Source organism: Erithacus rubecula (genome assembly GCF_903797595.1).
Source record: "Erithacus rubecula genome assembly, chromosome: 13".
NCBI lineage: Eukaryota > Metazoa > Chordata > Aves > Passeriformes > Muscicapidae > Erithacus > Erithacus rubecula.
Genome location: NC_136665.1, coordinates 14,345,477 through 14,489,655, shown reverse-complemented (window position 1 = coordinate 14,489,655; position 144,179 = coordinate 14,345,477). Strand labels below are relative to the sequence as shown.

Genomic DNA, 144,179 nt, shown 5'->3' with positions numbered 1-144,179 from the left:
TGCTTTCTCAGGTGTTTTGAGTCTTTTAACTCTGCCTTTGTCTTGCTGGGTTTGGGAATTAGCTTTTAAGTGTTTGTGCATTCCTCCTCCTCAAGCTGGAGGTTATTTGTGTGTTTGTGTGGAATGAAGCAGGTTTTCTGTATGGGATATTACCTCATACTCTCTTAATTGCTTTGCTGCTGCTGCAGTTTTGGAGGGGAAGTGGCACAAAGAAGATGAAGCAGCATTTCTGTTTGAGAGGAATGAAACCCAAAAGTGTGCTGCTTATTTAAGAAGCTGTTGCCAGGCTTGTGAAAACAGCCTTGGTTTGTTTAGTTCTCCTACTGCAAGAAAGGAGAATAAAAAGAAAGCATTCCAGTTCAGGTTAAGGACAGGCACTTGAAAAGGAGACAAATAGGTCCAAACAGTGGCATTCAGAAAACCATAGTGGCAAAAATTTTGTCCTTTCTTCTTGCATAAGCTGTCACCCTGCAGATGTGGCTCTCTGCTTTTAGAGTAGATTTGCTTTGCTTTGCTCAGAGCTGGGGCATGGAGCATAAGTCTGTCAGTCCTCATCCATGCAGCCATGCCCTTAGTGTGACATTATTGCCACATGTGCAGCTGGTAATAATTTTTGGGGGAGCATTATTGAGTTTGACATTGACACAGCAAGGATTTCATAGGATACCTCCAGACGTTGCCCCTGCAGGGAAGAGGAGTCACGCTGTAATAATTCACCATCTGATTTACCTAGAGATGTCACATAATATTCCCTCTAAATGGCCTGCATGAGTTCTGGTTGGGTAGAGAGTGGTTTTTTTTGTTTCTTAATTCCCTGGGAATAATTCATGGGCTGGCAGCTGTGCTGGTGACACGAGTAGGTGCATCCCTCCCAAACAAGCCCTGACAATCCACTCAGCACCCAGTTGGGCTTCGTGGCATCTGTGCACTTGTATTCTCTGTGTTATGCAACCTCTGGGCCTCTACCCACAGTCTGCTGACTTTCATTTATTCATTTGATTTCCTCTTCACCAGCAGAGACTGCTGTCATTTCCACATTACCAAAGGAACATGTTGACACAAGGCTTGGGCTCTTGTCTATGCTCAGAGAGCAGATGGGGAAAGCTCTCTACTAGCAAAAGAGGGTATTTAAGGACAACTTCCCTTTGTGTAGAGGCTCTGTTGGAAGAGATGTTCAGAAGTGGGACTTGGTTCCTTGAGACAGGTCGGAATAAACACTTTGTCCTATTTTTGCAAAATAAAATTCCAGTTTATACGGGTGGGAAGAGACAATATTTGCAATGTTCAGTACAAGCAACCCAAAGGCTCTGAATATCTGAAACAAAAATGAACCTGAAAGGCCAAGGAAGAAGGAAATATTCTTGCTCTGGATGCTCCAAAGGACCTGGGATCCAGTCTCCCTTGGTGAAAATTAGTAAAAACACCAAAGCATTTGAAAATACCATTGCCAGCTCTGCAAAACAGTGAGTCCTCAGAAAAAGCAAAATTTCCAGGCTCTTCTCTCTATAGCTTTGTGCCTAGAAGCATCCTTTGTTGTGTGAGGAATGGGCAGCTTGCAGTAGGCACACAAAAAAGATTGAGAAATGATTTTTGGACTGGATGTTTTTGTGTTTACCCAGGACTCTTGGGAATGGACTGGACAGCTCTTACTTGAATTCTTCCTGTACTTGTCTGTTTAGCTATTCCTCCACATGTGTCTCCCCCATTCCCAATTTGATCTATCAGCTTGACACAAGAAATATGGTGTGGACACATTTATTGTCTGTATTACAGGATAAAACTTGCTTTTTAATTCTGTCCTTTGGAAAGGAGAGTAAAGGTGGATAAAACGCTCCATAAAAAGGTGAGACCAGCAGGTGCCATTTCATTTTCTGTGGTTATCTGCTGGTTCTGGAGAAAGATGGATCATGGCTGGGAGACAAAAGCACAGAACACATATTGAATAATATTCTACAGGTGAGAAAGGCTGCAGTGCTAAGGGAAAAGAGGAGCTTTCTGAAGGCAAAATGCAGGTCACCTGGAAACCCTGACTTTAACCTTACAATATCTTCATTTGACCTCCTGTCACAAACAGACTGAGGCTCTGAAATGATCCACTTTATCTCCTCACAGGTGATAATCCTGCCTCCCTGTAATTTTTATCCGAAGTAGTTATGCTGTAAAAAATGTGATGACTGCCTCTGCACCACTCACCTGCTTCTATAATGAGATAATTGCAGTTAAAGGTAATGTGTTTTTAATTTCATACTATTATTGGGTTGCTGGTAGGTAAATATATAGGAGATGGTCTAATAAAGCAATTTGGAATCTCCTGCAGCGAGCAGTTGGAAGGACATATCAACCACGAGCAAACAGCACAGTCTTAATCAATATTTGCAGAATTGCTAGAGAGGAGATGAAGAGGGGAGCTAAAATGGGATGGCCTGTCCCTCACTTTGGTGCTTTGACAAAAGCTCAGGGCTTGGGCTCAGCCTGAGGCCAGCACTTCTGCTCTGCTGCTGCTGCAAGACCCAGGAATTGTGATTTCCAGCCCTCACTCTGCCAGGGATGTTTCTGAAGCCAAGTGACTCTTGTGTCACCACAAGTGAGGCCAAAATGATTCCCTTTGCTCCTGCTCTGGAAAGGCATTGATAAGAAATCTTCTTTGAGCACCTGTGAGTGTTGGGTGCTGCCAAACTCCCTGTTGGGAAATCTCCTGGGCTGACTATGACCAAATCAAGTGCTCAGCAAGCTTGGACTTTGATACCCACTTCCACTAATGGAGAAAAATACCTGTTGCTTGGTCTGCCTTGCAGTTTGGCATAAAGCTGAGCTGCTGTGGTCCTGCCCTGTGCCTCCAGGCATGAAGGCTGGAGAGGAGCAGGACCTGGTCTCTGCTCTATGGGGTAACTAATCAGGGCAATAAGAGGAGCTGTCTCCATGCAGATGAGGCACTGCAAGAAGAAATGGGCTCTTAGTCCTTCACTGGGTGTGTTCTGTCCATGGCCCTTTCTTTCTGCACAAGGATTTTTCCCAGCACTGAAGGCACAAGCTTTTTTTCCCCTATTATTCAATTTCTGCTTCACTCCCCTCGTTTGGAAAGGAGGGGATGCAGAACAATGCTGGATCTCCAGCTCTCTGGCTTTCTTTGATTTCCTGTATTGTCCAAAAACTCTGTCATCTCAGTCAATAGCACACTCAGCCCTTCAGCCATGCAGGGAGCATCAGCTCCCTTGTTAGTCCTCAGGTACTCAGTTCTTTAAGTTGTTTTTGTTTTCCATTTTTATATCTGGCTTGCAGCCATATTTTTCACCTTATGGAAATCCTGCCTGGTGTGTTCAGGTCTTAGTGGAGACACATGCTGTTTGTCAGGCAGCCTCCCCAGCTGCTTTCTTTCAATTCATCTCTTCTTAGAATTCAGATCCTGACTTTCTTACCAGGTAGGATTGCAGCAGTCAAACCCTTCCAGATTCACAAGTTAAAATTCTGTATTCCATGTACATGGAAATAATTTAATAGCCCTGAATATGAAGGAAGTACAGATTCTTCTGTGTGGTATGGAGTTTTGACTCTGATTAAGCTCCTAAAGAGAGTGTTACTATACTTTGATAATTAATTTCTGGATAAACAAATTATTTTAGACTGATATATATAAAGAAAGAAGTTCCTTTATTAATGTTTATGCATTGTGGCTCAAGTACAGGATAACCAACTCCATCTATCCATTTAATTAATGCTCACAGGGCAGCACATAGGGCTGCCCAGCAATAGGGAATATCACATTTGACTCAGCAAACTGGAAAGTCATGGTAAAAAGTGATTAATATTATCTAAAAATGCAATTACCATTTGGCCCAAGGCAGGTTTGGATCTGCTGTGGCTGCTGAGGAGATGCAGGCTGGACATGAAAGCCACTTGATGCTGCTTGTTCTGTGTAAACAGAAAATGTTTTGTGACTTCTCACCTTAGCAAAAGTGCAGTGCCAACCTGCTACAGGAGCACACTAAATTGCTCCTTAACAACACTTCCATTGTTGCCTGAATATGCTCTGTGGCCCTGCCCTCAGAGCTCTGACATTAAAAGCTATTGATGGATGAGCTTGTTTTGACTGGTTTAGAATCCACCTGAACATTGGAGTCTGAGAGTTCAGTGCTGATGTGACCGAGTTCACGTGCTGAGGGAGAGGAGGATGCTGGCAGAAGGGGAAGGAATTCCAATGGGAAAAAAACAGTTGGAAGGGAGAGAAAGGTGGTGAGGAGAGACATCAAGACCCAGCTGGTGGGAAAGAATCAGAGGCAGAGCTGAGAATGGAAAATGTAGTACAGATGGGGATGGGAGGGAGGCACACATTTGGCTTATTCCTGGAACTGTGATTAGCAGTGAATTTTCTTCCTGTCTGAAAAATTACTTAGTTAAGAAAGTGAAATCTGTCTTGCAAGGAAAAATATCTGCTGTACATGTGATGGGCTGAAAAAGATGATGATCTTATGTGGAAACTTAGAGGTTTGACTTTTTTTTTTTGTCCTCCCTCCCCACCTTTTCCATTATACTCTCTCAGCTCAGGCAGATGGAAGGACAGGATTAGCACAGACACACAATTCTGACCGACATGGAAAAGGCAGTTTTCACCTCAGGGGGACTGAAAAATATCATCAGACACAGGCTGGATTATATAAGGTCAGGTGCTGTGTAAGACTGCACTGATCACTGCCACGTGCTGAGGGACCATCCACTCCCAAAAGGGCTGGTGAGATCAGCAGAGGGGCTTAGAAGAAGTTAAGATGACATAAATTAATCTCATATTGCTTTCAGCATCTCTTCCAGCATATGAGCTCCCTCTCAGCAGCATTCAGTAGCATTAATACCTGCTCCTCTCCTGGCATCACGTCTGGATGGCTGACAGGATATAACAGAGGACAGGAGAGATTGTGTTTCTCTGTCTCCACTCCACTGGTCAGGAACTGGATGCTGTAGATGAGCCATGCTTGCTTTGATGGTAATTTGTAAGCCTTTGCTTGAAGCACTGCCACCAAGTCGTTTGTACAAGAAGAGCTGATCTGAAATCCAAGTTCCTGATAAATCACTTCAATGCTGACCTAATGAGTTCTTCATGACAAGAAGATTTCTGCAGTGGCTCATTCAACAAGCTATTTTTTATTTTCTATACCGGTGGTAAGGACTGAAGAAATGGTTTCACACAGAAAAATGAGGAGCAATGGCACTTTGTGAGATTAATTGGTGAGTCGATTGGTCTCACTGTCAAACACCAGATGTTCTGGGTTTTGTTAAAAAAAAAAGGCCTAATCTAGATTTACTTCATTAACTGCTGATGTCACTGCACTCCACCCTATTCAAATAATTGATAAGATTCATGTCTTTCCTTCCCAAGAGACTCATCTTCCCCATTGAATTAATCATAAAAGGTTGATTTGAGGAGGAGTGGGACAAAAATCTCTAACCCTGCTTTCTTTCTTTCCTCCTTGAAGAGGAGAGTATATCAGGGATGGTCTGGATGCCTCGTGGGTAGGGAAACAATGCTGCCACTGCCATGCCCATGCAGAACACCTCCTAAAGCAGACCTGAGGAGAGAAACCACCACAGCCTGGGGTGATGATGGGCTCCATGGTCCCCACTCAGCACAGGGCAGTGAGTCTGCAGCAGTATAATATTGTTTTCAGCACTCCTTTCAACAGGAAAACAATATTTCCAGCACTGTGCCTGGGGCTTGAAGCACCAGCAGAAAGTGTCAGTGTTCCTTCTCCCTCATTATGGGAGGACTGAGGTGGGAGGCAAAAGCAGCTGCCAGCTCTGTCCTGTTCTTCCCTCCTGGGTTCCCAGTCTGGGATCCTGTTCTCTTGCACTGAGCTCCAGGACCTCAGAGTAACATGCAGATGGAGCTATTTGAGGTCTTTAAAAAATGCTATCTTAGATGACTAATTATTGTGAGCTGACTAATGGCTAATGCTCCTGGGCACAGCTGTACCTACAATAGCCAAATATCTTTATATTTGCTAAAAATGAGGAGGGGAAAAAAGATAAATTTTGCCTAAGCTGGAACTTTTTTCCAGGTCAAGTCTCTTCTTATTTAACTGTTAATCTTGAAGTATTACATAAAGTTTGGGGCTGTGAAAAACTTCTGCCAAGTCAGACCTGAGTTAATTGAAAGGAAACCTTTTTTCTGTGAAGGCTCTGTGTCAGTCTGGCCATCCCATGGGATCTTCCCAAGGAGACAGCTCACACACCTGCTGCTGTGTGTGCAGGGCTTTGGGTCTCTCTTTGGGGGAGGATGCAGTGACCTCCCTCTGAAATCTCCACAGAGCCCCAGCAGGCTCTGCTGGAATAGAAGGTAAAAAGCACTGCTTTGAACAAACCACATGATTTTGTACTGACACCAGCCCTCTACAGTGAAATTTAAAGTTGCTGTTCAAGGTGAGTGCCCAGGGTGCCCAGAGCATCAAGGTTTTGTCCAGCAGCTGCAGGAATGGCCACGTTTTTTGCAGAGATATTTGGCTTTGCAGCAGTGGAAGCTTTTCTCACATCCACTGTGTTCTGGCCTAGACTGCTGACCCCACAGAATCACCCAGAAGCAGATATTTCATTGTCCTTTTGGGCCATATTTTTGTTGGTTAATTTTTTCACTTTATTCCCAAAAAAAATCCCATATTGGTCACATTGGTCAGGACTGGATTTCTCACTAACTTTTTGTTTTCCCTCTTCTCACAGGAATTTCCTTGTGCTGCACAGACCTTGAATTCCTTGTGGGAGCCTTTGGCATCCTCCTTCAGGGCTCAGAAAATGAAAGATGAGGCCACATTCATGTGCATTGTCCAGCATTCTCCTGTGTTGGCAGTCACCTCTATTTCTGTGGCACCTATAGGAGCTGCAGACCATGGACTGTGTAAAGAGGATGTGTAGCAAGGAGGAGGAAAATCCTCCTGGCTGCTGTAATTCAGCATTGCTCTGTTGGCTTGTGACCCCAGGCATGCTAACAAATTGTGTGTGTCAGAGGCAGTAAGTGATGTGAAAACAGAAGATCACTGTGTGTCATTTAAAATCACAAAAGGTTTAAAATATTTGCCAGGCTTCAGTCAGCTTGCACAGGATGAGTTTTTACTTTTATGTGTGGTAATGGGCATGTGCTGGGATGTAAAACTTTCTAATAGCAACTGTTTTAGGAAGCTCATTCCACAAAGGAGTCTCAAAACCAGACTCATTTTGCCACACTGGCACATGAACTGTGAGCTTTAAACAAAGATTTAAAGAAAAGTTTATTGATGTTTCAAGCAAACTCAGGGTGCTGGATGTTTTGGGGTATTTTTTAATGGTAAAGCCCAGACCACACCAGCAGAGATGGATTTAATTCAGTATTTGTTCTACTTTCTTTCTGGGCTGACTTCATCTTCTCCCTGTTTAACCTTTTGCTGACTCAAGCAGTGGCAATCAACATTTGACATCTGCATGTCTTTAACTATGGGCTGACATCTGATTGTAGGAGCAGTGCATTCATTGTAAGAACCAGGAGAAGAAAGATGCATGACATTTTTGGGAGGGAAGGTGAAAAATTAGGCAACTATTTCAACTCCCTATTGACGGCCAGGACGTGCCTTATCTGCCATCTCATCGTGCCTGTGTTGAGCTATCAACAGCTGTGATATCACAGCTGTCAGCCCCTACAACCTTGAGAGTTATGATTAACAGGATTTCCTCTTTGGTTATTAAAGTAATAACGAGAGATGCTCTGTGGGAAGCAGTAGAATCTGAGGCAGCAGAATGTGCTGTTTCCCTGAAATACATCTCCACTTCTTTGCTGTCAAAAGGCATTAAAGCACCACACTTGTAATACCTGTAGGCAGGCAGAGCTTTATGGGCTGCAGCTCACCCAAGGTGGGCAGGGTGAGCTCCCTGGATTTCAAGGCAGAGCAATACTGAGATTTTGGCTCTGTTTTAAAACTGTTTAGTGTTTTGTGTCTGGTGGGACCTAGAGTCAGCCAGGGCTCTGGGGTGGACGTGCTGGGACTTTCCTGTAAACTGTCTACACTCAGGACATCAAAGGGACTTTGAATTATTAAAGTGGCCTAACACTGGGTGTATAGAACATGCACTAAATAAGACAACTTTTGAAAAAGATGAATTTAGATCTGATGAATAAATAAAAGGATTCACAAACTAATTTTTCCCCAACCTTATATACCCTCAGCAGGACAGACTGTGCCTTCATGTTAGACTTTGACTACATCTTCCTGTGGACTCCAGACATCCTTTTGAGTCCCTGATGCCCCATCCTTCCCATCACCCATGGAAGGGGCTTTCTCCCCACCCATCCCCTGGGGAATGACAGCTGTCACAAGACTTTTTAAGAGGACATGGATGCCATCACAAGTACTGGCATTACTTCTGAATGTGGCAATTCCTATTTAACTCATCAGCAATCTGTATTTCCCTGTGTGTGTTGAACTTGCTGGTGGCAGCAGTCATTGCCAAGAACAGCTCTGCCTTCTGCCTTTATTGTCTGTGTGCATCACCAGGGCACAACAGCAACCAGAAAGCCAGCCAGGTCTTTTCCAACCATTCTCTGGTGTCCTGAACACCCCCTTGCTGTTTAGCCAGGAGCTCAGTGAAGGTTCTGTGTCACACCTGCATGGTTGGGAGTCCAAGTTCTTTATCTGGCCCCAGTGGGCTTGTAAGGTCTGTAACTATTCCTTTTCTTCTCTGTCCTCTCTGGAGAATTAAATTACTGCTTTGCCTTTTCTAGAATGATTCAGGATGAGCTGGGCCAGAATCCCTGCTGGAGTCAGCTGGGCCTACTAGAAATGATCAAGCAAAACTGAAATTTCTCATTTTGTGATCCAGCTCCAGTATGGATGGCTGCCTGTCCATCCATTGGTGTGCACATATGTATTTGTCTTTCTATCTATCTTGCCCTGTAGCCAACTACTACACACATACATAAAATTATATTTCAGTCCTGATTCACAGAACTATTTAGTGCCTCATAAATCCCTCCGCAATTCTGGATATTTCATCCCTTTTCCTGATATTTTTGGCATAAATCTGACAAATAAACAGAAAAGTCTTTCATTTACTGGCTGCTGTAATCAACCAGCTGTAAGACGAGGTGGCAAAGTTATTTATATTTGTTCAGAGAGAGTAATTATTTTCTCTCCTTCCACGTGGCAGAAAAAAATGCTTTGGTAATATAGAAGCTTATATTTTCCTTTGAAAGCACCTCTAGTTGGCTTACAAGACATATGAATGTGCTTCACTTGCATTAAAAAAATGTTTTATAACCTTTCTACACAATGAAAATGATGTGTGACATGTAAATAATCCAGAGTAGAACTCGCATCCATTAACATTTGTGAAAGGAATAACAAAGGAAAATGATGCTGGGAGTCATTTATCCACTGACCTTGCAGTCCATCATCTTAGGGGTCCTCTCCTGCTTCCCAGCTTATTTCAGGCCAGCATGCCTCAGTGCACAGCTGTGGATCCTTAGGCTAACACTAAATGGGGAGTTTCCAATGGAGCTGAGCTTATTTGAGCACCAAGGTCAGAGCCCTTCAATATCTGAGATGCCATTTGAGGGACTTGGATGTGCCTGTGCTCACATCCTCAGGCAGGCTGGCAGGTCCTCTTGGAAATCGAGGAACTCACATCCACTCTTCAGGAAATTTTTCTTAATCTTTCTAGGCTAGAATTTACTGCCAATTTGTTTCTTTGCATTTTGGGTACTTTGGAGCTCATACATGTATTTCTACACTTTTTTTTTCCCCCTATAAATTGCTTTCCCATTAAGAACGGACATTTCCCACAAATGGGTCTTTCATCCATTTTCTCTTACCTTGAGAAATGCTCATCTTTGTGTGCTTGTTTACTCCCAAGATGAAAAAGCACCTTTTCTTCCTAGTCACCGTGTACAAATGTACAATAAAAACGAGGCGTGTGAGCCATCAGAGACACAGCTACAGGCAAGAAGCAAAGTGGGTTTACTGACCTTGATGTGCACGCTGGAGTTGTTATGGAAACAGGCAAGTGAAATGACTGTTGCTAAGGCTCAGAGAAATAAAGCAATCTCAGTCACTTAATGGTCATTATTCTCTAGTAACTTAATTTTGAGTTTGCTGCAGGCTAAACTGTGAATCAGCAAACCGCCCGAAATTTTTAGGAGAAATGTGAATGAGAGGGGTTTTCTGTGCACTTCTCCTCTCCTGAGCCCCTCCAGTGACACAATGAGGAGCAGCCACAGAGGTTTTAGAGCACTGGGTGAACCAGGAGATAATTCCCAGTGGCTCTTAGGAGCTGTGCTGTGACAGTGCAGGAGCAGTGGATGGGCATGCTGACCCATAATTTCATTTTTTTTTCATTGAAAAATAGTGATTTTTCAGCTTATATTTACAAACAACAAATCATAGTTCTATCTCCAACAATACTACAAAGTTTGGCTATATTCTTCCTTTCCTCCAACTGATCTATTTGCTTGATGGAAAAGTAGGGAGATACCATATTTTATTCTTGCTTGACCAGAGCTGATTTGGCTGTTCCTCTTGGATATGTGAGGACTAAAGTGTAGTTAAACTGGGTGAAAAATAATTAGTTTTAACAGTGATTTTAACAGCTAAAAATAAAGACACCCTGTAAGCAAGTAGCATCTTTCAGCATGAAACCTTGAGGAGGTTTAGGGGTTTTAGCAGAATTGAATATTGTCAGACTTCAAGAAAACAGCAAGTGTGCAAATACCAATGCCAGCTTTCATTGAAGATGGCAAAATAAAAGAGCCATGAAGTAACATTCATGGAAATTGAATGCACAGTGGGAAACTGTAGTCAAATTGCATTTTGCTGTGAAAATGAATATCACCATATATTTGGAAAATCACTGTTTCTGAATTCTTTCGTAGACCAAAGCCAAAAACGAGGAGAGCCTTTCCCTAAAATAAATCCACAACAATTTAGTGGTATTACACACCACTAAATCCCTCTGAAATGTCACCCAGGGCTCTGCTGTCCTGTTCCCTGCTTGTGAATTAGTGAAGATTTTTCCAAAGGCTAATTGCTAACCCCTTTTGATTCACAGTTAATTTCCAACAAGGCCAGATGTGAATTTGCAGTTCAGGCCTCGGTATTGTCCCAGAAAAAGCAGTGGCATTAGCAGCTGAAAGCAGTCATTATGTGTTTGTTCCTGCAGCAGACTGATTGCTCATCAAGGGAGCAGAGCCTGCACAGGCTGAGCTGGATGCAGAGCTATACATATGTATTCCCTCTTGGAAATGGACACAATCAGGCCATTCACGAATCCTGCCAAGATGCCTCTGGGTTGCAGATGCCCTGGGTGATTGCAGGAAAGATTTTTCTTCTGTGTCTGTATAAGCTGGCATTTATTGGGATGGTCCCTGTTGAAATCAGTAGTGTTTTACTGAAATGTAGATGGAACTGGAAGCCATCCTGAGGATGGGAGCCAGTCCTGTGGAGGGCATGGATGTCCCCGAATTTGTGGTGGTTTGAAATTGTGCCTGGCCCAGAAGAATAAGGGCACCAGTGCTACCATTTTCTCTCAGAGTTTACGTTTTACTTGATGTCAAGGTTTGCAGAGCAGAACCTTTCTCTGCTGTGCTAAGGGCTTTGCTAGAGCCTGATGTAGGGAATTCAGAGCCTTTCTGACCACCCCATATCAGTGATTTTAGTAATTCCATTTTGTTGCTAAGGCTCCTCTTGTATCCACTACTCTTCCATGTGCTTTCAAAAACTTAGACCAACAGAATGTTGGCTGGGCCTCCAGCAATTAAGTGTAATGAAAGTATTCATTTAAAAAATTTTGATCCTTAACTTGTTATTGAAAATGTTGTTGCTAAACAGCCAAGCTGATGATGAAGCAAAGCTTTTGCATGAATATCCAGAACAGCAAAAGCAGCAGTGGAAATTGCCATTGTCCTTGGCATGAACTGCAGTGTATTCCCACTCACATGGGAGATTTCAGAAGAGGAAGAGATCTGCCCATCAGTGTGTCACCAAGGGTAAACAGGGTCACACTTGTGATGCTTTGGTGTGACACGTGCACCTTTCCACTGACTGCAGCATTATATGTGAAAATAGGAGGGTTTGAAATGGCCCATGAAGGTGTCAGTTCAGAAAGAAAACTTCTTTTTTTCTTTTTGACAGAATTAAATGTATTTCAGCTGAACCCTCAACTTTTTTTTTTCACCTTTGAAAAACCCTTTCCTTCTTATTTCCCTATGCATCCTTCAGCAAGATATCCCCAGCCAATGCATCTGTCTGTAGCAGGGACTTTATTTTATTGATCATTGTCATCAGAACTGCAGCATTTGAAGTTTTATGGCATTCCCTGATTTAGTGGGGTTTTTAATAATATATTGTGCTTGAGACCTATCGGTGTGATTGAAATGTCACTTGGAGTCAACGTGGCCTCTTCTTGGGAGGGCAGGAGCAAGAAAGGTCAAACTTGAAAAGAGGAAAGATGGAAAGAAACAAACAGCTGGTGATGACCAACTGCTTGGGAACAGCTGGAAGTGTCTGTGAGTAGTTCTTGGGAACATCCACACCCTTCCATCACCTTTCCTGATGCATTGCCATCTGTTGCAGCTCAAAACCAGTAGCAATTTTTTTCCTTACTGTTCCAAACATTGTGATGTATAGAGGGTACAATTATTTTTTTTTTGCATGCTTATAATAGGAGATGGCTATTTTATGCAAAACCTTTTTCTCAATATAAAAGGAAAAAGGCCAAAAGGTAGCAAAAAGGGCTTATCTTTTCAGTTTTAGATAGTGTGAAGGAGAGCCAGTGGAAGTGGTGGGAGCTCATCCACAGCCTCATGGATCCATTTGCCTCTTTCAAGGTGTTTGGGCTCATTCCTTGAAAAATGCAGTTTGATTGCAATAATGCAGTTTCCTTTTTGAATATTTTTGGGCAACAGCTACTAAAGCTGCCCACAGCTGGCACAACAAACTGGCTGGAATAAAAGTTTGTGTTCTTACTTGTGCACTGTCTGTTCCTGCACATTTAATCAACACCCTTGTTCAATACCTCACTGCTTTGCTTCTTGGCATTGTTATTGCTGTGTCAGGTGCTAAAAAGGGCAGCAGAGGCAAATAGAGATTTAATTTTAAGGCTGGACTTTGTTCTGAAGTGGTGGAAGAACCCATATAAATCAAGCTGGTTGTGTTTTCTGATCACCAGTAGCTGCCAACACTTTTTTTTCTGCATTCTTAGTTAATAGTGTCCTGTAAAAGGTCCTTGTTGAAAGCTTGGGGCACTGGAGAGTAGTTTGACTATGCCTTGTGCCAGAAATTCACAGGGTTCTTTCATTTGTTTGCCAGGATTTTGGATTGCAGGCGTGAAACACAAAAATTGCATAAAATAGTTTTCTTATTTATTTGGTGTCTTTGATTGGGGAAAAAATGATCCTTTTGTTCCCAAAAGAAGTATTTTAGGAGAAAATGCTCAGTTTATTGGTTTAATACCAAGCATGCTTTAGCCCCTGGCTTCAGCTCTGGCTGGGGAGGGAGATGTGGTCTATCCCTCTGCATCATGCAGTTTAAGGCTTGAAATAGTCACAAAGGATGTCAGTTCATACCAACCATCATAGCTCCTGGAGGGGAACTTGTCTCTCTCTGTTTGTAAATAAGTGCAGACCTTACAAGAGAAAATGAGGAGAGAGCTGTTTTATTCTATTTGCAAAATAAAATAATAAAAATAATTTAGGAAGAAATTCTTTACAGTAGGGGTGGTGAGGCACTGGAACAGAGGAGCTGTGGCTGCCCCATCCCTGGAAGTGTTCAAGGGCAGGCTGGACAGGCAATGTGGTCTAGGAATCCCAGCCCAAGGCAGGGGGATGAAATGAAATGATCTTTAAGGTCTCTTCCAACTCATTCTAATACTCAGTAATAGATGAGGGAGAATACAGAAGTCCTGGGTTTCTGTAGAACCAGTAAAATTTGCACTACAAGCAAGGTTCTGTGGAGTGTTTTTGATGGGAAGGTTTAAACCAAGAAAGAAGGGGAAAATTCCTCCTGTGCCCTCAGTTTAGGTGAGAATAAGACAGCAAACCCTCTCTCCCTCCTCACAAGACATGGGCAGGGTGTCCCTGAAAATGTCATGTGGAAGGAAGGGATGGTTTGTTTTTCTCCACTGAAGATGTGGTGCCTTGGCCACCAACCTTGGTTGAACCTCACAGCTCACAAAAGCCCTGGGGGCTTCCAGAGCCTTGGACCACTTGAGCATTGCAGTTAGGATGTTAACCTGAACATCCTAAAAACAGCTGATTTGCTGCTATACCCTCCTCTTGGTGCTTGTTAGCCTCACAACCCAGCTGCTTCAGAGAGCTGTCCAGGGAAAAATGTTTGCAGCATGGGCAATCATGTTGGCAGTCAGTAATCAATCAGCTCCCTTGTGCAAACACACAGCCAGCCATTGATTGCTTGCAGCTCTGCCAGCACTGCTGCACCAGGGGCCCTGGGGCTTTCAATGGACTGAAAATTCAGAGCTGCTATTTGGATCCGGTCACCTTTCATCCGACTCTGAAAGTTAAAAATAAATTAGTTTTTTGGTACCAGGACGCTTATAAAATCAACCTGCTTTAGTGCAATCCACAAGGTCTCTCTGGTGAATAACTTGCTGAGTGGGAAGGAGAGCTTTTGATGCTGTTTTTTTATTCTCTGCAACTGCTCTGCCTTCTGCATCTGTGCCAAACCTGGCCAGGAGTAAGTGCTGCAAAGAGGGGCCAGAGCAGATTTATGCCTGTGTAATTGGTGTCAGGTATGACTGGGGAAGGAGTGCTAATGACACCATGAAACCACAGCCTGTGCTCTTGGGTAGTTGTGCCAGGTTTATGCATAGCATGGTTACACTGGAAGCCCTTTGGAAAGTTCAAGGGAAAAGATCAGGGGGAAAGAACACCTCAGGAAGTTTTTGTTGAAGGTCTGAAAATGCAATCTTCCCAATTTCCTTCTTGCACAGCCATCCTGTGGAATGGTGATGTACTGAGCTGCAAGAGAAGGGAATATGCTCAGTTCCTCTCAGTGAGAAGAATGAACCTTTCAAGGTGACAAAATATATTAATTTTGTTCTATTTGTCAGTTTGGTGGCAGTTTTCTGAACAGTTCTAAAGTAGCTCTGTTTTCTCTGTGTGTCAATAGTAATATGGGGATAAAGCAGCTTTACAGGGTGGCATGTGCCTTCCTGAACAGTCAGATTACTTGCTTTTTAAATAGTTTCCAGTACATAAAAGGACACAACTGCATTGGAGACAAACATGAAGTAGATCTCTCCACTTCTATTAAGTCTCAATCAAGTGCTTGCTCAAAGCAGATGCATCTTCACTACACAGTAGTTTGGAAAGTGTATTCCAAAGTGTATTTCTCCTTTAAATGTAAAATATTCCCCTCTATAAATCAGGTACTGTCCTGCAGAGTGTTACTCCCCCTGGGATATCCCACCTCCAGAGGGTCATACAGGAAAACCCAGTGGGGCTGGAGCTCTTCAGCTTTGGGACCAGCAAGATACCTCTGTGCATTACCAGAGCCCTAAAGGCATCTTCTCCCTAAAACCCTTTCTCTCCCCTGCCCACAAATCCCTGGTTCCTTTCCCCCCATGGCTGTTTTGACTTGTGGCCTCTTGGTAGCTGGCATCATTTTTCAGAATGACCCTTAAATTCATTTCTGCAGTATTAATGCCTTGCCTGTTGGTTACAGCTGATCTGATGCACCTTTTGCTAAGTTAAATCAAAATACTCCTCAGTGTTGCTTCAATTATCAAGGTGTGTTGGCACTGACATCTCAATGACTAAGCACAGCCAGAGTTTAACTGATTCAATTGAAATGTCTTAAAGCAAATGAATTATCCAGGGTAAAGCCAAACCCTGTCACTTTGACCAATGCTTTATTGGTTTTGAATGTAAAATTAACTTATCAAAGAACTAGCCATTTTAACACCTTTAGATCCTTTAATATTTTTGAAACATATCATTAGTGAAACAAATGTGCAAAGAGTATCAAATGGGGCCTCAATTCAAGCCCAGGGAGCAGTTCTGCCCTTCTTATCAAGGTTGGACAACAACTAATTCCTCTAAGATATCAATCCTACTCAGCCAGAAAAAAAGGAGCAAAAATCAGATCCAAAAGCAAAATGAAAATAATAGCCTCTTCTGCACCTTGAAGTTAGCCAGAGATTTAGGAAACAGTTGTTGTTATGCTTTATGCCTCTGGACTTTTCAATGCAAAAGGTTTCGCTGTGCTAATGCTGGGGATTAAATGTAAGTCATCCTCAGAACAGACTGTAAATACACAGGAGTGACATAAGAGGATGCACTGGAGAAAAATGCAATTAAACACCAAGTATGTGAAAATGCACTTGAGGTAATAAGCAAAATGCTGGAGTGAGGACATAGGGCTGGGGGCACAGGGACCACTGGTGTCCTCCTCTAGTACTGCCTCAGGAATTTTTCAGCTTTGTGCTGTGAGATGAGTTTGGTGCCTCAGATTCTTGGACTCCAAGGTGGTGGGTGTGCATATCTGGGACATGTCTGGCTCTGGCTTCTATGTTGGGTTGAAACATTTCTCAAACTGTGCTGTTTCAGATGAGGTCTCATTGCTGAAGCAGATCTCAGGAATTCCTGCAGTTGAGAGTCAATCTGCATTTCCCTGCTGGTTCAGCTCTTCTGGTAGGAGCTGCTTCTTCTCCCTGTGCAACTTGTATCTCATTTTTAAAAAAAAAAACACATTCCTGTTGGATGTTTACTTGCAAGAGTTTGCTGTCCTGTTGTGTAGCTGTGACAAGGCAACGCAGTTTTTGAGATAAACCAGTGAGTATCAGCAGTCCATGTGTGTGGAAGACACATAGAGACTGATCACGCTGTTTTTAGAAAATACCAACACCTTGTCTCAGCCAGTGAGGGAAAAGTTACATCACTGTGCCAGAAAGGAGAAAACCCAGTGCAGATATTGCAGTTATATTTCAGTATATATATTTCATATATATACTCTCTCCCCAGGGTTCATACATTCACTTTCTACAGAGGCTTTGCTCCTTGGCTGCTTCTGTCCAGGACATGGGACAAGTGTAACACCCTATAATAAATTATCCATATGGCAAGAGGGAGGATGGCTTCTTTTGGGACCAGCACACCTCTGATGCAGCTCTGGAGGAAAACAGCAGCTATAATTTTGTCTGTGAGTCTCCCTGGATTTGGGTGAACAAGAGACACCCAATGTTGCATATGAGCTCTTACCCCCTGAACCAGCTTGCCCTAAAAAAAAAAAAAAAAAGCAAGGTGGGCACTGCTCCCAGGAGCCAATTTATCCCTTACTGATGGAGGGTATTGTTGGTGAAGGCCAAAAATCTGGCAATTATAGTCATTCTTTAATTGTAATTCGAGCTGTATTCTCAAAAGGTTAGTCTGGCAGTTTATGGCTGGCTATTTTATCTTTTAATTAAATGCCCATCAAACGTCTTTGATCTGAGGAACAAGAGCTCATAAAATGCAGAGTCACTGCTCTGCCCAGGTAACTCTCAGTAATCCAGATTGTCTCATCCTGCAGCCTGGAGGTAATTTGAATTGAGCTGTGGGCTGCTGCTGGGCTCCTCTCAGTGCTGAACTTGTTGATTTGCATTCTGAGAGGATCTTGCAGAAGATAATGGGATTTGTGAGGAAAGTTGATTTTACCTTGTTATCCTGTGAGGGAATAACGTCATCCTTTGAGCGAGAGGCAATGCAGGATGGTAATTACTCCGATAACAGGGAGCTAGGGAGGCACAGCTGCTTTGCCTGACCAGCTCCAGATTGTTCCCTCTTATAAAAATGCTATCACAGAGTTTCCTTAAGCAATTCCCAGAGGCTAGGAAATGAGAGAAAATAAACTTCCAGTCCTCAGTTGCAAAAAATGATGGCACAATTGCAGGAAATCATGAAAAGATGAGACTTCATGAGATAAAATTCATACAGCTTTGGTTTTCTTTTGAATGCATTTTACAAAGATTTTGGACTGCTGGATCTGAATTTAAAGCTCTTTCTGACACTTTAAGAAGAGGGAATTTTAATTTTTCTTGAAGTTAAGTGTTTTTCTCATGATCACCTGAACTGAAAAGCACAAGAACCACAAATAACTCATGGTTTTTGCTCTAGGTCAGTAGGGCAGGACAACAGCTGCAGTTCCATGAGGAGCAGACTGATGTTATCCACATAAGCATTTGCAAAGCAGACCACATATCACAGTAAGTATTCCTTATATGATAGTTAAAGCACCTTTTGCTGCTAAATCATTCATACAGGACTCCATCACCAGAGGTTGTCAGAGGTCAGCTCTTTCCTGCTGTCTTGAAAGCCAGAGCCTAAGTTCACTAATGTCTTACAAGGAGACAAGATGTATTTTGTATATTTCAGATGTATTTCAAATTTTACTCCCAAGAAATATAATATTCCTTATTTCTCTATTAACAAGAACTTTACGCCCTTTTTTGCATTAAAGTGAATCATAGTGTAGCTCTCATATGAGATCTTAACTGGCTTCTACCCTACAAAATATTCTCACATATTTTGTAGAAACTAGCACATTTTTGATTAGACATAAAAAAAACTCAGTGTTTTTTGTTTCTGTTTGTAGACTTTGATTAGATACTACTGGCAAATATAAACATTTGGATTTAGTCTCCACATAAAGCAAAGACTTACTTCTCTCAATGGGAAATGGGAATAAAAGCAAAGTTCTCCTAAAATCTTAAAACTTGTAGGTAATATCGAAAAAACCCCATAATTGTTGTTGTCCCTGACCTTTCTCATCTTTTCTTTTCAGAGCAGGGAAACAGAACCTTGAAGAGTTTTATGGCAGTGGGGTACAGATATTCTTTGTGCTGTAGCTATTCATTGTGAACTCCAATATTAAAAACTGGTATTAAATGTTAGAATGACTACCTATAACCACTTAAGTTTGTCCCTTAAATATAAACTTTGAAGGTATTCTCTACCAAACTCCATGTACAGATTTTGACCTGTCAATTAGCCACCACGATGCAGTCACACGAAAAATGTCCAGCATAAACAAAATCAATTCTATTGATTTCTAAGGGTAAGTTCACTTGAGGGACGTCTCCCAAAGCCCTAAAAAGCATGATTTCAGTGCTAAACATTTCTACACTTAGAGCTCTTTTTCCATCAGTGCACTGTGTGTTGTTACTCTCATTTGAGCTGAATCCTTTCAAGAGTAATGGGTTTAACACCACCTTTCATGTGGCAGCTCTAAGAGACAGTGAGCACCTGCTCCTGTCCTGTGCCCTCCTCCCACCCACTCACAAAAAACAAAACCAAAAACACCCCCCAAATCAGTTTTATTTGGGCTTTTGAAAGCCCCAGGTTGGATGGATGCTCTTTCCCAAAGTATTGTATGGATGAATTTACAGAAGAGAGAAAGAGGCACTGAACCTGGAAATGATGTATGTGAAGGGGAGCTAAGAAAAAGTTTTGGAACAAGGAAGGGACCATTTTTAGTGGTTTGGTCTTCTTGTTTTTATCTCCAAAATACGGATTTCATGCAGTGGAGCCACCAAACCCATCAGCTTCCCCTTAGATGGTGGGAATTCCCAGGGTCTGAGTTGGGACTAAACACTCAGGTCAGCAGTACAAGTATCAGTGCCTTCTGTGCTGGTATCTGCTCATCACACTCCTGTTCAATCACCAGGGCCTCTCACACTGTGGAAAGACATTAAACCCCAAGGAGGACAGCAAATGTCATCACTTGTTTTCCTGTGCAGGTGGGGAATAGCAGTGCTGGCTGCCAAGGGAAGGCTCTGAATCCACGTGCACCTGCAAAGAGCACTGGAGTCAAGAAGAGCTCAGGATGACAGAAAAGACCCTTCCCCCACAGAATCCTTTGTGAATCATACCCCTCATTAACTGTTTGGAGTGTTTGGAGCAGGTAACCACATTTGGTGTTACAGATTATGCCTTTTTCTTGTTACCATGAGTTTTACAGCTGTAACTCACTGTGCAGCTTTTCTCAAATTCTTTCTCTCATCAAGGCCATGTGCACTAGCACGACTGAAAGAGGTTCTCAGGGTGGTACAAACAAAGCTGCCTTTATCTGCAGGTGTCAGAAGAAGCTTTTGATAACCTACTAAGGCCTTCCATGCCTGACTTTGAGATGCCCAAAGGAAGGTTTAATCCCCTTCCTCACCTCTGGAACAACTGCTGCTGCAAAGGAGTTCTTCAGCTGAGTAATCTGTTCCCAGGAACAGGCACATCAATTCTTTACTGCATGAACAACACAGCTCTATCCAAGGAACAGCTTTCCCAGGATGGAGGTCCCTTTGCAGATTTAACTAGTTAAGGTTGGCTGGTTGTTTTAAGAGGTTGGCTTATCATTGTACACTTTTTTTTTATTATTAAGAAAAACCTCATAGTTGTAGATATTAATGATTTATAAATTTACTGACCTCAGAGGAGGAGGGGCTTCTGTTTCTTTTTAGAAGCATCTTGATAAATGTAATGTAATGTAATTCAAAAGGGTCTCAAATCTCCAAACTCAGACCCAGCCTGAAAGGCCTGATTGAAATGGGATCTCACATCCTCAGTTTCTCAGGAGCCTGCTGAATTCTTCATGAGCTCCCCTATGAAAATAACATAAAATATAACAGCATTTCTATTTAAAAGATGCACTTTGGAATGAAGCCCAGGAAATCCCCATGCTTCCCTAGTCAAATGCTTGTCCACTTTTGTCACAGATCCCGTGCTCTGTGAAAACACCTGAAATTTTGTTGTTGTTTATCTCAACACCTTCTTTTCCTAATTGGGGCTGCACTGTGCAGCTTTCAGTCTGTCACACTGTGAGATACAGCAGAGATGGTGCCTGGCACTGCACAGACTGCAGCAGGCTGAGACAGGGGATGGAATTGCTTCAGAGGCTCTGCCTTGATTAGCAGTGAGGTTTTAATTGCAATTAGCTGACATAGTACCTGCTGCAATTTGACCCATTTGAAGCAGAGCAGCCAGCATGGTGTCAGCTAACCCAGCTCTTCATTACATCACCACATCCCTAGTGAAGGTCAGTGCTTTGGTAGCATCTGCCATGGAACATTCCACCCTTGTCTCCTGCTCTCTCTACATGCTGTGATGGACAAAAACACAACAATAGGTATTTGCTCACTGATCTGGCTTTTCCAAGGGCTCTTGAACTCAATAACATGAGGAGAAATGGGAAGGATGGGTCAAGCTTTGGACAGGACTCAACATCCAATGAGGATGGGATTACTTCTCCTCCCCAGTTATTTCCTGCTCTGGAATTTGTTCTGTCAAACATGGAACTGGCTGAAAATGAGGGGATCCCTGCTGGCTGGGGTGCAGCACTCCTCTGGTGCTGCCCTAGCAGCTGGGCAGTCAGCATCCAGCACTACAAACTCTCATGGCTTTTGTTCACCTTCATGACACAAAGTGCCTCTTCAGTAGTTCACATTAGGTGAGGGATTTGTCATCAAAACCTCCTGCTTTAAGATATCAATGGTGCCTCTCTCTGATTTTTAGAAAACAATTATGCTGCTATGCTTTTTTGTCTCCTCCCCCCTGCTATTTTTTGTTTCTTCATTTTCTGGTCCTGAACTCAACAGTCTACAGGTTCATGTTTGTAAGGGTAATTAGACACTGGAAAAAATCGGTTGAAATTTGTGCCTTTTGAAAATACTGCTACACTTCTGTCTTTTCCTGTAAGCTTTTAATTACTGGTATGCATTTGGCCCTTAAATTGTGTTTCTGAGACCAGATTGAGTTCAGATGTAGCCTCTCTATTATCTAAAGCCTGTGCCCCACATTTTGGCAAATCAATCATTGCTATTCCTGCTCTGGAGCTGTGGAACACGCTGTCAACTGATATTAATCAATCTTTGTCATTGCCCGTTTCCAAAAGTCATTAACATGCTCAGCCTCACATTATATTTTCCAGCAGAAAAATAACACATTGTCAACCATTCTTTGCTATGAGTTACTACACAAGTGACCTTATTGACTGCACATGTGTAATAGAGGTCTGTATTTACTGAGAACCTTGAAGCCTTTGTCTTCATCTTTATCATACTTATACTTTTTTTTTTTTTTTTTTTTTTACTTAACAAGCAAAACAGCTGTTCCCAAGAAAATGAAGATAGTTGAGGAGCTGGTATGAATGATACAAGTAAATGAAGATATGAAGTAAGTACATCTGACTGCTGGAAATAACTAGGAGATGATTAATGACCCTTTAACACATTAAAAAATGTCTGTCAACAAATATCTATTTTTGTTGTCACATAGTAACACTTTAAATTCCTTTAAATGCATCCACGATGAGGTTGGCATGTGTGAAAATCCTTCTTCTTGGCCATCAAGGCTTTACAGATGGATTTCTCTTGCTAGTCATTCCTCACAATGCCTGGTGAAGGCTGAACACAGGGAGAGACCTCTCTTTTTATTTTCCTCTTCTTTTTTAGAGAACAATTCAATTTAGAGAAAAAAAATCTTTGTCTGGCTTGGTTCTTGTTTGTTTCTACGTGCCAAAGGAAGGAAGTGATGCGTTCTCTCTGGGCTGGTCCATGGTCCATGCTGGATGCTCTGGTCCCCAAAATGACATTGGGATGGACAGAACCCTGCAGAGCAGTGAGGGGCTGGTCCATGGTCCAGCTGGATGCTCTGGTCCCCAAAATGACATTGGGATGGACACCACCCTGCAGTGCAGTGAGGGGCTGATCCCCACAGGAGCTGCAGCCTCATCTCAGCTTCCCCAAAAACCACAGGGGGCCAAACCCACACTCTCTGTCAGCACATTTGATAAGGAAAACCTTCCCAGGCACCTGAACACAAAACAAATCCGGCTCTGACAGCAGGTCCAAGGCCAGCCACAGCCCTGATTCCTGGCAGCCTTTGTCTGGGAGAAATCCTCTGACATTCACAATTTTAGGAGGTGGAGCCACAGGCAGCCTCAGGGCCAGCAAGTCCCATCCTCTGCTCCAATGGCAAGCACACTATAAACACCTCTATAAAAGAAATAGTTTTTGATATCAAGTGACTTTCTTGCAAAGCAGAAAGAATTCCAGTCCAGGATGCTTATAAACCTATTTAGCATTTCCAGAGTAAATCTGTAATTTTGCCCTTTGTCCTGCCTTTTCAATGTTTTCTCACAACCCCCACTGTTGGCCAAGAGTTTTTTTGAGAAAAATGGAAGTACTTGGTATAGACAGTGAAGCACACATTAGTTTTGGGACAGAATTTTTTTTAAACTTCCCTGAATAAAAAAAACTCTACCATGCTTAATAACTAGGTATCCTCACTCTCTACCATTTCTAGAGTGCCTTAAGGTGTAGCCTCAGGAAAAATACATTACAGGCTCCAACCCTGACCAGATGAATGCTACTCTTGTGAACAAATTCTTTACAGTTCTCACAAGTTGAAGTCAGCAGCAAGTAATGGGAAGCATTGCAGGGCATTGCTGTTGAAAAACTCTTTCTATCAGCTGAGGATCCACAAACTCCCACAGTGCAGCTTGTGACATCAAATCATCCTCCAGTGGAAAAGAAAACACAATATTAGTCAGGGCTTCAACAGCCCTTCAATATGTCATCAGCTTTATTGGGACTAAATCTCAGGCAGGCAGGTCACTCTGCTCTGTTCCTCATCCAATGCTGTGTTTTGCTTTAACTGGTTTATCAGAAGAATCAATCTGGCTGGTATAATAAGGGTTCTGGTAACCCTGGAAAAAATTCCTACTCCTGTCTGTCAGAAAAACAAGAATGCAGAAGTTTATATCAGTTCACAGTAAGACATCTTAAACTCTGCCCAGTAAAATCTTCACAAAATATTTTGTCGGTCTTTCCCTGGGAAGTTTCATTATTAATACTTAGTAGAAGGTACCAACTCTCAAATGTCAAGTTTCCTGGTCAAAAAAAAGTTGTGTCATCTTTTCTTCTCTAGGTTTTATTTAGAAAAACTCATGCAGGAGTTTCTGACATTCCAGATCCTGCCTGAGACTGTGACAATAGTAGATAATTGCCAGCAAACCATTTAGTGCATTTTAATAATTCCTGAAGAGCTTCCCAAATCCTAAACCACATGTTTCCCTAGCAGAAACATTTTCAATATTTAATTTGGGACATGCCAGGGAAGACTGCTCTCCACTTCCTGCCAGCCAAAAAAAAAACCTGTGAGCAGGTCTCACAAACTGGGGGCAAACAGCAAAAATGACCTGCCTCAATGGTGTGATCAGCCACTGTCAGCTCTGCTCTCACAGCAAGAGGGGAGCAAAGAGCTGGATTTTAAATTCAATTTAGAAGGTTCTTTTTTCCCCCTACAGCTCTGTACTGCAGCAAATGATCTCCATCCTGTTTCAGCCAGCACAAGCTTCAGCAATTACATATTACATAGGCCACTGATTGAAGTGCTCTTACAGTCCTTTCCCCTTGTGAATGAATGTTTGTCCTCCTTCTACAAAGGACCCAGGGACAGAAGTCTCAGCTTCAGAAAATGTTTGTGCAGGTTTGTGGGCAGCCCTGCCCTGCATGGCAGGTGAGCATTTGGAGTTTATATCGTGACAGCCCAGCCCAGCCCAAGGCTGAGTGTGCAGCTGGAGAGGGACAGGCTGCTCTGAAATCAATTAAGAAGTGATGCAGGATGCCCATGCCTGCATCTTGGCACCTATTTTATTTTCTCTCTGTTTTTTTCCTTTCTGCTTATGTAAGTAATCCATTAAATACCCAATACCCAGGAATGAATCAGTGTTGTGTCAGAAAAGGTCCTTCTTCCTTGTAACATCTTTCTTCTTTTCTTTCTCCTCTGTGAGAATCATTCCTTCCTCCTCCAGTGAGTTTCTAATGTCTTTCTCCTCTGGTGCTGGCAACTGCACAGCATACACAGATTTCTGAAAATAAGTTTTTAAAGTGACCATTTCTGTCAGCAATAAGTTCTGTCCAAGGCAGGGCTGATGAGCACTGAAATAAAATCATACCTGATCTATGTCCCTTCTGCAGAAGACACAGGTGATATTTGCAGCCACCTGAAAGGAGCTGTAAAAGCACAGGGAGAGATCCTGCAGTGTAGACAGAGAGATGGTGCACAATGCTGTGTTTTTACATCTCTGCAGCCTCTCTCCATGGGCTGTGCTCCCAGAGACCAGGGGAAGGACAGTGGGTGAATGGCTGGGGTACCACCATCCTTCAGGAGGATAAAGCAGGGGATGACTTCAGGGATGGCACTTCATCTCAAAGGTGTGGCAGCACTACTGAGCTCTTTATCCCCAGCAGAATATAACCAAATTACTGTTCCATCAGGCCTCCTGTGATAACAAATGACTAAATGTGTGTCTTGAGAACTCTCTCCCTGAAGTCTGCTGGAGAATCTGTGGAGGAGGAGCTTCAGACATGCTATTGCCCATGACTATTGCTATAGGTCTTTCTAGGTAAAACATTAATCATGATGGATTTTTTATGTGACTCTACAGAACTAAATTTTAACAGAGTATTAATTAAATGCTGATTTCTGTCATTAACCAGTGCTTTAAGAATTTTTACACAGCCTGTGTGAGGCAAAGTCCTTTCATAACCGTGCAGTTTTCTATTTTTTTCTCTTTCCCATTGTTCAGATGCCTTGAGTTGTGGTTATATTGTTATTTCCCCTTGGATTTTATTACTTTTACCCATCACCCAACCTCCCTGGAGTGAGTGGATGAGCAGCCTAAGCTGTGCAGGACACCCATGCTTTTAGAATGACAAGAGATGATCTGGCCCCTTGGGATAAAATTGGCACTGCTTTACAAACAACTGGGTGAAACTGGTTCCAGGATTGCCCCTCCCTCCAATTAAAATAGGAACCAGTGACCTCCCAGCAAAGCCCCTTGTGTCTGCAGCACAAGAGGGCAGTGTGAGGTTGGATTGAGTGGCACAAGGGTGTGACTGACACGGAACAATTCATGGCTCATTAATTTTGCCTATCGGTGAAGACTTGGGTGTGTTGAGAGCAGCTCCCACCCGGGGCTGGGCGATGAAAGAGGTGGCCAAACTCCTCAAACACCTTTTTTTTTTTTTTTTTTTTTTTTCCTGGATCAGCATCAGCTGCCATGCAACACTGCTGGGTGAGGCATTTGGGGGCACCAGTCCCACCCCAGGGTCCCAACACCCACCCTGCCCCACAAAGGGCTTTGCTGGAACTTGCAGCATCTGTGTGTGTGTCTCTGCCCACTGGGATTTCTCATCCTACCTCGGCCACAGGTTCCCACTTGCTGCAGTGCTGGGCAGAGCTGCTGCTTCTTGCCTTGCTCAGCAGGGCAGGAATGCCTTTACCAACCCTTCCCTGGCCTGGCTGGGGGGATGTCCCAGCTCCCAGCTCTCTGATGGAGCTGCTGGAGTCCTTGAGCCAGGTAACATCACCCAGCACCTGCAGGAACAAACCCAAATGTCCCAATCAGGGTCTAGCCAGCCTTGACAGTGAAAGACAAGCTCATTGTCAATCAGTGCCTTTTGTGGGGCAATACATGAGAAAAAGTTAAAAAATAAATATTATGCATGGAAACAGCTGTGAGGGCATGAAACTAGTGATGTTCTCCCAAAGAGAGAAGGGATGGGAAGAGGAACCTCTCCACAGAACAAGCATCACACCCCCAGCAGGACACTGGTACCTGATCTTCCACAGCTGGTCCTGTTTCACCCAGAGCACCTGGGGCTCCTTTGTCAGCCTCTGGTTTTTCATGAATGATCTGAGACTGTGGCTTATCTCTAACTCTTTCTCCATTTTCAAGGGAGCACGATGTTAGAGCAAAGGTTTTATGTGCAGCTGTGGTGGCTCATCTCAAAACATGTACTGCTGCACATGCAGAAGGGCTGAGCAGAGGCATGCATAATTTATTTGTGCCTCAAGGCTGGTTGCTTTTGTGCTCTCTGGTTTTCTGGTCGTTGTATCATGCTTGGGAATGATCTTGGACATGAGCACAGTGCCCCAACCCTGAATTGGAGGCCACTGAAGGATTCTTCAGTGCTTCATCCTCCTGGCCAAGGCTGTCAGGCTCAGCTGGTGCAAAGTCCTGGGAGATCCCACTGCAGGCTCAAAGCCTCAGGCACCATTTTTTGATGTACACAAAAGACCTTGTTTTAATAGGAATTAATTAGCAGTTTAAGTACTTGCAGGGTAGGAAATCCCCCACAGGGTATACTCGTTAAGGTTTCTTTACACATTACCTCCCAGGAGGATGCAGACTTTCCCTTCGTTTCCTGCATCACTCTCTGCTTCAGCAATAACTCCAGTAATTGTACTACAGCCCCAAAATACTGCAACTGCAACCATAAATTCCTTCCAGTGCTCGTCTGTTCCCCTGTGTTAGACAGAATGGTGATGGGCAATAATTTATCAAAGAGCCTGAGGTTATAGTGTCACATATTCGTGCCCAGGGTGCAATGATGATGTGATAATGTCACTGTAACCACACATCCTGTTTGCATTATTTATTACTTTCATGAATGACAAATTTGTATTTTAAAATGACTGAGATATTTATCTGCTGTCCCAAAAAGCCAAATTATGAAGGTGGCATAATCTTATCTCTAGGGCAGACATTCCCTTTTATTATTAGCATTTAATAAGAGAATGTGTAATTAAAGGAAAGTAATTAACCTATTTTTAGGAGGTTTGTATCTTGAATAAACAAGCAGCTGTAAGTGTGCTGTCTGCCCAGGCTGTCTTCTGAGGGAAGCAGTCTGCATTCCAAACGTGAGGAGATTCCTCCAGAATACTACACCACCTCATTTTGTTGAGGAGTTGTTTGAATTTTGGAGGCATTTTGCATAGGAGTGACTCCTCTTCTGGTGGGATGATCAGATATTTGGGGCAGAGTCTGAGGTGAGATGGATCCTGGCTGGACCCTGGCATGGCTTTACCACTCCCACAAGTGGGGTGACTAAATGGGACAAAGATCCCACTGATTTCCTTCCTAGTGGCACTCACCAAAGACTCAAAGTGTCACTCAGTAGAAGCAGGGAAATAGTTAAGTAATGCTGGGTTACCCCATCAGCAGGAATCAGTGCTTGCCTCTGACTCTTCTGTGCCACTTGCTGCACTGTGGAATGCTTTACTGGAAGCTGCTTTGCCACATGTAGCAGGAGAGGACAATCACAAAAAATCCTATGAGTCCTCTGTCACTGTTCAATATTTCACCCTTTTTGAAGAATGTGACTAGCTCCTGTCATTTATGAAGCTTTCCTGGTAGATCATTTCATCTTCCAATAGCAGAATATATTGTGGAGGTTATGAGTGTATCCAGAAAGACAATAGGCATGAGTAGCAGCAAAAGAAATTGTGAGTAGGTAAATGAAAAAAAACAAAAAAACCATTTTCACAATGGACGTGAGAAAATACTGGGAAGAGAGACTGGGATCCTGGAGATGTTCAGATATTGTGCAGGAGGCCCTGAGCAACCCAATCCCACTCTGCAGTGAGTCCTGCTTGGAGCAGGGGTTGGGTCAGTGACTCCCAGTGATGCCTCCCAAGCCAAACCACTCTGGATCTGGAAAGGGATCAGCTCCACCTGAATGTCAGAAATTCTGCTTGTCTGGCTGTCTGAGCAGCCTCTGGGCAAGCTGAGGATGGAGAGCACTGGCTGAGCTCGACCTGCCTCTGACACAGGAGCTTGGTGTGCTTTTGGTGCTGCCAGGCAGAGCAGCCTTTGGTGCAGTTCAACACAGGGATTCAAAGAAATACTGTTCCAGAGCTTGTGCAAATCATGCAGATGCTGGGAAGCTGTTCTGACACCTAATGAGCCACTGTTCTTCAGCTCTAAAAGTGCTCTGTATCTGCTTATCCTTTGCAAAGTGACACCAGCATGAATGTGTCTGATTTTGTAAAGTGTGGTTTTTTCTGTAGGCATTCAAACTGCTCTGAGCTGCATGATTATGAGAGCTGAGCCTCAGCTCCCACTTTGCTGTCATCCCCAGCATTCATAACCAGTGCTGAAAGGCGTTGGTGGTGAGAATGAAGCCCTGGTGCAGCTCCAGGTGACTGCTGCCTTCTCCAGAGCCTCAGCACAGGCTGCATGAGCATCACCAGGCAGTGATGGCAGCCACTGCTCAACAACCAGGTAAGAAAAGCTGTGCCCAACATTTAAATGAGATGCTGGCTCATCTGAGATTCACAGTCCTGCCATGAGGTTAATTAATTTTCTTTACATAAATATGGTAGTGAAATCATCTGTTCCTTTCTTTGGAATGCTGAAAGAAATTTAAAGAAAAGGGAAACTGATATGAATTTACACTTCACAATAGCACTGCTGAGCCTGGAAAATGTTTGCCCTAGTGCAGATAGAGGTGAACTGGGGTCACAGATGAAGCAATCACATGGAGAGCAAAAGGAATCAGCCTGGACGTTTCTCATGTAACCAAAGCCCAACCAAAGCCCTGCAAACTGGAGAGGTGGCCATGGCAGGGTAAATGTACATTAAGGCAAATTATCATAACCATCCAGAGGTTTTGGTATTTGCTGTGGCTAATCTAAGCTGGGTGTGTGTGCAGCACCTTCCTCAGAGCCCCAGCTGCTCCATGGGGTGTCAGCAGGCTGAGATTTGCAGCTGCAAAGTGGGTTGAAGCGTAAATGTAAATCTTGATATTATCTCTGGAGACAGCGTCAAAACTATTTGACACCTTATCAATTCATAACACATCTGTTCCAAACAGATTTCCCATCCTGCCTGCACCAGGAGCTGTGCATGTGGAGCTGAGCTGTGCAGGGGCTCAGGGCAGCTGTCACACACTGCAGATGTCAGATGCTGTGCCTGCTGTCCCCACCAGGGCTGCGTTTTTGGCAATTTCTTCAGATGTTTCCTAAACGAGGGAATCACTACAGTGGCTCCTCAGCACTGGCTCTTGAGACCCTCTGCCCCTTCACCTCTGTCCAAAGTCCCTGAGCTGTAAGCCAGCCCCTGAGCTGGTGCCCCAGCACAGCTGCAGGAACAACCTCCTGCCTTCCAAGGAATAAAAAAGGGAGGGAGATTCGTTTTCTGCAGTGAGCTCATATTCTGAGAATGGGCCATGGCAGCTCATTGCTAACACATGCAGTGCTAGACTGTCCACAGGCACTGGGGGCTGCTGGGGACTGCAATTCCAAACAACAAAGCAGGAGAGGTTTAGGCAGGGGGTGACAATGGCACTTGCACCTCTTTGTGATGCAGAGATCAGACACCAGCTGGCCAGGTATTGACACTGTTTTAACCAGTGGTGAAGCTTTGAAGTGTTTTTCAGAGCTTTGAGTGTGTTTCTAAAAGGCTGAAATACACTCGGAGCGCTGTGCTGTCTCTGCAGTGAAGGATGCCCAAGGATGGACTGCTGTCTCAGAATAGAAGGCAGATAGATATTTTTGTTGAGATTTAGTTGCTGAATTGGTGAAGCATCAAGCAATTGCCATAAAACTTTTCTCTGAGTAATACTCTTGTCCTTCTAGATTTGGGTGACTATCTGACACTCTGTGCTGGCTGAAGATCAAAGGGTAGAGGGAGACTCTGTCTGGCTCCAGTTTCCTTCCACCCTCTGGCAAAACAAAGCAAAGGCAAATGTGACATCCCCTGTGAGCTGGGTCTGGGGGTGTTTGGGGGCTCCAGGCAGGAGGGCTGGGGGATGCTGGGAAAGACCATGCAGCCTTTGGAAAGCTTTTAGGACATGTTGCTCTCTCATGCATTGAGAGTTGAGGTGGAGCTGATTTGTGGGACAAGGGGGAGCTACAATCCAAAAGTGCTCAGCTGAAGTCCTTCCCTGACTTCTGCCCCATGATCCAAGATCTCCTTCTTCTTTCCTGATGGGACTAAGCCCACAAAGAAGCTGTGTTCTTCAAGGCCTCGAGTTCTGTTTTGTAGAGGTGTTACCAGGCTCAATACCTTCCACATTTTCCCAGTGACAGCCCAGCTTTACTGAGCCTTTGCTCTGAGCTCTTCTGTCCCAGGGAAAGGCACCCCAGGCAGAGGGATGCTGTGGATTTTGGGAGCTGGGAGTGTATCCCAGGAGACACATCCCTGTGCCCTTCAGAAGGTAGGCAGTGGTGAAGTCAGAAAAAAAGGGAAGAAGGACATGTAAAAAGCCAGACACAGTTTATGCCCAAAGACCAGACAGAATCAATATTTTTCCATGGAACATATTGCATCTAATCAGTGTTTCTGGTGAGAGACTTCTGATGAACTTGAAACCTAGGACTGAATTTATTTGCAAACGTTTAGTGAGTGATAAGAAGGTGATTAAATACAACATTTGTCTTGACGGGAAAAAATACATTAGGTCTGGTGTGATGTATTTTTTCTTTGATGTTGGCAATGGTGAATGCCCAACAGGTTGTGCCAGAAACTGTTTCTGTCAGGAAAAAAACATAGGATTCTTTCCTTTTGCAATGTTGTTGGTTTTAACTGGGAGAGTCAGCCCAAAACTTCACTCCAAGATCTCTCCTGGCCAGGAGTTTCTCTGCTGAGATGCCCTTCAGGGCTGATCTCTCTGTGGTAGCCTTGCTCATGAGACCTGGACCTTTGGAGTGGTGGGAAGGATGAGCCAGGAGGGACAGGGACAGGAACAGGGACAGGGACAGGGACAGGGACAGGGACAGGGACAGGGACAGGGACAGGGCACCTCCTTTCTGTGCTCCCTTTCCTTCCACTGGCTGCCTGTCACCATCCTGCATTGCATCTCTCCTTTGCTTTTGCAGTGAATTATAGAATCTGGGGGATAAGCCCTTGTTTTATACCTCAAAGGGAGAACAGCACATGGAGCTAGCTCTAAGCCTAAATCCAAAATGTATATCTGCCCTGAGACTTTTCCAGACTGCACCAGAAAGCTGCTGCAAAGGATCCCATCCCCTCCAGGATGCAGGGAAAGAGATGGGATGACAAATGGAAGAGGGATGGCAAATGGGAGTCAGTCATTATTGGTGCCCCAGCCCCACTGCCAGCCCAGCTCTGGGCACTCAGGGGCAGCTCCCTCCAAGGCTGTGAACATGCTCTGAATGGTCCACCAGGGCTCTGTGGCCATGGGATGGACAGGCTGAGCCCATCCACAAGCTCCTGTCTCCTGCCCTCCCTACCAGCACCCTTCACAGGGTTCAGTGAGCACTCAGGACTAGGGCCAGGATGAGGTGCCCTGTGAAGGGCTTGGGTGCTTGATTTCCACCAAAGTCCCAACACCCACACTGAGCTTTAGCCATGAAACCTCAGCAAGATGCCTTTGGGACAAACCCCTTGTTCTGGTGGGAGAAGCTGTTCTCTCTATAGCCCTCAAAGTGTGCCAGTGCTTGATAAATCTAATTTGGCCCAAATGTACTTCCAGAGACAGTCTCTTCAGAAAAGCATGTTTACTTTCCTCCTGGCAGTGACCCAGCCACGTGATGCTCTGGTTGCACAGAATTGCAAGTGCAGTGTATTAAATTATCCCTGCTCCTCCAACTGACATGCAGAATGGAAGTTACAACTGATCTGTTTTTCCATGAAAAATTTATTGCATTTAAGTGTATCTAATTGAGTAAATTTTGTTTGTGGGCAGGGACTGCTTGTCCTATTGCCTCTCTACACTCTGGAACTGTATTAAGGTCTCCCATGGTGCCCAGAGTCTGTGTAGCCTTATGGACCCTTGTGTGCATCCCCCTTCCAGCAACATTTCTGTCACATTTAAGGACAGCCTCCCCCAGGCTGTGCCTACCAAGAAAAAAGCCCTCCAGCCTCCATCCAGCTATCTGCTCTCAGGTTTAAGTGTAGGCCCCTGAAAACCCAGATTTTTACCTCTTATTCCAGGCAGGCACTAGTCAGCTGATTGCTTTCTGCATAGAGCAGTCTCTTTTCCCAATTACTGCGACTGTTGGAGCTTTAAAGTTGATGATTGTGTGTTGTTGGAATGCAAATTGATCATTAGAAACATTAATAATGGCTGCTTGACTTTATAATTAGCCATCTATCTGTATTGCATTCAGGAGCTGTTAGTCTTCAATGAACACATTCCAAATAATCCATTTATATTTAAATAAATTGACACACAATGGCTATCTTAATCAATCTAAATATAATTCCTATTTAAGAGCCTTTGCTTTGCCACTTGTATTCTTTTCTTAGGGTAGCAGCAGCTGGCTCTGGTGGGATTTGGAGCTCCAGGAGGGCTGAGCTGGAGAACAGGCAATGGTCTCCTCCCTTGCAGCTTCCCATTACATCAGGTACAGGCAAATTCAGATCATGAGAGTGGAATGTGGTGGGACAGGGCTTTGGATCTTCCATCACTTGTGTGAATTATTGGATATATCCAGCAGTGCCATGGTTTCACCCCAGGCAGCTGCTCACTCACTCCCCCACCAGCAGGATAAGGAGAGAATTGGAAGGCTGAAAGCCAGGACACTTAAGGGTTGAGACAAAGACAGTTTAATAGGGAGAGCAAAAACAAGCAGTAGGTTTCCTTGGATCTGGGATCATTAAAAATTAACTTCCATTTTTCCATCCACAATTTTTTTTTTAATTGTATGTTTAAAGCAGCTTGATTCAACTTTGTTGGTCACTTTATAGATTTGAGAAGGTAAAGACTCTGCCAGCTTTTTGTTACACCTGAGCAAACTCCAGGTAACAATGATGTGCAGGTGAGATGATGGCAGACAGCTGGGAACTTCAAACTGAGCCTGCACTGCAAAGTTTGGATCCTCCCATCCCATACTGGTGAGCTTTATGATTCAATCTTCCATCCATGATGCGAAAATTTTAATTTTCTGGCCCCTGAATCATCTAATTACCTGTTTGGTGCAAATATTTGAATATGGCTGAGCAAGGAACCACATATCATGCCTGCTAAAAATCACTTAGCAGATTTTATTGGGAGATGGAATTGCATTTTTATGCCTTTTTGGACAGTCAGCTTTAATTGCTCCTTGCTCCTTGGTGAGGGTATTTAAGACTGTAATGTTTTTGAGATGACAGGACAAGTCCTCAGCTGGTGGACACTCTCTGTGACTTTGTTTAAGCCACATTAGCACTCAGGGAGTGAGAATCACAGTGGTACTTCTTTTTTTTTCTTTTGGGGAGGTTTTTTTCTTTTTTCACCAGCAAAAAAGTGGTGTCTTCTTTTTCACTGAACACAGTCAAACCCTGAGGAAATTATCCCTCCCCTAGAGGACCAGAGTAGGTGTGAATACCTGAGCAGTGAGCAGACTCTTACACCCCACCAGGGAGTTCCTGAAGGTGATGCAAATACTGTTTTCCACTGTTTTGCAGCATGCTTTTATCCCCATACAGCTCCTAGGGAAACAATCACACAAAACCCCCACGTGTTACTGCAGACTGATCTTATTTCTCTGTGTTGTCTTAGTGAGACTAGATAAACAAAATAATTACAGAGAAAAAAAAAACAAAAAACAAAAAAACCCTAGTCTATGATACCAATGGAGATTCTCAATCCCTACACTGCTTGGGGTGGTCAGAGTGCTGCACATTGTCACAGAGTGTCACACTGTCCCCAGCCCTGAGCACTCACAGCTAGCCAGGCCAGGTAAGGGAAAGAGGAATGGGGGTGTCCACATGGATATGGCTGGAAGGCCACCCCCAGGTGAGATCTGGGTTAGTTGGGATGGCAGGAGACCTAGGGGACATTTGTCATCATTACAGATGTTTGGCTGCAGAGGTTTGTGTGGCTCTGGTGTCCTGGCCATCACTCTTGCTCAGGGACACCCCAGCAGACAGACAGAGCTCTGTCCTTCCCCAAAATAAGGGAGCTGCCTTGCTGGGCATCCCTCCCAGCTCCCAGGAAGTCCATAGCACGAGCAGTGCTGGAGCTGCCAGGAAGGAGCTGAAAAGCTGCCAAAGCTCAGCTGGGATGAGGAGAGAGAGCTCTGCTAATGGGGAGCTGCTAGAGGCTGCTGAACAAAGGGACTTGTCCTGCAACAGCACAGTAGGCAGGGAGAGCTTTTGTGTGTTTGCCTGTGTTTCATCCAGGTCTGATGGGGTTTTTTCCACTTTGAAAATTCCTTTATTCTCTTTTGTGTTTCCACAGAACAGCAGCAGCGTTTCAGGGCTCCTGGAGTGTTTTTGTGCACACGGTGGAGAGGGGTCCAGAGCAGTTCTGCCATGGGCTCACACCACATGCCAGAAAACTTCCCCCGGCCCCATCCAGTGAACTTTAAACCTCCAATAACCCAGACCAACACCTAAAATCACTGCAAGATTCCACAGTAAGAGAGCAGCAGGGACAAAGTGCAGAAACAGTTTGGTACAGCTTTGCAGGTAGAGAGAATTCATTAGGTGAGAATGGCCATGTGGAAAACCCCCAGTGGTTCTGCCAAATTTAACCCTGGCATGAGAATGGCCTAGGAATAACACGTTTTATACAAGTTTCCATTGTTAGTTTTTCCCAGAAAGATTCTTTATCTGGAGGGGTTTTGTTCACTGAAGCTCTTTGATGCTGCCTTTCATTTTTTCCCAGTAATTCTTCCTTCCCAGTGGCCCGTTGTTGTCCATCCTTATTACCTGGAGTAATTTGGATGACATCTATTTTCACTTCTTAAAAAAAAAATAAAAAAATCCCACTATCTTTTCTAAATGCTGCATCACATCCTATTGAAAATCAGCAGAAAGATTTCAATGAGCCCCAAACTGGACCTGAAATTGTTCCTTCCTTTCAGGTTTCTCACTATAATATTTGCCTCCTAGCAACCACCATTTGCAGGCAGGGGTACAGCAATATTAAGCTCTCAGTTGAGTGGCACAACTGGCATCCCAGGGCACCCTGCAGAGCCTTACAAAGCCCTCAGTAGTGTCAACTCCCTCCCCTTGCTGTAAGCATCATTTACACACAGTTATGCAACAGTCTGGAAGGCAAAGGGAAGCTCTGCCCTGCAGAGGCTGTGAATGGAGGATGGGAATGCTGCAGGTTTGATTAATACTCCAGGTGTGACAGAAGCACCTAGAGGGTGTTTGGGGATCTCTCTTTTACTGCCTGGAGTATCCCAAGCTCTGTCTAACTCTGAGCATCATCTCCTCCCAGGTACACTTCTGTAGTCCTACTCTTTGACAGCTAATTTGGAGCCTTTTTCTTTCTTTAATTACAGTAATTTATCACACTCCCTCCCATCTCATCCTCTCTAAGTGATGGTGAATGTCACTTGTTCAGGTAGGACAAGGTGAAGTTTGCCTGCTGGGAGCAGGGATTTTCCTTAAGGATCTGTAAAATGCTTTCAGCTGAGTGAAGTCTGGCTCTTTTCCTCCTATTTTTGCACATCCATTCCATAAATTCAGTTTTTTTGATTAGCCCAGTTTAATCAATTGTGGATCTGTTTGGGGAAACTCATGATCTTCTTTTACCTTCAACTCTTTAAAAGAAAGTTGTGTGTTATTCCAGTGGGGCTGGAGAAGCAGCCATGCTCATGCAGCTCCATCAGCAGGAGGACATTTGTGGCTCAGAACAGCCTGACTTCCTCAGTTTTCCTTAAGAAACAGACATCTCAAAGAGTTTGGATGAATCATCTCCCCCCTGGTATATCCCACTCAAAAGTTGCCAGTGCCTCCTCCACGTTTGTTAGTCAATAATTTAAGATTTAAAGGGCTTTTTGCTCTTGGTGTTGGTGAGGTGATATGAGGTTATTTAATTGTGATGTTTTATGATAATCTCAGCTTCCATTAAGAGACAGGAAAGGAGTAAATATTTAGTGCACTAACAGACTCCAAAAAGAAAGCTGAACATGCAAAGCTGCAGGGCCAAAATTTAGAAGGTAATTTAAGAGTGTGCCACCTTCAAAACTCTCATTCAGTAATTATTTTTAGTTGTCATGATGTTTTTAATGAACTCCTGAATTTTTAGAGCCTGGAAATATTCAGCTGAGAGGAATTATATTTTAAAGCTGCAGCACACCTTTGGAATCTTCCCTGGTTTAACTGAGAGGGATGAGGATGCACAAGGGAACTGTGTGTTCCTGCAGGGTTTTGTACAGTGCATATAAACTTATTATCCCATCTATTTTACTTTAATTGTATCTCTCTTGCTAAGTGGACAGTTTGCAAGAACCACATCAATAATCCAGGAAGATAAAAAGTTTAAGAGCAATGGCAGAAATATACTGTGCATTTTACTGGTTCAACAGTCATAATATCTGGATAATATAAAAATAGCTATTTAGCAACAACTGTTTCTCCCACAGCAATTAAGAACCTGTGGAAGTTGAAAGATGATGAGCATCATATAATTGGTTTCTGCAGAGCCTAATGAGACTCTATTTTCTCAGTAAAGAGAATATTCTCTTTCTTGAGAATAGAAAAAATAACTGATGATAAATATTTATAAGTGACTCTTATCTTTCTCCTGTCATGGAGTTTTCGTCAACTGCAAGAAAAAAAAAAAACAAAGTTCACATTAGAAATGCAGCTTATTTACTGCTGTTTAGTATTTGTCCTGCAGTGGTGCCCAGATCATGGGGGGTTCTGGGCTCCAGGCATCACCTCCCCAGCCTGCTGCCCATGACAGCACTATGGTTTTGGGGAGAATTTGGGGAACTGTAACTATCCCAAATAATTCACCCTCTAGTCACTGCCTTTTGTTGTTTCTGCAACTCCATTTAAGGTTCCTTGTATGGGTTTGGGGGATGCATCTTCTGTATCAATTCCAGGCACCTCTGGGGTCACCCCTTGGAGCCACTCTGGCCATGGTGTGAGCTGTGCATGTTCAGTCTGATCTGCTTCCCAACATGGGCTGTTCAGTGCACTTTTGTAACATCTCTTAGCCAGTTCTATTGACATGTACTACAATAATGGTCTGGCTGCAAGTAAAATAATGTGAATATATATATATATTGATATTTCAATTACATTTTAAATTGTGCTTGCTGAGATCCCCGTGCCTGACTTGGGTGTTAAAGCAAGGATTGTACCTGGTTCTGTGAACACATTGTTTTGTCAATGCTTATAACAGCTTATACTTCCATCCTTGAGTAATCACCTCTGCTTTAAAGAGTGACCCTAAATTGTATTTACACAATAAATTCATGCTCGGTTCTTACAGTGAAAAAAAATTGCTTCAAAGAATCTAAGTGCAATTTTCTCTGCTCCTCTTCCATGATCTCCATCATAAATAAGCAGCTATGAGTGCTCATGGGACAGTGCAAGAGCTTCTTGCAAGCAGTTGCTTTTACAGCTATTTTATGGCTAGGGTGTTGAGGAACTAACAGTTTGAAATTAAACCAATGGTGGTTATAAATACATCTCTTTACGTGGCTATGTCTTCATTTTTTCCCAAGAATGGGAAGGTGGCAGAACACAGATTCCTGAAGAGCCTCTTTTTGAAGGCAAAGGTGACCTCCTTTTGGCTGCTGTGACTGCAAGGCAAGTTTCTTTCTTTAGGGGGGAAGAATTCATAGTTGCCACCAGGGAAAATTTTGAATGCACAAGAAGTGTCTCATGCAGTATGAAATATTACTGCACTCTTTCCTGAGGCATATGCCTACATGGGATTTTCTCAAATAAAAAGGAGTGAACATCATGTGCCAGATGCCTTCTTAAACATATATGCTAACCAAGGTCATGTTAATTCTTCTGGGTTCAAAACAACTTCCCTTACTGGATCAGGGATTAATATTTAATGGACACAAAATAAAAGGTTCAGGTCTTAAAAGCAAAAAGATTATTTTGTTTTTTACTGGTATTTATGAATGGAAATTGTATTCTCTTCTTAGAGGAAATCAAATGAAAAAAAGCATCATAAGTGCTGCTGACCTGTACATCTGAGACCAGGGACATGGGAGAACAGGGAATGAATTGTTTAACCTTCTTCTACTCTGTTATGGTGAAGCTGGAATAGCAAATGCAATTCTGCCTCCCACATCTCAAAAGGAGGTTGCAAAACTTGGAAAGGGCACTGCAAAGAGCCACAGTAAAGATCTAAGGGCAGAAAAGTGTGTCTTATGGTGTGAGATTTAGAGCTCAACCTGCTTGGCTAATCAGAAAGACTGTGGTCTTCATTTGATTACAGGGCTTACATATGTTCATGAGGAATAAATATTCTAAAAGTAGTATTCCATCTATACATATAGGTGTAGCAAGATCCAATGTCTGAGAGTTAAATTAAGAACTATTTATGTTTTAAATAGCACACTGTTTCACGAGAAAACACGAGAAAAGAGGAGGAAAGTCAAAAGAGGTGGTAGTCGCTCATTTTGATGTTGAAAACCATGATAATTGTACTTAGAAAGTACTAAAGGGGATTTTTGTAGGCAGTGGAGCAGCCAGATGTGGGTGTCACTGCACGATGCAGCTCTGAGCACTCGGCTGAGCCCTGTGTGTCTGTGCCTTGTCCAGGTGTCTGTGCCTTGTCCAGGTGGCAGTGTTCATGTCTAGGTGTCTGTGCTCATGTGTCTGTGCCTGTGTCCAGGTGTCTGTGCCTGTGTCCAGGTGTCCAGGTGTCCATGCCCACATCCAGGTGCCTATGTCCAGGTATCCATGCCCATGCCCAGGTGTCCCTGCCCATGCCCAGGTGTCCCTGTCCGTACCCAGGTGCTGTGCCCATGTCCAGGTGTCCATGCCCACATCCAGGTGTCCATGTCCAGGTATCCATGCCCATGCCCAGGTGTCCCTGCCCCTGTCTAGGTGTCCCTGTCCGTGCCCAGGTGTCCCTGCCCCTGTCTAGGTGTCCCTGTCCGTGCCCAGGTGCTGTGCCCGTGTCCAGGTGTCCGTGCCCATGTCCAGGTGTCCGTGCCCATGCTCAGGTGTCCGTGCCCGTGTCCAGGTGTCCGTGCCCAGGTGCTGTGCCCGTGTCCAGGTGTCCGTGCCCATGCCCAGGTGTCCGTGCCCGTGTCCAGGTGTCCGTGCCCCTGTCCAGGTGTCTGTCCGGTCCGGCAGAGTTACAGCAGAGGGTGCTGTGGTCGCGCCGTGCGGGTCCCGCTCCCTGCGCGGTCCGGGACCAGCTCAGCCCAGCCCAGCCCAGCCCAGCTCAGCTCAGCTCAGCTCAGCTCAACTCAGCCCAGCCCAGAGCAGCCAAGCCCAGCCCATCCCAGCCCATCCTTCCCGGGCAGGCTGCGAGCGCTCTCGGGGCTGGGAATTCCATCACCGCGCTAATCCCGAGCCTTGGGAGCCCGCCCTGCCCTGGGCTGGGCAGCTGGAGCAGCGCCTGTGTGCGATTCCCACCGAGGGAAATGTGTAAATATCGCTCTCACGGCAGCTCCCTAACAGAATTAACTCTGCCGGCAGACACAAGCACCGCTCCTCTAATTGGTCCTCCTAACTTCCCTCCACAATGTTGGGAAAAACACCTTCTTTTATCTTTGACATAACTTCTAATAAAAATAATCCATTTTAGAATAATGTCTCATCTATGCTTCCTGTTTCCTTCTTTTTTTTTTTTTTTTTTTTTTTTTTTTTTTTTTTTTTTTTTTTAACTTTTCTCACTGGAGAAAAAGGAAAAAGGGGCAGGCAGGAACATGGAAAAAAATGCGCTACTCATTTCCCGGTTTTGTTTCTTAGAAGTTTCAAAATCTCGGAAGCAGTGCTTATGAAAAGTTCCTATTTCAAAATCAGGGCATTACCGGGGCCTGGGAGAGAAGCCCTCCAGCCCAATTCAGCCAGTTCTCATATAATTTAAAGGAATGTTAATATTCAAGCTGAGGGTGGAATTGCACCTCCTTCCTGAAAGAAGAAGGGGAACAAGCTTGGGTGGCATGGCAAAGGAGCATGTGGGAAACAAATCACTTCTCATTTTCTTTTCAGAGGACCCACCCTGCATTGTGGGCTTGGGAATAGAGGAAAGAGAAGGGATGCTGCAGAAAAAGCAATGGTTTGTGAAGGAGAAAGCCCCAGCTGGGCTTTGGGGGTCCTCTGAGATGGCTGCTCTGTGAAGATGCCAAATCCTGGGGGAGCAGTGCCATGAACGTGCTCCTTGGCACACTGTAGGCTGTGCTTTGTTACTCATGCTGGGCTCCCTGCCGCTCCAAATCTTCAAGGAAAGGCTTGGTATTTACTCTCTGACAATTTATTTACCAGAGGACAGTTCTTAAGATATTGTGGTTTTTGTTCAAAATATTGTTTATACATGAAATAGCACTGAGGCTCGGTTGGGTCCTGAGCTGACCTCTGCCCAGCCTGCAGATCCTTTGGTTTCTCATTTGATGTGTGTCCCAGTGTAAGACACACTGCTGCCCCTCTCCCATCCACACAAAGCTGCCTTCCCAGTACACATACCTAATTTGTAGCTAATACTCTCATTGTGACTACTTTAATAACTGTACAGATTTTTTTTTTTTTCCAAATGAGATACACATGTGGCTCCCAAGCCAGCATTTTTCTGTTTCAAATTAAGCATAGGGTTTTTTCTCAAGAATGCCACATCATACATAATTTTCTATAATCTTTTCTATTGATTTCATTCTTGTTCTTCATCAAAATAGTGCTGGAGCAATTGAGGAGCAGATTGTGACCTACCTTGCAGAGAAGAAAAGGAATCTACTTACACTATTATATTGACCTTCTGCTTTGTGAGTAATAGCCCTGGGTCAGAGGAATGGTATTATTGAAGAATGATGTTCCCAAGGGTGGGAGTCCTGGCTGTTTTCTCCCCTGCTAAGGCTCCTAGAAAGTATTTCTCACCTGTGGGACACAGAGCTTGTAGGTGGTGCCATTTCCTTCCAGGACAGGCTGGAAATTCACAAAATGCCTGTGACATTCTTGCAAGACCACAAGCAATGAGCACAAAAAGGACAAGCCTGAATCTCCAGCGGGAACAAAGCTACAACTCAACCAGCTGGAGTTGAAAAAGGTCACTGGCTCAGCTCTAGAAAGACTTGTATGTTTTGATGTTTGTGGAATATCCTCAGATTTCTTACCAGGACACACTGCTGGGACAAGATCATGCCAGAGCAAGTTTATGATGCTGAGGCATCTCCCGGGTTTGACTGCAGCAGAAATACCTTGTGGTTTCTCTACATCTGTGTGAAATTAGTAAGTCTTGGAACACATGAAAATTAGTAATAAAAATAAAAAGCTTTCCTTCCACCCCCCGTCACCTCCTCCCACTGACACAATTTAAAGATTTAGGATCAGTTTGTATCACGGCCAGAGATTGAAGTTACGATTGTAATGTTTCCACTTAGGACAAGGAAATTGAAGTAGAGCAATTAATCAATAACAATATGGGAAAGTAAAGACTGAGATAGTCACTTAGAGCTTGCATGCTTAGCTGCATAAGGGGAATTTTAGACAACTTCTGTCTTTTACTGCTCTTTTAAGTTTTATATTACCAACTTTCAAGTACAGAGAGAAGTCATGCTTTGTGCTGCCCTACTTCACCCAACATTATAATACCATTCATTTGCAGGGAGCGGATATTTAATTATGAATAATCCCAAAGTGTTTCACTGAGTGTTGTACAAACTGTGCACTCAGGCCCATTTCATACAGTCGTGAAATGCCATCATCCCTCAGGTGAAACAAAGCAACTCTTCAGCAGCACAAAGCAAAGCTGCACAGCAATTTGGGGAAGGAAGTGAGCAATAATGGATTCATTTGAAACTGCAGGGGGATTTTAACTATGCAGAATGCAATTACCAGAACTGGAGTTTATCCAGGACACTGGGGTTAAGACCCTATCTATTACAAAAGATGCCACAGAACTTCCAGCATCCTTCCCCTCATTTCCTATGTGTTACTCACTGGGCTTCTAAGTACACACTGAGGGAGGCCAGTTTGGATTACCAAAAATGATGGGACCTCAGGGCAAGGTGCAGAGGAAAAACTTGTATTTCTTACTGACCAGAGCTCTTCCTTTGCACATAATGCAGAGGGCTTTGTACTGGAGAGAGAGATGAAGAGCTTTTGGGTGTGTGACTCTGTCCAGAGCCCCCTAACCAGAACAGGCATTGATCTGTGGTGTGAGCTATGGGCTGAAGGAGCAGGGTGGCTTTGCAGCCTAATTTTGGTCATTAGTACCTTAAGGCTAAAATGGACCATTTCCTGACCAAGTTTACATAAGTTAGGCTGAATTCATTTAAATATCTAAGTACTTCTTAATTGGGACTGGAAATCCCGTATTTCCATGGGGGCAATAAAACAAGGGCAGTGTTTCTAACATCCTGGTGAGGAGCACAGAGCACCACAGCACAGAAGAAAGACTTAAACCTCTCTTAAAGCTCTCCTGACCTGTTTTGGTTTTGGAGAGTTGCCTGACCCACTGAGCCCAGCTCCCTTTGCACCCTCTGCCACCCCTCCACTGTAAACACACAATCCCTTGAAAAAATCACACCACATCTTTCCCTTGGAGCATTTGCAGAATAAAATGAGCTGCCACAAGCTGGTTTATAATAGAGGAGCAGAGAGGAGCAGAGCAGTAAAGCCCAGCCCTGGCAGGGGTTGAGGGGCAGAGATGTGGCTGGTCCAGGGTCCCAGGGCTGTCCCTGCCTCCCCTCTCACCACAGGCACATCAGGTTTGCATGGGAGGAGGAGGGAAAATATTTGTTCAAATATGTATATATGTATTTTTAACTCCCACAAAAATACCAGTCATGAAACTCCAGAAGCAGCATTTTTTTTATATTGGCATGAAAGCTAGAGTGTATCTGGAAAGCTTTCAGCTGGTTTGTGAGGCACAAAAGTCAGTGTTAAACACTCCTATTTCTGGACATTTAACTGATTACATTAAAAGTCAATAAAGCCTGTCTCTTTTTGTCTAGAGATGCAGGTATTAGATGTGCTCAGTGCTGGAAACACCTGTCTTACCTCCCTTCCATTTACTGCTGAGAGTGTTTTGGTCTTAAGTAAGTGTATGCAGTTCAACACCCACAACAATTGTTATTCTCACGTGGCTGTTGAAAACAGATAAGTAAATAAAACTAGTAATCATCCCAGAAAATGCCTAACAGAATCCTCTTGCCCACTCACAGGTGCTGGTGGAAAAATTACCAATTACCAGTGAAGCCCCTATAAATAATGCTTCAGTCTTGTAACTGCAAATCTTTCTAATAGAATCTGGCTTTTTCATGCCTTGCATCATAAATCAGTGCCCCCAATGAGTGGGCTCTGAATGGCTGGACAAAAATAATTAATCAAGATTAAATCAAAAGCAGCATGATGCATGCAAAGGCAGTCTTAGTCAGGATGCATTCCTAGGAACAAAATCTCTCAGAAATGGCCTATAAATCTGGAGCATGGCTGAGCTGAATTTGAGGAAATGTGACTGGTATGGATTTCCAGGCTTTATGCTGCATAGATATTGCATATTATTAAGCTTTTCTGCTGCAGCAACAGCATCAGGTTTCAGGCCATGTGTACCACCAAACACAGCAGATGACCATGGTGGGCTGAAGAACCTCTCTCACACCCCTCCAGAATCACACAATCACAGAAAGAGAGAATATGCTGAGTGGGAAGGGACCCATCAGGATCCTTGAGTGCAGCTCCTGGCCTGCAGCAATGTCTGACTGACAGAAATACAGGAGTGCCACAAACAACAGAGAAACCTGGTGAGATCACACATTACTGATGGCTTTACTGAGTAGATGAAGGACATGCAAAATCTAAAAAAATAAACCTTGCTGGGATAATTTTACATCATTATCTGATGCTCTCACTGATGTCTGAGCTTGGTCTTGTGTATATTCTCAGGCAGATTGGAAGTGACAGTGTTCTGACAACCACAGTGCTGACATCTGGCCCAATCATTCAGGCCTTATCCAGTTTTTCTCTTGTATTTATTGACCATTAATGAATCAGGACTTATTCCTCAGAGAGACTGAGCTAAAGCTGCATCTCTGATAAAGCCAGGAGTAATACTCAGAAATACAAGAATACCATCAGGAAAATTAAACAGGCATCAGAGCCAGTCTAAATACCTAATACAAAATAATGCCCTATTTCAAATTCATCCCTAATAGCCTCTCTTGAACCAGTTTAATATATTTTTAACATGTAGCATTCCTATCTGGAATATTTTCTTTCTTATTTCTCCAACTCTTCTCTCTAGGGGAGCAAAGATTTGCAAAATATTAAGTTAAAAGCCAATAGAGGATATACTACATGGAAATTTTGTAAAAGAGACACATCCCCTGAGTGTGAAGGGGAACCAAGCTGAGAGTAGCTTTACAAAGGCACCAAAAGACAGACAATACCTACAAGTTCTGCTTGATATCAGCAGTGCCTGGCAGGAAATGTGAAGGCACTGAATAGTTAATAGACCCATCACTATGGTACATAAAGCAGACAGTGCCAGGGCAATATAAAATGTCCCCAGAAGAATGATAAGGTGGTTGCTGAGAAGTGATTATGATTTATAAGCTGATAGAAAAGGCAGGGCTGGTGCTAAATGCCCCACCATGGCTGAATCCCTTTTAATGTAGTGGCTGTACACCCATAGTCAGTAACAGGGAAAGCCTTGTTATCCATAATTCCCATCTCCCAGCATAGATAAAAGTTTCTGTTTGGGATAATTTTTAACTTTTAAATATTGAATAATACACATTTTCTCAGAACTCTGCCTTTCAGCAAGAGAACAATGACTTCAATTTTTTTAATAGCCTTCATCATTCAGCAATCATGCTAAGATTTATAGTAACAGCCATATTTTATTCTTTTTATAGCAGGTTGTAGAGGAAATGCTTTTTGGTTTCTGTGAAGTGAAGGTCACTCTGACCACCACTTGTTCTAGGGCAACTTCTGTGCAACTGGTTCTATAGTCCAAGTTTAGAAAACATCATTACTGAAGAAAGGGGAAAAACAGCCCTAAAAATTCAGTGCACAAAAAAAAACTCTGCAGTGCCCAAACAAAATCGATAGCAGAGTATGAAAAACAGCATAGGAAGTAAAATAGCTGATCTGCTGACTGTTTGAGAAATGCTTCATTCTGATGTGAAGTTTAAGCCAAAAAATTACCGGTTTTGCACCTAAATTTGTGTTCATATTTTAAATGAACTCCAACCTGACCAAAAAGGGCTCATTTCTGGGCCTCATTTTGAGGCAGTTGCTTACACTAAATATCTGTGAAAGCTTTTGGTGTAGTTTTCCTTCCCCCTGTGTATAAAATAATGTAGGTGGGAAATGACCCCAAAGATCATCAAGTCAAAGCATTAACCCAGCATTGCCCAGCCAGCATTGAACCATGTCCCCAGGGGCCACATCTACAAATCTTTAAAATCCCTCCAGGCATGGTGACTCCATCACTTCCCTGGGCATGCAGCTTTTGGGCAGATATTGTGGTTTTTGTCTTAGTTTGTTCTGAAAATGTGTTTTTGCAGCCTGGGTAAACCTGGTCCTCAGCTGAAGATAATTCCTCTCCCAAAGCCTGATAGGAAAAGGGGCCACAGGAGATTCTCCTGAGGGCCCAGTGACCACCTGCTCTCCCCAGCCTGACCAAGAGGTTTTAAACAGAGCAAGAAGGAAAGGAGGTGGATGTAATTCTCTCATAAGGAAGCTGGGGACACGTGTGGCACTGCCAGCATCATCTCCTCAGCAGGATGGTGAGTGCTGGCTGCTGCTTGTGCTGCCCCTCCTTTGTACCTGGTCAGCTTGAATTGTGTGGGGTTTGGTCTGGGATTAAACTAGGGAAGGTTGTGGCTGTTGGCTGAGTTGTGTTCCAAAAACCATGCTTTCCTTGATGGACTATGGCTTGTCTATCCTGCTGCTAACTAGCATTGTTATAATCGGTATTATTTTTATGATTACACTGCTGGATCATAGGCAATATAAAAGGAACTTTGTAGACGTGTAAGAATAGAAATGATCCTTAAAATATGTTGGGGTGAAACAAGGATTGGAAGAGGATAGCAATTGTCTCTATCTGCTAGAGATTCCCCACCCAGAGTTAGAATCCTGCTTTTTTAAAAAAATACAGACTCTCTGCTATCCAAAACACTTCAGAGTTATTTCATCTCTTGTTTAAATCTTGACTAATAATTTAATCTTTCACTTCCTCCTATTGTTCGCCCTGGCATGTATCCCATCTATTATAAGCCCCAGATATCAGAAAGTAATTTTTTAGGGAGAGGAAAGTAAGAGTCAGCTGGTTTGAAGTAAGGTTTTTATAGCAGCACAAGTTCTGGAAGCATTGTGCAGAGACTGGTATTAAAGAAATAGCTCCATGGGAGGAAACTGGAGTGAGGAGACAAAGCTTTCTGTAAGAGCTGTACTACTACCAAAGCAAGGGTAACTGCTCCTGTGTAGACCCCAATACAAAATGGTGTTTGCAGACACTGAGGAGAGAGATGAAGTTTTCACAGGCATGAAGTTGCCACTAGATAAACACTCATGGGAGCTGGCCTTTTCTGAAAATCTTCATCTAATTATTTTACTGAAGCAGTTGCCTGCAAAGCAGCCTTTTAAGAAAATTAAAATGTCTGTAAATACGGCTTTTGCCTCCGTGTCTGCACACATGGAGACACAAACTGCAGAGTCCATCAGCTGGCCTGGAGTACGTGTCTCACATCAGGGACTGCTCAGAGCATCTCTGCTGCTGTGCTGCTTCCACACCTTCCTTCTTCCCACTGAGAGCCTGCTTTAAGGCTTTGTGTTCCTTTTGTCTTGTGAAGGTGAGTCAGATTCCTAAAATATCAGCAAAGCCTGGGCTAGAAGTCCTGTCTGAGAGTGCTGGGTGTAGCCTTGCAGCTCTGCTGAAGAACCCACCTGCATCCCTTTTCCTCCTGCACATGTACCAGAATGCACAAAGGTGTGTGACTGTTCTTTGCCATTTAGGCAGGGCAGGTTTATGGGGCTTTCTAGACCACACATAAAACTATTCTCCTGTCTTAATCCATAGAGGAAGTGGGTGGAGGAACAGAAGGTGCAAATATTGAAGTTTTGTTTGCACTGGTGGTCCTCATTCAGCTAAGAAACAATACATACGGCAAATGGGGATTGGATAGTGCATCACAAAATTGTTCAAGGAGTCCCAAATCATAGGAGGACTCTACAGCTTGGGTCAGGAGCAGGATATCTGGTTGCTGTCCTGGAATAGCAGATACATCTCATTCACTGTGAGTTTTCTTTCCTTGCCACGAGATGTAAGGGATACCTTATAATCTATAATGCTCATTGCTGGTTATGCTTTGATGTGCAGAACTCAAGGTTAATATTCCTCTAAATCAGTTTTTCACTAAACTCTTCATCTCCCCTGCCTCAGGTTTCTGACCCAGAAGGAAGGACTGATGCTTTGCAGGCATCTCCTGCTCTCCTGCTGCTGTAGGTTTGGACATTATAAGAGTAATTCTGTCAGTCTCAGGGAGCCTAATGTTGTTTTTAAGGATATCTGTCACAGGCCACACCAAAGGCAGCCCTGGCAGGGGCTGAAGGCCAAGCAATTTCAGTTTGCTTTTTCTGAAGACTTTTAGTGGAAAGGCTGTAGGAGAGCTGCTAGGTTTAGAAAGGGAATAAGGACAATAAGAATAAGTGGCTCTACCAATTCAGTCCAAGATCCAGCTCATCTGAATGTGGGATATCAATACCAGAGGTAAAGATGAAGGCACCAGAAAAAGATGGAAGGTGCCTCAGGAAGAGTAAGGAAATAAACAACACATGATGTGTGTTTGCCAGTAGCTACTCCACAACACAAATCTTTCTCTCATCTCTCCAAAATGCTGACAATGAATTGAACATTGTTTAAATGTATATTTTCATACAGAGCTAGCAAGGGGATAAATGTTCTCTTCTCCCTGGAGGATTATTAGAGCTAATAACAAAGGAAGTGTGACAACTCTGTTCTGCACCAGTTTTCTGAACTTCTGTAAGGGATACAGGAATAAGTTTTCTTGTGACACATGCTGTGGCAACTTGCAGATTGATGGTTAATTGTTCTAATACATTTTGTGTTATTAATGACCTCTATTTCCAGCAGCTCCCTAGGACTTGCACTCACTGCACTGTTCAGGTGTGATCCAAAATCTCTTGAATCCTCCAGCACTTCCAATGACTTCGGTGTGCTTAAGATTAGTGTGCCAGGACACTGATCTGGCCCTACAGATGGCAGTTTTTAAATACCATACTATTCTGGATTAATTATTGTTTACCTGTAGCTGTGTTTTGGATTTGAGGAACAGTTATGATAACCAGGTTCTCACTCTTTATTAAAAGGCAGCACTTCATAAATACTGAGCTGTGCTCTTTATACAACAGTGCTGGTTTCCTATAAACCTAGAACTGAAATTATGTGGCTGCTGTCTAAAGAGTGTAACCACTGAACAGCTATTGCTGAGAGGTCACTCCAAAATACATAAATAAGGAAAAGAATTCCATATGGTCCAGAAAAACCAACACTTGCCACATGGTGTTTCTGAAGAGGCAGAAAGTGCTTTTTTTTTTTTTTTTTTTTTTTTGTCAGTTTAAAGACAGAGCAGTGCCTGGTGAGAGGAGCAAGATTTGGTGGATTATCCCCAACTGGGGCTCCCTAAAGATCCTTGGGGTCAGAGAATATATGGATATGCTGATCTGAAGGTTCACTAAATCTGTTTCATGGCTCTAAATGGTAGTGGGAAGAAGTCACTGCTGAACATATAGAGACCCAGAAAGGTGACTACAAGTCAATGTTTTCCCTTAACTCTTCTGTAAACAGTCTGCTATAAAGAAGAGGCTGGTATGAGGCAGCAAAGAGTTAAAAACTGCAACAAAAACTCTAGACAGATTAAACATTAAATTATTCTGACACTCATTAAACAGTTAATTATTTACTAGTGGCACTGGAGAGAGCACACGAATTCTCTAGATTGGAACAAATGCAGTGATGCAGTCCAGGCTATTTTTAAGAGCAGAGCTTTGGACACAGTGTGCTGAATCTGCTGTGTCCCGTCACTATGTGCATCATTTAAAGCTTTTATAAACAGCCATGTTTTTTCAGGAGTCAGATATTAGGCCAGCACTTGGGCAGCATCAGGGATGAACGACATAGCAGTGTCATAAACATTTGCAGAGATCCAAGCAGAGCCTTGAGATGGCCAAATGTTTGGGAAAACAGATTATTTGGGGAGGATGGGTTGTTATGGGACTTGGAAGGCTGCATTGGCTGTGCCAGCAATGTGTAGAAAGCAAATTCTCTCGAGCTTCCAAATTCCCAGAATCCTTCTGAGGCCTGTGCCATTCAAAATAGCAGCAGTTTGCTGCAGAACCCTTTCAGCAAAGGGTGATGTATTTCTTCTGCTCCTTGCATGAACGTACTAATAGCAGAGGATGCTCCTGTGAATATCAGGAGGCAGCTGTATAAGGCAGGATGCCATTTCTTCTCCACCCCATCTGTGTGGAGATGAGGGGAACTTCCAAGTGCATGGAATTCCTCTCTCCTGCAAGGCTGCTGCACTTGAATTGTGCATGCAGGAGTGATGGCATGGAAATCTTGTCAGAGCTGCAGAGGGAGTGATTTTAATGTACACAGTGTTCTAGTGTATGTAGCCCTGCTTTTTAATCAGCTGCACCTCTTGTGTAACAGCAGTGCAGCTCAGATCCCATTTCCTTGGAAACACCTCATTGCCAGCAGCTGCCTGTTGCTTTTCTTGTGTAGAAGGGGGTGTGGGTATTTGGGAAATATGGTGGTGGTTTAGGTTCCCTGATTTTTATCTTAAATGTGAGTTCAGGAACTGACCTACAATACAGTACAAAGATGAGCTGCAATGAACTAGTGCAGCTGATGTGGGACCCTGTATATGTGCTTCAGTGACCTGCTTTTTGGGAATCTGACTGCTGTGGATCCTTGGAGGAGAGGAGGTTTGTCCTGTAGGGAGGAGTATTTTGTGTAAGGATGGGACATAACCACCCCACTGCCTCTGTGCAGGCTGCAAACCCTTTACAGCTGGCATGGGCTTCTGGTTTGTTTGAATGCAGTGGCCAGTGGAGTGGACCTTTATCCCTACTTGAATTAGAGAGACAAATTGGATATGAGTGACATCAGAAAATGTGTTATCTAACTGACCTTCAAGCAATATTGTTTAACAGCAGTGACAAATGCACAGACAATCCTTTGGGAAAAAGCCCTGACTAACGTCAGCGGTAACCGTATTGCCTAAACACAGAGGGGAAATGCAGAGCTGATGTGCAGAGTCTGCTCCCTGTGCTGTGCATCCTTCCAACTGATGCAATTCCCATGCATGTCTTGGCAGCATTAGTTACATCCTACCCCAAGGGAGGTGACCCTGGCTTCACTGAGAAGGGAAAATGTTCCTCCCAGAGCTCACCAGCACAGTTCCAGTTTGACCGTGCACTTTCTAATGATTTACGCGTTTACTTTCCCCGTTCCTGCGTAATGAAAGTTGGCAAACTTCCTTGGAGAGAGCCCATGACTCTGCACTTACTGAGCAGCATCAGACTGCTGAGCAGTGCCTCTCCTTTTCACAGCTCACATGTGACTTATTTCCATGTGCTGGAGCAGAGAGGGATCTCAGGCAGAGAGGCCCAAATGGGCAGGGGGAAGCTGCCATGAAAAACCCATCCTAAACAATTTGTCTGGGATTAAAAAGTCACACTGTGGAGTCAGTGTAGTCATCACTGACAGTAGTTCTTTCTTACCAGTGTTCTTGGAGCCTGTGTCATCACCAGTAAGGGACTGGTTGGTGAAAGTGGGGTTTATAGCTGCTGCCTTACAAAATGCAAAGGTCAAAACTGGGGAGAGAGAGTGAGAGATTGTTGTTGCTATCTCAATCTATTGTGATGATAATGGAGTAAGGAGAAGGAAAAAAATATCTGAGATTTGACTCTGCATTACCACAGCAATCAGAACTTTTTAAAATTTTCTTTGTATTTTTCCCTGATGAAAATTATGGAGAACTTTAAAAGAAAACAACTGAAATATGGTGTAACTAAGACTTCTTTCATGTACTGCCCCCAAATAGAGCATTGCACAGTGTCACAGTGCCATGCCTCTATCTTCTTTCTAATGACTTTTTAAGCCTATGTAGTGTGAAACACCTCTACAGAAAGTCAAAATGAGAATGCTGTGCACCCTGTCATGCTTTTGTTTATACACAAGGAAATAGGAGCTTACACTGAGAGCTTTGATGCTGCCCTCAGTCCTTGAAGCAGGTTTCCCTTCAGCTGACACCTCGTGCTGCTGCTTGATGGATCACATCGGGTCCATTGGCAGAGAAACTTTTGCAAAAATATTTCAGATAATGAGAGGAAAATGGATAATGTGGTAGGCTCTGAGCACCTGGGGAGGCTGGCTTAGTTTTGGGAGCCACCCAAATATTTGCACCTCTTAGGGATTTAATAAATTTGTGTCTTTTCTATGGTGCCAAGGGAGCTGTGGCAGTGTTTCAGACAGGAGGAGTCCTTGGGACTGGAATCTCTGAGGCAGTGGGATCTTCTGGCTGCCCCAAAACAGCTGTGGGTGCAGGGGGCTGGTTCATCATAGGGTGCTGTCACCTCAGTGGACAAGTGCCAAATGACAAAAAGGGTCCTGCAGCCTCCAGCAGAAGGAGTGTGAGGGCAGGAGAGTGATGGAGTAGTGAGGCAGAAAAGGGAAAACACAGAAGGCCCATAGGAAAAGCAAGTGAGGTATTTTCTGTCTGGCTATACACTGTGGTAATTGGCAACAGCCCTTTTGAGATTGAATAAATCCTAGCATTGAGTGTGATAGAGGTTTTGAGGTCTCTCTTGTCTTAAAATAAAACTGTTGATTTTTTTTTTTTTTTAATGAAACCCTCTATTATAAAAACAGACTTTTGCTTGCCCTGCCTCTGGGATAACTGCTGATATACTAAACCTGGGACACAGCAAAGGGCTTCAATTTCATTTAAAAAGTGCTAGATGGGAGATGAACATAACAGAACCCAGCTTTGCTCAAAACCCAGAGCACTCAAAAATGCAGCATGTCTCTCCTTGCCTATCCTGCCTCCTCTCCTCCCTGTTTTGTTATTCATCCACAGCTCTATATTCCCTTCTGATTTCATTTTGCCAAATTTAAAAGCTTTGGCAATGCAAAACTACCAATGATGCACTAGGACTCTAAAATGAATTGTTATTTTTTTGGCTGCTCTGAAAAGACCATAAACTAAACTTGACTCTTTCTCCATATATTAAGCTCAGCTGCTGCTTCCATTTCTGATCTAATCTGCAATAGGTGGTTGTCATATCCTGAATACTTCTCCACCTGGATCTCTCTCTCTGTGGTTTCCATAAAAAGTCAGGCATTCTTACAGGAGAAATGCAATATGCACATAAATCCAGCATACCATTTTTCACAGAAGGCTGAATCTTTTATCATCAGTCCCATGACAAAGCCTGAGTGGTTGCAGCAATGTTCCCTCATCAAGCACCACAAACTTTGCACTTCCTGGAATAAACACCACAGTTAAAATGTGAATATATTTCTGCAGCTGCTGCAGTGTCACTGCAGTGAAGAACAAGCAGTGTTACTGATTCAGCTGAAATGCTTCTTGCAGAGCAAGCATCAAAGCAAGGCTGTTTTATCAGTTTACATACTTTGAGCAGAGAGTTTATTTCTTGTGTAATCCTCCCTGAGGCGCTCCAGTGGCTGAGCAGAACCATTGCAGAAATGTCTGCTTCCTGCTTTGCAAATGTAATTTCTGCTCCCTTCCCTCTGGTTTTGGGCCGACTTCTGAGAGTTCTTTGCATGTGCTGTTGCTGAATCTGAGAGAGATCTGTTTTATGAAGAAAACATGGATTTGGGTTTTTTAAGGATTCCTGGCTTTAGACAAAAATGGCTGATTTGCTTTGAGATCAGCTTCATCTCACTGTGAAAGTGAGCTGAAACAAACAGGCTGGAACAAAAGGTGATTTTTTCCATGTGCAGGGATCACACCAGGACTGGAAGCTGCTGTGTGTTGCTCAGCTGCAGGTCTGCAGCATTGCACTTGAGCCATTTGTTCCTCAGCCCTCTGGCTGTGAGAGCCTTGGTAAAATCATTGAGCTGTGAGCCATAGGTTGTTTTCTGCCAGCCTGAACTGACTTTAGATAACACACTTTAATGCAGCACCATACCCTTGGAGAACCCTGTTTTTGTGCTCTCCTCCTGGTATTAGGATGGACACCTTATAAAGGTTCCTTATGCTTTGAACCAACAGTGAGGACTGTAAAAAGCAGTTTATTAATTGTATTTTTTAATTGATTCCAGCTCAGGGGATATTCTTGTGTGAACTTCACGGGAAGACCTACCAAGAAAAAGACAAAACTCTTTTAGGATATGACTGAAGAGGGCTCGTTGCTTTCCCCCTTCTTGTTCTGGGGTCTATTTTCACCTCTGCTGCTCTTCTTACTCCTACTGTCACCTGTGCTGTTCTCTTCTAAATGAAGCTGCCAGCATCAGCTTTTGTTGTGCTGGTTAAACCCAGGTGGCAATTTTGAGGAGGGAGAACAGGCACAGTAATTCTTTTTTGAGACAGTTTGTTCCTAAGCACAGGAAGTTGTAAAATTTCTGATAACAAGTTAGTTCATTCATAGCTGATGTCAGAAATGACTGCCTTCTGTCAGAGCAATGCCTTAGTTTCAAAGGAGCAGTGAGTAAAGCAGGGAGTTGACTTTTCAGCTCCTGTATTCTGAGAATTACTTTCTAAATGCATTTCCCAACACCACACTAATGGTATATTTACATCTCAAGATGTTAGAAGGTTGGTTAGTCCATAGAACAAAACATCCCAAGACTGAAACTAAATAGCCATGCTACTTTTATGCTTATAGCTGAAATCAGATGAAGTTATGGACGAGTGACAGGACATCTCGTTTCAGCAAAAACTCATTTTGTGTTTTTTTGTTTTTTTTTTTTATTCGGCATAGAAAGACAAAGATTAATTTTGTTGAAGAGTTTCCTATTTCATGTTCTTAACATACTCGTGGAAAAACAAATGATCCTAGGAGGTGGATTTTGGTATTAATTTCATTTTCCTGTCTTTGGTCCTACCCAGTATCTCTGGAACATCAGGACACATGCCATGACTGCAGGGAGGATGGTTCATGGCTGTTTCTGGTCCAGGAATCCAAACAAAATTACAGGACACACTGGAGCACAGATTATTTGCAACAAGGGCACATTGACCCAAACATTGTTTATTGTTACTGCTTCTATTTTTTGTGGGCACTTTTTAGGTGTAACCCTTGGCTATAAAATGCTGCTAGTTCATTCCCCCTCTGGTTTGTGGCTTTTCTTCCTGGGGCTTGCACTGGGGGTGATGATTACATTGACTGAAAGACTGACAAAGGGCAGATGTTGTAAGGAGGAGGTTCTGCAAGTCATTCTCTTGCCAGGGTCCTGTGTCCTCTCTCCACAAGGTATCAGCTAAAGTTTCATGGAAGCAGGAAGCATCTTGTGAAATGCATTCATTCTGGTAATCTTGCTGCCTAAAAGAGCCATGGATAAACTGTAAGTGAAGTGCAACTCCTTGTCACTGTCCCCAACATCTCGACCCCTCTATCTTTCTGCCATTGGTTTTAGATTGATAAGAAATTGTTCTTCAAAGCACATATCCTAAATAAAGGTTTTTCAGCTAGAGAAAAAAAATATTATAGTCTTTCCAACCAGGCTAAGGTTCTTGCTGCTCCAGATTTGCTGTTACAACAGTTCTGTTTTCCACTCTGCCTTTGGGATGATAAATGGCAGTGAAATTGTAATGCTTACTTTAAACTGTACCATGTTGATTTGGTAAACACAATGAATGTAACTGTACCCAGGGCTATACTTGATGGGATACAATCTAGGAATTCAATGTTTAGACACTATGATATGTTGACTTCTTTGTTCTTATCCCTTTTTATTTAAGCAGGACCTTTAGAAGACAATTCTTTAAATAAATATCTGTGGCTCTTTGTGTTACTGAGATAAAAGGCTTAGAGGAGTTCTTCAGTTTAGATGAAGTTGTATTATTCCTGGCTACTCTGAGGGGTGGGAAGCTGGGGGTCTGCTCTAGTTCTCTCCTTGCATTAGAAGTAGAGGCAGCCACTGGGGGACAAGGAAATCTGCTGTCACTCCAGAAAACTCAGAGACTCTGGGTCCTCCTACGAGCTCTTACTGGGTGCCTGAAGTTGGTTTATTCTTCTAAACAGACATATCCAGTTATGTTGCAAGAAGTGAATGGGCTCTTCATCCTTAACAGTCTGCACAGATAAGGACTGTTTGCTACCAGAGAACCTGTTTTTCTGACTAATGAAGTAAAGCCAACTGGATTGGTGATAAGGGCTTGCTTTTCCTAGACTGAATTCATCCCAGGAGAGTGTGACTCAAAGTAGTCAACAGCTCTAACACTGCTGCAGCAGAATAACCCTTCATCTGGGGTGCTTCCTGGCCTGTGAGTACTACAGAGATTTTTTTGGAGCCTCTAGGAATGGCTTTTTAGATGGAGTCATTAGATGTGGTGCAAGTAATTTAATGGCAAAATTTTAGTAGCGTGTGTGCATGTTATACTCTAGTTGAAAAAGGGATACGATCCTTATTATTGCACAGAGAGTTGAAATCCTCCTAAATGTGCCTTGCATATGTTTTTTAAGAGAATTAAATTGCAGGACTGGATTATCCCATAGAGAATATGTCTCTGCTCAGAAAACAAATCGGGGTGTAGAGTTACACATACTGTAGGTCTTGAGTTTGTGCCTCTCGTGACAAGCCTGTTCAGTTATGGGCAGCTTTCTGAGTAAATCTCACTGTGTGCCACCAGAGCCATATGCTTCTGTGGTTACATTTGCTGGGTTGTGCTGACATAAATTTAAGCAGGATTTGTCGGTGTAAAAGGAAAATGTGTTTGTATCTAATCAAATTCCACCTTGTTTTATACTCCTGTTCAGCTCTAGTGATTCCTGCAAAGATATGACTAACATCAGCTTTGGCTTTTCTGTGTAATTTTGCAGGAGGTTTCTGCCATTACTCATTGCAGAATTTCTTTTACTGGTAAAAGTTATTATATTCTTGAAGGGAAAGGCTTCAGTTAGAAGCTGGTTGTGTTTCTGTTGGTTTTATGTTTTCCGTGATGTTCAGAGCAATACAGTTCACAGAATTAACTGTCCCCCTTTAGTGGAATGTGAGTGTGAAGCTGCTGAAAGCAGCTGAAGGACCAGGAGAGTGGGAAATCTGCAGCCTATTGGCTGCACTAACAATGCTGAGAAACATCTGCCCTGCCAGTCTCTCAATTCTGCTGGTTCCACTTCATTATTTAAAGCACAGAGAACACTCAAATCTGGTTTTTTTTCTTCCTCAGAGAGTGGATGCAGTAACATTTTTCCTTGTGATTTGTACAGATAACATAGTGATTCCAAGTGTATTTCATGGTGCAAGAATTGCTTTTTGAGACTTTCAGATAATTAAGTGAAGAACACAAAATTGTCTTGCTATTTCATCAATCAGTGTAAAACTCTGCCAGTGATTAACATCTCCATTAAAAGTACTCTCTTGAACTGCTCAAAAAATTGTTGCAAGTGTGACATATTGGTACATTAAAAAGAAAGAACTGAGCAATGCAATGTAGTGCCACTGTCAGTTTGCAGGTTTGATAGCTACAGTGTAGATCAGGCTAGGGATAGTGCAGGACACCAGAACTACTATTTTTCTGTACAGAAGCATTTAGAAAATAGTGTATTTTTCTGGTTATAACAACTCTTACATTTATAGACGTTGTGCAGTGGAAACTAAAGCTGTTTGTCAGACTGAATAAAAAATAATGAAATACATGCATCTTGGGGTAGCATGACATTCTATAATAATTTATTAAATATTTCCAATAAGCCATATACAGATGCATAACATCCATTAGAGGGCAGGAGCTTCAGAGTTTTTATCATCAGGCTGGGCAGTAATCTTCTTGTGACTTGGAATAAATATTTTGAATTTTCTATTGTGTTATTTGCTCTAAGGGTGACTTCCTTCCCTCATCTTACTGTTGTAAGGACCACTGAGTGTCAGTCTGTAGAGTTAATTAAGGAACAAAGCTACTAGAGAAGACAGGAGTCAGGTACAAATGAATTTTTATATGTTGTATATTTGAAGGACATGCACAAAATAGGGTTCTTCAGACAATAAAATATGCTGAAGTGTCATTAGCCACACCTTTTGGTTTTGCACATCTCCCAGAATGGCACTTGGAGGTCAGACTGTAGTGCTCTGGGGAGGCACTGACCCGACCAGGTTCCAAACACAATCTGCCCAAAGTGAAGCATGTGACAAGAAACATGGCCATGGCTAGAAATGACAGCATAAAAAAGAAAAATTGTACTCAATGGCTCTGATTTCATCTTTGAGAGGAATCAGCTGTAGATTCTCTGCAAGTGTGCTCTCCTGTTCTTCTTCAAAGCAGCAGCTGCTCTGTGTTGATGTGCTTTAGCTTGTGACTAGTCATTATTTTCTGGAGTTTGGGATGAGGAAACCCTTAGTGCTGTTGCATCTTCCCATTAAATACAAAGTGCCACACTCCTGACTCCTCTGAAATCAGAAATCATGAAACCCATGTCCTAGGCTGGTTCTTCAACAGCTGAACAAGCTCTTCATGCACTGGTTGCCTGTATTGGAGCATTCCTAATGGACAAAATGCTGATAGTTTGGAAAATTAAGCACAGGATGTCAAAATAAGAGGTGGGTCTAGTTGTTTTGAGCATCTGAAAAGTTTCTCTCACCTGAAAGCCTAGTTCAGAGCCTGATGACACCAACAGTGAATGTACTCTCAACTTTGCTAATTGGTTAATAATAATGTGCTGAATCTTAACTGAAAGGCAGCTGAGGAGCTGTGTCACCCCTTGGATCTGTCAGTCTAATCCAGCATGAGGTTTGTCTGACAAAGAAAATGCAGGTGAGGCTTTGTGTAACTGACTTGGATAATTGAATGTTGGAGGGAACATTGCTGGCTGCAGTGTCCCCCTGAGGTGTCAATGAGACAAAACATAACACATTCCACACAAAGAGCTATGGTGACAAATAACCATGGGAACAGGATGATTTGAGCCTGCCAGGTGGTGCTAAAAATCCTGCCCCATCCTGCACTCTCCCAGCCCTGTGTGCAGGGAGGGAAGCAGGGGACCAGACCCCAGCACAGCTGTGGGGTGTGGAGCAGCTCAGTTCTGGGATGCAAAGGAAATTCTTCATGGCACTGCTGCTCCTTCTGCACCCACACTGTCAGTGGGCCATGCCCAGAGGATCAGGGCCATTTTTCCAGCAGCAGAGAGAGGGGAGGTGATTGCATCACTCAGATGTTCATTGCTATCCAGGCTTGCAAGGATGGCTTATCCAAAACCTGCATATGAGAGCAAGTGTTAGGGGGAAAAGAAACTAATTTTAATGTCCTGGGCATTATTAAATGAGTAAAAAGGACTCCATTCTTCATTTGCCTGGTCCTGTTAATAAAGTGCATTATCAAGAAACCTGAGGATCTCCTAACCCATTCACTGGCAAAAGAGCTCTCATTAAAGTTGCAGTCAATTACAGAAGTGCCATGGATGTTGAAATTAATTTCACTCGGGGTTGACCTTCAAATTTTCTTCTTTGCCCTGAAGGAGAATGGATCAGAGAGGAGTAGGGTAATGACTTTATAGAAAAGAAACAATTACAAATTAAATAATTAAGGTACAGCTCGTCTCAGATATAGTACAGCTGACCAACTCAATGGGAAGAACACACACAGGACTGAAGGGGTGCCAGCCATGAAGCCATTAGGAGAGCTGAAGAACAGGATACTTTAGAGGGTGGACACCAAAGGTGCATGGAGATGCCTTCAGGAAGGCATATAATTCAGGATGGGAATGGGATACATTAGGGAACCACTCAGGTTTCAGGCAAGACACCAAGAGCAGGTGGGTGAGGTAGCTTAAGATGCTACCAGTGGAAATGAAATATCTACCAGGAGGAAGAGTTCTGCTGCTCACCCCTGCTCTTTTCTAAGCAACAATTTTAGTGACATTTAGTTATACTTGCTTGGTTTCCAAGTAAATTTTTGGTTTTGGGTATGGGATAAAGAATAGTGTTGGTTACATGCTCCATTTTCTCCCCTGCCTATCCTCCATGCACACATTTCCTCCTGCATTCAGTAAGGGAAGGCTTTGGAAGGCTTTCTCCTAATGTCCATAGAGTCTTTGGGCTTCTCTATAATTTAGGAGCTTGTCTTGTGCAAGCCACATCAGCCTTTGCAACATTAAGCCAATGGCTCCAGCTCAAGCAGAAATGTCCCACTGCATTGGTTCCAAACATTGCAAGAGTCTGACTTCAAAGTGCTTAAAAAGGGCAAATTTATTAATAGTTTGACCTAAGAAAGGCCTACAGGGACAGAAGGGAGAAAGGTATTCAAGGAAAGATCTGTTAAAGTAAGATCTCAATTTCTCTGTTTAGAATAAGCTAAAATTTCAAGAAGGAATTGTCTTGAATTGTTTTGGATTAGATATTCCTTCTAATTAATCTGTTCCTTGATATTTATATCCAGAAAAAACCTTAAACAATTCTGTTTAAATCTTTTGAGTGATATTAGAAAATAAACATTTCAATTTGATTTGAAGGAGTTAAACAATGTGGTCACACTTGAAGACACTATATTAAAGTGCTGACAGATGTCCAGGTCCACTTTCCTCCATAATGAAAGCCCTACTTGAATAAAACCTGAAAGGTTGTTGCCAGATCTCTTCTTTCAGCCTTCTTTCATTACATTTGAGGTTCAGGTTTTGTATAAACCTTGGCAGAAACTTGAGAACCACAGTGAAATCCAGACTATATATGACAAATAGAAATAAGCATGGCTGGGCACTTGTGGCCAAGTGCATTTTGAAGTTTTATGATTTTTTTGCAACGTGGACTTCAGTCTTCAGTTGTGGTGTTCTTTGAAAATTAGTTTGTCTCTTTTTGTCCCCAAAATCAGGATGTTTGCAATGTAAAATGCAAATATTTTTATTTCTGTTGCAATATTGTACCCAAAGCTTTCAACACAAATATTTTACTTCTCATTCATTTGTTTCTCACTCAGAACTTTTTTTGCCATATATATCCTTCAAATCAGTGGTTCTGAAGTAAAATCTTGATTATTTTATTAGGGATGCTCATTCTAACAGCATGGTTAGGCTGATATGCTTTGTTCATAAGCCCACTTCACAAGGTCTCACAAAGAAATCTTCTCTCCACTGTAACTAGAATCTCTCACATTTTTTACTCTTGTATGGCTTTGTAGCAAGATCTTATCAGCCCAAGCTGTGCTCTTCTATGCTTGTTATCTTCCATTAAATCCCTGACTGAGGTTTATTGATCCTTGACTCCTATTCCAGCTCTGCCAGGAGCAGAATCCCCATTTATTTGGAGTGCTCCTAGCCATGGAAGCAGTAGATCTGGAGAACTGTTCCTAAGCAGTTACAATGCTGTGTGTTAAATTAGCTGTGACATCCCAAGTATTTGCACTGACTGAAAGGTATTTGCAACCAAATGTGCAATATCCAAATGTGGCTTAGGGACCTCATACATGCTTTTTTCCTTGGGGAATGAAGATGGCATGGCCTCTTTGGGAGGCAAGGTAGTAATCACTGAAATCAGGTGGAAAGCTTGTTTTATCTGCTGAACAGAAGAGTGTCTCAATGTGTTACTCCTAAATACCCCAAGGACAAGAAACAGGCAGAGTGTTGTGGCAGGTAGGGAAAGCAGCTGAGAACAGCCTAGCCTTTTCCACTGCTCTGAGAAAATCTTCAGGTGTTTGTGATCTGTCTGAAAGTACACAATTTTAAAAATATTGCTGGGGTGGAGTGGGGGGCCCTTGCTGTGATACTGCACCAAATCACTGTGGGATATCTGCAGTGTGTGATTATCTCCGTGTCACCTTTTATTAAGACTGCAGAGTCTCTGCTCTTCTGAGATGAAATTTTCCCTTGGCTGCCTCAAAAGGCTTAAGCACAAAGCAGGCTGGGTTGAACACTCTATCCTGAGGTGAACTGTGCTCCCAGGAAACGCCCTGTAATTGTACCCAGCCCTGTGCTGGCTTTTGTCCTGTTGCAGTGATGTGTGTCTGTGTTTTAGTGTAACTGGGTGAGGGCTGCAAGTTGTGCAAAAGTTGGTAATGGAGCACTTGCAGGGAAGGGAGAGGGATGGAATTATTTAGCAGTTTTGAGAATCTGATTTGTGTGCTCTCACATATTCACCTGATACTTTTGAAAGAGAACTATTTCTGCTAGAAATTGTTATATTTTTTTAGTTATTTTAATGCCTGTGCATTCCTAATACTTTTAAAGAGAAGAGATACAGTATTTTCTTATTTTTCACTTACTTCTAGTTGTGGTTGAGTGGTTGAATCATGAACAAGTTGGGGCTACTCCAATACAGCTGGATATCTACAAATCTACACATTTTCTGCAAATCCATCCACAGGAATCCTAATAAATGAGGCTGTACCTAAAACCTGTGATTCCTGACTGTAAAGGGAACAAACCCAACTGTCAGTCAATAGACAAAGAAAAGGAATATTGACAAAGCAGGGCATTAAGCTGGAGCAAACTCCAGAATTTGTCCTGTAGAGAAATGTGGATGCTCAGGTGAGGGAAAGGGGTTTCCAGCTCAGTGAGGCTGATGGCATGGAGGGGACACATGCCTTGGAAAAAGAGCAGTGCAGACATCTGGAACCCAGAAATGGGACCCAAACTGGGAGAAGAACTGAGTCTGAATGAGTTTTGGTACCCCAATACTTGGGGCTATGGGCTGCTGCTGGTAGGGAGCACCTGCAGGCATTTATGTAAGAAGCACTTATGCTGAGTAATTAAATAAAAACTCAGTGTTTATTCCTAACACATTTCAGTTAGACTTTATCTCATGCTGTTATTTTGGAAATACTGTATTGCTAAACCATGCTTGAAGTTGTTTTAAACTTAAAAACACAAACCTCCCAAAAATATTTGATGGCAGTGCATTACCTAAATTTACTCATGTGTTGAGCATTTTAAATTTGCTTTATTGCAGCTTCACTGCACTTTTATTTTTAGTTAGTTCCTAGTGAGAATGAATAAATAGAAGGCCACATCCAAGATTTCTGTTTAGTTATTTTAGATTTTTTTTTTCTTTTGCTGCATGTAATAACTTCTAAGTAATGCTGCAGGTACTGCAGAAATAAATAGTGCATGTTTAATTTCAGAGGAATTACGTAAACATGGCAAAATAACTAGAAAGCAGCAGGGGAAAAAAGGTTGCTGGTTCAGATGTTGAAGCAGAGCAGATGAGACACTGGGGCTGAGCCCAAAAGCTTACCAAACAGCAACATCTTACCAAAACAGGGTTTGTAGGACATGACTTTAAACCATTTTTTTTGTGCTAGGCTAAGCCTAATTCCCTGCTCTGGAGGAATGCTGAGCTGCTGCAGGGCATCCTGCAGGCTGTTCTGGCAATCCTGCTTTCTGAGGGGAGCAAACATTTTGCAGACATGCCAAACTTAGCTATGTAAATCTCCTCTCAGGAAAGCAAACACCCACAGCAGCCATGTATTTAAATTCCCAATCTGAAACCTCCAACACCACTCTTCTTTTTCCTTTCATTTTAATTTAGGCAGTCATCATGTTGCAAATGTAAGCTATTAAATCTTTGCACAACAGGAGCATCTAAGATTGAAGTTTCTTCTGATCTGTCCCAGCTGCAGACAAAAAGCCAATCCTTACTGTAAGATTATTTTCTAAGCTCCTGTGGGTGAAGGAAATAATGCAAAGGGTTGAGTAACCCTGTCTGTGGAGATCCTAGAGGAAGTATTGGGAAGCTGGAGAGCCTCACTTGCTTTAAAATGGTCATTTCACTGCACAGACCTCCTGACAATGTGTGGAGTAGTATCAACTTGAAATGCAGTGTCAAAATTTTCCAGGCTTTCTCTTTTTGTGTGCACTGCTTTTGTGTCACTCCTATATAATAGTTTTGCTTGGCACCATGTGGTTTTTATACTGCTGCAAATGCTTTGGGAATGTCTGTTCTCAAAAGTGCTTCTTTTGACTTTTTTTTTTTTTTTTAATTAACTTGCATCTGCATGCCAAAGCTCTATATTTGAGGTCAAACCTATTCTACTGGTCACTTTATGGGAATTCATGAAAAAGAGTCTGTCCTAAGTCAAACAAAGAATTTGTTTCCTGGTACTGTGATAATGTTCTTGTTCAAAAACTTTTGCAAGCTTTTTGATGACACTGGTCTAAATTTTCTTTACAGATGACTCAGGGTTTTACTGTCACACTTGTACAGATCTAATTGGATAATTTACAAACTGTTCTTCTGGAATAAACTGGAGTCACTTAGCCTTTGGGGGTTTATACTGGGGAAATGGTTTGCATTTTTGTTTGTAGGGCTTCAGATTAGAGGGAGTGCTGAACTTCAGTAGATGTGGAAATAGTTGGGGTTTTTTTTAATGTTTTACTCTGTGTTACAATGCTGAAGTGGGAAGCTACTCACAGTAAGAAATGAAAGAAAGAGGTTTTTCCAAAGCAAGATTCATTGTCTTTTATAACCCATGTGCTGAAAAATCTCTCTGCAGTGCATGACTAGAGCAGGGATGCAGATTTGCCATTTCACACTGACCTATGTGGATTTAGATGGCTGAGGGTGGGGGGATTCCTCTCTGCCTCTGCTGGTCCTAGATGGAAGATGGATTTCAATTGCAGGGGAAGAATGATGCTCAACAGGATGAAGAAGGGTAGCATTAGGGCTAGAAGATATTCTGGACTGACTATTGAGAGCCACAGGGATAAAATTCTGCTGATTTTACCAAGGTAATGTTCTCCTTTTTAGGCTGCCTAACTTGGCCTAAGCTAGAAGATGTCTGTGGAAGGGAAATGGTGCCCTGAACTGGAGGGAAAAGATCATTACCTTGAATAAATGTGGAATAAGTAGGACTAGGAGTGCACCACAACTGCCTCCAGCTTTGATGTGTGCAGCAGAGAGAAGCAGCTGAGCCAAGGTTTGCTCAGGGCAGGCTCACATCTGAGAGGTAACCCAGGATTTAACAATGATGAAGATGGAACACCAGTGCCCCTCACTTTCTTCTGTCACAGCATGATGAAGTCTACACTTCTACAGTCTGCTCTTTCTGTGATTTAAAATCAGCCTCCTCCACCTCCCCTCCCTCCTCTCTGCTGTCAGCAGTGGCATTTTCCAGATCCCTTCCCAGGGCTTAAATCACATTCTGAGCCTGAGCAGTCCTGGCTCTCAGGCCTTGGATGGAGATGCTGTACAGTAGTCTGTTTTATTTACAGGAATGTGTCTGTAATGAGAAATGCCCTCTAGAATTGCCCTCAAAGAATAGTCTGGCTGTTGATGCATCCTGTTTTCTGGGAGACCCACAGATGGGGAATCTGGATTTTTCACTGCCTTCAGTGAGAAATACTCCTGTGAATGTAAATTTTCTTCTGAAGTTCTTAAGTATTTTGGGGTCTGTGGTCATTTTGTGTGGTTTGGAGTGCTGCTCTGCTCTTTGCCCTCTGGAAGAGAGGGTTGTGATTCATAGTGGTTCTCTGTGAGTAATGGCAATTTGTGATTTATAATGGTATTCAGAACACAAATGTTTCCCAAATACTCATTTAAGAAAAAACCCCAAAAAAACCTAGAATTTCAGGGGGATGCTTATGCTGCCTGATAGGTTCAAGCCAGTCTCCATCATGCCCAAAATACTCTGTGGGTACTGGTGGGAAGATCTGGAATAGACACATTGCTTTTTGCTGCAAGATTCAACAGAGGTACCCTATTAGCAGTGCAAGAATCCTTGAGATAAAGCTTTATGCACCCTCCTGAAAGGACTGGGCAGCCTGTTGGGCTTCCCCAAGGGCTTTTTGCTTGTGGAAGCTGCAGCTCTTGCTCAGGTCAGGCAAAATCTGAGGAGGAGCTGGCCCCTAACACCTGAGCACTGTGAATGCATTTTGTACTGTGACTTCAGAATGCATCTCCTCCTGCATTTGGATAAAACCAGGTGTGTTCTCAGGTCCATGAGTGGTCTTGGGATTGCTCTGCATCTGACTGCCATAGCAAATGGTTTGGGGATTTTGGACACTGCTTGGGTGTGGGAAGAGCTGTTGTGAACAGATGTCTTGATGCTGATCAGTAATTCCCTTCATTTGCATTTCTGATAAGAACTTTTTCTCTTTTCACTTAATCCCCAATCCCCTTGGTGTGTGAGTTAGTGTCAGAATAGAAATGTATAGGTGCCCTTTATTCTGCCTCCTTTCTGTAAGCTCAGTTTGTGCTAAGGCCTAGTCTGAAACAGACCTCTTGGGGTGAATAAATACCCTTTTAATAAAGGGAAAAATACTTTACTCTCCCTGATGCCAAAGAGCTTTGCTTGCAACAGCAGCAGGCAGTCCCTGCCTGATTCTCTGCCAGTACCTCCTCAGCCCAGGGTTTCCTAGAGGGGAACTTTTGACTTCAGTGATGTATTACTTGCAAAAAAAAGGAATTGTAGCCTTTACTGACTAAGCATAGCAAGTTTCTCTTGTTAAGAATATTTCATTAAAGCTTTATCCCTGTGTGCTGCAAACTGTTCTTGTCATAACAGTGTCCAGATGTGTATTTAAAGTTGTCTGTATGTATTGGATTTGATAACCTCCTTTGGTAACTTACCCTTTATGCTGAACATTGTTATCATCAGAAGTTCTGTTTGAGTTCCTGGGTCGCTCCTGGTGTAGTTTTTCCTTTGTTTTGGCTTGGATTTATTTTTTTGTGAGAGGCTCAATAAAATCTAATATATTCCATGTTGCTGAAGGCTTTAGAGTTACAGTTTTCTGGTTGGAGACCAAACAAGTTAAAATAAACCCCAGCCATTTTGCCTTATCTCACTGGTGAAACTCTGCCTGCAGGAGCTGAATTCATCCTCTTGTTTCTGCTGGTTTAGCTGTTTGTTTTCCCCCTGCCTTTCCCACTCAATGCATCCCAGCCTCCCAGCACAGCATTCTTCTTTCCCATGCTTTGATTGAAGCTTCCTCCCATTTCAGTTGTGCTTTACCAAGAGCACTTTGTGCTGGGCAGAGAAGGGAAGATGCAGCTCCTGGATGCTGCCCCGTGGATCCCATGCTGGGAATTCTTGTTCCCATACAATACCATCCTGCCCTGGCAGGCAGTGCCATCACTGGGGCTGGGTGATTGTTCCTGCACCCTCTGGACCTATTTGCATTCATACATACAGAGGGAAATTGTAAGGATTTCGTGAGAGCTATAACTAATAATGCTTCTCAGGAGGAGGTTCCGGGGGGGTGATGCTCTCTCTGATTTGGGAGCTTTGCATTTTGTCTATTTGCTTGCAAATACTTTACATCAGTCTTGAATTTTTTTATTTTTTTTGTTCTGTTGAGAAGGCATATTTTGAATTCTCAGCAGGATTTTTCTTTATGGTGCTCCAGAGTCACAGATAAAATAAACATTGAAACTTCAGTTTCTAAGTTATCAGCAATCTTTGGAATCTTATTTTTCTTTTCTCCCTAATGATGTACAAATCTATAAAAGAGGCTTTTCCTGATTTTTTCACTTATAATCTTTCACCAGTGCCTGCTGCTGCTTTTGACCACTTGCTCCATCTTTGCATGTGAGAGAGTTTTCTGTGAGGGTTTTGGATGTTGACATCCCTCTGGTACTGACAGATCTGGACTTACAACCACAATCTGTCTCACTAATGACACATATCAGTTTCAGAACAGTCCTTAAACTGGGAAATTTTTGCATCTTCCTGTCACCTCACATTTGTGGCTTGCAGCTGTGCCAAGGGGAGTTAAATTCAGCAAACCACGTGCTTTACTTTATCCTTGTGTATTTGAAGAATACTCTGCTTCTCTGATTAATTCTTCCTCTGGAAAATCTATTTATGATGCAAGTGTTACTCTCTTGCATGTGTTCTTGAATATTTTTCCATCATTAATTTTCAGTTTTATCCAATACTAGGCCTATTGCTGAAAATTCAATGCCTGGAGATTTAAAATAATTGAATGTGAAGGTTCAAATAATAACTTATAGCACAAATCCTTGAATTGTCCTTTTTTTTTTTTTATCTTCCCTGGCAAGAAAAGATGACATTAGGTAGGAGCAGAATTAAGGAGTTATGGTTCTGGCTTACTTGATGCATGGATGATAAGAATTTCAGAACTTCCCAGATTTCATTATTCTCCAGTCTATCCTTTGTCATTTCAGATGGATCAGCATCCTGTCAATGATGCAGTTTTGTTCCCTTATTGCAGGAACAGAGTGAGTCAATATGAGTTCAGGCAGATAAGCAGCATTTCAATAATGTCAGCAGGCAGAAACAGCCAGTGCTGCTTGTGCCAGTCCAAGGCTTGGCTCAGTGCTGCTGCTTCCAGCCTCTTGCTGTCCTGAAAACCAGACTGACCCTTTTCATGGGTTCTTGATGTGCTGCCTGTGTCCAAAAATGACCAAAGTACTGACTATCAAAATTTAGTCATCAACAGAAAAGAACTGTGTTGTTACCTATGGAAAGATTAAAAGTTAAAGAATGGACTGTCCTTAGTTGTGCTCTGCATTGGAATTAAAAGTGGGTTAAAAAAAAAATGAAAAGTGGGGGGCACTTTTGTTTTCTGATAATTTCAGTACCATTACATAATAGTCTAAAATTTCCCCTGGAGTAAATGGTGCTGTTGCTGTGAGGCAAATGTTTCATACTCTGGAGTGAATCTGCAAATATCCAGCACAGGAGAGCCCCAATCACCTCACAGAGCTGGGAGGAGGGAAACTGGGGAGAGAAATCCTGGGGTTGCCCATGCTAGTGGCCTCTGTCTTCTGCATGCCTTGTACAATGGTAAACTCTGTATCCTTTTTTCTAAATGACAAAAGAATCTAACCCTTTAATCCTCTTTCTCTAATTACCTTACATCTGTACCTTGCTTGATTTCAGTCTTAATGCAGCAAAGCTTTTTAAGCATGCTGTATAGTTTTCCTTAATCAAATCCTTGGGTTCTAATTCAGATATTCCCAGAAGTCTTCCTTTTCTGGTTTGGTCTGGTTTTTATCTGTTTCCACATTTCCAGACAGAAGCAAAACATGGTAAAATTTTTGCCTCCTTGGCATGACTCACAAAAACCTCTTATCAGTGTTTCAAAGCATTTGAGCTCTTTTGCTCCAAGTAGTGGCAATAAAATAGGTGTGATATGTAGTCAGGACCTTTGCAGAGGGCTCAGGAGCTGCTGTCACACTCTGAGTGTGCCCCAGCTGTGTCGCCCTGCCCACCCTCCCTGCTGGGGCTCCCCAGGCTCTGCACATCCTGCTGCCTGTGAACTGGCAGCACTTTGCATGTGCAGCCACCTCCCCTTCTGCCTCTTCCAGGGCAGAGGACTTGGAATCTGACCATGTGCTCTTGGGTTTTTTCCATGCCACTTCAAACCTACTGCAGGAAATTGATTTGCTGTTTTAACACTCAAATTTTGTTCCCACCATCCTCCTGTGGCTGTACCAGCAAGTAGCAGCCCCTCTCCTGTTCTCCCTCCATTTATATTTGGTGCCAGACTGGGTTCTGATAGACTTTGGTACAGTTAGTTCTCACTGCAGGCATTGTCAACACATTTAGCCTGTTCTGCCCATGTGTATCCCCTCCCACACCTCTGCCCTTCCTCATCATCACTTCCCTGGTCTCCTTCTCCAGCTAATTTGCTCCTAAGACTTGCACCCATCCACACACAAGGATCCCAGACAGGATGCACAGGATTCCTGGCACTTGCAAATAGTTCTTGTATTGTCTCTGCACTAAGTGACATTTCCCCCATCTTTATCTCTTCCTACTGAGGTAGCAGATCTCTTTTCTCTTTTCAAAGATGATTGTGGCTTGGGCTGAGCCCAAGGATTCTGCACAATACCGAGTAATATTTGGTCTAATTTAATTAACTGTTAGTATTCTCTTGATGTGATGCAGTCTGTGCTGAAATTTTTGTTGCTGTTGCCCAAATACCTGGTGGTGCTGGAGAGCAGCCCCATACCTGCCAAGAGGGGTAGGTCAGGCAATGTTGAAGTGTGTCATGATGTGCAACATATTCCTTCTACAGTAAACTGGATAATTTATACACCCATAGAAGCCCCTCTATGAGAGTCTGTGTGCTGTTAGAGGAAGCTTTATGATTCTACTCAGGTTTTATAGAATTGTATGGGTGTTGTCCATGTTTAAAATTTTATTGGTAATCTTCATTGTGACAGAAAATTGGGTTTCACTTTTATTGGTGCATAATGGTGGCTGGTATATGTCACAGTACTCACAGTAAAAAAAAAAAAAAAAAAAAAAAAAAAGAAGCAAAATCTACTTTAAAGCAGGAGACTCTGCTGTATTTCATATTTCTACTGCCCCAAGGAAATAGCTTAACATTGCTTTACTGCTTTTGAAGGAGGAATGTTCTGGCTGGATTTGAAACTGAAGTGGACTGTTGTATCCCTATTTCACATTAAAGAAGCTAAACTGCAAGGAAGAGCTGCTTCTATGCTTGTCACAAATCTGTGGCAGAGAGCCATGGGTTATGAAGTGCAGATGAATGCTGAGAAAGTCTCAGTAAATTGGTTCTACACTAATAAAAAGTGTGGAACCAATTTCACCACCTCTTTGTCCATAGAATGGCCAGTGGGCATACAAGACAAAAGGCATCCTGAGATAATTGGCACAGGTGAGAAGAGCACCAGCAGTGACAGGGGCATGGAAGACATGCCCCACATCTGAGAGACATGGTATATCCAGACTTGCAGGCTGCAGCTCCAGAGAGCAATTCTCATTTTCTCCCTCATGTTCAGATTCCATTGTTCACCTTGGGTTCTGTTTCAGCTGAAGTTGGGAACAAAATGCTGGCTGAAGTCTTGTTTCATCCTTCACCTCCCAGCCATTGTCTCTGGGGCTGAAAGGAAGGGGTGGCTTTTTCACACTAGTATCCTCTTCTCCAGAATGCAGCAAGCACTCTGGAAGCCAGGCAGGCTTGGGCTATCCATCTTTATGGTATTTAACACGTCAGTTCTGCATCTCAGCTGGAAATTTGAAGTGTAACTGGGATATTATCATAATCATCACAGGTAAATGGGCAAAGGATTCTTAGCTCAGTAGGGGTTTCCTTTTGGGTTTGGCCACTGGTATCCCCTGTGCATGTTCTGTTGCCATAATCTCCCCTGAGCACATCACAAGTGCCCAGAGTTTATTTTTGGGATTCATCAAACACATCATTAAATTACTTCAGGTTAATTGAAGGAGATAGATGAGCTCAGGCAGTGAACATGAGTTAGGATGAGCTGAGTGCTAATCCCCTTGGTGTGTTCTGAAAGCTCCTCTCAAAATCAATAGGTATACAATTATTTTCCCCCTTTAAATAAATATTGCCACAAAGAGCCCTGTCCTTGCAGGTGTAGACAATGTGTCTTGGGCAGTTGTGTGAAGATATCTTTTGGAGGAGGACACAAAAGGGCAAACAATAAACCAAAGAAAAACACTTTTATAGAGCAAGCCAGATTAAAATCAAGCAAGTTGTGGAGCAAATGATGCCTGGTTTAGTGTACTTTAATTAATCTACTTTAGGTTTGCATCACTAATTAATCTCTTTTTATGTTCCACATTACTGCATGCAACTGCATATTTCCCATGTGATAGCTTGTCCTAACTGCTAGCACATCCTTGTAAAATAAATAACCAGTCCTTTCTGCCTGCAGTTGCTCTCTGTGGATTTCCAACCTGCCAGTGCCTCTCCTGAAATGCAGAGTAGCTGTGGTAGGAGACAGGAGCCTCTGCATGATCAGAAATAACTATTAAGAGGAATAACTGGAACTTCTGGATATTTGAAGGATGTGACCCAATAACATCCCTGAGCAAAAGACGAAGGATGTGACCCAATAACATCCCTGAGCAAAAGACATGCTTTTGGGAATTCTAACTCTTTTAAAAATCACCCCTCTTTGATGACTAGTATGTGACAGGCTTTGATGACTAGTATGTGACAGAGTCAGTGTCAGATGAGCAGGGCAGAGGATGTGTGATGGCTCTCACCATGGATGGAGACACCATGATGCAAGTGAGGGTGAGCATGGAAATGCCAGAACTGACTCTTCTCTTGGATGTTGCTATGATAAAATCCATCTCCCTGCAGCCAAGTGTTTGCACAGCCCTAGAAGAATCCAGGGCTGGGCAAAATGCTTTAAAGTTGATTCATTTGCTTTGAAAACAAAACCCTTTGGAGGTCTTGCTCCAGCTGCAAATCTGTTGGGTGTCTGTTCTTCCACTCCCAGCTGTGGTATCTGCTGTGAGGTGCAGGACCAGGCTCAGTCTGTAAGCACTGCAGGAATCTAATATCCAAAAGCAAAGGCACTGGTGATCAGACATCACTTTAAGCCTACTCTGTCTCTATGCCAGCACATGAATGGGACTGTGGCTGGCTGACTATTGGAGTAAAAGACTCTGACACCCAATATTTTATCCAGGGGGGAGGAATGAGATTGATCAGACTGGGTAATCCAAATGCAGAGGCTGTGTTTAACTACTGAGCAGTAGCAAAAACGAGGCTTCCATGTTTCTGACGTGGTCTTAAAGAGGCTTTGCAGATCCTGAGGACTCATTGATATCTGGCTGGAGAGAAGCTGAGAGAAATTAATTGCTGCTGTGTGAAGGGAGGCCCTTCCACTGGCAGCAATGTGCAGCCTGCTGCCTCTGAGAGAGAGAATGAAGAGGGAAACAAAGCATGTGAGCGAGATGCATGACAAATTAAACCTCTGGATAACCTCATGGCAGTAAATCACTTGCCTCAAACACCAGTGCTTCATTCCTCAACATGCCATGAAACCATGTAAAAGCAGGGCTTCACATCCTCTGTGTTTGAGGCTTAAGCTTTACTTAAATGCAGAAATAGTGGATCTTGGGAAAGCTCTGCATGGCTATTCTATACCATAGGGTGTACCTGAAAGTGGTGTTAGTCAAAACATCCCATGGTTAAGGTCGAAGTGGGGAAATATCTATGCTGTGGTATTTGGGTTCATGGAAATTTGGGCATGTTATCCTGAATCTCCACAGAAAATCACAGGGATCAGCCTCAGTACAATTGTGGCAAGCTGGGACCTTTCTGTGCAATGCAAGGTGCTTTTCCAGACCCACATATGTGAAAGAAATTGTACAAAACTCTCTGTAGTTACTGAATAACCAAGATAACTGTTGCTATACTGACTGAGGGTAATGCAGCATTCCCAATTAAATTATATATGTTTTGGAACTGGGCCAGAAAGAGCACTTTGGGCAGTCTTTCCTCTGCTTCCCTGTGCTGTCCCCACTTGCAGAGACCTCAGGCCAGCTGCAGCCCATGTGTTTGGGCAGATTTACTCCTTTGCACTCCCTTTGGTAGGCAGAGCAGAAGTGGAGAGGATCTGTGTGTGTGCACATGTATTTTCAGGCACATCAAGGAATGCAGAGTCTTTGTTAATGCTGTTTTATTAGAGAACTTAAAACACAGTGATGGGCTCAAAATGCAAATTCTTCTGCCTTTTGCATCTTTTTGTGCCAGTGGCTGCTCAAGTCCTGTGGTTAAGGCAGTAAAACGTGGCTCCAGCTGAAGCTGTACTGGTGTAATACTGCTGCAGACTCCTGGGTGTTGCTGCATGGAAACACAGTTCTAGGTAATTGCCTGTGTTTCCCAAATGGTGTTAAATTTCAAATCCAGATGCAAATTCTGGTAATGCCCACTGTCCTTGAGGCTCCAACAGAACCACCAGCTCCAGCCAATTGTCACCACATATGAAAATAGCTGTACAAATAATGTTGTGTATCTCCTCTTGCATGAAATGTTGACATTTGGATGTGTTTGTGGTGCAGAGATGCTGCCAGGAAGGAGAAGGGGTGAGGTGAGTGCTGGGCAGCTGCCCCTGACTGCTCTCAAGTGTGACCCATGGCAGGCAAGGGCAGCTGAGCAGGGGAATATCCCCACTGTGAGCTCAAGGAAACTGTGATTTGGGTTTGCTTTATTTCAGAATGAAAGCTTGGTCGTAAACTGGATAAAGTGCACTTTGTGTTTTACCAGTAGCATCCCTGAATGTGCAGGAACAAGGCAAATGGGGGGAAAATGAGAATACAGAGGACTCTTTCTTAACAGAGGCTGTAGACCAGCAGTAAATAAGTGCAGAGTGTTTTGGAGGGTCTGCTTTTGTGCACCCTGGATATCCTGCCAGGCTGAAAGCTGAGTGCTCAGAGCTGCTTCTCCTTCCACCAGCAGTAGCTGTTTGGGACTGTTCCTGGAGAGCTCTGAGACTCCTGACCTTCAGCTCAGCTCTGGGGTTTGATCTCTTCTCTACTGTGGAAGATTTGTCTGGTTTGTTTTATTCAGTCAGCACAGAAACATGCACATCTCTCTTCTCCAGCCTGAGACTGTTCTCATTTTTAAGCCTTGCTGAACAAGTGACATATTGTTCACTAATTCTGAAGCCTGTTTGTAAGTTAAGAAAAAAAAATCAACTCCTTTTTCTCTTGTAACAGAGAAAGTTAATTGTAGTAACAACTGGATTTACAGTATCTTGTTTAAAAAAGAAAATCTAATAAATGTTTAGCACATTAACAAAGTCAATACATGCTCCAGCAGCACTGCATCTGTATTTCCTGTGCTCTTTTTTTAAGCTTGGCATACAAAGTACCATTTAAATACTGTGGTGAAAAGGGCAAGCATTCGATTTAATGCCTTTGAAATAATTCTGGAATTAAATCCTGGGCAACATATCTCAGTCAAGCAGTGTTGCATGTAGGCACATGCAGCTAATGAGCCATCAAAGGCAATGCTTTAAATCCCCATGCATACAGTACACAAATCCTTTATTTCTGCTGTCATAACACAAATCACAAACCCTGATTCTAAATCAAACACAGGTAAAAGAAAAAAGGGGGAAAAATAGAACAAGAGGGAAAAGGGGGGAGCAGCTTCGTGGCTAATTGGAAAGAAATTTGAAACAATGGGGGTTTCTTTCAACACCATTAATCACCTCTGCTGGAACATCCTTCACAACCCAAGCTTTTCTTGTCCCCGTTGCTATTTTCCCTCTTTAACATGGTACAGAATGTACATAATCGTTGTTATTCTTGAAAGCCATTTCTGTCATGCTGTGGTGGAAGGGCTCAGAGTACAGGCTTGTCACAGATCCCTTTGGGCTTGGCAGGGCTGCAGGTTTCTGCCTTCATCTCATTTCTGCCCTGAACTCACCAGTGAGGACACGGCTGCTCCTGCCCCCTGGGCTGGGGAGGGGAAAGATGCTGATATTTTATACACAATCCATCACAGCTGGGACTCCAAGGATGTAATGCAATGGATGGAAGAATCTGGGATGGGAGGAGGATGTCTGTGCAGAGTCAAGACATGGCTTCTGCCAGCACTTCCCCTACCTTGTTTTCCTCCAGGCAAGGCAAACGTGCAGCAGCTTTAGATCCATGCTGGTTGCCTCCAGGCTGCTTAATGGCCAGTGTAAAATGAGTGATGGCTGTTAGCCAGCTCCATAACCATGAGCACTCACCTTCCTAAATCCTTGAGATACCTGGAAGGAGGAGGAGGCTCTGCTGAGAGGTGCCTGGGGCTGCTGCTGCTGCCCTGGAGCAGATGATCAGCACTGGCAATGTGTGGAAAGGCACACCAGTGACCTTGGCCACCTTGATTTTCACAGGCACTATGGGCACATCAAAGTTGGTTATTCCCACCTTGTTTTCCATTTGGTTAAGCTACTTCCCAGCAAAATATCTGAATGGGCACTCAGTGTGTGTAATTACTATTGCTACTACTATTATTATTATTATTATTACTATTTTAAAGATGAGAAGTCACTGCACCTAAGCAGGCTGGTAGCAGTGAAGTGAGGGGCTGTGAACTCCACATGCATCATTCCCAGTGTATTTTCTTGGCTGGTTCATGTTTTGAACAGCTTCATGGGGAGGGGTTTTAATGACTCATGTCAGATATCCTTTAATTGCACGATGCTGATGGAAGCTGGAAAATGAGCAGCTGTAAGAAGCACCATTGTGTTGGCTGAAAGAGGCTTGAAAGCTCACAGCTAGTGCTTGCCTTAAAATGCCCAGGGTAAAAAAGGGGGAGGAGGGAAGGTTATTATTGCTGGTACAGCTGCATCAGTGTGGCACAGAGGAATTAACCTGAGATGTCAGGGAGGGGATCAGTCAGACCCCTGGAGCTGTGCTGGAATTCTGTGGCTCAGTGTCCCCACGCTGCTCCCACGTGCACATGTGGATCCCATTCATGTGTGGAAAGGTGTTCCCTTGCAGTATTCTCAAGTGGTGAGTGAAGAAGCCTGAGCGGGAATTCACAACTACAATAATCCTTTCAAAAATAATTAATAATCTAGTAAGCAATAATGAAAAATACTTAGGAGAGTGGAGGAGAGATCTGTAAAAGTCCTTCGGCCTGCTGTATTAATCAGGGTATTCCCAAGCTCTTACTGTTTATCTTTGTAATGTAATTTTTGAGCAAAACAATGTTTTTACGTTCTGATTTAAATGTTATCACGAGCTCTCACTAATGGAGTGGTTAGAAAGTTATAACATTTTAGCAAGCTTTGAATTTTCTCTGGTTTTGATCCTCAGGCAATATGACTCAGATTTTTGTGAGATGCTTAACTTTCTGGCAAAAGAGGTATAGAAAATAAATCAAGCTTTACCATTGTAATTAAACTAGCATTTTCTACTTTAAAGTGGTTTTGTCCATGTGTTTATATAGCACATACAAATTCTGCAGTTCTTTTTCCTATAGTGGAAATTCTATTTATGCCTCAAAAAGAAGACTGGTCCTCTGTATCCAGAATACATTAATGTGATCAATAGAGATATTTTGCACATTCCATTGCAAATATTTATAAACTATACACCAGTGCAATTTAGTCTGAAATGTATTTTCTCTCACAAGGGTTTCCTGTTCGTCATGGTATTTATCCATCTGCAAAACAGTGAAAAATGGGAATGTGTTAACAGAAGAAACTAGAAGGATACAAATCATCCTCTTTCTTCCTCTTGTGGGAATAATGTGAATATAGATCTGGAAAGCTTACAGGAGTCTGTAATAAGTAAGAGCTGAGCCATCCTTTGTGCTGATGCCATTTCTTGCTTTGACCTGAATATCCATCAGCTGCAGCACCAAGGAGACTGAATCAAGTCAGTCATCTGTGCTTAAGCCAAATTTGCGGGTGTATTTTCTGTTAAAATTGCAGTGGAGCAGGGATGAAGTTGCAGAGCCCCAGCAGGGTAATGCTGTTTGCAGCAACATGGCAAAAAAGACATTTGAATGTTGCCCTGGGGAGGAGGAAGAAGGTGGCTGCTTGTTTTTAGACATTGCTGTGAAGTTGCCTAAGTCAAACACAAGAGCTTTTTGACAGCCCTGTCTGGGGCAGCCAGAGGTGCTCCCACATGGAATTTAGCAGTGTTCCCAGGCCTTGGGAGCCGTCATCTTTTGCCAAACTGTTTTATGTGGAAGGTGGGTAGGGTTTTATGAGAAGTGAAAGCATGCTGATAACACAAAAGAGGAGGTTCCAGTGGGCTCCTCTCGCTCATTGAAGCCAACTGATGGAGCGGGGAAAGGAGGAGGGTTAACACAATCCAGTGGGAAAGCAGAGAGCAGAAAAAGCACTTCAAAGCAAAGGCTGAGCAGGGGTCAGGAGCAGTGTCAGGTCCAAAGAGAAATGGAGAGGGGAAAACCTGAACTCCCTGCGACTTCCCTGACAAAGAGAGCAGTCTCAGGCACCAGACGAAAGAGGGGAGGCTGGCTGAGATGGACACACCACAGGGAAAAGAGTAGAGAAACCTGGAAGAGAGAAATCTCACTGTGATTTTAAAAATAGGGAAAAGAATAAAAGGCAAGTGGAGTATCTCATGAAAAAACAGTGAAAACTGTTATGTTGTCTCATCTGTCCTGGGTTTCCAGGTAGGAGCAGAGCTCCAAAAGTGAGTGGAAATGTGCACGTGTATTGTAAGAGGAGATGCAAGGCTCAGTTCAAGGGTTTAGCCTAGCTCATTCTTCATACAAAGATCACACTGGAGTTTGTTGTTGTTGGCTTTAGGACTGGAGGCCTAATTCTGACTGGGACAAAAGTCACTCCTCCTGTAATATGTGAACAGCCTAAGTTAAAGCTGCAGGATAGATCCTCAATTCCTTGTTCATATATAGCTAAAACTAATCAATAAAATACACTTAAAGACCCACTTGGGATCACAGATCTTGTAATAGCCTTCTAGAATGTTTAGCTTTAACCAAAGTGTTTTGCCTGAGGATGCTGCATGGGCACAAAGCAACTGCATCCCCCAGCAGTGAATGGTCGCAGAGGAACTGGGAAGCAATCTGTAACAAAATTCATAAAATTACATGTTGTCTCAGGATGGAGGCAAAGCAACCTCAAGCAAAGAACACAGGGCAGGAAGAATAGATTGTGTTAAATCTGGCTTTGGAAGGGGAGAGGAAATAAGTGTCAAGATGTGCTGGGGTCACATCCCCACCACTGACTGCTGTGTCCACAGGCAGGGGCTGTAGGAAGTGGGGTGTAGGGCCACACATGCAGCTTCCCAGCAGGAATGACAAGCATTCCCTTCAGGAGCAGTCTGGCTAGCTGATAGCAAAGCAGAGAGGAGGATCCTACTGGCTCTTGCTGAAGCCCTGGCCCTTTGCCTGCTGCTGGCAGGATGCTTGGCAAGCTCCCAGGGACTCTGGGTTTCCAGAGCCTGCTGGCTCAGTGCCCCCCAGCCATTCAGAGCTCCTGGCTCTGCAATCTGCAGGTTTGGGGTAGCTGTGTCCCAGCAGCTGCCTGGGTTGAGGGTACCCAGCTCCATGGTTTCCATTTGGAGGAGGCAGCAGTTTGGCACCCTCCTGACAGCCTGGGAAAGGCTTGGGGACACCTGGCTCCCTCTCGGGTTACTGGAAAGAAAAGATGAGTGCCTGGCAGCTCAAGGGACCAAAAAATGGGATTCTCAGCTGTTGTCTAATTTGGAAAAACTTAATATTGTTTTGATGGGTTTTCTTTCTCATTTCCTGTCTGTAAAGAATGCTCCAATTTCTGGTCTTCTCTCCAAAACAGAATGATGATAATTTTATGCCAAACTTTCCATGGACTAAATTTCAGTCATTCTACCCTCCAGATTAATCAGATTTTTTCTTGCATGTCTGTTGTCCAGACCACTGTCTCTGTTTTTCCGTGCTTGTCCAACTGATCCCTCTGGCCTAAAACAACCCCAAAATACAGTCAGATTTCATGGTTAAGAGAAAATTCCAGGTTAGGGAGCAAATTGACACAGAAAATTCAGTGTCTGAAAGCATCAGTTGTGTTAATAATTATTGAAGGAGGAAGGATCAGTATGGGAGATTGTGGCTGCCCTCTCACTGTGATGATTTCTGGACCAGAATCTCAATGATGAGGTCATACTGTCCCCATTGAAAAGTTGAAATACATAAACATTTAAGAGAGTGGCTGTGCACCAGTGCTTTGCAGTGTATTGGTTATTGAGAAATCTTCAGTTACAAGACAGTCAGGAAGGACTTTTTTGGTTTGTTTTTGTGTTGTGGAGTGCTAGATTTCTGCAGGAAGAAAACATGCTGTGTGCTCAGAGCATGGACCTTGGAGGTTGCTGGGTGTCTTGACCCTGGGAATATCACCTGGGATAGTAGTTCCATCATTCCTGTGAAGAAAATAGCCCTGTCCAAAACCTTAAATCATCCCCTTGCTGATGTGGGTGTCCTGGCTCAGGTCTCTCAGCCTTTCCTGGCTGTCAGGGGAATTTCATCTGTGCCCTGGATGATGTGTCTTGTGTTGGAATTGCTACTCTAGTGCCTGCAGTAACTCACAGCAATCCTAATCTGTAGCTTTTGGGAGCTGGTGAGGTTTGCACCTTAGACATGCAGCACCCTAGGCATGAGAGGATGTTATGGAGAGTCTCTGCTGCCTCAAAACCAGAAAGGATTTGATCCAAGAATTCACCTCCACATTAAGAAATTCAGTTATTAAATGCCCTCCATTTCAGGGGATCTGTGATAGAGCTTTCGGGAATTTCAAGTAGTCAGGCTGGCGTGTCATGAGTGCCCCTTCTCACTCTGCAGTATTATTTTTAATCAAACTGTTAAAAATTAATGGTTTTAAAAGAAAAGCCACTTCAGGAGAACGTTGTGTCCTGAATTACCCCATATAATAACCCTGCTCCAGATTCCTGCTCTGTGTGTGGTGAGCAGACCAGGACAAGCTTGGGACTTATAAAATTGAGTGATCCAAGGACAGATTCAGCCCAAGCTGAATTAAGTCGTAACCTCTGACGTGGTGAAGAAGCACTCCCCTTTTCATTTCCATGTTATGCCTGCATGTTATACCTGATTTCTTCTTTGTTAGTAGAAATCTGGGAGTTGGTGGGGTTGTCTGAGGGATGGATACAAACACAAGCAAATAAGGGTAGTGGAAAAGTGGGAAAATTGGAAGAGAAGAAATAAATCCTGTGCAGGAGAGCTGTTCTCCCATCCCCAGGAGAAAGAACAGTTCTCTAGTCTCTACAATTACTGCACCTAAAATCATGGCTAAATATTCTCAGATGAGCTAGGAGATGGAGTCAGAGAAGGGTAAAACACCATAGCTCCAAAAATCTACAGTTCTAGAAAGAATAGTATGTCTTACAGAGAATGGCACTGAGAACATCTCTCTTCCTTTTGTGCAGCTTAACTACACAGGGATGACTTTTGTGCTGTAGGATTTTGAGTCACTTGCTGAAGATTGAGATATCCAAAAGTGAATGGGGTTTATACATCTGATTTCAGGAACAGGATCTTGCACTCCCTAAGATCAAACATTCATTTCAGAAATGGTTACTCAGGGGAAGGATGGCTGCACACCTTATACTTGCAGAAGTTTTAGTTGCATGTCTTTGTCAATTAAAAGCTGCAGAATGCAAACACAGCTTTGGGGAACCCAGCTCTGAGTTAAACATCCCAGGGGGATGTTAATTCTATTTTTGATGGCCTCTAAGCAACTGTGTGCCTCCTTGCAGCAACTTCCAAAAAATGTAGTTACAGAGATATTTCAGGAGTCTCTCCTGCTCTTCTGAGGCATTGGATCACAAAAATGCCTCTCACAATGGGCTTACTCTAAACACCCTTGAGCTCACTGCTTGGCAATTCAAAAGCAGGCAGCAATAAAACACTCCTGGAATGTAGAATCTCTTTATCCACCCTGCCAATAAACTCTTGAATTATTTGCACATTGCATTTAATTCTTTTATTGTAACAAAAAGAAAGTTCAGCTGATGTGCTCATTTAAGCAAGATGTTAGTGTCAGTCTTTTCTGCTCTGTGGTGCTCATCCATCCTTAGTCTCCAGGAATGTGCTTCTCCATGCAATTGGATTTGGGTTGTTTGCTGGTTGGTTTTTATGACTTTCCTTCTATTCCAGCAGTTTGGTTCCTGGGAGCAACAGAAGGTTTCCTCTGGAGATGTTAATTCATTGTCATTGTGACATTCTGTCTGTTCCCTTCTCCCTTCTGTCACTGCCTTCTGCTCCCTCTTCTGTTTCTTCTTCCTCTGCAGTGGTTGTTTAAGGAGGAAGGGGCCATTGGTGCTTACAATACACTGGACCCTCAGCCTGGATTGTTGCTCTTCATTTTCTAGAATTGCTGTGTAGTGCTGAAAGAATGTGAGCAATATTTGTGGTATTGTGTATTACAATAGCAGCCAGAGGCCCAAAGCAAACACAAGGGCCTTTGTGCTTCCCATCATGCAAATCTGAAGTCCTACACCATGAAACATCAAACTCACAAGACAGGCATTGACTTGGGGAATGTCCAGTCACTGGGAGTTTCCCACTTTTTAAGCAGTTGCATTTTGAGCCTGGGGTTCTCTCTGTGGAGCTGGAATAATAATTTCCTCTGTCCATGTAATGTTTAAATCTTCGTTATATGTTAAAAGTTTGTCTAGTCTGGTGTTGAGCAACAGTAAACAGCATTTCCTTTTACTTTTTCTTTATATATTCTCTTTTCTCTGAGACTGTGTTTCCAAACATTCATTTTCTCCTCACCTCCTTCTCTTTTGTTTAAGCACAGACCCACAGCAAATCCATCAATCCTAAACTAGTCATTATACTTTTTTCCTCTCTTGAGAGATGCATTTATGTGTTTAGCAAGGTCACCAAGCTTCCTAAAAATCTGTGTGATTCCCTGCATTTACATGACCAGATGTTACACTGGCTGAAACACCTATCAAAACATCATTGGAGACCTGTACTTTACCTTCTGTTTTGTTTAGGGAATCCAGATTTAAAGGAGTGTGTTCTCTTTCTTTGGAAAGGTTTTCTTTTATGTTGATCTAAGCTGAGGTGTACTTTTCATGAGGGTAGGTTAATGTACTGCAGGACTTGGGACAGCCCAAAGCTCTGGGGGTCTGGAAAAGTCAACCATGGACTCATGAATTTTACCTCTCCAAAAAGCTGCTTAATTCTCAACAAACTCAAGTAAGAAGTATTTTATACTTCAGAACTTAGACCATGGGAGCAGAGAGTGAAATATTATGGGTTGCTTCAGTCTTGGAGAGATTGTTCTAAACAGGCAAAGACAGGAGATCACAGAAATTAAATGTTGCCTCTAATGGAGTGTTGGTCAGCCTCCCCTGCACATTCTGAATCTTCAGCTGCCAAAAGCTCAGGAAAATGAGAGTATTCCCATCCTGAACAACTGAATTGTAATGCAAAAAAAAAAAAAATCACTATCCTCAACAGAGAAATTTACAACTCTTCCATTGATTGTTTTCTTTATTATATTGTGAGGCCTTTACATCTCTCAACTGTATTGGGGTGACCCCAATGAAACAGCTGAAGCTAAATGACTCTTGATAGCTCATTTGGCAAGTTGAAGTTGTGTTGTCAGCTTTGTGATAAAGCAAAAAACATTGTCTTTCTTTTCTGAAGAGACCACTTTTGTGTTTAAAAAAAAAAGAAAAAAAAGAAGTCTCATGATTAAAGGAGGTGACTGAAGGCAACGTGCAGATTTTGGGATTGTGTGCTGCCCTGTGTGAGGGGAGGAGGATTGGGCAATCCCTGAGGACTGGGCAAAGCCTCCCAATAGTGTATATTTGATTTTTACCTTTCTGGAGACCAGTGATGACAAGGGGTACTCAGAGCTCCCATTCCTTGTTCAAGACTCTGTGGAGAACATGAGCCATAATTGGTGTTTTTACCTGTAAAAAGGCTCAGCTGAAGAGAAGATCTTTGGCTTGGCTTTTTCCCAGCCTACAGGGTACAGTTCACTTGAGGTAAAGAACATCAGTCATTGTTCTCTACCAGCAGAGTGCCTGGGAAATGGGGTACACCTGGTTACTAGAAATCTTTGATAGATTTTTCCATCACTTAAACATTACATGGAGACCTGCATTTTTCTAATCTGGTGTAGAAAGTGTATGAAAAACATTTGAAAAAGGCTGCCTGGCATTTAATGCTGGTAAACTTCATTTTAAAGCCTTTGGTAAGGGTTCCAATCTTGCATTAGTTACAGATGTCATGAGGACAAAACCAAATGTCAACAGATTCTGAGAGTAAGGCAGTAAAGCCTTAGGTACATTCTGTCACCTTAAGATGGATTTTTGTCTTTGTGGCATTCTTGCACAGACTGGAAGGTCGGATTTTAAATAGGATGTGATGCTCATATTTAAAAAAAAAAAATAAAAATAGAAGCATCTACAGCAGATATATCAAGTGAAATTTCTGCATTTTTGTTGCTGAAATTGGGGGTTTTTGTTGGGTGTTTTTTTGTTTGTTTGGTTGGTTGGTTTTTGTTTGGCTTTTTTTCTTTTTGCAAAAACATAGAGAATGTTTGGCACAAAACTAAGTAGTTTTGTACCCCAAACATATATGATTAACTCTAATAAGTTGAATGTATTTGACTGGGAGTAGAGTTGCAGGGTGTGCCCCATGTTAAGCAAGCAACATACTTTGGACAAAAGCAATATTTAGAAATGGAACTTTCAAGGTCCTTCTGAGATTTTAAATCTTTTTGTCTCTGACAGGTGTGTTGACACAACATGCTTATTGAGATCTTGCAAGGTGTAACAATATTAATATTTGTTAGGGTTTAGTAGAAAAACATTATATTGCTCCCTGACAATGGGTATGGAAATATTTATTCCTTATATAGTAGCATGGCTAAAAATGGCACTTCAGGAAGTTATGAAAGCTCCTCCTTACCAAGTTTTTCCATGGCTGCTGTTTGATATCAGACTGGACACAGGAAGATCCCACATGATTACCTAATGGTGCCAGAAGAGCACAATCCTCTTTCACCTTTTCTTGCACTGCTAATGGCACAGTATGAATCAGAGCTGCTGCTGGATTTGCCTTCATGCTGATGTATGTGGCTGGGATGTGTGTATCTGTAATTAATGAGAGGGAGTTGCATGGCTAATTCCCTGTGCACTGCTGGCATCCTGTCTGCAGCTTTGTCCCTGATCTTTTACTGACGTGCCTCCAGCAGCTGGTTATTGCATTACATCCTTGTGTGATAGAAATACAGCCTTGACCTCTGTCCTCTGCAATATTGCTGTGGTGCAGCCTTGATTCATGTTAGAAAAGAAGCCTGAGCATTAAAACCATTTGAATCTCCTTACATACCTCAAACCTTGGTGGGACTATTCCTGCTTGAGAGAAGACACTAAGGCTAAGAAATTGCCTTCTAGCTCTTTGTCATTGACAAATGAGTGCATGTTGCTTCACACTGAAACTATGCAGGAAGCCTCTCTGGGCAGGGAGTGCACATCCTCCTCTGCATTTCAAGGCAGCATGGGTCTACAGAAACTATTAGCAGTGCAGTATTTTGTTTATTATTTCATCAAACAATTCTGAAACAATAACCCTTCTGAGGCAAATAACCCTCTCCCTGCTGCAGGCAGATCTCCAGGACTTTTCTTATTTTTCCCACTACTACATTCTATAGCTTATTTAAGGCTGTGCATCCTCCCTGATAAAGCAGAGTGGCATTGGAAATATTGCAGTGCATTAACACAGACACCATCTCGTGGGTGTAGTGGTGTTGGGAGCTCAGGTCCTCTCCAGGAAAGGTCTGATCTCTTTCCCCTGTCACCATCCATGTGGTTGTGTTTGGGTTTTTTTGCAAAGTGTGTGTTAAAAGTGGAGCTAAGCAGGGTTCTTATGTCTCTGGGTGTCTAAACCCTGTTGCTGCTGAGCTTCAGTTCCCCACTGATTGAAAATGGGCATAAAGGTGCTCAGTTTTCTTCTGTGGATATTGTGGGATAAATACATTAAAGGTTTGGAGCATTAGAGCTAGACACAATCTGGCCTTTACTAAAATCATCATGACTATAATGCTATTAGTACCTCTGAAGTAATTTTTTTATAATGATGGAGATACAGATCCTCTAATTATCCAGGACAACTCAAATTAGCACCGCAAATATCTTCTATAAGTTGAGACTGCATGATGTGAAGGATAATTGATTTTTAATATGGTAGGGCACAATTGCTATGTACAATGTCATTTTCTCCTGTTGGAAGTTTAGCAGTGTTTTGAAGAAACCTGCATGTGATTTATTGCTAGAGATTTGGGGGAGCAGAAGCCTGGGAGGAACAAGAAAAGGAAAACAAAGAGTTTGCTTGAATTTCTCATTCATTGCCATCTCCACTTTTTCTCGTTTAATGAGAATTTGCTTTAAATTGATTTTATGTTAATTTTCAATTTTAAACTGGATGCAGTTATGAAATCAGAACTAAGAATTTTTATTTTACATTTATTCTTCATTTCAGATCTTTACCCTTAGTAGAGAGAAAAGGATTCCTAGCAAACCTATGCTTCTCCTCCTTTGGGAAAAGTAAAATAAACCTTGAACACTGATAAACTGATTTACTCCCCCTGCCCCTCACTTTTGGGACAATTATGTGTAATCAGTGATTGCATGAAGCTGCCTGGATTCCATGTAAATGATATGTCTTTGGCATATGGGAGTTTTTGTAAATCATTTAAAGCAAGGCATTCTTCCATGCTTGGCAGAGGAAGGATACAGAGAGCTTTTGTACCTCATTGCACCAAACTGAATATTTCTTTAATCACCCTGGAGAGGAATGCACTTGACTGCATTCTGCAAGTGGTGAATTATTGTTTTTGGGTAGACCTGGTGGGTAATGAATGACCTGACTCCTCATTGCCACTGCCCAGCTCCTCTCCCTTGGGCCAGACCTGCTCCACAGCAGAAGCAATAATGCAACAGTCCAAAGAAAAGAATGTGAGGAAATAGCCATTAATAAAAAAACTGGCAGCCCCCTGTGAGAAGAGCTATTTTCACATGAAAATCTTCTCCAAAGTGACAAAGCCTTGCCTCATTTGAAGTCTTTACAGGTAATTGCACAGAAGGTGATTTCCAGGTAAAGATTTTTTCCCCCTGAATGAAGGACAAATATTCTCTACTTAAACACAGACAAAAAGCCCAAGCTGTCAAAGAATTAGCACCTAGTGCAGAAGTTTAATGCTTGTGGTTTTTCCCTAACAAGATGGTAAAAAGACAGTAACTCTTATATGACGGATTATTAATCCTACAGAAGTGGGAAACTGATGAAAGTTTGTGACTGTTTCTGCTTATGGCTATATGGTAACATACTTAATTTTTAAGTCTATCAAATCTGAACCTTTCTCTCCCCTTTTTCATTTACAGAAAGCAGTGAAGGTAAGGCCAGAACTAAAAAAGAGATATTGTGCTGTCAACAATTTAGACATTTTCCTGGGAAGTATTATGAAAAACATTAAGGGGAAAAAAAACATATTTCTCCATTTTATTATGCTCAGTTTTCACTCATAAAATCCAAGATTAAAGTAGTCACTTTAATTAATCTAGTCTCAATCCTTAGCCAAAAACAGTGGAGAGGAGCCCTGTTCTGCTGGGGTATAAAATTGACAGAGTGAGTACCAGAAAGCTCAGAGGAATCACAATCCTTGGCCTCAGTTTATGAGCTACTTAGCATTTTGACAAATGTAATGCCAATTTTACAAATGTAACTTTTTCAGTGAAGGGCTCATTCTGATGCAATTGTGTTTTCTGACAGTGGGGAGAAAGGAGTTAAACTGCAGCTGCTGCTGCTTTCCCTCTAAGACAGAGCAGTGATGCATCTGCATCCAGCCTTTCCCTGGTGCTCTGCACAGAGAGGATAAGCAGCTCCCAGGAGGCAGACAGGGAAATGCTCTTAGTTAGGAGCAAGAGATGCTCATCCTGTGCTTGGAGCAGCTACTAGAAAGCAATGTGTGACATCCCAAAGCTGCAGGATGAACACAGCTCATTCCTACTGAGCTCTGCAAGCAGCTGGGGGCAGAGCTTTGCCCATCCTATTTTCATTGAATCCGTGTGTTAGAGGCTTTATTGTCACAGTGGTCAGCAAAATCCCTGGATATATGAGTCTGCACAGGTGCAAGCATTTGGTTTGTCATCCCCTTCTGGCAGTGAGGCAGCCTGGGCTGGGGCTGTGCTTGGTGTGCTGAGGAGTTGAACTCAGGCTGGGTGATGTTGGATAATACTGGGAACCAGGGAAAAAGCAGCCTTGAAGCCTTAACTTTCTTAGACTGCTCAAGGACAAGAAATTATGATTATACACCTATGTGAGAGTGTGTGAGAGCTGTGTGCCTTATGATGTTTTGCAGAAAGCATGTTTTCAAAGAGGTGTTGCCTTCTTGGACCAAAGAATCTTCTATTTTGTTTTCCACCTACTACCATATAAAGTGAGTGTTCCTCTAAGTAAAGCTCTGCCTCTCTCTTTTGCTTCTCCATTGCATGAGGAACTATGTTGCATTATCCTTTTCGCCTCTCATCTATAGCCTAAAATGCAACAGGGTGACACAAACAAAAAGGGATTTCCCAGCTGCAAACCCTTCACATCTGGTGGGACCCAAGTGAGTGCGTGGCTGCCTCTGCCCATATGTGTAAATATATCAAATGCAAACATGAATCCAGTTAATTTTCACATACTTGTCACAGCTTCCCCTGTCTCAGTGGAAGTCTCTGGGAGCCCTCCTCCTTCTTGATCTTGCTGGGAAAGCCTGGGTTTATGACAGCTTAGACTGCTCCTTGGACACACACTGGGGTGGGGCAGTGGCTTCATCTCAGCATCAAGGAGAGAGAGGAGCCAGGCTGGAGGCAGATTCAGCCCCATCAATCCATATTGTCATCTTAATTTATCAGCCACTGCCACAGAGAACAGAGGGCCAGACTGATAGAAGGGAAAGTCTTCTTTAAAGAAAGACCCAGGAGGTCATAAAATGTCTTAAATTGGGAGGAAGGGCTTTGCTGTCATTCAGAGTTTTCCTGCTCACAATGTTCCTGGCGTGGCTTTCCAGATAAGCACATCCCTAAATACAGTATCTGGGATGGGAAGTGATTAGTCTCCCTGGTTTGATGCTTGCTTTTTTAACCAAAACCACGGAAGAGGAAAACGTCAGTGATTTCTCATATGTGTACTAAACATGTGGGCTGTGGTTATTTTTTTTTTTTTTTTTTTTCCTCTGAGTATCTGGAGTCCATTGGAAGCAGCAGCTCAGTGCTCTGCTGGTGCAGCAGGTGGTCAAACATCAGGAGAGGAAAGCAAAGAAGGGGAAAGTTGCTTGGCTGGGGTCCTGCTGAGGTTGGGGTGCCAGGGCTTGGGGCTGTGGCAGGGTGTGGCCCCAGGTGCTGGCACCTGCTGGGCTCTCCTTCCTGTGCAGGGGACAATGGCCCCGGGCTGGCCAGTGAATCAGAACCCGGACTCGCCCTGCAATCAGCCAGCAGAGCTCGGGAAATGAGCCACCTGCCCCGCTTCCTCTCATTTAATGGGTTTATTTTTAAGTGGGAAAGGCTATGAGATTTGTTCCTTTTTCTCAGGGACTTCACGTCCCCTGGAGATCCCTGAAGGATGGGGTGAGGTATGAGCAGCCTCAGGGACTTTCCTTTGGGAACCACGTTCTGCTATCTTCACTCAGCACCTGATGCCTTAAGTTTCAGCTTTTATGTTTTTCAGATTCTGTACTGCAGTGGTGTGTGACTGAACTTCATGTGCTAGTAAGTTCTCTTCACAGTCTAGCTAGACAAAACAATCCTTTTCCAGCCTGAGAACCAAGGACACCATTGCAACTTCAGGCCCAAAAAGTGCAAACAACACAAATTGAGGAGAGAATCTGGGAGGATAGGACTGCATAGCTTGGAGGTGGAACTGGACAATTAACCCCAGTATGGAAATGGACCAGAATTTATGAAAAGGTGAAAACTTATCACAAACCATCCATCTTGGGTCCATCTTGGGTGTAGCCATGGCCAGACTCTTGTACTACCCAAAGTGTATTCTTTGAAGCCTTTTAATAAACACCTGCTTTACTCCTTTAACACTGCCTAACCTCTGCCCACTGCTGTTTTCCTCTTCTGTGTGCCTTGGGGATCTCCAGCACAACTCTGCACTACCTGGTGTAGGCATGCCTATGTTTGCAAATCACCAGCAATAATTAATGATTAAGTAGGAAACAAAGGAATGCATCTAAGATCCTTTTTCACGGCAGTTCAAGGTCTAGCTATACTTACAATCCCCTTCTTTTATTCGACTCTTCTCTCTAGATATACTAATTTACTTTAGCACCAATTAATCCATGTGTTTCAACCTGCTCTGCCTGCCCATCCTCTTTTTTTCTTCAGGTTAGAATAGCATTGGGAGGTAGGTGATTCTTTAACTTTTGCTGAACTTTTGCCAAACCAGAAGTGTTCTCAGAGAGGAATGTCAAGTGCCTAACTACAATTAATTTTAGTCAGAAAGAGAATTAATAGCACACCACCACATGTGTCAGAACAAAACCTGTCTGTGTGCTGTTTGGGTAGTTTTTAACCATAGCTCCATTTAAAGGATTGTACTGCTTTCTGTGGGAAGGGGAGGGAAAGGGGACTCTCCCAAAGCTGAAAATAATGCACACAATTTCATTTCTCCTCTACCCAGGTGTGAGTGTAGGTAACTGGAGAAATTGGCCCTGCCTGCATGTCCTTCCCTTTTACCTGGTTATCACTGTTTGCAAAGCTCTGCAGATATGGAAGTAAAGACAGACTGGACTGAACCTAAAATACCAAATATTCTCACTTCTGTGATCTCAGAAGCAGAGAAGGGTTTGGGTTGGAAGGGACCTGAAGATCATCTCATTCCATGGGCAGGGACATCTTCCACTAGACCAGGTTGATCCAAGCCCCATCCGAGTTGGCCTTGAACACTTCCATGGGGCATCCACAGGTTTTTGGGTTTTCTGGGCAATCTGTGTCTGGGCTTTACCACACTCCCAGTAAAGAATTACCTATCTGCTGTGATTAAAATCTTGGTGGGCTTGTTTTACATTTGAATCCTTTCACAAGGCCTGAAGTTTTCATCAGTGAACAAGGCAGGGATCTGTAGACACCTATCTAAACTCAAGTTATTTTGGATTTCTGATCTTTCCTCTCTCCACCTTTTCACCCTATTTTTAAATATCCTTACAAATCCTTGTTTCAGCCATTGTTCAGGAAGTAACTAACAATATTAACATAAATCATATAAATGAGGCAGCATTACACAACAGCAATGTCTGACACTATTCATTGATATTTCTAGCTATGATAGCTTCCTTCTCCTTTCTTGAATTTCATTTTGTTTGAACTGTACCCACTCTTTCCTTTTCAATGTTTGGGGTTTTTTTTTTTCCAGTTGATGAATGTAGGGTTTAATTCTCTTTCTTACAAAACATGAACCAGCCTGGCTTTTCTCATTAACTTCCTTATTAGCATAAGCACCACCACCTGTAACATTCATCATGTGAGCAGCAGCATGATGCTGGGAGCTGGATATATTGCACAACCCCTATTCCCTCTTAGGGTTAAATGCCAGGATGGAAAGATATTGCAAGTTCAGCTTTCAGGATAGGGCTTAAAATAATTTTCAGGAGTGCAATAAAAATAGTTAAGAAAACTACTTTTAAGAGGTGAAATCTCAATGAGATCATACTCTGGCTCATTTGGCACAGGAAAGCCAAGCAACCATGCAGAACTGGGAACTTCTAGTTGGTAAGACTGGTTAGAGTTAAACCAAAGAGTTTTTACTCCAAGTCATGCAATTTATTACTCTGCTATAGGTTCTCCAGGAGAATATAATACCTTGCTGTAATGCTAACTAGGAAAATATTTGGAGGTTTTAAAGCAGGATGTGCAGTTCATGCTGGTAACTGAGTGATAAATGATACAGGCTGCACAGAAAAACTATACAAACACATTATTTCAGCTAGCACAGCAAAACACTTCAGCTATAAATTAAATGTAACTGCAGTCTTGTGGTCCTTGTCAGCTATTTACAAGCCTCTTGAAATATTTCCTTATCTGACTTTCTCATAAGAAATTAGGCAATTATAGTATAAGTCTGAAGCCAGAGAACATCAAATAGTGAATCATTATGGCATCATTATGTGGAAGTAGGAACAGGGGGAAAGCCAAAAGAAAACTCAAAGGTTGTTCATCTATTCAGGAATCTATTTTAAATTAAATTAAAATAAAAGCCTTAAATAAGCTTAATGTGATTCTGAGGAAAAGACAGTTGCACAATGAAGAGGTATTTGCAGTCTGAAATTCAACTTTGTGATGTTCAGGATATTTCTAAACAGGAAAAAAAAAATTTCCTGTCATTGAACTAATCACAAATCTTTGTATAGGGAGACTTTCATGGAAGAGAAAGGCAAATGTGGTCTGGAAGTCCAGTGACTCAGTAGTTTCTTAAAGATGAGGGGAAAAGAAATGCATCAGTGTATATGCATTCCTAATTAACTCTTGATGGCATAGTAAATGTATTATCTATATTTAGGTACCTATAAAAATATTGTGTTGTATAACAACTATCATAAGTCTTTCAGGAGCAATTTAGTTGGGATTTTGGATGTTGTGGGTATGCTTGTTTTGGTTTGGAGTTTTTCACAATTTGAATATTGATTTAATTTCTTCTCTTCTGATTCAGCTTTAGAGCACATTTCAAGATAATTAACGTGTTTTGGTTTTCTTTTCTGGGTCAAAATTTGAGCTTGGTTTAAAAAGCATTACATTCCCTACAAACCTAATCAGACAAAATATGTCCAGCTCCCCTGAACATCAAAAGGAGGAGGGATCAGCAAGTCTCAGGCTTGATCATAATTAGACAATTTTGTGGTAACATCTTTTGACATTGTCCATAGCAGATGGAGATAAAATGAGCCAGTGGTCTTCAGGAAAGGAGTTGTTGATATCCTGTTCTGCTTGTGTTTTATAAAAGAGCATCCTGTATCTAGTATTGGTTAGTCCTAAGAATGTGATTGTACTTGAGTTTGCACCTGAGTTCTCACCTGAAGAATGAGAACCTAATATTTTTTTCCTGACCTCAAATGTGCTGTAAGGCAACAAATGGCTAAAATTTCATTTTGTGAAGGATGAGAATTCTCTGAGGTAGTTAACATAGTTCAAGATATGAAATTCCTGATTTGGGAAATGGCAGGGCTGAGAACTGAATATTTGGGATAAATGCAGTACTGGGTCACCAGGTTTACATGAAATACAGCTGAGAAATGTGTAGGTAATAATGACAGCTGGCAAAGACATGCCACAGTTCACAAAAGATAAGCTATAGCAAATGAGTCAAGAAAAGGAAATCCTTGATGTTACTCTGCAAGAAATTATTAAAATCAATTTTAGAATATTCAGCTTGGATTCATCCTAATAAGGATGTGAACATTTTAACATCAGTATTTAACCCACCCTTTGCTTGGACTCACACCACTTACAAAAATGGTAAAAATGGTTCACCTATTGAGAGGTGAAGGACATAGAGATCCTGAACAAGAGGACTTGCTAAGCAAGTTCACTTTCCAGTTTAGGAACACCAAACAGTTTCTCAGACCAAGTGTTAGTTGTGTTTTTTCTTGTGTTGTGCCTGTCTTTTAATCCTTTTCTCTCAATAAACACATAGGCTTCACTGTTTGTTGTCAGAAGTCGAAGTCACAAAATGTGAATAATCCTGACATACACATTTCTAAGGGCTGATGGAGAATGAGGATCCATCATGCAAGGTGCTGTCTAAACATGCAGCCAGTGCTTAGAGTCTGAGTAAATAAAACAGGAACAGAAAAGTTCAGTGACTTGCAACAACCCATGAGAAGAAGGAACAGGCTGGAGTGGGTCCAGCTGCTCTGACATCTCGTGCATTGCCTTTTCCACTGGATGCTGCTGCACTGACATCTCAGATGGTGCAAAAAGTATGGGATGATATATAACACATGGGAGTTATCACAGTTATCTCTGCAGTGTCTGGCACCAGGAGGATTTAAAAAACAGACATCAAATTATAGAGGCATAGGTCTATCCCAAGCATGTCTGTCCAGTGCAGTAATGCATAACTGCTTGATTATTGCCAATGAAATCCTCATGCTGCTACTCATCTCTACCTGTCTCCAAATATGTTGAGATCAATGTCTAGATTTATTTCTTGGTCTTGGTCTCAGGTGTAGCAATTAAAGAAATGTTCTGTATTGCTGAGAGCACCAGATGTGTGCAGTGGAGCATCCTATACTGACAAGCATTTTGCTTTTAATAGTTCCTTTGGGTACACATTGGCGTCTGGTTTTATTTTTCTGTTTATACTTTGTTTTTCTGTTTCATGGAACTATTTCCTTGATGGGGTTTTTCTGTTTCTTGCCTTGGAGAATGGTTTGGGGTAGGATAGATTATGGCACAGCAAAATTAAGAGTTGTCTCCTGTTTCTGTTTTCAGTTTTTTTAAGGTCATTCTAAGTTCTCCATTTGACTCCTCCTGTATGGAATAAACAAAGAAAAATATCCACTGATTCTGAAAACTGAATTATGAATCATGCTGATGTCTTCCTGGACTTTGTTGATGTCTCTCTTATCTTTCTGGGCTTGGGACCAAACTTAGCATATGCATGACAAGATTTCTTTGGAAGCAAGGTTGAAGAACAAGGCTTTTCAGTGATAGAAGTTGTAAACCTTCTTTCACCTGCACCCTAGAAATGGTGACACCTAGAAGGTGGCAGGTGATTTTCTTTTTAAGCCTGTTTGCAGATTTTGTCCTTCAATCCAACTTTCAGATGGTTCTTCACTGCTGAATTGCAAACCAGTGCTAGGGTGCAGCAGCAGGCATATTCTGATTTAGAGAAGTCTGATCTATTTTTCTCTGAGATACTTCCTACCAAGTTGAGTGTGCCATGATGGATATGACTAGCTGAGAAGAGCTACAGACTATGTTTATTCCTATAATTAGAGAAGAAAGTCTTTCCTGACTTCTGCAAGTGGTTATCTTTACTTCCTAAGGAGTGAAACTTGACTATTTTGACTACAGTATGAGCACTGTTAAATGTAACCCAGCATGGTGAGTGCTATTTCTTCAAACTAATACAGGCAGTCAAAAAAAACCAGATCTTCACATCCTTATTATTTACAAGGAATGTTGAGTGTATCATGGCACCATGATCAATGGTATCAGGGTCTAATACTGGAACTTCTTATCTCACCAAAACCTCATTTATTTAATTTTTAGAACCACAGTTCAGGTAAAACTATGATAAGCAAAAGATTAAAGCTCTGTCAGATAAAATTCTGTACTATTTCAACTATCCTAGTTTTCAAAAGAGAATGAAATATGCAGTAATTCACACAAACATAAATATTGAATAACCATTGTGATGGATTGCATTAATAGGTGAGTAAAAGCATATTTGATTTAGTGCTCTGCTGATGGTGCCAGCAGATTACAAGGACTAACCTGTCTATTGCAATGTTACCCATCAAATAGCTGTAATTCAAATCTTTCCTCTTTTATTTTTTTTACCTCTCAGAAAAATAGCACAGCCAGGATAAATAACAGCCTTTACATCGTTCTGTTTCTCTGGAGACTAATCCAGATCTTACCCATCCAATTTCATGCACATGAATATTCCCATTGATTAGGATAGGACACTTTTTCACATCCACAAATCATTGTGGAATTTGGAGTCATAATGTGTCAAATTAATTCCTGACCTCACTCAGCTACCTGTGCATCCACTTGGCCTGGCATCACATGACAGAATTTGGGCATAAATTTGGTGTGAGAACTGTTGAAGCACAAATAGGAACCAGGCTCCTACTGATGGTCCCTTGAGATCAGGTCCCATCCCACCCTCTCTCCTGTTTTGTAGGGATGAGCATTTCAAGGGTGGAGGTTAACAGGCATTCCTAACTATGCATGGCATCCTACTCCTTAATGCTGACACAAATGCAGTTTCCTAGGAGATAGCTCAAAATCAAATAAATTCTTTGAGAGAGATTCATGTTAAATGGTTCCATGGAGATCATCTTTATATAAAACTCCTGTTACCAATTAGCTGGCTATAGATCAGGGCCACAAGATGTGCCAGATATGATTTATTTCCCTCCTCACTGTGTGACCAAAGCTGTGTGTGGCCAGACCCCAAAGCCCTTTTCCTGTGTCCTGCTGCCAGCTGAGTGCTCCAGAGCCCCTGCATTCCTGCCCTGGCTCTTTGGGGCCCCTGTTTCCTCCTTGTGCCCTCACAGCAACATCTCCCACAGTCTGAGCATAAGTGTGAGTGATCTTAGCTGGAGGATTCCTCTTTCTGTCAGCATGGGTCCAGGGTGGTGCAGTGCTTCAGGGCCCAAAGCCTTGAGGCTGCAGTTTGTTATCCCCCCACTTGCATTTCAGAAGTGATAAATTCTGCTTTGATTAGCTTTCCTCCACCTCCAGTGGCTTTTCAGATTGCATCTAGTGAAAGAATTGACCATGAGCTGGTATTAAAGGTGTGCCTCTAGGAAATATATTACCTGAATAAAAATGTTCTAATTCAGAAATATCTTTCCCACCTTTTTATTGCCCTTGTTAGGGAAAAATGCTCCACTTTAACCTCCAGCTAACTGATTACCTGCCAGCTCTGATGCTGTGCTCAGAATTAATGTGCTCCAAAAGCCAACAGAGATGACTTGTGTTTGGGCACCTCATGGGAAAACAGGAGATGAAAAGCCTTAGGAAAACTTTGACAAACAACTTGGAGTGTTTGACCAGCTATGCACAGCTGCTGAATGGAGAATAAGTAACATGCCAAACAGAGACAAAAGGGGATCAGCAGGGAAGGCAGCTTTGGTACCAGCACTGAACGTTTTACTATCAGGAAAGGAGAGGAAATATGCTGAATTACCTGTAGGAGGTGTGCCTGCTTTTGCTAATACTTGTGCATGGTTAATAAATTCCTACCCAACAGATCCTGCACCAATGTATGCTGCAATTCTCTCTGAGGTCATTGGAAATACACCCATGCACACCACCTTAATTTGATTGATTGCATCCCACCCATCTAAACATGCCTCAAAGACTTGTTTGCAGAGCCACAATCTCTCTGCCCCCTCCAATTCCCTATTTGAGGTGATAATGTCTCCTCATAAATCCTGGGTGTGATAGCACCAGCATAACCCATCACTTCATTACACCAGAGCTGTGTAGTGCACTCAGGAGGAGTTTATCTGGACAGAATGGATCTGGTCCAGGAACAAATAAAGGAGTGAGGAATCTGATTATTTCTGAGCCAATTCTGTACGAGTTACAGCTTCTCAATTTTCCTGATGTCAGCTAGTTTTACTTGTTTAGTTTTCCTTCCTCACACAGGAGGTGAAATCTTTAGCTAGCACAGACATCTTGATGAGCTGTCGGTGTTAGGAAAGCCAACCTGCAATTTGGATCAGGTTAGGATAGAATTTATCATATTCATCATTTTGTCATTTGAGCATTGGCTGCTTTGGTGCATGCCAGGCTTGTTCCAAAATTGGGGATCACCTCACTGTCAGGAGCAGGAGTGTGGTGGCTCCTCAGACACCCCTGTCTGTCCCACCCAGTGCTGCCTGGGAGGAGCAGCCCAATTTCCTCAGCTTTGTGCAAATGAAGAATCCTTTTTCCAATTTCTTGACAACCAGGTACAGTGGACACAGGACAGCATCTTTCACTGCCAGCATGAAGGGATTAAAGGAAAATTGTATGTCCTGCTCTAGGCCACTCAGCACTGCTTCAGACATGAGTGGTAGGGGAAAAGAACTACTACTTCTACTTTATTTATTATTTCAAGTGTTTCTTTATGATTGCTTCCTAGTGATTTCAGAGATAGCTGTTCTATCTTGGCCTTGCACTAGCTTGTTTAGTCTGATGCCATATATCATTTGTTTATTTCTTCCAAGGAACTACTTTTTCCATGTATTTGCTTAGTGGTTTATATTAGCTTAATGCATGTCTTTCAGCAAGACTTTCAGACTTCATTCAATGATTGCTGGAATTTCCTATGTGTTCCAAAGCATAAAAATTACATCTGTGTGTTGAGCCTTCCCTTGCAAAATTCCTCTGCAATTCTCCTGTGCAAGTTTTGCAGACTTGATGGGCTTAGCAGACACAACTCTTGCAGGTACTCACTGAAGTTTTAAGGCATTTAATTGGTCTTGAATGTATAATGCAGCTTCCAAATGCAGGACTGAGGTGTTTGCTGATCCCTTTTCTCTGTTCTGCACGTTTGAGTTGTCAGTTCTAGGCAGGCTGACAGTTGCACAGAGGAATTGTGAGCTGTGGTGGTTTTCAGCAGGAAAGGAGATGTTGCTAAGGGGAGCTGGTGGGTGTTTGTCCTTAACTGCAGCACAGTGACAGCTCCTCACTTACTGCTTTGGGCACCTCTTTTTAGTCTGTGCCTGCTCTGAAGTTTTGAGTAAGCAAAAAATCTCATTCCACAGAAGCACTTTTTTTACCCTTTTATAAAATTTTTGTTTACTTATCACATTTTTTCATCTGATTTTTTTTTTTTTTCCACTCAGGTTTTCATTTGGTTGAGAAATACTTCTGCAAGGTTGTGTGGAAAAGTGATCTGGGTATTTTGTCCTGCTCCCTCCCAGGTGAGTGCCTGCCTGTTCCCAGTGCTCCCACATCTTTTGGGTGAGCATATTCCTGTGCTGCACACTCAGAACTGGTGAAAAGTTAACTTGCTTGTTTAATTTAGTTTCCAATTCTTACCATACTAGGGAATTAATTCTTTTCTAGGACCTAAACACCAACACAGAATTCTTACCAGTAACTAAGTACCAGGTGACATCTTCAGCACCACATGCAGTAATTGAACAAGTCATTGTATTAAGAAACTGTGCTGTAAACTTGCATCAATAACCAAGTGGGAAAGCTATATGAATATATATATATGAATATATGAATTTATTTAACTCATTTCTAATCAGGTAGAGGCTTAGATAGAATTGAGAATAAGTATCTGGATTAAGAAACAACACTTTGATTTTAGAGCTGTGCCTTTTCTGCCATGCTGTGTGAGAATTATGGTGTGGGGAGGGTTCACTGCCCAGTGTTTTCTCTGTAGGGAAGAATCTCTATCAAAGTGGTGAAAATCATACTTTGTCAACTGAGGGCAGGAGAAAAATCCTCTAGAAAATATAAATCTACAGTGGTTTTGTTGTGTTTCCTTTTAAAATAGATGGTAATTAGTCCATTCATGTTCTGGTCCTTTTGTCCTGTGGTTCCTTAGTGCCAAGAAATCCATGTGTGTTTTTACAACACTCACTCATTCATTCACCTTTGAATTTTTAAATTAATACTTTTGTCTTCTGAAAATAATACTTGAAGTCATGTTTCCTGGGATGATGACAGCCCAAATTTGTTAAGAAGGCCCAAAATAAAATTTTATTTTCTTATTAAAAACTTTTTTCATTAAAATAGCAACTCAGTATATATTCATTGCCAAAATTCTGAAGAATGTGAAATCAATAAAGGGGAGAAATTACTAACTAGACACCTGGAATTGGAGTTTCTTGAGTAATAAACTGGCTTTTGACAGCTGTAGCCTTTTTTTTTTTTTTTTTTGCAGGTGCAAAAAAGAACATTTTCTTCTTTTTTGTTTTATCTGCTTTACATTACTTAATGATTAGAATATTCCAAGCTGGGAAAACAACTGGTAATTGAAAAAACAGGAAAATTTGCTTATCCTTTCCCATTTTATGAGTAAAAGGTGGGGGGGGGGGAGGGAAGATCTGAGATCAGTCAGTTCTAATCTTGAAGAACAGGGAAGCAAGGAAAAAACAGCTCAGCTGATTTATTGCTGTGGATATTTGCACTGTTCAGTACATCAGCTGCCTTGAAATGCAAAGAATATTTTGATAATATTTCCTAAAATATGCAGGACACAATGTAGTTCCACTTAAACAATTATGTTCTTCTGGATATTTTTGTTCAGAAGCAGCATGACACAAAGCACACATTAAAAAGTGAATCAGGTGACTAAAAATTCCATGTCCTGTTTTCTCATAAATCAAACATAAAAATCAAACCCCAGAATAAATGCTTAGATATATAGTGACATGTGATATTAGTGTATTCTCTTAGTTAATAAAAACAAAAACAAATATCAGCTCAGAGCAACCCTTCTTTGCAATTAAGCATTTTTATTAGTTGTCAGTCTCTGAGAATAACCCTTTGTCATGAATATCTGCTAGAAAGGACAACTGCAATGCAAATTAAATTATTTAAATTGTGATTTAAATCACAACTAACAAAACTGATTTAAATCAGAGTGATTTAAATTGATCCATCCTGCTTTAAAATTAATGTGCTTTGAAAGCATGCTCCTATCAGTGCTCTGACTCAGTGGGTTCTCCATATCACTCAAGTTTTAATAAAACAAAGCAAGGGATGGAATTTTTATTTAGTTTCAATCTCTGAATATAAGGCCTCTGAAGAATGGATTAGCATTTATAATTGCTAGGTTTATCAGTAATGCAAATTAAAAATGGGGATTTCAAAACAAATTAACCTTTGCAATAGATCATATGGAGACAGACAGACATTGGAAAGGTTTCCCTCATCCTTGAATTACTGAATTCTTCATGGTGCCTTGCTGCTCTGCAGCCTCTGGAGTCTCAATGCCCAAAAATTAAACTGTGATAACTGAAAGAACAACAAGGACTCTGAGGCTGGCAAGTCCCTGCATGGGCTATCACTGCTTTGTGTTGCTCCAGGCAGACTTGTGTATTTGGGGGCTAAGATTAGGATGTTTAGGCTAGGGGTAAATGGGTTTATAATTAGATATGTTCCAGCCCTTGACCTATTAATTGATGCTCATACCTCCCTCCATATACCCTCCACCTGTAATGAGACTGTGATTTAAAGCTGTTGAGGGAAATGGTCCTTCTGTACCCACACAAATTCTGCTTCAGTGTGCCTGTCCTGTGCTCTGCTGGGAGCCTTTCTGTCCCCCTTTGAGATATCTCATGAGCAGGACACTGTTCCAATATCTGTGCTGTATTTATTTATTTATAAAACTAAGAGCTTAGATCCCATCAGGAGAAAACCATCCTATCTGCATTGGCAATGTTTCTCCTCAGTCAGAAAGGCAGTCATAACTGGAGAAGTTGGAGTGGATTTTGGTGGCACCATGCAGAATCTGAGGAGGTCTGAGACTGTTCCTTCCATGCTGAGACAGCTGCAGAGGTGGGAGAAAGAGTGGGGCAGCCTAAGGATGAACTGGATGGGATGGGAAGAGTGGTCACCTGTGAGAGCAAACAGCCTTGTTCTCCTACTGCAGCTACCCCAGACTCTGGGAAATTCTTGCCAATCCCTGCAGCTGATGCAGGAACTCAAAGTTTTCTGTGTGGTGTTGTCCCAAGCAGCAGAAGAGAAGCTGACCACACTTTGGGTTTAGATGTGTTTCTGACATGGCTCACAGACTCCCAGAAAATTGCTTTTGTACCTTCATGCACATCATGGGATGTGCTGATTTGGAAGGAATACACAAGGATGGTTGAGTCCAGTTCTCAGCCCTGCAAAGGAGACACACCAGAGTGTTCTCAGAGTACCTGACAGAATTGCCCAAATGCTTCTTGAACTCTGCCAGACTTGGGGCTGTAACCACTTCCCTGGGTGCCACCCCTGATAAGTGAAAGTAATGCAGAAGAAATATTCCCTTTTTCTCAAAATGTGTGTGCTTCCACAGTCCTTACCAAAACTGAGCCATTAGAAATTAATGCATACTACATGACCCATTAGTCTAACCCTGGGGAAAATATTAGATTATGCAGATGTTTATGCACATCCTTTGTGTAATGGTAGAGCTATTGTGTAACTTGCCTTTTTTTTTTTTTTTCTATGAGCAAACTTACACCAGGGGAAGCAGGTAGTACTATCTGCTGATCACAGAGCTCAGAAGGATATAAATAGGGATTGAAGAATGAATAGTGGTATTAAAAACTTGCTTTGGCTGTAATTTTTTGCTAAGTTTATAAATAGAAATAAAACCTAAACAACCCAAACTAAATAGCCCGGAATAAACACTGAACTGTGGCAGGTATTGTCATCACACGAGTGAATGGTTTTTTGGTTAATGACAAAGCAAAGCCAGGAAGGAGCCTTAAAACTGTCCAAATATGAGCAGTGGAAATGCAGAATGATTTTCTAGGAGGCAGAGCAGAGGTGAGGAGCCTGAGCCCTGGCTGGTGGCAGGGCTGGGGTGCAGAGCACAGGGGTGGGCACTGACCTCTCCTTCCTGCCAGGGCCACCCCAGCCCCTTCCAGCTGAGAGGCTCCTGGCTTCTGCCATGGAGAGATTGGCAAAATTGGGTGGTAGGTGAAGAAATGGTGGGGAGGGGGATATGGATGAGGTTACTGAATAGTCAGACAAATACTTGGAATAGTTTTCAAAACTTTTGGCAGTCAGTACAGGATTGCAGTCTGGAAGAAAAAGACTTGTGTGTCATGTTCAGTGGATGTTTCCAGCTGCTGGTAATGGTATTGGCAACAGGAGTTAATTAATAATTGGAAAGTTATTGCTTTTTAATGCATGCAAATGTTGTGCAACTGCCACAGACATTCAGATAAACATGCCCTACTTTGCATGTCTCATTTTTTGTCATCTAAATAAATTGCAGGTTGTTGAACAATCTCTTTCTTTCCCAACACTATGTTATTTGCTAAAAGAAAAAAAATTCTCTTTTTTTTTGTGGGGTTTTTTTCCTCCTCTAAGAAGAATGAAATATTGCACATGGCCTTTTTCCAGAATCAAAGCTCTTTAGTATAGTTAGCCTATCTGGTCTATCTTATTACTGATATTTATACAGATGTACTGGCAAACACAAATTTATTGCAGTATTTATTGGGCTGAATTTGAGATTATTTATAATGTGGTTAGATGGCTATTTATTACACATGCCACAGTAGCAATTTAACAGCTATTCTATAGCTGTCTAGCTGGAATTAGGATATAAAACAGAATTTATTGTATTTTAGCCAGAAAATGTTATATGAAGAGTAAATTCTAAGAATGACACAGCCATCAGAGTAATGAAGGGACCAGGAAGAAGAAGGTAGTTTTAGACAGCAATTCTCAGCCAAACTGAAGGAGAGAAATATTTAGAATGTGAGGAAGTCCAGGTGCAGATTTCAGGTTCTCTAAAGTGCACTAGCACTCTGTTTAACAGCTGACCTTTCCTTCATGAAATGGACATTTTTCATTTAGAAAAGGAAATGAGAGTCATCTTCTTTGATTTGTTCTGTGATGATTAAGTAGAGTTAAAAAAAGTTTTATGGCACCATTTTCTCAAGGAACAATTTCATAAGAATCAAGCATTTCACAGGCAGGTGTTACTTTGGTGGTTTAATATGTTGTGTTAAGGTGGTATTGGCTAGTGTATTTCTGTGATGGATTCACATGACTTTTTTTTTCCATATTAGTGTTTTTTAACTCTGCATTTAACTGGTGTGAAACCCTTCTGCAGCATCAGGACAAAAAACTTAAATTTCTATTAAAATCTGTGGGGTTTAGATATTTTTCTTATTTTAAACAGGAAATGAATGCACGTGTTGAATGTCTGATGAAGAAATGTGGATGAGACTCCCCTGCAAGGAAGAGACTGCAAGTGCAAAAAATTTCAAAACTACGAATTTCCTTTAAAAATAGTTTCCTGTAACCTTTAGAAAATGCAGATTCTTTAGGGAAATAATTCCCCCATTTTCATATACAGACACAGACCATCTTAAAATACTTCACCAAAAAAAGTCAGTCTCTCTGTTTAACAAATAAACCCATTTCTGTGGGAGGATGTGGAGGAGGGAGGAAATGAGGCCATGGAAGGGTTTGCAGGTGTGAGGGTGAAGCTGGGCAGCCACTGCTTGTGAAGGTGCAGTGGAGGCAGCACAGGGTGAAGGGAGCTGCTCTCCTTCCCTCCTGCCTCCTTCTGGAACTTTCTTGGGGCAAAGGAGTGTTTGTGCACAGTGCCTCTGCTACAAGGAGCTGTAGATCCCATCCAGCTTTTGCCTTTCCAGCCACTCTGAGTCCCATATGAATAATAATAATATGAATAAGTCCCTGCATATGAATAATTATCACAGGATGGCAGCTGTTGTGGACCAATAAATACATATTTATCTCTTGATTCTTGCAGGTGGAGGAACACAAATATTCCACTCTGCAGATGCTACAGCCTTGAATTGCACAGCAGGAGATGCTGAGCAACACAAAGGAAGGAGATCAAGAGGGGAAACCTCTTTGTCCAGATTACACCTGCATTGAGACAAGTTTGTGATGATTTTTTAGAGTGTAGCTGCCAACTAAGTTGGTGAGAAACTACAGTAGGTAATTCAAACAGACTATACATTTTCTTAAATTCATTAGCTGCCCATTGAGGGTTGAAGGGAACATAGCTAAAAATAATTACATATGAATTATGAAGTTCAAATAGAATGTGTTACTTGGCTCACACAAAACTTCAAGGGAGACAAATCAGAGAGGTTTATTAGCATATTGTGCTTTTTCAACAAGCCTTACAAGGAAGGGAAAATATAACAGTGTAAAGAACTTGAAGATTTATGTTTCCACAATAGCTGTATCTGTACTATCCTACCTGTGAAATTTATTCTCTATGGGTGATGATGCTGTTGAATAGTTTTTATTTCTCTGCCATCTTTATTTTTTCCCCTGTAAGCTGCTCTTTTGTGTATGTCTATTAACATGCAATCCTCTCCTACCTAGAACTTTCTTCAGCTGCATTTCACCTGAGCCAGGAGTTTTGCAGGGAGCAAAGGGCAGCATGCAAAACTGATCATAAACACACTCCCAAAAATTCATTTTTATTTGAGCTCACTCACTCTAATCGTTCTCTTGAGGCTTGATTTGGAGCACAGAGAAATCCAAAGGGGACTCAGTGTGGTGTGGGTCAGGTTTTCAGGTCACCTGTACATGACAAGTGGTGAATAATGAGCAGCACAGTGCCAGCCCCTTAGGCCTGACCCTGAGGATGGAGGTAAAAATTTGGCCACTGATGAGTGTCAGGGATGGAGGAGAGCACAGGCAGCCACTGCTCCTGCAGGAAAAGGCAGCCACACACCTTAGTGCTGCTGTGTCCCAGTGTGCAGCTGACCATGCCCTGATTACCTGGTGCAAACTGTGCCCCTGAACGTTTTCTCTCTGGAATTAGTTCTTTTGTTGATGCCAATGGTCCAAGAAGTTGTTAGAGTCACTGCTGGGACTTGATATGACTAAAGATAAATGTTATCATCTTTGATAAATCTTTGAGCACTTACCATCTCTGTCTCCAAGGCTGCCCCTTCCTGGTGTCCTGTTGCTTTCCATACATTGAGTTCTGCTGTTGTCACAAAGGATCTGGACACAGATATGTAATTACCAAATGTAAGATGGATAAGTGCATGGCAGAAAAAGGACTGTTCAAGCCTGGAAACAAAAGAGTTAAAATATTTTCTCTTACCCACTTTGCAAAGATGGCAGCCTTTCTATATAAAGTCCTCTGTCATTAATCTAATAAAGCTCTACTTTGTTCATAATTTACTACACTCTTGATTAAGCCATTCTAATATTTGTGCAGGGTAAGTACATAAATCATTGTTGCTCTTCTGTACGTTTCTTTACTTATCTGGTTCTTTCAAGGTCAATAACCTACCTTGCAACATTCATCTGGTTTAAATATTCAGCTACTGCCTTTTGCACCTCTCTTCCTTGTTCATGTCCATTTGGATACCTGCAGCTGTATCTTCTCAAGTAGCTATTGATCATGTCTCCTTGCTAAAGGTTGCTAACTTCATCAGCAGTAATGATACAAATTACATCTGTTAGGGTTCACTCATGCCTCTCTTTTAGAAGAGAGACCCTATTCTGACTTTGTTGCTATTGGCCATTACTTCTGTCTAGGATATCTAAAACTCAGTGAGAAAAATTATATGCTGTAAAATATCCCCATCCTGACACATGTAGGCTTTCAGTGCCCAGGTCATGCAGAGAAGCCAATCAATCCCTACTGACCTCCAGAAGCCTGAAATATATCTGGGTAAGGCCCCAGTCCAGCAATGCACTTAAGGATATGCTTATGTAAACATAGGATCCATCCCATTTTCAGTGCAATTTGGTGAGAAGTGCATTTCAGAGCAGGACATCTCCAGGGATGCTCCTTTTTGCAAGGGCTGTGCAGGACAAGGCTGTGCCAGCTGCCAACACTCCAAGGTATCTGGTAATCTTGCACAAGGCAAAGTCACTCTGTTTTACTTGTGGGGAGGCTGCGGATGTGCCACTGCTTGGAATCAGTGTGCATTTCTGAGTGTGAACCCTTGTCCTCTGCAGAGCTGATGAGCTCTTGGGAATTTGAGTTTCTCATACTGTTTAAGAGAAAATTAAATTACTTAGGATTAGGCAGAGTAACTGGGTACTGCAGGACCTTACAGTTATGCCTGTTGTGTGCTGAGAGATCATTCTCTCTTCTGGCTTCATCAGTTCTTTGACCTAATTATGTTGCTGCCACAAGATTGCCAATTTGTACCAAAAATCACAGGAATGGAGTTTTGTCATGGTTGTTTGCCAGGAGTGAGGCTGGAATAGTTGCCACCATGGTATATATAGAAGAAAATAGGGCTAGAAAGGACCTGAAGAGGTCACCTCATCCACCCCCACACAAACCACTCCTGACCTGCTTGTCCCAAGTGTTTTTTTAACCCTGTCAGCCATGGAGATCCCCCAGCCTGCCCAGGCAATCCCCTCCAGTGCCCAATGACCCCTGCAGCAGGGAAGTTATTCTAGTTCTGAACTCAGGTCTCCCCTGATGCATTTAAACCCATTACTTTTTTTGTGCTTTCCTTGTGGACGTGGATAACAATTTACTGCCTTCCTCTTTGCATAAGCCATTTATATAATTGAAGACTGTTATCATGTCTCCTCTCTGTCTTCCCTGCTGTAGACTAAATAGCCCAGATAGGATGAAAGCTGGAATGGGGTGTCAGGGAGAAGGAGTTAGAGGAGGAAATCAGAGAGGGATTAATCCTGCTTTCAGTCCATGTAGAAACAGACTTTTCCTTCTGAAGGATGGGAATGTGGGAGGGGAAAACAGGATTCTCAATGTGTATCTGGTTGATGGGCCACTGCCTCACAGACTGAGGAAGAGGGGCTTGGATGACCCTGCCATCCAGCCTCTGTGCTTAGAAATGAAGGCTTTAATTTCTTACATTGGTGAGGAGTGTATCCAGCTCACACATCAGCTCCTGTGAGATGTATCTGGTTAACTTTCTGTGCATCACAAAAGCTGTTCCAGGTGCTGTACCATCAGACAACAAGATGATGTAGCAGCAGCACCATCCAGGTGAGCAGGAGTCCTCTTCTGTGATGGCAGAACGTTGTCCTGCTGCCCTGACCCTGGCTCTGCTGTCCACCCATGCACACCATGGGAAGCCACTCACCACACACGCTGCCTACATGTGTTTCAGCTGCCTACATGTTTACAGCTTGATTGCTGGAAAACCAGCACGTGGCACAGGCCAATGCTGTCTGATCCAGAAAGCCCTGGGGTGTGTAATGTCAGTGTCACATGCAAAGCCCTGGGGTGTGTAATGTCAGTGTCACATGCATCAAGGAAGAGCAGCGAGTGCTCACAGTGACTTTTCATGCTCAGGCCCTTCCATTCTTCAGCTGCTGCCAGAGCTGCAGCAGGTATGCAGCCATCACCACCTGAAACAAAAACACCTCCCAGCCTGGACACTTCCAAAAGTGCAAGGTGATGGAAAAATATGTTTCTTTGCTACTTAAAGCTCCCAAACAACTTTTGGTGACAGTTCTGCCTTGCTCCAAGAACAGCACATAAGGTGGAGCTGTTTTCTCTAGACTCCTGGTGGCATGGAATCACAGGGTTATTTACATCAGAAAAGGGCTCGCCTTGAAGAAAGCAAAATATTAGGTGCTTTTTGGGACAGCAGGAAAGTTCATTGCATTTCAAGAGAACTGCAGACTAACTCCAGCACTCCCAGTCTCTCTTCCTCCCCCACTGGTTCATCAGTCAGCTGTTAAGACTTTCCAGTTCAATTTCACAGTTAAAATAATCTTGACAAATTGCAATCCAATTGTTTGGTTGGTTTTCTTTTTCTTTTTTGTTTTTGCTCTCCCTTTCCCCCGCCCTTCCTTCTCAGAGTGACTTTGAAGATGACATTTGTATTTCTGAATTAAAACCACATTTGCCCAATCTGCAGAGGGAGGAGGCAGGGGCAGAAGAGAGAAGAAAAGCTTTTGTTCTCCTCCTTGCAGTGACCCCTCACCTGCCAGGGCCAAGCTCCAAAATAATTTCTAACAGCTGAGGTTAGTCAGGGACACCTAATCCCGGAAAGCTGGCTCTGAATTCCAGCACCAGCACACAGTGTTTGAGTTTCACCAACAGCCATTCACATCTAATTCTCCCAAACCTCTGAAGTGTGAGTATATGTACAGGTGTGTGCTTATTTAATTAAAAATAACTTTATTTTTCATAAATCTGAACCCAAATGGCATCAACAGCAGTGACAACATTATATTTTTTAAAGCTAAGCCAACTCAGGAGCTGTTTTGAGGATGCACTTGGGTCTTTTGAGTGTACCCTAAACAGCCCTGTTTATAGGATGCCCAAGAATTGTGATTCTCTAGCAAAGAGAGGGCTGAGTCCTCATTCCCTGATTTTCTGGAATGGAAAAGGAGTGCTGTGTGCAAATGGAACTGACAGATTCCTGCTGGGTGTGCTGAGACCTGTCCTGTGTGTTTGCAGAAGGGGTGTAAGGAGCATCCTGGCAGCACAACACAGAGAAACCTCCAGGGTTCAGCTGATGGGAGGATGTGACAGCCACGGGCTCACCCTGGAAGAAATGCACCTTCCCAGGCATGAACAGGGACCAGATCAGAGCTGTTGGGTAAAATTGCAGTTTTTTCTTCTTTGCAGTCAGTCAGCAGGAATAATGTGTTATTTTTCTCAGGAGAGTTTCCATTTTTTCAAAGATGATAGTCCCCTGGTTGACCCCAAGTATTGGTGACTCAAGGACAAAACCCCAGTTATGTTGCATCCCTTCCCAGAAAGGAAATTTCCAGCAACTTTTTCACTTTGTGGTGTTTGCTTTAAGACCATTCTCTTTTTATTAAGAAAAAAACTTTGGTTTTGCTGTTTAGCCAGTTGAAATGAGTAATGAAAATGTTATTTACATGGGAGAAAGGAAATGTTTCCTTTGAAATTATTTCATCTAACTAATTAATTACAATGGGACTGCTTGGACTTATGTAGTATACAGCATCCAGTCCCTGTTAGAGCAGGTCTTTGGCCAACCTGATATAAACCATCCCATGGGAGAAAACAAGAGTAAAGGTGTCAGGTGTTTAAGGCTGACTATCCCATGGATCTAGTTCAGTCTCCACAAGGAAACAATCAGGGTTTCTGAAAAGATGTCCTAAAAATATTGGAAGTTTCTGTGGAAGATTAAACACTAGAGAATATTGATAATTAAAAACATAGACTAGATATAAAAAGTTATCTAGAGAAAACTCCTCCAAGGAATAGGTATTTTCTGTTGTTCAGTGCAGACACCACTGAGAGCCTACTAGCATGAAAAGTACTTGCTGTTGATGAAAAGTAATAATATAAATCCACAGCATGTCTGAATTTAAATCAGAAAGGGAAAAAATTAATATGAAGGATTTAAGTATAACAGCACAATTCCCTCGAGAAGAAAAGAATCTCATATTTGGAAGTGATTTCAATATAATAATCTTCAAATATTCATGGTTTCCTAAATGCTGTTTCCAAAATGTTGCGAGACAACAACTGTGTCCTGAGCTGATTTCAAAACCATGGAAAATAATATTGTTAAACATAAACACAGAAGAAAATGTGATATCAACAGAAATTAAACGGGGAAAATTGTCCAGGTCTGTGTGTCAAGAATGGTAAAAAACAGAGAGAAAAGGTTTCAACAGGAAAGCTGGAAAAGCCAGCATGGAGAGGCGATGTCATTCCCAGCTCACAACACATCCGTGTCATTTCTGTGGTTGTGATCTATTCCCCCTCGGCTCCAGCAGCCACTCTCAGTGCTGCCTGCTGCCAAGAAGTAGGTCAGAGACCTATTTTTGTCCCTATTCCTCTGTGGCCACGTCGAGCTGCCTGCAGCAGTGGGCAGAAGGGGAGGGGTGACAGGCAGGGTCTGTCCTGGGCTGGGCAGGGTGCCCCAGCAATGATCCTCCAACAGCAGGGATGGCCCTGGAGTGCCCTCCTCTCTCTGCTTGCTGGAGAAGGACTTTAAGGGAATTAGAGACTGAGTCTGTGGTTAAATGCCTAAACTAAGTGGGATAAATCTGAGCCAAAACACATGTGAAGTGCCAGCCCCATCCAGTGATGCTGCACCCAGGCAATGCAGGAGGTTTTTGGATTGCCTGAGTTAGAGCAGCTTTGCAAACCCTGATGCTGATGTGGCTGAGGTGGGGATGGAGGGGACTCAGGCAGGAGAGGGAAGCTGGGGATGAAGCAGAAGGAATTGTGTTGTGACAGAACATTTAGTGCTCAGGGGCTAAAAGCTGCCTGCTTTTCCTGCTGTCCCCCAGGGCTAGTGATTTTATCACTCCTGCTCCTAACATCCTTCTTTTCTTTCCATATATCAGCTGCCCTTTGCCCCCTCCCCCTCCTCTAAATTTATCCAGTTGATTAACACAATTCAGTTGAATTTAGTAATTGTTTTTAACTTTTACTTGCCTTTGAAGCTAGCTAGAAGACATCTCAGGAAGCTGCAGATTCTCCCACAATATCATCCAGAAATTATAAAAACTACAATAAATTAACCTGAAGATCTATCTCTCCTCATGGAGTTGCCTTATTTGTATCTCTGTGTCACAAGTGGCCAAATCTCCTTGTTCCTCACTCATCTCTTGTCAATGGCAAGCAAAGGCTGCTGGGGACAATGGTTTTGCCACCCTGGAGTCCTGTGACCTTTGCAGGATGAGTGATCCATCTCCCTGTGGGAGATTTGGTGTTTTGCCACTGGCCAACAAAACGCTGTCCACAAGTGGATAGCTTTACAAGTGGCAAACACAATCAATGCTGCTGCCTCAGGCCTGGCACAGCCCCAAATTCCAGGGTTTGTCACCACTGAGGTGATTGCAGAGATGCCAAGCAGGAGAATTAATTCTAATGTGTCCCTGTCATGACACTTCCTTAAAATATCTGCAGTGTTCAGTCCAATGCTGAGCTGCTTTATGTGAGCCAATTGTGTTCCCCCTGACATGAAACAAACTGCAAAGCCTCATCATTCTGCCTCCAGCAGGTCTTGAGCCCAGCTTTTCAAACTGATTTTTCCCTTTTCACAGTGCACCTGTCAAGATCTCACTCTGGAACAGAAGATCAGAGCAAATGGGGGCTGAGGAGAACAAAAGCTGACCCAAACCTTTGACCTAAATTTAACATGAAGCCAAATGAAACCTTAGAGGTTTGTAAATGTTCATGAAACATTTCCACCTCCTGCTCCCCTCTCCTTTATCTTTGGTTCCTTTATACTTCTACACTTAATGTTTCTAATTGAAAGTCTAATGTAAAGCTCCCCTAAATTAATGGAAAGTCTCTCACTGATTTTTAGTGCCTTCTGATTCAGCCTCCCAAAGAAAGGAAATAATTTCTTTAATGAAAGTGTCTTTAAACTTAAGAGAAAATAAAACCTGAAAAGAGATAAGGAAAAGCAGAGATCAAATGTAATTTTCCAGCTAGCAGCACATGTCCTTGATCTGAACTCCACCCATAAAATTGCTGTGGATACTGTTATGCCAGGATAAAATATCACTGTACAGAAACAGAGAATTGCTGAGACAATAGTGAATTAGTTTAATAAGAATGGTATAAATTTTAATTTTTGCAATCAGGTTGTGCTTTAGAAGCTAACCACTGGTAATCAGCTGGCATTTGTCACCTGAAATTTCCAATTGTATGTGTGAGAGTTTCCTTTGTACTAATATTGTAAAAACAAAACACATGAAAACTTCATTAAGGAAAATAATTCTGCTCCTCATACAATTTTTAGCTTGTTAGGAGAGTCTTTTCAGAAGGAGGTAGTGATAGTTTATGGGGTTAGTTACACCTGAATTTCCCTAAACAATGCATTAAATGGTCAGAATAAGCATGTTCAAGTTATATTCTGGATTCACAAAGGGTCTTGAGGAAGGCTGGTGGAACCAACCCAGACAAAAATTAAGATGTGGCTCATGTTGAGAGGTTGTTACCCTGTGTTTTGGCAGTGACAGGTTCTGATGGATTGCTGTTGCCAGTTCAGAGCTGGGTCTCTGTAGTGCTGCCCTGCCTTGAGCTCCTGTTTTGCTCACACAAATTGAGTGTTTTCTGTGTGCACACTGGTGTGACTCCATATTGTGGATGCTGGTGAAAGCCAGGGAAAGAAGCAGCTTGTATTTTCTCAGGCTGCTCAAGGAAAATGTAAGAGAAAGAATTATAACAAAGATTAAGCACTTGCTGGATGTGTGAGAGATGTGATGTTTTTGGGAAAGCATTTTTAGCAGGGGTGTCACCTGCCTTGCACCAATGAAATTGCTTCTGTCCTTGCTACCACAACCTACTCTATATAAGTGTGATCTGATTCTTTAATAAAGGGCTTTTTACTTCTCTTCTGCATGAAGGAAGCTGGATCATCTTTACTTGTGAATATATGCACAGCATATCTAGGGAATTATTCCCCAAAATCTGTGTACCAGGCAGTTTTGGTGCTCACAGTCACAGGGTAGATGCACACAGAACAACATGTGCTCCAGAGGCTGCTTCTTGCTGCTAATGGAAAACACAGATATGCAAAGTGATCCTAGGACCATGTTGTTAATAACTAGCACTGCTTGTTCATAATGTGCCTATAAATGAGCATTATTTTCATATTATTTGTGTGCAAATTTTACACAGCATAGGTTTTTTTCATTCTAATTTTCTTTTTGTCTCATATTTGCATTTTTCCCCTTATTCCTCCTAGATTTTCTGCTCCTGAACTCCTCTGAAGTCCTCCCCAGTGCCCAGGCTGGACTGTGTGGTGTGTGCCAGCAGTACACTCACTGTCCCTGTCCCAGTGCCTGACAGCAGTGATGGCACCTTGCTCAGACTCCCCTGGCCAAAATGCCTTCAGAGTATCTGCTGGGTGACTTTGTTTTTGGAGGGTGAGATACTCCTGTCCATGCACTAACCACTATTCAGCTCCTGAAAGAGAATAAGGACTGTGACAGAAAGTTGCTGGCTTTGGTCCATGGACCATCCAGTGCAGGGGTAGCAGTGGTGGAGTTAATCCACTGGACAGAAAAATCAGGCACAGAAGAAATGATCCTATTTGCTTTTTTCAGCCCAAGTTAGAAGGGGAAAATTCTTCTGTGTGTTGGCCTAGTGACAAATCTATTTTGATTGTCAAAACTTAGAAAACTTTACTTTTTCTCACAACTTGTCTTTGGATCCACTGGTGTGGGTTTTGTAAATATTTCATCTATCTGTTTCTAGAAACATACAGAGCATGAATTACTGGAAATGAAGCAAAATCCACCAGACATAAACTCAGCGCATCCTCTATAGCTCATATTCTCTGAAGACTCATTTGTCCTTTTCATCTTTTTAGATATTTCCTCTCTTCTCTCTGGCCTGTTCTTGTTATTTGTTTCATCAGCCATTTGTTATACAACTCTTGGCAAAATATCAGGGAAACCTTCCTGAACAGGGAAGAGCTTTCTTAAGGGAACAACAACTCTTTACTTGGGAGAGCAGAAAACAAGTCAAGCCCAAATATTGTCTTTGCTGAGACAAAGTTTGTGAGGACAGTGATGTGCTTTTGTTGAACTCAGGGGTGCAGCTGATGGAGCTTGTCCTGTTGGGATTTTCTTTGGTTTCCTAAAAGGTTTAAGGTGTTATTAGAAATAACAGTGAAACTTGCCTCAGTGCTGTGCAGTGGTCAGGCAGGCAGTGATGGAAGGATGGACTGAGCTCCTGTTGGTGGGAACTGAGCTCACTGTGTGGCTCCATGGGGGTGGTGAGCCTTCTCATCCAGGGTGGGATGCCTTTCTGGCTACAGGCATCCCAGACAGTCATTAAAACAAGCAAACTGCATGCTTTCATCTCTCCTGGGTCCTCAACTTCCTCAGCCCAGACAAGATGGCTTTAGACCCAGTCTGAGCCTCAATAAACTTCTCACTTTGCAGTTTCACCCAAGGCTTCACTTTGCCCTGGGATTATCCTGAGATTCCTCCGCTCCAGCTCTATTGGGTTCCTCTCTGTCTCCTCTCCAGCTAAAAGTTTACAGTAGAGCTGCACAAGCATGTCCTAAATTCAGAGCAAACTGAAGGAAAGGCACCTCCAGCTGCAGCTCCCAGCCTGCCAGAGAGACTCCCCTGGCAGCTCTCTGATGAGCCTGTTATTACAAGTTCACTCCAACCGGCAATTCCGGCCAAAGCAAAACTTTGCATGAAGTTCATATTAGTTCATATTAGCTCACACTGCCAGCAATTCAGTAGCTCCTTCCCTGTGCTTGAGTCTCAGTTGAAAGATTTATGTGCACTTGCCATGCAGCTTCTCTTGAGAAAGTCATGAGGTGGGCAAACATTTAGATTTCCAAAGTATCATGGTGCAAGTGAATTGTGTAATATCTTCTGGAAGGACTGAAGGTTTTAAGGCCTAATACAGAGTTGTCATCTCTGTAATAGCAAATGTAATACCAATGTAAAGATGTAATAGTATCTAGATTAACTTCCAAAGCAGCAAAGGACACAGTAAAAGTAGTTTTATATAGTAATTTTCATTTCCACTCACTGAATCAGTGAGGTCTTACATCTATTGAATAACCCAATATTTATAAAGCCTTTCCTTTAAAAGAGTTTCTAATGGTTTGACTGCATGCATTAAAACTCATTTTGAGTGTTTTAAATGAATTATAACCTATTCAAAAGCACTTTCTCACCCTAAAGCACTCTGTGCATTACAGTCTCTGTAATACCTTCAGCTGCTACAGAGATCTCACAGAGATGAGGATGTTCATGATAAATAGATTTGGTATTTTTTTCATGTTCATTTAATTTTGTACATTTGCTAAAAAACTAAAAAAAAATCCATGTTATTCAAATTTTGGAGAAGAGCTGGTTGAAAAATCTCTAACTTAGTTCCTTTTGAGTCACAGTGAGTTTTTAATGAATGGCAGTATGCAAATATTAGCCACATAACTAACATTTTCCATCCTCTCCTGACTTATTGTAGATTAATAAGGATGAATTACTGTCACACCCCTTGTGCTAGGCTAACACTGTGTGATCTGGGCTAAGACTGAGCCAAACCCAGTCCTTGACTGGACCTGGAGTGAGGCAGTGAACAAGGTGATGCTGTGTCCAGTGACCTGCTCACCCAGTGCTGGGGATGTACTGCTGGAGCAAAACCCACCTCCACCCTGCTGGAAAGGGCTTTGCAAAGAGGAAGCAAATTCCAGCCCAGTGCTGTGAGGAACAGACAGAGGTTTTTTTGGGGTGTCTGTGGGAAGGGAGGTTTGCTGTGCCCAGGAATGGGAGGCATGTCTGCAGTGGGAGGCAGTGCTCACAGGGCTCCCCACTCTCACCATTGAGCATTGTTCAGAACAAACATAGATGCTGTATATGGATGTAAAGCTTAATTTGTGGTTTTTACACCCACCACATTTCTTGGAGTTGACAATTTCTAGAACTTTGGGACTTTTTATCTCCGGGCTGTTGTTTTTTGGGGTTTTTTTCTCCATTTTATAGGAAGCTAGCAGCCCATCTTTTTCATAATGAAACAGCATGCAAACAAACCAACCCACACTTTGGACAAAGCAGCTGTGTAATGCTGTCCTCCCCTCAAAAGTGTACAAATCTGCAGGGCAGTGGGGACACATGTTGGGGTGGTATAACACAGTACAGCTGCACCATGACATTGCTTGGGTGGATGCTGAGAAATCTATGAGAATTCCCTGGAGAAATGTGGAGTTGGGGGGGAAAAGCCTGCTCTACCCACTGTTCCACTTTGCTGGAAAGTCCACTGCTCAACAGTGAGAATCCAGTGACTTATTTTTCAGAAATGCCTTGGGCCAGATGGGACTGAATGGTTGTTTCTTGCTCCTGATAGTTCCCAAAATGTTCAAGGCATTTTCCAGGTGGAAGAAAGTTAGAGAGACAGAAGAAAGTTAAAGAGACAGAAGAAAGGAGAAGATTCAACTCAGCAGTTGTTTAGTATAAGTGGAATCTCATTCATTCTAAAATTTCATCCCTTTCTGATGACTTCACAGTTTTAAAGAAAAAAATACTTTTTGAGCTCTCCTAGGCATGCTGAAAAGCTCCTTGCTCCTCCTGCTCTGTGGCAGAAGATGCTGCATGAGGACTTGTACAAGGCTTTGACACGAGTTATGTAATTCTCACCTCTGGAAATAAAACTAGTATTTGGAAAAAGTATGAGCCAGTCACCTTTTCTCTGGGAATTCCCAGCCAAAGGGAGTAGTTATGTACTTCAGTTCATTGGTGAGTGGGCAGCTACGTGGATTGTTGGATCCTCTTGTTGGGCATGGAGTGAGAGATGTGGAGATGGCAGGACTGTGTCACCTCGTGCTCTGCCATCATCAGCTGTGTGGCTTTGGCAGACATCATGAATCAAAACCTTTCCAAACCCTGCTGTACCCTGACCTAGCACAATCCTTCTCTCAAAGCTGTCCCTTCCTCCTTTACCAGCCAGAGTGGTGGATTTGAGTACATGAAGAAACAAAATCAGATAGAAATGCCTGGGAAAAAACCTGTAGCCCCAGATAGGTTTTGATGGACATTCTCCACTGGCTGAAAGTTTCTTATCTAGTTTCAAGGACACTTTTATCTTTAAATCTCTTTTCAATTGGACATGTACGTGTCAAGTCAGGTAGCAGATAGAGGGGCTGGCTCAGGAATACCCACAAGCTGCCTGATTTCCATTGCATACCATAATTATAGTAGCATACACTTTGGACTGACAGCATTTCTCAGCAACAGAGTACTTTAGAAATATTAATCTCACATCAGCTATTTGTGTTGAATATTGGCTTATTCAGCAGGTGATGTGAGCCAATATTATCATACTTTTATGGACAGCAAAACAGAGAAAGATTAAAAGACACACCTAAGGTGAAGCAGCATGTCCAAGAGAAAACTGAGTTAAGCTTGGGGATTTACTGCCTCCCAGTGAAGGAGAAATGTCTGCAACGCTTCTGAGAATCTAACATATATACACCTACAATAACTTTGAAATTATACTGGTTTAGGTTAGTCATTCACTAGTGTGAGGGACATTTTCATTGCATGGTATTGCAAAGCCCAGCAGACCTGGTGTTTTAGACAGCAACAGCCAGATCCTCCAAAATGTCACTGTGTTCCTCCATGTGCAAGTCCCACAGACTTAAATTTCTCAAAGGAGAGCTGAATCTTCAGCTGGTAATTCATATAAGCTGTGATTAGCTTGTGATTTGGCAAAAATGGCCAAAGGTTTGATTCTTTTAACCTTGTCTTCTCACTATTCAGCATTTCCCATTCTGTGAGCTGAGAGGGACTCAGATGGGACGGTTCCCCAGTGATGAGGATGGGCTGCATGATGGGGAACAGAAGTTCTGTGTCCATGCAACTCGTACAACATCAAATCTCAAGGTAACAGCATCTCTTAAATTGAACACTGATGTCGTAGGAATTGTAGGAAACTAATTTTCCCTTGAACAGTTGAGTAAACTTCAGAAGAAAAAGGTTTACATTGAGAAATTGGCTAATAATAGGGATAATTTTACAGAGGATGAAAAAAGCCTTTTGTTCCTGAACTTTCTTCTCTTACATCACATTATGGATGCCATTCAAGGAAGCAATCTCTGCAGAATAATTCTAAGTGTTAACTAATTATTTTTCAACAAAAAAGAGCAGGGTCTCAGATTTTACTTGGCTTGGATGTCTAAAGGCAAATTATAAGTTACGTAATAAAACAACAGAATCATTCAACATTGATTTACTTGTTTGTTTTCCTATAAGAAATGAAATTTTTACTGGAACGAAATTAAACAAAGGTTTATGTGCTTGTGTTCCCCATAGCCTTTTATGAAGTACTAATATAGTAATATTCATAAATCATACCAGAGTTTTCAAATTTCCTCAGCAGTGACCTAGACAACAAATGCTTAACAACTTGCTGAGAGACTTTGAAATTAAATTCAGCTGTAATATCATCATGACTAATTTATGGTAAGTTTGGTTGCTACAAAGATCCACTTAAAGAAACCGAAGTACATGGTGAGGATAAGATAAAACATGGGTTTAGTATCATGTAGTTATTCCACTAGAAAGATTTATTCTACGTTCCATGACTTTACTGAACATGGCAAACCAGTGTGTTCCTTGGGAGAGAGGAAATCTTAGATAATTAAACATGTAAATACCAGGCCTTCAACCAAGTAAAACATGGAAGGCACTAGATAAGAGATTAAACCTTTATAGCTCTTGAAGGAGTCTTGCCCTTGAGATTTGTTAATATGAACATTCATGTAGACACATGGACTCTCTTATATTAATGTGTATCTATAAATATATACGTGCTTAAACATGCAAAGCCTCCACTTTAGAACAGGCATAATAGTAAAATATTATTTAGGGTAACACAGACATTATCTGGTGCAGTTGGAATCATGTTTCTGAATTGCCCAACATCCCTTAAGCCCATTTTTGTCCCACTGCAACTTTTGAACTTCCTGCAAGGCTCATTATGGCAAATTGAGATTGATGACAAAGTGCAGCATTTTTAAATTATTAGCATTTTAAATTAATAGTAACAGAAACAAGCACGACATTTTTCTTTTATCATTGCTGCTGCTTGGGAAAAGCCTCAGAATTGCTTGGCTTTTGAAGGTCCTCTCCCTGTCCTTTGTAACCCATTCTAAGGAACTAGCTGGCCAATTAAAACAATCTCTCCTTTGGAAAGCAAGCATTTGTCAGAGTTAAGAATGAAGGCTTTCTTCTACTACATCTATTGTCCCATTCATTCATTTACATAACTACTCCAGTGTTAATCAAGTGCCTGTAGGCATATCTCTAGAAAAGTGTAAGGCCATAAAAATAAAGGCAGACATATCTAGTTATAGATGAACCTTCCATATGCTGCAGATCTTTTTTCAGACACTTATCTTGGTTTATCTCCACCTCTTTAAATTGGAAAACTCACAAAAATCCATCTCCTGTGAGATTTCCAAGGTTTCTTCATTTCATTTGGGTCAGATCTGACACAAAAAGATGCATGTCTCAGAACTTCTGAGCTGCTGCCAGGAACAGGAAGTGCTGGACTGTGCCACTAAAAAAGAAAAAAAATAAGTTTTTTTAAAAGTCACCAAATTTTTTAACTTTTAAAAAACTGGCCTAGTTCAGTCTCTGGTATGATTAAAAGAGCTGCCTTGATTTATTGGTGTCAAACAAAGAATGTTAGGGTAGAACATTATTTTGTAATGGAAAAAGTGTCAGTGGAAGCCCTGCCCATCAGCACTGCTTGGGCTGGGTGAGGCCTGAGCCTAAACTGTGTCTCTAACACTGGGGAAAAGGACTATTAGAAAGCAAAAATGCTTTACCTGGAAAGCCATCTCTCATTCTCCCAGATAAAGCTGGCTGTGAAGTCAGCCTCAGCATCTGGGGTTCTGCTGATTAAATTATCACAGAAATCATGGAATATACTGAGCTGGAAGGGACCCACCAGGATCATCTGATATTTGCTTTGCCCCTCACCCTGGCCCTGCAAAGTAAAAGGAAACAAGTTTCTCATTCCAGTCCCACCAGGAATGCTAAAGCATGAATATAGAGTGATGATTTGGGGAATATTTCACAGAAGAAGCTTTCCATACACATAAATTTAATTTTAAAAAATAATATTCTCCAGTTGGTAACATAGTTGCTTCCTGCTGTCCTTTAATTTTGCACTTTTTCTTTCCTCTTGTAAATGACAAAGTAATTTTATTTTGACTGTGTTCTTGTTCCTGCACATTGTCTTACCCAGAGCAATGGTCTCTTAGAGCACTGTCACAGAGACTGCCCAGGGACAAATGGAAAATGAAATGCAAGTGATGCAGGGGAGCCAAACCTGATGTTAATAACCCAGTCTGCTTCAGACATATTTGTCCCACCATCATCCTTATGAAGTATTTTTAATAGAACCCCAATGTAAAGGGAGACCTTAATAAGATGCCTATTCCTGCCCTTCCTGAAACCACCATGTTCATTTTTCTTTGAAACATTCAACTGTGGTAACTTTTGGCTTTTAATCTGATTTATGACCCTTTGAGATGCCACTGAGGTTATAGTTGAGGCCCTTAAACTGGACAAAATTAGTAGCAAATAGAAATAAATTTATTTGATGAATTTATGATAAAAATTACATAGCAAAATCAACACTGACAGGAAAATTCTTACATTAAAAAAATAATACTGGAATTAGCAGTCCTCTGCACCTATGCACATTTCTTCTAGCAGATATTCTGCCTGTCCTACTTTTGGGCAACTACATTTGATCAAAATGCTGCAAACTAAAAAAGGTGGTCCTCATTTTGTAGTGCTTACTTTGTGAGAACAAAATTGTCTCCTGTCTTTAGATGCTTAATGATTATTTGAAAACAAGTTGATGAATAGAAGACCATGTACTCCCACTTGGGGCAAATGTGTTTTTTGAGTGATTCATAATAATTAATCTTTGTCTGGGTGGAATGCATTAATTTCTCCTACTGGTGGTGACTGTACTTCTGTTTCTTTTCCTAAGCTAGATGGTTCTGCTCCAGAGGCATATTTGCTGATTAAATTGGACTACAACTGGGCACTTAGGTTGTGTCACTGTTACCCAGATGATCTTTTAAAGAACACAGAGTACTTGTTTTTGCTGCTCTTGCGTGCTCCACATTTAATCACAGATCTTTGTAGCTTGTTATTTCTAAAATTCAGATTACTGTGACTTAAAAGCCTCTCTGTCCTTGCCAGTGCTCGGTGACATAAAATAAACCCACATATTAAGAAAAGAACCACAGAACTTGTCAAGTTGCACTGAGGAATGGAAAGGAAAGAAAAAGCAAGAATGCTTTACAGCAATTTGAGAACGCTGTCTGCAGCACAGCTATAAAGGGAAATGCTATAATAAGTTGATATTAACCACGTAGCCAGAACTGTGTTTTTGAGAGTGCTGCTCCCCACAGCAGCACCCCTGGGGCAGGGAGCCCTGCTGGTGTGGTGCCCAGGGGTGGGTGAGACACAGACACCCAGCAGCAGTGGGTTCATGCCCTGAGGAACAAGCAAGTGCCACTGGGCAGCAGGAGTGGAAGGGGAAAACAGGGGCAAAAATCCCCCACCAGTGTCCTGCTGCTCCTTGGTGAGCAAACCAAACCCCATTTGCTTCTCCCCACCCTTCCTGGGCTGGCTGAGACCCTGGGGCTCACTGCTGGCAGAGCAGAGTGTCTGTGGCCCTTCTCCTCCCACTGCCTCCTCCTCCTCCTCCTCCTGGTCACCAGGGACTGCAGGCAGAGCTGGCACAGACTCGATGCTGGACTGAAGTGCTCCAAGTTCCTTTTTTAGTAAATTGCTTTGTCTCAAAAGTGCTGCAGAGCAAAGCCTGCTCACCCTGTGCCTCCCTTCTCCCTCCATCCTGCTGGAGGTGCCAGGGTGATGTGCCAGGAATATTCTCATCCCCAGAGAGGGAACACCCCAGGTGCTGCAGCTGTGTCCCATACCCCAGCCCAGTGCTGGGTTTCCCCAGGACAAGTGGCCTGTCCCTCTCTGGTGAGGCCTGGTGGCAGCATTGCTCCTTTGTTCTTTTAAATCATGGCATCCGAGGAATGGACAGAAACCAACAACTCTTTTTTTTCTTTCTGGCCTGGGATAACAAATAGCTTGTGTGCAGCTATAAAACACTGCACTTGGGCAGGGTTTCACTGCCTGCAGGATGAATTGAAGGGCTCTGCACAGCTTCATTAGTTCTTTCCATACCCAGTTTTGGTTTTTCCTTGCTGCTCCTCCACAGCCCATTATGGTGCTGCTGGGGCATGGCCAGGGTGCCAGGGAGGAAAATTATACCAAGGGGTGATGGGTTGTACTCCATTCCCAGCTCTGATGCCTTCTGAATTCAGACAGGGCTTTGGCCCTAAGTCTTTGCCAGTGTTTCACCACATTAACTATTCCCTTGTCCAGACAAACACCTCTTCCAGGCCAGATGATAGTTTGGGATGGGGTGGCATCAAGCTGGCCTCAGTGGAGCTGCCCAAGGAAGACACAAGGCTTGTGAGGAATGGTGGGGGGACAGGAACCTGAACCAGGTAAAAGGGGCTTTGGTTAGAATGTGGGAGTCAGGGAGATGCTGGAAGCTAATGAGCTGCTTACAACAAAGAAATAATTAATAAAATAATAAATAATAATAAAGAAAGTATGAAGATAAATACAATGAGAATTAAGCAGGAGAGATGGTTGGAGACTGGGTGTGGGTATCTACAAGGATCTAAACAGTGAATATAAAACATGAATGGAATTAGGGTGAAGAGGACAAACTTACCTAAGAGCTGAGGTGGCAATGAGGGCAGGACATCTGGGGCTGCAGGTAAGAAGGGGCAGACTCACATTCAAATTTTTCATGAGCTGCTGTTACCTATCAGGATGTTGTTTTCTCCAGTGTCTGTTCAGAGCTCAGCGCTCCTGGCTCAGCTCTGAGCTCTGGCAAAGGGTCCCTGCCTGTCCCATTCCAGAGGCCACCTGCATCTCTGGCAGAATGTACAGCAGGAGCCTGCACATGCACTGTCTGTGTGGCTTGAGAGGTGGGTGAGAGTTTGGGGAAATCATGTGCTGCACAGTGATGCCATCCTTGGTGACACGACAGGGTACTTCTGGGTGTTGAGGCAGGTTTTATTTATATTTTGTTTATTTATTTCTAGATAAATGGTCTCCTGCCATGCTGAGTGGCTCTGCTCTAGTGCCAGATCTTGGAAGTAGCATGTTATCTTTCAGATTTGTCTTCCTAGGTGATGGGAGGTGAGTGTGGGATTTCAGATGGTGCCATGATTAAGGTCTCATGCATTTGAGTGCCCTCCCCATGAACTGGGTTCAGTTTCCTCAGTTATCCAAACTAAACTCTTTCAGGATGATTGCTTCTGTGATTTTGGCCAGGGATTGGGTCTTTTGCAGATGTTGCATATTCCCAGTTGAAATAGATATTAATGGGAGCTGAGTCTTACATGTACAGTGTAAAGGCCCTTGTAAAGGTTTTTGGACAGTCTGGACACCCCAAAATTTCTGAAACTTCTTAATTTTATTTTTACTGTTTCTCATTCCTCCCTGTTCTCACAACATATGATTTAGCTGCAGGATTAACTTTGTTGGTTTTGGATGATCCACTAATGAGAAGTACAGGAAACCCATGAGAATATGAACGATTTTCTCTTACATGCTCAAGCAACAGGCAGCAAGTGAGGCTTGGTGCAATGCAGTAAACAGCAAGTTAAAAACCAAAAGTAAAATCATTAAAATGTATCCTCCATGCTGTGCAAATGAAGGACAGAAAACTCCTAGGAAAATCCCTGGAAATTCAGCTGCACTTGCCCAACTCCAGTTAGTGAAGACAGTGTTCATGTAAGTTCTTCTGTGAGGTAAGGTCCCATTTGAACTTCCCATTTGACACTGGATCTGTTTATTCTGACACAAGGTGTTATGTTGCACTGTGAATAAAACAGTCAGTTTTACACAGTAACTTTTATGTGCCCTGAGGGATGGTGATATTGCTGGCCTGTGCTTTAGAGGCTGAAGATGGTTGCTCAGTTTCTACATCTCTGAACCCTGTTGGGAACCTGAACTATTCACCTGAACACTCATTTTTTATGTGTTTTCTACTAAAACAGTTAAAGGCATCTCAGAATTATTGCTTGTTTGTCATAATGGAGGGGAAAAAACAAACCACCAAATGGGAATTAAAAAAAGGATTTTCTTTGTTACTCCAGCTCCTCATTAGGAGGTTTATGGTCAGGCTTAGGGAAAGCTTTCCTTGAATTATTTTAAGGTTCTAATGATAAAAACCTTGGGGAGGTCATGCACATGAGGAATTTAATACCCATTCAGAACCATCTGGCATTAGATTACATGCAGGGAAAGAACAAAATCTGGCAGTAGTACTTATCTCCATTAACCCAGAGTACAGGCTGATATGATTGTAGCAGAGAAAATACCCTCACTCTTTCACCAGGAAGAGCTCTTAATAGACCTGGGCTAAATTGGCTTATAAAACCAAAGACTTATTGAAGCATGGTCCTGCCATCTCATTGAGTGCATTTGCTTTGGCTTTCAGTATATATTTCATATCTCTTTAACCTTGACAACTAATATGTTAAGGTATAAAATATTGCTGGGATGAAGGACTGTGTTTGCAGCTCCTAACTCACTCTGAGAGAGTTAGTAATGTAATCATAATGTCATAATGCTGAATTAGAGCCTGTTCCCATGTTGCTGCTGCCTCTTCTCTGGAGCATCACAGAGTGCACAGTCCCAGTGACATCCTCAGCAGAACTCCTGCTGATGTCAGTTGTGACAGGTAACCTTCCCTCCAAGACTCTGAACCACCTGTGTGTTCAAACACATGCTTGGCCTGAAGCAAAGTGGCCAGTGAGTGGTTTGGTCCAAACCCAGCTGAGGGAGTGAGCAATGCCAAGGAGATGATGCTTTCTCATCCAGATGAACTGCCTTTCACCCCCCTGCTGGGCAGGCTCTCTTCAGCCTCCTGAGCTGCTCATTACTGCTGCACCATTCTCATCTTGTCATCCTCCATCAGGATCCTCCATGGAGGGTTTCTCTCTGCCCTCCAAATTTTTCTCTCCTCTTCCCTCCTTCCCCAGCTTAGTGCAGTCTAATAGCTGCTCTCTTTCAGCCAGTGTTATGATTCACTTATTACATGGAAAGCAAAACCATATGGAAGACAAGATAAAGGCCATTTATCTCAAAGTCTACTGAGATGTGAACATCTCACATTAAGGCTGCAGTTCAGCCAGGCTGTCTTGCACATGTTGCTGTCATCTCTTTCCACCAGAAGAGAGATGGACTCCTGCATCAGCCAAAACAATCTTCTTAGCTTGTCATCTGCTTTATACTTAACACAGCCTTGCATGCAAAACATTCAAAGGGAAAAAGAAAAAAAATATACTTATGTCTTTTCCTTTGTTCTGAGAAGCCACCTGTGCCAGCTTTCCCTTTGAAAACTGGTGTCTGGTGAAGGAAATTGCTATTATCCTGAGACAGAGTTTGGTAAATGCTACATGCATCAAGCTTGGAAAAGGAAAGTTTGTTCTATATTCATTGATAAATGTGTCTCCCTGAGAGGCTGAAAGAGGATCATAGAACAACTTGTATTGGAAGGAACATTAAGATCATCTTGTTCCACATCCCCAGTATGGGTAGGACACCTTCCACTAAACCAAATAGGTCCAAGCCCCATCTTGCCTGGTCTGGTGTTATTATAATGGATGTTATTATTTAATTAATAGCTGCTTGAAGGAGGGGACACCCAGCAGGGTGATGTCCCAGTGATGCTGGCAGTGCAGCCAGGTGAGGGGAGCAGGAACAGCACTTGGCCCAGGACAGTGCTCTGAGGTGCCCTGGTGCCCCCTCAGCCAGGGAGGAGCTCAGACATGGACCCAGGTGTTTAATGCTCCTGACCTGACACCATCCCCACAACAAATGAAACAACAGCTCATCCAGTTTGGGGTGAAAGCCTCCATCTTCCACACTTCTGGAGAATTAAGAGATGGGGTGCTGGTGGATGTCCCTGAGTGTCTGCTGGCACCTTTCTGCTTTCTTCCCTGTGGTTGTAACACACTCACTGATGGATTTATGCTGCAGGTGGAAACCAGAACCCAGGAAAGCCTTTTCCCTTGCTTCATGTTATAGACACAAATAGGCTCTCACAGCCATTTGTATCTGGCAATTTCTATCAGCACAAGGGTTTCATTACCTCTCTAAAATGGTGCTGAAGGGGAGCAAGACCAGCAACAAAAGGAAGAGCTGGAACAGGAACACAAAGGAGCAAAGGGCAGGAGGCTGCTGTGAGAACAGGCAATTAATGGCAGGTATCAAAGGGGTCTTGGAAACAGCCAGTTTTCCTGTGAGGGTTCATCTTTTGAGTAGGAGCTGCCATTGGATCACATCAGGGTCACTCTGGTCTGAAGTGCATTTTTTAACAGGGGAAAAAAGGTTTTCCACCTCCAATTTTGAACTTTGCAGAATGATAATTATAATTAACTTGCAAAGTTAATGACAGGCCTTTAAAGTAGCTTGTGTTGTGGAGCTGTGAAGCAAGCAATGTGGAAAAAAGATGCAAGCAATTATGTTTTAAATAAACACCCACCATGTAATTAGAAACTACCTGAAAAGATACTTCAGCAATACTTTTACTTTCAGTAAAATCCATCTTTCAAGCACTTTATCCCAGCTGTCCTGTGTGAGAAACTGTGCATCAGAGGGTTTGTGAAGTGTGGGAATCGCTGAGTAATTCCATGCAGGCTGTACCAAGCTCTCAGCTGCTTTCCCAGACTCCTCATGAAACTCTCACATTCAGGTTTTGTCATTGCTTTCCCCCTATTGTGCTGAGGATCTTCTGCCTATGCAAGACCCCACATGCTGAACAAGACAAGGCAAATGGGAAGGTGGGCAAAGGGGGAAGAAAAAATGATTGAGAGGTATAGCAGACTGTGGCTCTGATTTGGACTGAGCTGAGAGTGAATATCTTTCATCTCCTATCAGGCACAGCCACCCTGACACAGCCAGGGTGCTTCACTTGCACAAGCAGCACTATTGCCATCCTTCAATCACTGCTCTTGGAGCACTGCTCAACTCTCACACTTTGACTGATTCCAGCTGTTCTCCACTCCCTCAGAGATACCATGAGAAAGCAGTCCCTTCCACTGAGATTACTTTAGTGATAACAAAGGGTGTGGAAGAAGGTTGCTAATTAGTAAACCCTCAAGGTATGAAGGTATAAATAGCCCTGGAGCAGTGAGAACAGATCCAAAGCTGCAGACCAACATTATCTTGGGATGAGAGCATTATGTTTAGGCTGATTCCACTAGAGAAGAGTGCAAGAACTTAGTCTGGGGTGAGCAATCATGAAGGAAGGTTCTAGCTTGTACTTTTACTCATATAAATAAATAAGTAAATAAATATGTATCTCAATTCCCTTTGCTAAAGTCAAAAACGCTTTGGGGTCCAGCTAAAAGGCAACATTTTGTGATAAACAGCTGACATTCATCAACTGAGCATTTGCTAAAAAAGTGAGCTTATCCTACCCAATGTGCTTGTGGCAGAGGGGAAATGTCAGGGCTGGGAGAGATGGAAATCACACAATTGCCTGTTCTTGATCTCTTTGCATCCTCAGGAGCCACATCCCTAGTCTCATAGCCCTGGTGACAGTTCATTCTCTCTTCATTCCAGCACAACTATAACCAGCAAACCAGTCAGCTGCTCTTCAATGGCCCTTCTGCATTTTGACATAATTTACTGCACTCCCCCACACTTTCCATAGGGATTACTTATGGGGGTTTTTAGTCTTCTATGCTGAGTTTCTTTAACATTACACAAAGCAGCCACTTGCAGTGGCTTGACAGCACTGTCCCCCTGTGCTCAGTGTAGAGATCTTGGGTTTAAAGCGAAGGTTTTAAGGGAAAAGGAGGAAAAGCACATAAACTAAACCAAGCTTCCCTTCAAAATACCAGCCCAGCCATAAGCGTGGACTTGCACAGCTGTTCCCAAGGGCAGGATCAGAGCACTGTGTGTCAGGAGCTCTTCTGCAGGACCACACAAGTTTACTGCTGTTCTCAAATCCCAGCCTCACAACTGGTAAATCCCTGCCAAGTTGTTTGAGATGGGGTACCTGGGAAGTATTAGATGAGTCTGCATTGCATCATGAGAACACTATTTGCACTTAATTATGCATATCCCTCTCCTCCCAGCAGACAGATGCTGCTTCCACAAAGTGAGAAAGAAACACAGTTTTCAAGTGGAATCTGACAGCAAGAAGCCTAAGAGCAGGCTTCAGACAATCCCAGCCATGGGGATCCTCATGGTATTGCACATTCAGAGCAGTGGATGTTGGTTTTCTCTGCAGAAACAACCCCTATCTATCCCAGTCCAGCTAACATCCTAATTTAAAGAGATTGTCCTGCACTTCTGCCTCCTTGTACTGGAATGCTGGTGGAGAGGTCCTGACCTCCCTTCTCTCCCTTGGGCCCTCTCTGTGAGTCCATCTTTCAGCCAAAATCTGGATGTTATCTCCTGCCAGGTGCTCTGGATGGTGCCCATCATAACAGCCTTACCCAAACCATGTTAAGATCCCTTGCCAGGATTACCCTCCCTCTGTGTCTGAGGCAGTAGCTTAACAGGCACCAACTGGGCCAATTCATCTTGGAAAGCAGACTGATCTTCCAGGGATGGATGGTGGGCAGGCAGGGAAGCCTCCCATCAGTTTTGCTGCAGCACAAGCTGCAGCATCACCCTGCTGTGTTTGAGCAGAGCAGCTGCCCTGAGAGCAGACACAGCTGGTAGGTGAGCACAGACTCAGCACCAGCCAGCACCTGCCTGAGTTAAATCCCAGCCTGTTCATTCCTTGCAATGGCTGGAAGACAAGGTATTTCTCCTTCACAGGGCAGTCCCAGGGTGTACTCAGGACAAATGGCTTTTGGAAGCAATTCCCTGCAAGAGTGAGTCTCCAATGGAATTTCTAACTTGGGCTTATTACTCAGGGGCCTGTTGTTGTGTGTACTCAGGGGCTTTACCCTTTCATCCTCTCCTTATTTACATGTCAAATCCCCCATCCCCTGATCCAAGACAGGAAATTTCTGCTCTGTTTACATCAAGCCATGGTGATGCAGACACTCATCTGGCACAAGCCTGGGCTGCTGCTTGGGGGTGATGCTTTTCTCACCATCTCCCTCACACTGACTACAATCCATGGTTTGGACTTTAATTCTGTAGGTACTTTAAAGAAGTCCCAGAAGATATGATCAGACATGATACAGCTGAGTGAATAAAATGAATGGTCCTTTACTCATGAAATGCAAATTTATCAAGGAAATTTTCAGTTTTTCTTGTTCAACAATTTTGCAGATGGGGATTATTGCCTTGGGTGAGGAATTCCTCCATATTTTATCCTGACTACTGGTTTTCTGTACAAAACAGGGTCTCTGCTGCAGTTTCACTTTAAAACTTAGTCTAACTATATCTGTCAATTATTTAGGAACATTCTGGATTCATAAACAGGAGAAGGAAAATACATGTGAGCAAAGTGGCACTTTGACACTCTTCAAAATTTCAAGTGTCTTTTCAGGCGGGTGTGTCAATTCATTCTGTAGATGAATCAATGTTTTTTCATATATATTCATTTTAATCTGTATTAGGACTCCAATAAAATATTTGGATGCTTAGAAATTACCAACAAAACCCCACAACAAACAAAAACACACCCCAACTAATAGTTTAGTTTTCCTGTTTACTTTGGCATGTGGTTTAAACACATTCTTCTCAATACACCAAGGCTAGTTGGTGTCTTGCTTATTTGACACATTCAGAAAACATATGTGTCTAGCTTTGCAGCTGAAATGTGAGACATCATTGCAATTAAATGTTTATATGCTGAGAAACACAGTGTCTTTATACAGCACAAGGCACTGTGTAGAATGCATATTAAATACTAGATATTCTATGCATACTGAATAATGTTAGGTGGGAAATGTTTCTTTTGCTACAATTGTCATTGTTTTCTTTATAGTTCTAAAAGTTATCCCACGCTCTGTTCTAAATGTGTTTCCAAATTTAATGAAGTGTCTGGTTTAATGATGTGTCTGTTTTAATGACATAGGAATCCCAGTCAGAAAGCCTCATTTTGTGAAGATGAGAAGTGGTGGGGGGTTTCATCCCAAATCCTGTTCCCCTATGAGGCAATAGCTCAGGTTCCCTTCTATTCTGGAAAAAGTACCACAAAGATGATCTCATGGATATCACAGCTTTTCAGCTTTCTCCAGAATATGGTAAACTGGATAGTAGGTGGAAGTTTTCATTATTAAATTCCTTTCAGAATTGGGAAACTGATATTCATTCACATTCAAGGCTTCTGAGTCTGATTGTGTGTCATCTGGCCAATTAATTATTCAATGAGCAGTGCTGGCCAAGGAATGCAGAGTGAAATTGCTGTAAATTAGCTGTGGTATGAGACAGTGCCTATAACTGATGTTGCTTTTGCACAAACTTTCTCACAACTTTTGGGCATTGAGTTAATTCTTTTTTCACATTAATAGCCAGGTAATATTCAGTAGTGCAAGATCTCTCACCTACACTTGGGATATTTTTTGTTGTGATGGGGAGGACATGCTGTACTTCAAAGTGAGTTTAATTCAGCTGCACATGGGCAGTGACTTGCCAGAATGAAAGCTATTTTTGTGGCTGAACAAAAGAAAAGCAATTGAGATTTCGTGGAAAACTGTTTGGATCCTGCTGCAGCTGGGAGGCTGGAAGTGTCTGTCTCTGCAGGACTCCTTCTGGACGTCCTTCTGGTTACACATGTGCCTAAGCATTCTGTGGAACAGAGCCCTCAGAGCAAGCAGAAACACCCACACACTTCCCCAGACTATCCAGGGACACAAACACTTTCCAATCTTCCCCCAGAAAAACTTGCCTTGTCCTTGCCTTGCTGAGAAGCTCAAGCCCAGCAGCAAAGACAGCTCTGCCCAGATCACCAGTTAGAAGACTAACATTTATTTTTGCTTTGAGAAAAGGTTATACCCTCTAAGAGTACCCTTGGATTGCTCTGGCTGTATGCAGCTGGCTTGGGATGAGATGCCTGCAGAATCTGGCTGGAATAACACTAATAAAACAAGAACCCAGAAATCCTTCAGTTGCATCAGGAAGCAGCCAGAGGAAAATCCAGCACCTCAGATGCTCCCTGAGAGATGCATGGGGATCTGTTCCTCCCACACCAGCTGCATACAGCCAGAGCAATGCAAGGGTACACTTAGAGGGTATAATCTTTTCCTAAAGCAAGAATAAATGTTAGTCTTCCCTGAGCTAGGAGAAATATTTATTAGATGTGCTTAAACATGTGTGTTGCTCTGGGATCAGGCAAGAGAATGAGCTGTGACTCTTAACTCATGTTGTAGGTATGAGGAAGGATGGACAGCAGCTGCCTGGATACTCTGACTGAACAATAAAAGGAGTTAGGTCAAGGTTTTCCTCACTCACACTCCTGCTGGGTCACTCGGTCAGAGCTGCCCTGCTCTCTTCACTGCAGCACCCAGGATGGAACTGGAGGTTTTGCTGCTCAGCAAGCTGGGAAGTTCTGCCTGGCCAGAACAGGAAACCTGTGGCATAGCACTGCCTGCTGAAAACCTCACCATGAAGCAAAAAGCTTAGAAGATATTATTTATTGGCTTGCTTAAATTTGCTGTCTGTATTGTGTCAGACTGTGCCTGCAGGGCAGGAGGAGATGCCTGGAAGGAAGGATGTGCCTCTGACTGCCCAAAGCCCAGCTTTTCTCCATGTGCAGCACATTCATTCTGTGTGGCATGAGTTGATGCTGCACATCCAGCCTGGCCTGAGCCCCTGGTCCCCAGTGCTGGCTGGGCTGTGAGTGTGGTTCTGCTGAAACAGACTGGGGGACCCTGAGTGCCAGGCCAGTGGTGCTGCTCCAGGGCCAACATCAGCCTCACTGAGCCAGGAGAACCTGGGCTGGACAAAAAACAACCTGGACTGGCCAAAAAACCACCTGGGCTGGCCAAAAAACCATCTGGACTGGCCAAAAAAACACCTGGACTGGCCAAAAATCAACCTGGTCTGAGCATTTCCAGGGAGGATTCTGTGTTCCTGCCTGCCTGCTGGCCAGTGTAACCTGAAGGTTGATGAATCCAGCCTACATTTTTACTTGAATGGCTTTTTGTCTAAAGTTTGTCAAATTTTTGAGAATACATGGGGGAAATTTCCTTTTTCCATTTAAAAGAAAAGAAAAATGTGCACATTGAAAGATGCAGAAGGCATTCAAGGAATGCACAGATCATCATTTCAGGCATTCTGGGCAGCGGGATTGAGTGAAATCGTTTATAGCATCTGTTTTGATATTTCAAACTGCAGAGTTGCACTGAACTATTCTGAGTAAATAAATCTTTCCTAGGTAACTTTTCATCTGTTCCATTGTTTTCTCAGTCAGTATTGCCTACTCTGCCAAACATCAGTGCAGTTGTGTAACTACAGCAAGACACTTTTAGCTAGATAAGCCAATCCTTTCTCATAACACTGCAAAGAAAAAATATATACAAATAAATAGATTCAGGGACAATTTGTCCAACAATAATCTATAGCACAGAGGGGATTCTGGAGTTATCTTCAAAGTATATGTTGATGTTCTTAAAATGACCTATGAACATCTCTCTAGTCTGTAAGGAGTCCAGAGGGATTTTTGATATAATACATTTGGGTTATTAAATTACTCTTGGAAATGTGGAGCCGACCTCCAGTGGCAAATATTTCTGTGAAAACATTGGCAAACATTTAATTTGGTGAATTTTCCTCTAGTGTTTCTTTCCTAAAATCAAAATAAACAATAAAAATATATTAGATGGGGCAAGAAAAGACAATAAGCCTATTTTGCTGCAATTTCTGATAACTAAAAGAATAATGGACACACCTACTTTTAGCAGATACTCCAAGTTCCCACCTCCCAACAACCAGACCAGACTGGCAGGAGCTCTGTCCTGATGAATGCTTCACTTTTTATATAAATTAAGCAATTCCAGCAGGAGGGAGAAAAAAAAAAAATCTAAAACAATGTAATGAGCAGAAAAAAGACTTGAACCTGAGACTCTTGCACTGAGATGAGTACTTGCATGTGTTATTTTTTTAAATTAAAAAGACTGTTTTGATTTTGATGATTAATAGGCCCAGCTCAAAGAGTTCAGGTGATGGATTTCTTGGTGCTTTCAGGCTCTTTACACAGAATTTTGATTAAGTCCTTTAGTAATGGCCTGAAAAATTAAGGCATTTTCTTTATGACCTTTTAAATTTCCAGACTCAGTGTGCTATAATAAAATCTTTGCAGAATCTGTTGCCCTACTCTGTGTGATGTGTTTGACATGAATATCCCAAGAGCAGTTTCCCATCTGACAAGCTGAGTTTTTCCAGCATTGCCCAGCTTCTCCAGCAGCTTTTGCTGGAGAAACCCAGTCTGGTAAGTGATGCTGTTATCATCTCTGGGTGCCCTTTAAGGTAAAATCCTGAATTTGGCATTTTTCCTGGGCAGAAGGGCCCCAAGGTCCTGTTCCTTAAACCCAAAACTTCATGCTAGAGTAGTTACATGCCTCCAGGCATTTTGTGAGAGCTCATTAACCAGGGGGAAAAAAATAAAAAATAAAAAGAAAAAAAGAGTGATAAAAAACCATGGGACACAGGAATAGCAGAGATATGTTTTAAGCACAGGAAATGTTATTTTTAAACAGCTTGAGAGGGTTAAATCAACAAAATCCTAAACTCTTCCCAGCAGACCCTGTTCCCATCTCCTCAGAAGGACAAGGTCTGGACAGCATCCTCAGGCCAGATCTCAAATCCTGCTTTCTGAGCCCTGCCTCCTCAGCCATGCCTGTGGAGGGCTGTTGGCAGACTGGCCCCTTTTCACACTCCATTTCTGCTGTTCTGGCTCAGTCCAATCATCCAGCAGTAGTCACAGAATAGAATCATAGAGTCATTAAGGTTGGAACAAACCTCTAAGATCACTGAGTTCGGCCATAACCCTTAATGCTGTAGTTTGCTATATCTTTCCACCAGGCATCTCTTAAAAACAAAAAAACAAACAAAAAACACAAAAAAAAAAAAAAAAAAAAAAAAAAAAAAAAAAAAAAACCTCCTTGATATTTTGTGTCAGCACAGCACAAAAAAAGCCAGAAATATGAATTATAGTGTAAAATAACAATGTAAAATAAACGGGGTTGGGGGAGAACATAAAGATCTACAAAGCAAAGCTAAGATCACTGTTGTTTGTACCCTGTTTCCTAGTGGGAAATGTTGAGATAAATCTAAAAACAAAACAGTAGCTCATGACCCAGATCAGACCCCACAGCCCTGATGTTCCTGATGTGTGGGAACCAGAACTGCATCTCAGAGTCCTTTTCCTTGCAGTGAGGTGATCAGCAGCTCTGTGGCCATGAATTAAAGCCCTGCTGCAGATGTGCACAGTGTATTGACCCTGTGGCTGTGTGCTGTGCTTTATAGTCACTTCAGTGCTGTCTGCTCACCTCAGGAAAACATGCCACTTGCTCATTGTTTTGCCATGTGCTCCCCAGCGTTAAGAGGAGTGATCATTGATGAAATGGCAATAACGAGGCAGGGAGTGCAGCTCCACTCTCTGCTTCAGCTTGCCAAGCTGAGTCAGCACTGTCCAGGGTGGGAGTGGGCAGACAGCAGATCTGGATATCTTATACACTGAGTGGAAACAGCCCGGGGGGAGCTGCAACCTGAAACCAGCTCAAGTGGCTTGGCACACAATGTGATAGAACCTTCACATCAATGGCATCACCTATGGGATGCAAGACAAAGGCCACGCTATTTTATGGAGTCTTTCTTCCCCTCTGGGCAGAAATGGATCCTGCTTCCTCAGTGCTTGCCAGCTACCCAAGTTGTTTAGTAATTGTTTAACTTCACGCTGATGAATGAATGGTAAAACTGAACCAGAGCTGCAGAGCACAGTTCAAAGAGTTCAACTCTTCAGCAAGATGAAAAGGATGGATAATTCATGGGTAGCAGTGTCCAGAAATGAAATATGAAAACGCTGATAAATGATAACTGAGTTTCTAGGCTTCAAGAAAAGAACATATGGAATGGATAAAAATTGAAGCATAAGGCATTAGCACTATGTGGCCTTGCTTGTCACATGATGCTGATTTCCTGGAAATTTGAGGGGAAAATTTTGGGTTTGTCATTCTGCACCACTGGTGTAAGAATTGCCCTTTCTGCTCCACAGCCTGTCTACAGCTCTGACTCTTCAAAAGACCGAGCCATGCAAGGCCCCTCTTTTCTGGAGGTGCATGACACACAGTCCCTGCCCTTACCTGTCAGCATTGGGTTTGACCATGGAATAACTCATTTCATCTCACCAAAGAAAACAATCCATATGCCAAGAGTTCCATGCCTATCATGCTGTGAATTCTCACTTTGTACCCAGATTTTATCAGTGATTTGTTTTACCTCTAATCAGAAGTTTCTAATCACCTTCCTTAGATTTTTTTACTTTTTTTAACCAGGGGCTGCAGCAAAACAATATGTGAGTATGTGTTCTAAAAATATTTTTTTAGTAAGAGGAAAGAACTTGAAAACCCGGAGCCAAGGGAGTTCTTTGTATTCTTTTTTTCAGTTTTGCCCTTGTTCTGACAGTTACATCTCTATCTGCTCCTTTGGCTGCACAGGCAGAGCTCCACCCTGATCCAGAGGTGGTTCCGAGGTTACGGAAATTTACTCGCCGATTCACTCCATGCACCGAGGCTCTCGTGAAACGAATTCATTTAGAAGTTTAATTACTGGAGATTAAATACATGACAGCAGAGCTAGACTGGAACATAATACTGATGCTCAGCCAACCTTGAACCTGCACGTTTGACTTGCTCAGCAAAACCCCATCGGATCTGTCGAACCGTCAGATTCGCCTTCCTGTGTTTTCAGGCTGGTGTGTGCAAGGGCTGGTGTTTTCTTCTGTGATTTTTGTGATGCTGGGGAATTATGCTGAAAGTACTGAAGTCTGCATCTTCTTTTCTTGGCTTTTAAAAAGTGCTCTGCTGTGGATTAAAGGAAGTTAGTACTATATACATAGTAGCCCTTTATACAATCTCTTTGAAAGATGCTTTTCCAGTTTTATTTTGCTAACAAAGGCATGACATACATGGGTCAAAGCCCACTTTCAGCTTTATTGTGTCGTAAAAAAAAATGTGCTAGTTGATGGAGAAGGATAGAAATATGTAATGAAAATAATAAAAAAAAAGAGAGCTGAGCCAATAAAATCCCAGAAGGCAGAAATGGGAGCTGTAAAATGAAGAAAAAAAAAAAGTTTAAAACTATTTTAATTAAATTTTGCAATAAGCTCAAGAAATGACCCATTTTGACTATGAGGAAGCAATCTGTGACAACCCAGGCTCTTCTTATTTTTTTAACCCAGACTACTAGTGACTGGATGGATCTCACCCATCCACTCACTTGACCACTTGCTTGCTCTGGGAACAGATGATGTCCCAGCCCCTGGCAAGTTCCTACCTGGGAATATTTTGCACAGATCTTACTTCTCCCCTGGGATGTGCACTGGGTGCATGAGTGGATGTACAAACCAATATCCACCTGCATCTGCTGCAGAGGCTGGGAAGTGTGAGTGTGACCAACACTTCTCCCCTGGGGCACAGAAGGTTGGAGCAGCTCTTGCCCCTGTGCATCTCTTGGCCCAGGGGAGCTGGGAGGGCTCCAAAGGCACATCTGGAAACACCTCCTCCCCAGGATCATAGAGTGACACTGAGACAGGGCCTTGTTCATTCTCTAGGAGAAACCAGCTGGGACTAGGCTGCTCCCTACAGATTCCCATCCAAGCTGAACCCAATTACTGAGAAGTCTCACCTGCCCAAAGAGTATAAATTACTGCAGGGGAGAAACTCACAGCTCACCTGTGTGGGGTGGAGCTTTAGGAGCATGATCTGGCTGCATGAAGCTCCTTAAAAACAGCCACAGTTCAGCCTCTGTTGGCTGAGCAGACTGCTGGGAGGCAGCATGGGCTGCAGAGATGCCATCCTCTCATCCCGTCTGAGGTATTCCACAGCGAGTCCAGAACCCTCTGAGCACCAGCATGGTGACTCCTGGGGAGGGAGAGGAAAGCAGTAATCTTTGGCTGAGCTGTACTGATTGCTTCCTGCTCTCAGTGTGAGTTTGTCCTTGGTGTGGAAGGTTTGTTACCCCTCAGACCAAAGCTGGCTCTTTTAACTGCTCCTAGACAAGCAATTCTGTGCTCCCCTACTGACACTGCTCAGGGTAAACGTTAAGCAGGCAGTAGAGTTTCCTATTAATTATTATTACACTATATTAATTATTGCACTACTTTATGGTGTATTTAGTTCTTCCTCTATTTCCCAACACAATTTTAGTTGGGTTTTTTGCCATTCTTTCTTGCTTCATCTGAAAATACAGGTCTGGCAGTTGGTGCAGTCACATGTTGTTATACCCCACCAATTTCATTAGCCTGCACTGATTTAAATCAATACAGGAACAGCTTAAAAAAGAAAAAAGGTCAGAATAGACTTAGCAGGCTTTGGAAAGTAACATTCTGTAACACACATCAGTGCTGGTATCATGTTGGATCAGGAGCAGAAAGGACTCTCAGGCCTCTCTTCCTAAAGCTGGTTCACATGCCAACACCATGAGGACACAGATGTGCCTTGTGCTCTGCTTGTGTGTTATTGTCTTAGGTTACAATGTAAGGATGTGCCCAAAGGGATGTATTCTATCACCATCTGCCAAAACCAGCTAGGGCAGTGATCCTTATCTCTGTGGAGACACCCTCTGCTAATGGGCCATCTGTTAAAACCAGGTGGGGCAGTGTTCTTTATCTTTCCCACGACCCACCCTTCCTCCAGGAGATATCTCCTGTTAATGGGCCATTGAGTCCCATTTGCATTACTGATAAAATTACATCATCCCATTGGGAGATGCTCCACCCAGGGGGAGGAGCCAAGCATTTCCTACCTAGATAAAAACTGAGATTTGGAGCACCAAGGCAGTCCTTACCCACTGATTTCCAGAGGATAAGAACCAGACCATTCTTATAGGGTCACTGCTTCAACAAGACCACTTCATCTGGACTGCTACCACCACCCTAACTAGCAGGGTGTCAGATTGTATTCTGACTCTGTTAGTGCTTTTTTCTTTGTACTATTGCATGTATTTTAATTTTCTTTTTTTTTTCCCCTATTAAATTGCACTTCTGATTTGGAGTCTCTTATTGGTTTTGCTTTCAAAACCATTACAGTTATGTACCCTCTGAATATTAATGCATGGTTTTCTGGGTGTGCAATTTCAAAATCGCAATTTCTTTTGATGCTTTCCATCAGTCAAGCTAGCAGCAAATTTTGAGATATGTGGAGTCAACTGCTGCACCTCTGGATCCCAGAACAAATCTCTGTGATGCACTTCTGGAGAGAGCTACATACCATAATTTTGCAAGCAATAATAGCAGGACCGTGCTCATGCATCAGGGAGAATTCTTTCATGGCTGAGGTTGGCACCAACCCCAGTGCTCAACAGGAGATGGCACATCAGTGATGAAGCACCAAATGTGTGAAAGGAAATGGGTGCTTTTTTCTACCCAGCTCATCAGGCAAGACAGTCCCCAGCCCCCTGGCTGGGAGCCTCCCAGCAAGCTGAACCCTAACTCCAGACATGACTCTTAGGGTTATTTTTAATTTATTTCAGCTTCTCGCTGTAGGTGTTGGCACACACACCTCCTTTAGGCTCCTGTGTGCTGCTGGGTCCAGCACAGATTGCTGGATTGTGACCTCTCCTGCTGGGGTGGCCCCTGCTCACACACAGAGCCTGTGCAAAGGATGCAGGATCCCACTGGAACTCATTGTTCTTAAAGAAGAGCATGAACTTGAGGCATACTAAGGACAGCCAAAAATAAATAGGTTTTAAGTGATCTGGTGGATACTAGCCTTTAGAAACTATTTGATTTGTGTGAATGAGGTTCCTAAGAATTGCACTCAAAGGTTCATGTGATGAAAAATAACACTTCTTTCCATAGCTCTGTGGTCTTTATGTTGGCATATTTAGAGCCAATTTTTTAAAATTCACATCAATATGCCAAGGAAAACTTCCTCAATAAACATAGTTCTTGCATCTGTGCAGTAGTTGGTTTTCAAAGCTAAACATCCCTGCTGTTTCACATTTTTTTTAGATGCCAGTAGTGATTAGACATTACCATGGGCTAATTGCTTGTACAATTTCAGTTTTTACCTTGCAGCCGCCTTGAAATTTCCAGCTGCAACAACAGGAACAAACCCCATGCTCTCAGCAAATACAAATTAGTCAAAAGCAAAACAAAACTGGTTTTTCTTGTGTTTTCCTTGCAGCTGTTTATCCAAAAATTGGAGAGCTGCTTACCTCTCTTCCATCTGAACCTTATAAACAGACATTACCCTCGTCTGAGGCAACACATATTCAATTTCAGCCAGAGCTCAGCAAAGGCACCTTCTCTGCTCACACAGAAACACTCACATTTATGATTAATATGGTGGATGTCGAGGATCTTCTTATAATGCAGGGAATGCTGAACTCTCTGGTTAAAGGATTTGTGCAATTTGTCTTTTTTCATGTTTTAGATACTGTTGTTTAGATTTATTTAGGAAAACAGGACTCTGCTCCTGCTGTAATTATTGCAGGTATGCCAGGGCATTGACAGACAGGATTGCAAATATGTCAGTGGGGAGCAGCAGAATCCTAAATCTCATTGTGCTGCAGCACTGCTCCTCAGCCCCTAACCAGGCCATGTAAGCCACTGTTAGGAAATTAAATTGTTTCATTATTTCATGTGCAGTGTTAAAAAAAAGGGCCCCAAAACACAAAATACATGCAGATACACACCCAGAATGATGTCTCTTTGGGGCAGCACTGCTCAGGGTCAATGGCTTTCTCTCCAGAATGGATTTCTATATTAAGGAACATGCCAGTCCTTAGGATAAGGATGCCTGGACATCAGGATGTGTGATGCTCCTTTAGCAGAGCAGCTGTAGCTGACACAACAAATGTTTCCAGCCTGCCCTGGCTTCAAACAACTTTCCCAACCCAGGCACTGACGCCTGAAAGAGCAAGGAATCACCTCACTGCCTTTCCCAAATTTTGAAACACCATTATTAGATTCAGATGCTGGAACATGTGCTGGTACTGGAGATCCTACATCATGCCTGAGGATGTTTGCTAATCCCAAACTTCAGCGCCTTCCTGGTCTTTCCAGAACATCAAAGCATGGTGGAACATTGCAGCACAGATGAGGAAATTACAGCAGGGGATTACATGGCAGGTAATGGATGAGGGACTGCTAGAGGAGCCAATGTTTGGCCCAGCAAAATGATAGGTAATTATGAACAGTACAGGACTTGAGATGGTTCCAGGATTAATTTATATCTAGCTGCTTATTCTCTTGTCAGCATTTCCTGTCCCCTGTGTTCCTTACAGTCAGCAGTACAAGAGGGGGAGTTGCTGGCCTGGGGGAAACCTTCCTCCCATCTCCTCTTCCTCCCATTCTGCCTCCAGAATCTGCCAGGCTCAGACCCCAGAGTTTGTCTGCTCTGTTGTTAGCAATTCTTCTTGCCTGCTACAAAAACATATGGCAAATCTGTCCTTCTGGCCTGTTTTATGGGGTCAAATCCCCAAGCAGGAGCTCAGACACACACATCCCACAAATGCTGGTGAATGCCAAAACAAAAATAGGAATAAGTAACGAAATCTGAAGCCACCCTAGTAAACTGCTTTAAAAGCATTTATTTGAGTAATTGTAAAAAAAATGTTTAAAAGACCTGGGCTAGTTTAAGTTCCTAATTCTAGGAATGGCCTTTAAACAAAATACTAAGCTCCAGTTTACTAGGCACAGATGAAGTGAGGGCAGCTTGGTGAGGAGGGGATGTGAATGGTTGGACTGTGTCATTTGGCTTGGGGGGTCTAGAACTGGACTTTTCACTCTCCAGCCATATCCAGAGACAACAACATCCCCCTTACAAGCTGTTTAAAGTGCCCAAGTGCTGGTGAAAGCAGGGTGTGTCTGCAGTGAGGACTCTCCTTGCCTCCTGGCTCTGCAGGTGTGTTTTGGGCCACTCAGAGGCAAAACTGCTTGTAAGCAGAAGGTGATCCTTGCAGTGCACAAACCTGCAATGGCTACTGAGCCCTGGGCTGCTGAAATTAAGGCACAATGTGATATTTATTGCTGCATTTTCCATCTAGCACAGTTTCCAACAACCACCAAAGTAGGCCTACTACTTTCTGCTCTCTTATCCCCACTTGCCTTTAGCAACATCTGCTCCCACCTCTCCAAAACACTCTGCCCTTTGTGGGGTCTTAAAAATTAACAGGGCCTTCAGAGGCATGGAATTTACCTAGAGACACCTTCAGCAGAACTCCTGCCCCCTGCTCCTGGGATGTGACACAAGAACTGCAAATGCTAAGTGGAAGGCTCCAGCCTCCTCCCTCGAGGGAATTCCTTGGTTCTATAAAGATTTAGGACTTGCTGTCTAGTCCAGGTGCTTTTTGATTTCTGTTGTGGCTGCATTAGTCCCACAGGACAGGAGGCAACATATTTCACTGGAGCTGCTGGGAATAGACTGTGGCCAGGAAATGAGAAAATGTGGCTGTCCCTCACCTGCATTTTCATTGCTTTCCTCTCTTCACACTCCAGTCTCTCTAACACATCAGGAGGCACTCAGCAATTTTGGGAAAGCATTTCTGTATGTGTTGTGCTCTCACTGGAGTCTGAGTAATACCTCACTTCTGTTATTTGCAAGTAAATTTATTTCCTTAGCAAAAATGAGAAGGCTCATAGTGCAGCTCTAAAGCTTTGACCAGTAGGTCACTCCATATCTGCACCCCACAGAATCAGCTACACTGTTTATTGCTTTTCTTCCTCTCTCTTTTTCATGAGCAAGAAATAAGACACTGTCCTTTTCCCTACTTACCTCATTAGGACTTTATTAACAGAAAGCACATTTTTGGCAATTAGATTTAGCAGTCATCAGCATTTCTTTTTCTTTTCTTTTTTTTCTTTAAACAAGTCTGTACCTTTGCAGCAGCCTCAACCAAAAAAAAAAAAAAAAGAAAAAAGAAAAAAAAAAAAAAAGAGAAAATAGGATTTCCTCCCCTGCTTTCTTTCTTTTTCTTCTTTTTTTTTTTTTTTTTTTTCCTGGAACCTTAAAAAAAGAAAATCTGTGACTCTGTCTAATGTCCTTTAGTGGAACAACTAACTTTCTATACACTTAGCAAAACTGAGGAGTTTACAGTTTTTCCAGCTGTTCTGTGATGCAACATAAACAGTAAGAATGATAGCCTGCCTTGGAAATGATCTGTGCAAGCCATACAGTTGGATTCCAGCATGATTAGTTAGGTTATGCTTGTCTGCTGCTTCTTGTTGTTCTTCTCAAATTTCTGAGTCATCAAAAGCAGTGAGGAGAAAACATGCAGATATCTTGCCATCACCCATTTTCATTCTTTCCCCATGCCAGCAAGAATGCAATAAAATTGATGTAGGACTCAGGGAGTTACCAAGGAAGTTTTTGTGGTTTCTAGAGGAGATGCCTCTTTTGATTGTGGGGGGAAAAAAAACAACAAAACATTCTTGTAGCATTTCCAGAAATAAAAACTTGCTTATTAAGGGAGCTTTAATGACTGTGTGTAAGGTGAGCTGGGCAAAGCAGGGTCGTATCCATCAGCACAGTGGCCACAAGGTGCTTGGATCTGCCTTTGCTGTGAGATGCTGTGTGGATAAATGGATGGATGCAGCCATGGGTGCTCTGCCCATGCTGTGGCCAGACATCAGGCAGCCCTGGTCCCAACTAAGGCTGGGTTTTATCAATCTGCACAAATCATTTGGTTCAGATGACACAAGGCATGTGATTCCCTCCCCATATGGAAGCAGGCACAGGGTGAGAGAAGTGGAAATAGGCTGTGTCCCTCCAGGGTTGGTTTGATGCTGCTGACCCTCTGGCCTGAGAGCCAGGCTGGAGAAAATCTCACTAGATCTAAGAGTGTAGGAGTTGAGTTGGAGCAAGTATAAACTAAATATCATCCATAAACAGCACTCAAATGGTGACAAAGCACCAGATTTGGGTGGTAAGCACAAGGATTGAGTATCTGAGCTAATACCTGCTCAGAGCCTGATACATGCTGCCTGTGTGGGAGTCAGCCAGTGGAAAGCCCAATCAATCATCCTGTGATTGCACGTGCTGATGGAGCACAAATGCAGCCAAGGACTTGAGCTGAAACCCCCTGAAAATGGATAAACCCTTCTAGAGCTCAGAATCCACTGAGAGCATGCTGTCCAGGGAAAATCAATCAACAAAGTGAATATATCTTTTGTCCCAGGGCTGAGCTCTCCAAAACAACCATGGCCTTCACCAAAACCAAGGGAAAATTGTGAGTACTCTGTACCTTCAGCTCCCATGGCTACCTGCAGGCCCAAAATGTCTTTACAGGTCCAGACATCACATACCTGCAGCCTCTGCAGCTGGAAAGGCACATTTCTTGTGAATGCTATTTTATGATTGAACTTCAAGTGGAAAATCAAGTGAAACATGGCAAAGCTGCAAGCACCTAAATCTTCTTCTGGGGTATACCTTATCCTTCCAAAATTTCTTCAACAGGTGAGAAATGACAGGGCCTGATGCTGGTTTCGTGCCAAGGAAAACCATCTGAATCTGAACACAGCCTTCCAAAGAGATTTTAGTGATTTACAAAGTTGTTTTCTTCTCCTCTGCTGTGGAACAAGACCACTCCTGCCTTCCCCATGCCCTGATCCGTGCTGAGGAATCCAGGCATGTCAGGAGTGTTCCCAGCCATCCCTGCCAAGGTACAGGGAGAGGCTGCCTGGTGCCTGTGCCAAGCTGTGAGATACTGAGAGCACCCTGTGAGGGGCTGCAGAGGTGCACTGACAGACCCCCTGTTAATGGGATGGCTGGTGGCAACAAGCAGCATTTTCTGAGAAATTTTGGGTTGATCCTTTAGCAGACTAAACTGGAAGGCAAAATAATCTGTGCTTTGATCTACTTGGGGTACTGGCATTGATCAATGATCTCGAACAAATTGTGAAGAAGAGGATTCAGCAGTGATGCTCTTTGCAGTCTTTCCCTCAGAAATCTCCAATGCTTGTTGAACCAATGACTTCAGGAAAAGGAGCTGGGAAGAAATGGGCTTCTCAGGCCCAAAGATTGTTTCGATTTCAGAGATTTTTCTGTTCTGCATCAACACTAGGCCTCCCAAAAGTTCCTGTAGGAAAGAAGATGTAAAGAGCCTGTTCAGGAGTAACAGAGAGCCTGAGGGCAAGGCCAGTTGTGTGGGCTTTGGGAGGTGCCTCTTGCTCTGAGTCACCACCCAGACTATTGAATTTGATTGTCTCCTTTTCCTGGGGAGCTCCCAGTAAGCAGGCAATTCCTTACAGCCCAGTGACTGTCTCCTGGCCTTTGCTGAGGAAACCTTTCCTGGTGAAAGTCTCATCACATCCATACATTCTCACAGTCTTTTGATGAGCTGACATCTTGCAGTGTGGAGGATCCACAGGCAGAGTCCCAAAAATACAGCACTGTGCCAGGCTGAGCAGCAGGCAAAAGAGCAACTTCAGTGAAAGGTGTTCAAATATTCCAATATTCTCTCTCACACTTTAATGGATGGCATCCACACAGCAGCTTTCCAGCACACACAGCTACTGCCTGGAGCACTGAGTTTTGTAGCTAATTGAGAGGTGCATTCAGACAGAAAGCCCCTAATTACACAAATACTTTCATTCACCTCAGCTTCACGTCCCTGTTCCACACATTGTGGAATAAATCAGATTTATTTAGACTGGTAACATCTACACAGGAGAAACTCCTGTAGAAAAGTTTCTTAGAGAAACTTCTTCAGCCTTTTCAGATATGCATAGCTATAGGTGCTCTGTCACTGAACCTTTTCAAGTAAGCATGAAATAAACTCCATTATAAATTAATGATTCTTGCAGTGTTATTGGAAGTGTTCTTAACATGCCACTTTATTACTGTTCTGCTCATAACTTCAAGCTTCTTAAAGTGTTCATACTTGCTTAGAAACCTCTGCATCTCTTTTTCAATATACAATTTTTAATCTTCATGGTTGGCTTAATCCAGGGTTTAAACATGACCTTCAAGGATCTAAATCCAAAAAGTTAAATAGAAAAATCCTTGATACATTTTGTTCATTTTCTTGATTTATTTTTTTCTTGAGGAAAATGGGTTCATCCTAAATGCCAGACTGTTATGAAATACTACTAATGACCAAGGTTGCATTGCTTGTATCACCTTTTTATCAAAATGAAGCATGCACTACATTAAAAACCATATTGTTTAAAGTGAAA

At 42.6% G+C, this 144,179-nt stretch overlaps 3 long non-coding RNA genes across 4 annotated transcripts; all 3 read left to right on the top strand.

The window, feature by feature from the left end:
• The first annotated feature begins 46,342 nt into the window (after positions 1 to 46,342).
• Positions 46,343 to 104,271, top strand: LOC306807639. Of its 2 annotated transcripts, none has more exons than XR_013775770.1 (3): positions 46,343 to 46,387; positions 97,555 to 97,632; positions 97,778 to 98,458. It is a non-coding gene; the product is annotated as an uncharacterized lncRNA (long non-coding RNA). The 2 variants fall into 2 exon arrangements; XR_013775769.1 differs by lacking the exons at positions 46,343 to 46,387; positions 97,778 to 98,458 and adding exons at positions 97,020 to 97,154; positions 103,173 to 104,271.
• A 2,616-nt stretch (positions 104,272 to 106,887) lies between these two features.
• On the top strand, positions 106,888 to 114,376 carry LOC306807637. Its single transcript, XR_013775767.1, has 3 exons — positions 106,888 to 107,934; positions 110,369 to 110,487; positions 112,021 to 114,376. It is a non-coding gene; the product is annotated as an uncharacterized lncRNA (long non-coding RNA).
• Positions 114,377 to 116,567: 2,191 nt separating this feature from the next.
• Positions 116,568 to 130,277, top strand: LOC306807638. The gene is made up of 3 exons (XR_013775768.1): positions 116,568 to 116,683; positions 122,384 to 122,657; positions 128,295 to 130,277. It is a non-coding gene; the product is annotated as an uncharacterized lncRNA (long non-coding RNA).
• The last annotated feature ends 13,902 nt before the right edge of the window (positions 130,278 to 144,179 follow it).